Genomic DNA, 142,037 nt, shown 5'->3' on the forward strand with positions numbered 1-142,037 from the left:
CTGGGAGGAGGGGCGTGGGAACCGGGAGGAGGGGCGTGGGAACCGGAAGGAGGGGCGTGGGAACCGGAAGCCGGAAGAGGCGGGGCTGGAGGACCGACTGAGGAGGAGGGCTGAAGGGAGGAGCAGCGGCCGGAAGGGGTGGGGTTTTGGGAGGTCACACTTTGGAGACACGCCCCCGAGGAAGAGGAACCACCCAAGGGGAAGTGGGAGGAGTCAGGGTAGGATGGAAGGGAGGGGCTAGGGAGGAAGGGGTTGGTCATTGAGGGAAGAAAGGGGTTCTCGGAAGAAGGAGCACAAGGGGGGGGTCCGACCATGCGGTCCCCGCCATCTTGTGCCCTTTGGAGGCCATTTTGAGGGTTAGGAGTGGGGTCAGGGAATATATGGGAGCATTGGAAACTGGGGGAAACTGAGGCACGGGGGTTAGAAGAGGAATCAGGGAATATGGAGGAGCCTTGGAGACTGGGGGAAACTGAGGCATGGGGGTCTGAGGGTAAAAACTGGGGACTTGTAACCTGGGAAACATTTAACTGAGGGCTGATAACTGGGGAAACAGAGGAATGGGAAGACACCCTGGCAGCTTGGCCAGGGCTGCCAGGGCAAGGGTTCTGGGAGAGACGTGGGGAGCCAGGGATCCTGTTACCCTTGGGGGATCCCTGAACAGGACAACTTGCCCTGCAGGTCGCTCTGCAGGTCTCCCTCAACTCGGGATCAGGGGGAGAGGTACATGGGGATAGGGAAACTGGGGAAACTGGGGAATTGTGTGGCGGCTGCTTCTGCATTTTCTTTTCCTCTATTACAGCAGACCGAATTAAAATAAATAATGTTACAAATTTTTCAACTGAATTATCACCTCCATTAACTATTTCCGTTAATTTGGACCCAACCACATTCAGAATTCTACAGAATTTGCTTTGTCTGGGGTTACATTTGGGAAATGCAGGAACAGCCATCTCACAAACTTCTTTACCCTCCCACGAGAAAACTTCTTATTCCCCCCCTCAAGGGTACCCACAATTTGGTAAAAAACTCTCTTTTGCTGTGCTGAAAGACGTGCTCCCATCTTGTCAACCCTGGCACAGCAATCCCACCGCCCCATGCAACCAAACAACAAATCAACTAAAATAAAAATACGGGTCCAGACCGGGCTACACACACACTCCCCCCGAGGGAGTTTTCACACACTGGGCGCCCCCTTTTCCCACACACAGGAACCACTCACCCAAGTCCGGACAGTTGTTGCAGGCGACGTCCACACCTCCCGAGGCGAGCGTCTGCACGTCTGACGGCTGCCGCCTCGACCTCTGGGAGCGCAACTCGGCAAAAAAGAGTCTGCTACTACCAGAGCAGCTGCCGCTCACGGTCTTTGTGAAATAGGTCCACCAACCTCTCCGCGGGTCTCTACGCCTCGCGAGAGGCCCCACGTTGGTCGCCAGCTGTCGCTGCCCGCTCGGCCCTTCACGCCCCAGCTAGCTCGTGCCAAGCGTCAGCGGCAGGAGTGGGGAACCAGGTGAGCACTGTGTGGCTCGACCTGGAACCTCTAGAGCTCCTTTGGGCTCGGGCTCTATAGTGTGCAGGGCGACACGAGGTGCAGTAAAGGGAGAGAGAGTGCTCGGAGTTCTCCAATTTCCCAGGAACAAGTTTATTCCAGCAGGTGCAGGGAGAAGGCGATGAGGGACAGGGCTGGGATCTCGAGGAGAAAGTCCGAGCCGAGACCCTGGGCACTTCTGTGCGCCAGGTTTTAAAGCCCGTGGGCGGCTCATACAACAACCAATAATATGGCAGCAGGGGAGGTGTTGTGGGAAGGGGTTACAATACACAAATCCAATGGTAGGGACTTGGGGGAGGGAGGATAGCCATACAACCAATAGGGCATCGAGTAAGGGATGATGAGCAGGGAAGGAACCAGAACAAAAGGTGTGGGGTACATAGATTGATAGGGCTTGGGGGTAGGAACAAAGTGATGGATGGGGAACAATCTGGAAAGAGGGGAGAGGTTTACAATGACAGGCAACTGGGAACAACTATATCGGGATAGTGGGGAGAAACTGGGACAAACCAACTCTAAACTCAAAGAAGGTGAACAAACATACTTGAAAGTAAACTAACAGGCGGCAACAAATCTCCCCCAATATCCACACGATTTCAGAAATATCCTTCCAAATTCTTCACGTCTCATCAATATCCCACAACATTCCGAAAAAATCCCACAAAATTGCAGAAAAATGCCACAAAATGGCAGAAAACTCCCACAAAATTCCCTAAAACTTCTCAAAACTCTACCAAATTCCAGAAACATCCCACAAAAATCTCCTCCAATTTCCACACAATTCCAGAAATATCCTTCAAAATTCTTCAAGTCTCATCAATATCCCACATAATTCCAGAAAAATCCCACAACATTCAGAAAAAATCCCACAAAATTGCAGCCAAATCCCACAAAATTGCAGAAAAGTCACAAAAAAATCCTTAAATCTTCTCAAAACCATATCAAATATTTGAAATATCCCACAAAATCTTTACCAAGTTCCACAGAATCTAAGATAATTGACTCAAAATTCTTCTTGTCTCCTCAATATCCCTCAAAATTCCACAAAACCCCCATGTAATTCCAGAAACAGCCCACAAAATTTAAGGAACAATCCCACAAAATGGCAGAAAACTCCAACCAAATTCCCTAAAACTTCTCAAAACCCTACCAAATTCCTGAAACATCCCACAAAATCTCCACAAATTTCCACACAATCTAAGAAAAATCCCACAAAATTCTTCAACTCTCCTCAATACCCCACAAAATTCCACAAAAATTCCACAAAATTCTTAAAAATGTCACCAAATTCCAGAAACATCCCACAAAATCTCCTCCAATTTCCACAAAATTCCAGAAATATCCTTCAAAATTCTTCAAGTCTCCTCAGAATCTTACAAAATTTCACAAAAATTCCACTAAATTCTTAAAAATGTTACCAAATTCCTGAAACATCCCACAAAATATCCTCAATATCCCACAAAATTAAAGGAAAATTCCATAAAATGGCAGAAAACTCCCACCAAATTCCCTAAAACTTCACAAAACCCTACCTGATTCCAGAAACATCCCACAAAATCTCCACAAATTTCCACACAATCTAAGAAAATCCCACAAAATTCTTCAAGTCTCCTCAGAATCCCACAAAATTCCACAAAAAAATTCCACAAAATTCTTCAAAATGTCACCAAATTCCAGAAACATCCCAAAAAATCACTTCCAATTCCCACAAAATTCCACAAATATCCTTCAAAATTCTTCAAGTCTCATCAATATCCCTCAAAATTCCACAAAACCCCCATGTAATTCCAGAAATATCCCACAAAATTTAAGGAACAATCCAACAAAATGGCAATAAACTTCCACAAAATTCCCTAAATCGTCTCTATACACGAACAAATTCAAGGAACAATCCCACAAAATCTCCACAAATTTCCACACAATCTAAGAAAAATCCCACAAAATTCTTCAGGTCTCCTCAGAATCCCTCAAAATTCTAAAAAAAATTCCACCAAAATTCTACAAAATTCTTTAAAATGTTACCAAATTCCAGAAACATCCCAAAAAATTTCCTCCAATTTCCTCAAAATTCCAGAAATATCCTTCAAAATTCTTCTTGTCTCCTCAACATCCCTCAAAATTCCACAAAACCCCCACGTAATTCCAGAAACAGCCCACAAAATAGATGCAAAAATCCCATAAAATAGCAGAAAACTCCCACAAAATTCCCTAAAACTTCTCAAAACTCTACCAAATTCCTGAAACATCCCACAAAATCTCCACAAATTTCCACACAATCTGAGAAGATCCCACAAAATTCTTCAAGTCTCCTCAGAATCTTAAAAAATTCCACAAAAACTCCACTAAATTCTTATAAAATGTCACCAAATTCCTGAAACATCCCACAAAATCTCCTCAATATCCCACAAAATTAAAGGAAAACCCCATAAAATGGCAGAAAACTCCCACCAAATTCCCTACACCTTCTCAAATCCTACCAGATTCCAGAAACATCCCACAAAATCTCCACAAATTTCCACACAATCTAAGAAAAATCTTGCAAAATTCTTCAACTCTCCTCAATACCCCACAAAATTCCACAAAAATTCCACAAAATTCTTAAAAATGTCACCAAATTCCAGAAACATCCCAAAAAATCACCTCCAATTCCCACAAAATTCCACAAATATCCTTCAAAATTCTTCAAGTCTCATCAATATCCCTCAAAATTCCACAAAACCCCCATGTAATTCCAGAAATATCCCACAAAATTTAAGGAACAATCCAACAAAATGGCAATAAACTTCCACAAAATTCCCTAAATCGTCTCTATACACGAACAAATTCAAGAAACATCCCACAAAATCTCCACAAATTTCCACACAATCTAAGAAAAATCCCACAAAATTCTTCAACTCTTTTCAATACCCCACAAAATACCACAAAAATTCCACAAAATTCTTAAAAATGTCACCAAATTCCAGAAACATCCCACAAAATCTCCTCCAATTTCCACACAATTCCAGAAATATTCTTCAAAATTCTTCAAGTCTCATCAATATCCCACAACATTCCAGAAAAATCCCACAACATTCAGAAAAAATCCCACAAAATTGCAGCCAAATCCCACAAAATTGCAGAAATGTCACAAAAAAATCCTTACATCTTCTCAAAACCATATCAAATATTTGAAATATCCCACAAAATCTTTACCAAGTTCCACAGAATCTTAGATAATTGACTCAAAATTCTTCCTGTCTCCTCAATATCCCTCAAAATTCCACAAAACCCCCACGTAATTCCAGAAACAGCCCACAAAATTTAAGGAACAACCCCACAAAATGGCAGAAAACTCCAACCAAATTCCCTAAAACTTCTCAAAACCCTACCAAATTCCAGAAACATCCCACAAAATCTCCACAAATTTCCACACAATCTAAGAAAAATCCCACAAAATTCTTCAAGTATCCTCAAAATTCCAAAAATTTCCACAAAAATTCCACAAAATTCTTAAACTTGTCACCAAATTCCAGAAACATCCCATATAATCTCCTCCAATTTCCACACAATTCCAAAAATATCCTTCAACATTTTTCAATTCTTATCAATATCCCACAACATTCCAGAAAAATTCCATAAAATGGCAGAAAACTCCCACAAAATTCTTTAAAACTTCTCAAAACCTGACCAAATTCCACAAAAATCCACAAAATTCTTAAAAATGTCACCAAATTCCTGAAACATCCCACAAAATCACCACAAAGTTGCACAAAATTCCAAAAAAATACACAAGATTCCAGAAAATTTCCACAAAATTCCCTAAATCTCCTCAATATCCCACAAAATTTTACAGAAAATCCCACAAAATTCCAGTAAAATCTGATGAAATTGTTATCTTTCAAGAACACAGACAATCACGGAATGATTATATGAAGGTGCTTTATTGTAGAGATTTGGGATTTATAGGTACACATACCCAAATCTGACCCGACTTGGTTTTGAGTTGAACATGTTTTTGTACTCTATCGTTATATAACTTACATATTAATTGTTAAACTTACATTGTTCTATTGTATACATTGATGTTACCCAAGCATGGATTTCTCATGATCCCCCCCAGCCCCCTAACATTGTTCCTCATGTTCTTTAAACAATAATTATATCTAATTACATCTAACAATTGTATCATTTATCATCTACTGACTACACAGGTGCAGTTTCACCTGATCTTTAGCAAGCACAAGGCCTAACATTTTCCATGGCCTACTTTTCCCAGGCTTGCCAAACCTAACTTTCTTTCTAAGTCCCCGAATTTTCTATGATTTCAAAGCCTTTTACTATCATTCCCCCCTTTGAAAGCATTTTCACTTCACTAGAAGTGCAAATGTTTTCACTTGATACAGTCTTTTGTTTCTGAGTTTATACTTGATGTTCTTCGAATCCTTGATTGATATAAGCGTTGTCCTGGATGTTGTCACGAACTGGAGAACCAGAAGATGGTGGGTGAGGATCTCACATCAGTGCCTTTATTATTTTCTGGTTCCAGGACGTTTTCTTCTGTATTTCTGCCTTGAAGATGCTGTCAACTAACCAAATTGCTAAGAATACAGTTAGTAAGATGATCACACTCTCAATGATAGATTTAATCCATGAACTCACATTCCACCCTAACCCTTTGAAGATTTTGACTAACCAACTTGTAGACAAATCCTTTTCCTCTTCCTGTGCTCCGTGCTCTATTTGTTGCAATTGATTGATGTCATATTCTACATGTGCAGTTACATTTGCGGTGTGGATGCAGCAATGATCAATCCGTCCCTTTAAAAAACTCACACACTCCATGCTCTTTCAGGAGTAGTAAATTGTAATTGTACGTTTAGTTCTTTAAATCTTTCTCAGGTCACTCTTGCTAATTTATCTACCTGACCTGTAAGTTTGTACAACATGTCTCTCTTCTGATAGTTTGCTATAGGACCAATCAAAGACTCTAGGGTCCACCCAAATTTCACTCTACTAGAGTCTTCTTGCCAAGTGTCATCCTGATTCTGTTCCTATCCTAATCTTCCCTAGCTATGCCTGTGTCTAGTCACTGAGTTGTTTTTTAAGCAGATTTCACATTTTGACATTACTGATTTTGCCATTGTTAGCATCCGTACCGAGATTAATTTTTGTTTCATCAATTTCACCAATGCCTCTGCACCCCAATGACATTTGTTATGTTTCATTTGTAGAACTTTATTGGAGGACCGCCAGCAACCCACCGCTCTTCACAGAAGTAAACGTGAACCCCGTTTATTTCTATCTTTAGCACACCTTTTATAGGGTTCTACAGGGCCTGCGGGCAGAGCAAGTTACTATTGGCTAACACACACAGGTTTACATTTTTTCTCCTGTACACAAGGATTTTGTTTTGCTTTACTCTCTCTTCTGCAGGAGGGTTTCAAGGACTTTAGCCTTTAATATCACGAGTTATTTCAAAGACTGGTTTGTGCAGACAGGCCTTTACTAATATATAAAATATAGCAACAATTCCCCCTTTCACTTTTTGCACAAACCAGGCTTTGGATGTGACTCATTCTATAGTTTCATGAAGACAAGATAACACACAACTTAGACTTTCATCCCCATTAACATTATAAGTAAAGTCCGTCCCCCCTCCAGCACAAGAGACCTCAACCATCCAGTGATGCCCCAGCTGGAGAACCAACTTCCAGTGGGGTCACTATCTTCTTTCAGGGCATGTAACCCATCCTGTAGCTGTTGCAGTTGCCCATGGATGGAAACTGAATGATCAGTAAGATTCAAGCAGCACATGCCTTCAAACTCCTCACAACCATGTCCTTGTGCTAAGAGCAAAAAGTCAATTGTGGCTCGATTTTGTAATACTGCAAGACATAAACTACTCACATCGGCTGAAAGTTCACTTAACATCATGCATATTAAGTTCAATCTTTCTTAGTCTAACAAGCGAGCCTTTTTAGAGTTGCTAAGCTTTAATTCATTCAGGCTTCACTTTGACTGATGTTTTTTATTTTATCAGCTACATTCTACAATTGATGTAAGCTTGGATGGAAACAAAGTAAGTTTCCCAAAATAACAGGGTTTTCTATGTGGATTAGCAGGAATCTAATTCCATGCTCTATCTCCACAGATTAGGAATATGGAACTAGGTAATCACTTTGGTAATTGTTCTGTGAGATTGCACCACTAATAAAGGCTTTACTCTGTGTAGTAACGAGATCAGCTATAGGGTTGTCTGCAGCCCAGTGCTGCATTACTTTGTTAGAATGGCTTCTGTTGGGGGTTCAAACATTATCCATCCACCTGAGGTATTGGTGGAACCTAACAAATCTAATTCTTCTGGGGGGCCCTATGGTAACATTAAGAACTTTGATAATTTTTGCTTGCCTGCAGGCTTCAAGTTGTCTTAATGTGAAGCCAACAGTGCAATTGCACTCTTGCAACATTGCCAATCCATTCAGTCGAGTCTCATTACTAACTAAACCTTTAAATGCTTGAGGATCCCATTCAGGGACTCCTATGGGACAGGTGTGAAAAGGATCTCCAGGTGTGGCTAGGCTCAGACACATTGACCTTTGGCCAGTTCAGTGTGCCAGAGTGACCCATATGTTCTGTCACTTTTGGATGTTAGTTAGCAGACAGTTGGTCGGGACTATACACAACACAATTACCATAAGCAGTTTGTTCCATGTAAATGACACCATACTTGCAAACACACAGCTAAACTTTAACGTTAAATGAACTTTCAAAAATGCTTACACTAGCTTTTGAAGGGGGAAATGCTTATACTTTATACTAATATAACAATTACTATACAGGCTAAACTCATTATCTTAAACTATTATCTAACTACTTTTAACACAGGTGCTCTGGTATATATGTAGTCTAAGTGTGGAAGCAATTTGCTGAAAGGGTAAACACACAACTACAGTTTGCTTTATATACAGTTAGATGGAGTCTCTACACTTTTCTTAGATCTTCTACAGAATTTCTCTAACACGATTCAGTCTTGGAACGTTCACTGCTCCCGTCATGTCAGCTGGCAGCTGATCGGTGACTGAGGGCTTTGATGTTCAGGTTGTTCTTCACATCCTTCTAAATCTTAAAACAAAGGATAACTGAAAAATTGGTAGAGACACAACATCATAATAACAACATAAAATTTCTGTTGGCAACTGTCTGTGTAGTGTTCAGACACAACTGTGTCCTGACAGCTCCACTTCTGATCCATGTCTGGAGTACCAAGGCTGTGTGGTGACTTCTCTGTTCACTGGATCTCGTGTGTTCAGAGGCAGACAGTCTGGTCAGATGGACAGGTGACCTTTTTGAACCTGCCAACAAAACACAGACACTTCTTCCTTTGAAGTTAATGAATTACACTAATCAAATGCTTTTAGGGCATCAATTTCCCCCATTTTTTTTTTTTTTAAATAAAAACGAGATGTACTTCTGTTATACACATCAATATTAACACAAAACCATATACACAATGATTAAGAACCTATAACAGTTAAAAATCAATCAAATTATAAACATTATTAATAACATATGTAATATAAAACTACTATTAATTACTAAAACACTGCACCAGCATCCCATACTTTGCAAACAAATAGAAACAAAAAATCATCAGTGAAGGATTGGACAACCACCTCCAGAAATGATTCTCCAAGCCCACTTCAAAATTGATCCAGCTGTCATATTAATAGGGTCAAATTGCTGAGTCAAAAAGTGACTCAAATACTGATTTGGGACAGAAAACATCTGGATCTGCTGGCAAACAGATCTGTCCAGGTAAAGTCAAGGCTTGGCCAGGGCCTGGCTTTAAACTGGAAAGATGCCTCTTAACTCATTTCTAAAACAAGGTTCTCAATAGCAGCAGCTAGGAGATGCTCACAGCACAGCAAACTGTTAAAATGCATTTGTACAAATCAAATGATCAGAAGCTTTAGGTACCAGACCAATTAAACCATGCAGCAGTTGGTTTAATCTGAAGCCTCTCCCATGGCAGCTGATCCTCAGCAATGGTAAATCTTCTTAAAATTCTGGAAACACTGAAAAATAAGAAAGCTATAACAAACAAAAACTGCAGAGATTGCAACAACCAATAGAACTCCTGATGAAGTGAAGGGTGTCACAGACTGCATTCCCTTCTATCCACAAGCAGGTGTTCATCAGCGTTCTGTCACAGCTGTTTCAGTTGTGGCTGTCTTCATCTCTCTAGGAAAATAACTATACTTTGCAGTTTAGACAAGTGTCTCCAATAAAACATAAATAATTTAAATTAAACAATATTTAAACCTAACAATAATGATTTATGACAAAAGGAAGTAACAAACTTAACCTTAAAAGAATATCTAAGTTATAAAACTTAACTTAAAAACATTCAAGCCTAAATATAATAAAACTTGACTTTTCTTAATTCTATTAACACTTAATCTATATTAAATAAAAACATACCTTAATCTTATTCTGTTACTACAAAAAGGCAACTAAAAGTTTGATATATACCTTTTAAACACAATATAACAGTAACATGGATTCACTATAAAGATTATAAAAATGTAACAAGTACATCACAATTCTATGTCATCTAGCTTTGAGAATAACTCACAATAACTGCAAATAGTACTAAAAATACACATTCATAACAGGAATTTGCCTAGTATATGTTCAAATTGGTTAGGATTTTAAAGTGCAGTATTTCTAGAGAAAAACCACAACAACACAGGATTTGGCCAAGTTGCCATTCAGCTTCTGTAGCACTTTTCAGAAACATAAAGACCAATTCTTAAACTAAAATCTAAAATCCAAATTGGTATATATGCAGTTATATGTGTTTTATATAACAAAAGGACTCACATTGAAATTACCTTATTAAAATTGTGGAAAAAACAAGCAAATGGGTAATATATACTTTAACTTAACTTTGTCTTGTACAGTAAAGTTCTCTTTACTAATTAATTTTTTTAAACCATAAATATCTTTTGTAGATAACATCAATTGGAAGGTTTTCTTAGTAGCTGTAAATTATACCATATTTTAACCTTAGGTTTTAAGGCTAATTATTGCAAGGTAACTTCTGTTAATATTCACCTTAAACACCTTTTTTCTTGAAAATGGGCCTTTTTAAACTTTCAAAGAATCACAATAATTTCTCCAGGAAAACTCCAAAAAACTGCAACTGCATAAATTCATTATTACTTAAAACACAAAATTAACTCTAAAAGGGTATATAAAAACATTTAAAAAACCCATGAATCATGACTTTTTAACAAACTGGGTACTATCCCAGTGCTTTTTCTTAGAGGGGGGGTGGGTGGACTGCCCGCCCTGCTGCTGCTCTCTGCTGCTGTTATCTTTCTTCACATTCTCCACATACTCTCGCAGAAAAAAACCCCAAAAACCTCACAAAGTTAAGTTTAACACATACAGTTGTTTCTCTCAATCTCTCTTGTTCACTGATAGAGGAAAAAAGGGGCACAATTTTTACAAAAGCAGGCAATGCAAAGACACAAAAGTCTCTTAGGACCAGGTGGCAACAACGGTGACCATTGCAGCTTATCAACTTCTAATTACAGTGATGAAGTTTGAATTAGATACCATATAGTTTGTGATTTTTTGGCTATTTTGTCTCTTTTTGAAGCTGTCTGAGCCACCTGTTTCTGCTCAGCTGTTTCTGTAATTGTTCAGAGTGGCCTTGGAACTTTTTCTGCACTGCTTCTGTCCCAGGGGTGCCCCCGCTCTCTGCGCACACCTCAGTGCTCCCCCATGTCTCCCTGGTTCGGGTGGAAACCAATCTAAATTTGGATTCTTTTCCTCCAGGGTAGCAAAGTTGGAACTTAAATAAGATTGTAGTGTTAAGAGTGACTCCAAAAGTGAAGCAAATAGTTCAGGATATATCACATCCTGCCGTAACTGAACAGATTCTGTTGTTTCAGTGTTTGCTGTGGAATTTCTTTCTCATTATTTCCTACCCTCTGACTCTCCCTCCCTCTTTCCATGGGCAGCATAGATAGGAGTGTTTGCCCAGCAGTGGGAGGCAAAGGCGAGAGCATACCCATAAGCAAGAAATCCAGGGAGCTCCTTGCGCAAATCAAAACCCTTAAGCTGTGGCTTTTCTAAAAAGCAGGTGAATAAATCATGTGCTGCTTGCCTTTCCATCTTACCGTCAGCGCTGTCGCAGCCCTACAACGTTCGGCAGCACGTTACGGCCAGGACTCTCCTCTGAGGTCGCCTGGGGCGCGGCACCGTTGCTTTTCGCCGTCCTTGCTGCGGAGGACCCGTCCCCTGTCGCCGACTCCCGTGGCCTTCGCTTTTTAATGTCCCAAAGGTCCCAAAGGTCCCAAGGGTCCCATTTGTTCGGGCGCCATTTGATGAGTTCGGCGGGAGACAAGCAGCACTCAATATGAATGATCAGCAAGTCTCCTTTATTGGCAACTCCAAACTCCCTATATAACATCAATAATTAGGCTCCTACATAGTGCAAAAGCAAGCTCATTATTGGGTATTTCGTTTAAGGACAACTCCACCTAGTTCCACCTTCTTGTGGTCGTTCATCTGTGCTGAATCCACATTCTTCTGATCACAGTGTCCTGTTCTCAGTTCACAGTTATCACTAAGGTCTTTCTGACATTGCAACATCTCATACCAACTACACTCTACTGTTGTTTAATTCTTTCTCAGCTAATTGCTGCATGGGAACACGACCTATGTTAGATAGCCACTCTTCCACACTGCTGAGCTTCGGGAGCCTCCCGGGAAGCACCAGCCCTCCCCAGCCCACCCTTGGTAGCACTTTTTCTTTTCTCTCTGCTGACGATTTTATCCCCAAAACTGCCGTGGGAACGTTGTATCCAAGCTCATCCTCCAGTGCTGCACTTTCCTCCTGGGAATTCCCTGTGCAGGGAATGTGGCTGTGCTTTTCCCTGCTCTGTTCACTGACAAACAAACCTGAGCCCGTGGGACTGTCAGAGCTCCTGCATGCAATGAAATCAGGTTGTGTTTCTCATGGCATGTTCTGGAGGAGCTTTTCTTGGTGTGTCTTGTGCTGCTGGAAATGACACAAGAGCCAGGAGGGAACAGAAGCTGCTGCTGCCCGTTGGCTCAGGGCCAGGGAACCAAGTTGTGCTCCCGGGCAGTTGGGCCCTGCTGGAAGCAGAGCCGCGTTTCCCTTGAGCAGCTCAAGCTTGTGACAGCTCCAAACAGGAAACCTCAGCAGAAAACTCTTCCTCCAAACTCAGCTGCTTTCCCTCCTGCAGCTGTTTGGGAAAGAGCCTCAAAGCACAGACTCTGCTGGGAGCCATTGGTGCATTTCCTCCCTCCCGGCAGCAGCAGCTCCTGAGCCCTTCACGGGCTCCTGGCCCTTCCCAAACCCTTCAGCTCCCTTGGAACTCTCAGCACTCACTAACATAGGTATTTCTTTCATATTTAAATTGCATTTAAACTTCTCTTTTTCTCTCCTCTCTATCTTTTTAATCTCCTCTTTATCTCCTTTAATCCCGTCAGCCCCAGTAGGATGGGGATGGAGTCTTGGGGTGGGTGTGGGATGAACTGAGGATCCAGCAGAGAAGGGCAAGGCAGAGGGGAGAGGACTCAGCCAACCCTTCTCCTGCTCTCTCCTCCCCCAGGCTCCAGCTAAAGCAAGTCAGACTGGAAAGGATCCCACAAATGCTGTGTTCTCCTCCCTCTGAGCTTGGCTGGGGATCCTCAGCTTAAGCCTGGTGCAGTGGCTGAGATTCTCTAATTTGATTTTTTGGCTAATGCACTAAATAATGTGGTGGGTTTAGCGCTGGCTGAAATCTCCAGGGCACTTACTCATTTCTCACTGTGAGATATGGATTAGGAGAAGGGAAAACCAGGCTTAAAAGTTAGAAGGAATAAAGAAACTTTATTAACAGGACTACAAGAATGAGAAACCAGAATAAAACTTACAGAATGCCTTTCCTCTCCTGAATAACTTTTGTTGTTTTTTTTTTTAACTGACAGCATAGAGATAGAACTTCGGATGTTAAAACAGTATTCATTACACAAGTTTTTTATTAGTTTTTGTAGGGAGAGGAGTTTTTTCTTATTGTATCATGAAGACTTTTTTACAAGAAACAGGTTTTGTGTGTTTTTTTATTTTTACAAATAGCAGGCATCTGGGAAAAAAATTTTCTATTGTGACATTTTTCTCATTTTTACAGCCCTCATAGAGGTGTGTCTATGGGTTATGAATTCATGGGGTGTTATTTTAAGGATGAGTTGTTTGAAGGCAGATGTTTTCTTCATTTGTTTTTCTGATCATCTCTGGAAACAGAAGTTTTCTACTTCTCTCCCTGGGTGCAATGGGCATGTTATTGTTTTTATTTATTTTCTGTTCAAGCTTTTAATGGGATTACAGTTATTTTAACATTTGTTTCATTAATGGATGCTTTTGTTTAGATTTATAGTTTTAATACTTTATTTTATACTTTTTTCATGAATTAAATGAGATATTTTAGTCTATCAATGATTATCCCTATGGCCTTACTAAATGATTATTTTAGTTTCAATTTCCATTTTTTCATTTCTTTTCTATCTGAGGTTTGGCCTTTTTTTTTACTGACTTTGATGTTTTTATGTTTTTTTTTGTGTGTTATTATTTTGTCCTTTTCTGTCCCTGGAGAGATGAACAAGGTTTGTAGGTCTCATCCCTGTATTGAAAGGGTTAATATCTTGCCCAGCCTCATAATCTTCCTAGTGTTCCAAATAAATAGGTACTGTGAGGGATACATATCACAGGTGAGCACCCAGTGCACAATCTGCTTTGGATTAAATCCCATCTCCGTCTTCATCAGCTCACAGTCACTGTGACACTATTCCTGCATGGAAGAAACAGGCTGGGATGGCCCTTTCTGCTTTTGATCCTTTTATTGGCAAATGAAATATTCTATTTGAAAACATTCAAACCTTAGAGTTTCTTTGTATTTTCACCTGAAAATGCTGCCAGCCGAGGTTCCCAAGTGTGTGGTACGTGTTTGTGTGCACAGAGCAAAGGTGTCAGCCTGTGTGCGTGGCCCGGGTGTCTGTCAATGTCCATTGAAGCAGACGGCTGGAAGGGGGCTCTGCCCGCCCTGCGCTGCTCCGGGGCTGGGGCTGGGCTGGCAGAGGCTGCAGAGCGCTCTGAGAGGCACAGCCTCAGCCCCGGCCGGCATCTTGTGCATGGTGGCACAGCCTCAGCCCCGGCCGCCATCTTGTGCACGGTGGCACAGCCTCAGCCCCGGCCGCCATCTTGTGCATGGTGGCACAGCCTCAGCCCCGGCCGCCATCTTGTGCATGGTGGCAGCTCTGAGGGCTGTGCGAGGGACGCTCTTCCCCAGCGCTGTTTCACGTCCTTTCCTTTCCCGGGATGGCATTTGGAAATATTTCTTTGGCCCTATCAATACACAACTCACTGTCTTACTCACTTCATGCTTAGAAGGTTCTAAGAAGAAAATGAAAAGCATAGTGTGATTACGATGAGCAAAACGTAATCAAGAAAACAGTACTCCATAGTGTAGGGCCTACAGAGCAGGGATTTGTTTATTCAATGCCAGGAGTGAGGAGGAAAGCTCCACCACAAACTCACTTGTCCATTCTTTGCACAGGACAAGCTTTTAAACTTTTTTAACTTGATGGGCACATTCTATTTTCCTAAGCTTCATATTTTCTAATGCCGTGATTATGGAAGCCCTTGCAGCAGGGCTCTGCACGAGATAGTTGTCAGCCTCCTGGTGGTTGTTTTGGATGAAGGCTCAGGAGCTACCTGAATTCAAAAGCCCTGTTTGTTACACTTCAACACTTCCCTTTTCTGGGAATTCAGCACAAACTTATAGTCAGTAAGTTCTGCAAGTTCTCTTGCTGCGTGAGGCCACATTGTGTCTTTCATTCAGCAATTCATGAAGAAAACACAAATTGCCTACTGAGACCCTTCTGCTCCCTCCCAAATCACTACTCAAGAACAAGCCTCAGGCACATGCCCATAGTCCCTCTCTGCCAGCAGCTCCGAGCTGCATTGCACAGTGCTTGCTGTGCCCCAGAGAGCACCAAGCAGGCTGGCCTGGTGCCCCTGAATATTTCTGCAAAGCCCTCTGCATTTCACACCTTTGCTGTGGCTCAGTGCAGAGCTCCAGGATTGCAGGCGCTTGGTCCCAGAGCTGTGTGAGGCACTGGCTCGTGCAGATGTGCCCTGACTTGCTGTCACTGCCTCACGCTGGCCTCGGTTCCCCTGGCAGAAATGCCGTGCCTGAAGGACACTGCCCTGTGCTGGAGCCTGCGGAGCAGCCCGGCTCCCTCCCCCTGTGCCCAGAGTGCTGCACACACTGCTGACCATTGCCAGGAGTTCCAGGGCAGGCGGCAGAAGAGCAGCAATGGTCAGGCAGGGCAGCAGCCCTGGGCTGCTCTTTGCCTTTCTCTCGTCCTGTGCAGACTCCAGACAGCCCATGGCACCAGTGTGTGCTGTGCCCAGCACGGCGCCGCTTCCCCTCAGGAGCAGCCAGCTGCCAGCTTGGCTCTGAGAGCGGAGGATTTGCCTGGTGCCAGCAAGAGGCAGCCAGGGCCAGGCTGCTGCCTCTTGCAGCTCCAAGGGCCTCCTTCCAGCCTGCCTGTGCCGAGGCTCAGGCTTCTCTGGGCTCTGTCAGGGCTCTGCTGGGGCTCCAGCCTGGCCAAGGCCGGGCCCGCTCTCACCTCACAGGCGCTGACAGCTCTGCACCACAGGAGACCTTGCACAGCACCCTCACTGCTCTTTCTGCTTTCTCTCTTCAGCCAGACTCTCCTCCAGCCAAAGAGATTTCTCTTAGGGATACAAATCCAAGTGGCAGGAGCCCAAATAGTCTCGAGTCACATCTGCACAGCCTGCATCTGCACAGGATGTTTGCGTTGCACCGCTCCTCCTTTGGTTTTTCCTGCAAATGCCATTGCTGTTTCTGCCTCAAATAGAAATGCCAGAGCTGGGCAAAACTTGGCCAGTTGGCCATATTCCAAAGGCAGTGTGGTCTGGAGAGGATGAATGAAGAGGAGCCTTCCCCCCTTACAAACTGTACCAAAGAAGCCATCAATGTCACTTTCCACCTCTAAGAAAAAACTGACAATTCAGGAGGAAATGTTGAGCTTTCTCACAGGGTCAGAAGGAGAGAAATGTTCCAAAGGAGTTGAGATTTTAGAAATTTTATTTAAAATCCTACTCTACAATCCTACACTACAAACCTACACTACCATCCTGCACTACAATCCTACTCTATAATCCTATTCTACAATCCTACTCTGCAGTCCTACTCTATAATCCTACTCTAAGTTTTTCATGGAGAAGACAGTTTATAAATTGATTGTTGCATTCCTGCCTCCTCCTTCCACTTCTTCACGGCAACGATGAGAGGTGCCAAGCTGGACCCAGGCATGGCCGATGTTATAAATTGATGCTGCAGAAAGGAAAATAAAACAACAAGAAAGCATGATTTTCCAAGCTAAGAGCTTCAAAGGCAGGGGAATACTTTTGAAATGGAAAGGGGATTGAGTCAGAGTAGGTCAGGGGCATGGGGCAAGAGTGGCACAGGTTGCCCCAAGAGCTGGTAGGTGGCCCACCCCTGGAAATATCTGAGGTGTGAGTATCCTGATCTCTTGAAAGATGTCCCTGCTCATTGCAGGACACAGACTAGATGACCTTTCCATGTCCCTGTGAGTTAGTTTGAGATGAATTGACATTTAGGGAAAGAAGTAAGAAACCCCGCACGGAAGTGATTTCTTTGAGAGAAGCTGCTGGGAGCTTCCTCTGTGCCTGAGACAGGCCAATGGCTGGCTAGTTCTGAGAACTGACAACATTTTGCACCATTTAGAAATGAGATGCGCCTCTGTGATGATGCACATTTTGAAAACCACCAGCCCGGGCACTGGCCCTCTTTGCTTCCGGAGCCCGAAGGTAACGGAGCTCTGGTGAGGCCGGCCCTGCTCGCCCACGGCCTGTGCTCCTGGGGGAGGCCGGGCCAGAGCCCAGCGGCTCCCGGGCGGGGGATGGAGGCTGCGGGACCCCGGCCCCAGGCTGGGCCAGGCCACGGCTGCTGACATCTTGCCCACACTAAACCCTCTCCCCGGCGTGCAGCGACGGCTCCAGGCCGAGCCTCCCCTCCCAGCGGCTCCCGGGCAGAGAGAGGGGCCCAGCACAGCCTGAAATCCAACACCGTGACTGCCATCACCTGGGTGAGATTGAACCCTTTCACTGCACAGATGAGACCTTTCTTATTCTTGTGGGCCTGCTAATAAAATTTGTTATTCCTTTGAAGTTTGAAGCCTGTTTTGCCCTTCTCCTAATCCATAGCTCCCAGCAAGAAATGAGTAAGTGCCCTGGTGATTTTAGCCAGCGCTAAAACCCAGCACTCCCTGCCAGCCCAGCCCAGTCTAGGATTGCTCCCCACTGTCAGCTGAACAGCACCAAGGTTGGAAGTGAGGAGGATGGGGGCTCATCTGATGCCTTGGATTTCAGTGGAGGAGGAGCCCATCCCTGGGACACTGTTTCACCTGCAGCCCTTTTGGCATTTTACCTGCAGCAGCTCCTTGGCAGACCAGCGCTGCGCCTCGCCTTTCTGCAGGCAGCAGCTCAGGAAGTCACGCAGCAAAGGCGAGAATTGCTCGGGCTGCCGCAGCTGTGGGCTCCCTTCTGTGGCTATGTGGAATTTAGCCTGGAGAAAAAGGAAACACAAGGCTCCACCTGCTTCTTTCCCATCTGGAACTGCTCTCCCAGAGCCCATTGTTTAAGCTCCACTCTGCAGTGGCAGTTTTTGCCCTGGCAGAGAGGCAGAGATGACTTTCCTGTAGCATTTGGATGACAACTTTCCTGTATCATGAAAAAACCCAAGCCCCAAAGCCACAGCTTTGCTAACATCCAGCAGATCTTGCCTTGGCCGCTGATTTCATTGCCTGATCTAGTTAGTGGCAACTACATCAGCAAATACATGTTTCCTTCTCGGAGGATTCCCAGCAGCTTGGCAGCCTTTTTGGAAGAGGGATTTTGCTATTCTAACTAACTGTACTATTTCCAAGGATTCTTATAAGAAAAGAATCTCTGCAGTGCTTGTTGGTCCCTTAAGCACAGCTGCCATAAAACAAAACTCATCCAGCTTATTGTCTTGTTCTTGAAAATGATGGTAATTGGAAGAAAAGAAAGGAAATGCAGCAGGTGTTCCTCAGGGAAGGAAACAAACATTTGGAATCTCATTTTCAACACAGACACATAAAGATGCCTCCACAAATGTATTGGGTTGAAAATGCCTGTTTGGGCACACAGGAGCCACCTGCAGCTCTGTCTCTCAGCACTCTGAAAATTTCAGGTTCCCTTATGTGGCAAAAGGAAAATATTCATGGTGAAATCAGAAGTGTCATCCCTGTGGTAACCCTGTGCTCGTTGGATTCTCAAGTCAGTGCATTAACGCTGTGCCCATCCCAGAAAGTGCCAGGAAACAAACAGGAGGTTTTGGCAGGCTCTCCCCGTCACCAGGCTCCAGCTTGGTGATATGGAGAAAGTGGCTTGGGTTATGAAAGAAGGTGGTCACTGAGTGTCTCAGCAGCACTGCACAAGAAGCAGAAGAGACTCTGGCTTTACAGCCTCATCTCCAGGTTTCAGACAAGTTTCCCTGTGAGAAGAATGGGGCTGCACTTCTTCTCTCAAAAGCACTGTTTTAGAAACTTGGTTTGCTTTGAGTTTCTTTGCTTCATTTCTGGAAAGATAACACCAGCTCTGAGATGCTTGTTTCCTATTCTTGGGGCCATCTACACAGCCAAAAGAGCTGGAACGACTTGTAAGGCAAAGCAAAATGCTGCCTGAGAATGGAGATGGTTTGGGCGAGGTAAGGCTTGAGTTCCCCCAGTGCTGCAACCAAAGCTCCAGCAGATGCTGATGTGCTGCAGGGCCATTTGTAGAAGGGGCCTTGGTGGAAGTACTTCCGCAGATGGCCATGGGATTTTGTGCAGTGAGCAGAGAACACGGGACAGGTGAGAAAGACAGCGGGATCAGAGAGTATTTGCTCCTTACCGATTGAGCAGTGAAACTGTCATAAGGAGTTTTTTGTTCGGCCATTTCAATTGCCACAATTCCAAAAGACCACACATCCACTTTGGGGCCATATGGTTGACGCTTCACCACTTCAGGTGCCATCCACCAAGGAGTCCCGGTCACCGAGCACCGCTGATTTTGCTCAGGGGTGAGCTGAGCAGAAAGGCCAAAATCAGCTGAGGAGAAAGCAAAATACTCTTTTAATTTTAATACTGTCAATTAGGAAGCCAAGGCAAAGAATTCCCCGGTAGAAGTTTGAGAATGTGCAGTTGAATTTCCTGGACAACACTCCCTGCTCTGTTTCCTTAGGGCTTTAGCCAAGGAAATATGAATTGGCTACTTCAAGCATCCCCCCATTTCTTACACTTCCTCCAGCAGTGCCTTTTGTTCCCCTGAAGGTTTAGATTGCAGCTCCCTCCCTCTGGAAGGAACACACACAGACACACACAGAGCAATAGCACTCTTGGCTGCTTGTGGTTCCTTGTCATAGCTGTGTGCACCCTGCAACTGTGCCTTCAGCCCACAGCAGGGGGGACCCCTGCACTGCCAGCAGCAGCATTTTTGGGGAGCTGGCAGTCACTGAAAGCAGCCCCACACCCCCCATTCCTGGAAGGCTGAAGCTGAGCAAGAATACACTGACCCAGCTTGACAGAGCCGTCGGTTCTGAGAAGGATGTTGTTGCTCTTGACATCTCGATGGATCACGTGGTTGGAGTGAAGAAAATCCAGTCCTTGCAGGCACTGAGAGAGAAAAGAGAAGCAGGGGGGCAAAAAGTAGTGCTGTGAGTTCATCGCACAAGCAAGGAAACAGCTGTGGAAGGTTCCCTTTGCAGGGGAATGGGGAGGAATGGCAGAACACAGCGCCATTGAGAGCAAGAGCCTGCTGCTCCCACAGTAGCAGAGCAGCACCTTTCTCAGTGGAGAACTGCAAATGCCAATGCAAGAGACAGAGCTAGAATACAAGAGCAGGGGATAAGAGTACAGGAAGTGAGTCCAGTGAGTGTAGGGGCACTGGCAGACAGTTCCCTTGAGATGCTCTTGCTTGCCCATAGCCGAGCAGCAGCACAGAAACCAAGCTTGGCCCATGAAATCACTCCCATTCTGAGCCCCTGTTTCCCAGACAATGCAGCTCAAGGCCTTGGAAGCACAGATGGGATCCCTGACCTCCCGACTGACAGCTGCAATCTCTCCTTCAGACATTTGAATCTCATCGATGAGATCTCTCAGAGTGCCTCCGTCCATGTACTCCATCACCAGCCAGAGTTCCTCATGCACAAGGTAGCTGAAAAAAGGAAACAAGGCCATGCAGGTGAACATGCACGGCTAGGTTGGTTTTTTGCTTGAGTCTTGTTTCTGGGTCCCTTGGAGACAAGGGCAGAAGAAAAGGCATAGACATTGCCTCTAGGCTGTGCAGTGTTTGCAGTCTGTGCTGTCTCAAGGAGAAAGGCAGTTTAGGAAGAGCCCAGATAAAAAACCTGTCACGCATGGCATTTCTGGAAATAAGCACCTAGTCTTCCCGGCATGCACAGCAATGGAAAAGAGGGGCAACAATGCAAGGGCAATCCTCTCTTGGATGGTTCATCAGCATTTAAGAAACTTGAAAAACTCAAGCCCAAAGAACTGTGGAGGCAATGAACTTAGAAGGTATTGAATTCTTAAGATAGGGCTGATGCAGGGTTTTGAAGAATTTTCAGTCTGCATTTGCCAGGGTGGATTCATGCAGACAAAATGCAGTCTCTTCCCATCCATTGGAGATAAGTAGAGAAATAATCATTAACAACTCTATTTCCTGCCACTGACCAAAGTGGGTTTTTAAGCTCTCATGCTTGTAGTATGTAAAGAAACATTCAAGGGATAGGACCGTGACCACTCACCTGGCTAAGTAATTCACGATCCTGGGACTCCTATTACTCTCCATGATCCTGATTTCATTCATGGTTAGTATCTTCCTACTCACTCCTTGCACATTTATTTTCTTTATGGCCACCTCAAATGACATTGAAAAGGAGTAATTTGAGAAAATGGGTAGCATGAGACCACAACACACATGGAGCAAGTGATTTTGGAATGGCACAGCCAAGCCGAGCCAAAGTGCCTTGTGATTAGACCTCATCACCAGAGTAATTAGGGAGTGACATTCCAACAGCCCATTTCTCTGCTCCCTTGGGGGCCAGTTACAGGACATGTGGCCACTGGCGATTTGCCTTGTCCACAAAGCCTGTTCCAAGTGCAATTTGCAGGCTGGCTCCAGTCTGTGCTTCTTGTGCCTTTTCAGCACAGCTCTCCTCAAAGCTCCAGCCACAGCTGTCAGCAGTGGGGAAAGGCCTGGAGAGCAGCAGAGGCTGCAGGGGCTGTTGACATTTACCTCTCCTCCTGTTGCAATGTCAAGTGCTCTGGAAACCTCTCCAAAACCCCTAGAAACAAAACAGCAGCAAAGAAAGGAGAAGCCATTTAGATCTTGCAGTGGAAGCCAGTCCAGACAGGAGAGCTCTGCTGTAAATGCCTAAAAGCTGCAGGTTGCAGGAGGGGTCTGCCAGAAGGCAGATGATGCATTTTCCCCTCAAGTGCCTGGGCACTGGGCCTGTTCCTGAAGCCTTGGGCTTTAGTGCCTCAGCTCCAAAAGGCAGCTTATTCCTTCATCTCGGCTATCAGCTTCTAAACTGTGCAATTCTAATCCTGAGCACGGAGTATTTCCTTTAGCAAACTCTTGGAGAGAAATGTTCCTGAGAACTGTTATCTGACAGCTCTCATTGGGGGTAGGTTGTGCTTTCAGGCAAGCAAGATTCTTCTCCTTTCATTAGTGTGGCCAGATGATTTGGAGACATCCAAAAATGCGAAGGAAATGAATCCTGAGCTGTCCCACACTTGAGAGACAAGCAGATTTACCAGGTTCTGTTCCTTGCTGCAGGCAAGACCTTGGCAGCATGGAGATGTCTTTGACAATGCCTTCTGAGCACACTTGACAAATTCTGGCCAGTACTGAGACATGGGGCAGACTAAGCCCGCTGTCTAAACATGTGGACAACTTGTCTGACTTCCCACTTGATGGATATTCCACCAGTGAAACCCCTGGCCCATGGCTGTGTAGAAGTGACTGTGGTTGGACTCACCCGCTGCCAAGACTTTCCAGTTCAATGTATTTTGTGATGGGATTTTCCTTGTTCACCATCCTCCCTGAGGGAAACAAAATGCAAGATGCTGACTTTCAGGCAGAGATCCGAACTTGCAGGAGATGCCAAAGGCAGCCCCGCTGTCTGGGGCTCTGAACCCTCTGTGGTCAGCTGGGCAGCAAGCACAGCAGCAACAAGACAGGCAGTTGTGCAGTACAAATGGGCAGCAGAGAGACTGATTTTGTCCAGTCCTTGGAAGGAAATGAAGCGCAGAGAGCACAGCAGGGCACAGCACAAGGCTGGCAAAGGCCAAGCATGAGCACTGACAAGCAATAGCAAGAAGACACAGCCAGCCTGAGCCCCTGTCAAGCTGTGGCCCCCGTTCAGGACACACCAGCATTGCCTTGGAGATCAGACACAGCCAGGTGCAGATCAAGGCCCTTTTGTGTCCCAGCAGGTGAAGGTAGACACCAAATCAGCTGGGATCTTTTCTCAGCCCCACCAGGTCTTTTCTGAGAGCACAGCACTGGCAGCTGTTATGGGCAAGAAGCAGATTAAATGGGTTGTGCTGCAAAATCACAGAGGGCTTGATGTGTTTTCCCAGAGACTGATCTGAGCAGGGCTTGGGCCAATAGGTAGGATTCTAAGAGTCATGGGAATGGCTGGGAATCAGGGATGAAAAAGTGCCATGGATCTGAGGAATACACAGCACAGGGGCTGCAGGCTCGCTCCTGAGAAATGCCTGCAGTGCTGTTTTATCTGATCACACCATGTGGATGTGTCTCTTGGACACATCTTTATAAAAATAAAACTAGGATATTAATTACAGATTGTTATACAAGTATCTGTTTCTTCATTGTGGGCCCAATGAAAACATCTCTTGCTCTCTGTTTCTGCTGTCACCTGATGTTCTTTCAAAGGAGTCCTCACTGACAAAAATACAGCATTCTCATAAAAACCTTGTAGATGTAGTAGAGGCAATAAAAACAGTCCTAAAAATGACACCAGTAAGACACATGGGGCAGAACAGCTCTTTCAGGATGGAGAAAAAAAAAACTACCAAAAAACCACCAAAACCAAAACAAAAATCTATAAAAAACACCACACAGAAAACAGAACCACAACAAAAAGACAAAATCCCAAATCAGTTTCTGTGAAGTCTTTTGGTGCTGACAACAGGTGGGAAGTCGGGAGTCTAAGGAGAATTTAGGAATTAAATACTCTGTTCAGTTTGGCCACTAGCACACAGAACTTGCATAGATCATTTGCTAGGCCACAGCCTCCTGCTGATCCAAGAACAATTCCTGCTTCTGCCTTTAGTGGCAAGGGAATGCCAGGCAAAGCCGAGCCAGTCCAAGCTGCCCTCAGAGGCAGCAGGAACAGCCAGAGCGCTCTCTCGCTGCCTCAGAGCACAGCAGTTCCTGTGGGGAGTCCTAAATGTCTCTGGGACACCAAAGTGAGGAGGATCATTTGCTACAGCTCTGCTGGCACGTGCACACAATACACTGTCCCTCAGACAAGAAATACACCAGACGTACTCAGTTGCTCCACGAAGTCTCCCAGGCTCTCCTGGAGCTGAGCAGCAGATGTGTCACTGCTGGACATGGACAAACTGCCCCGGCTCCACTGCTCAGCTTGGGCAACAAAGGCTCCTTTAGATGCTGCTGCTGCTGCTGCTGCTGCAGCAGATTGAATGGAAGAGCCTGTGTAGATCTGCGAGAAGAAAGGAGTTTGTGTCAGAAAGCTGGCTGGCAGAGATTACCCCAAGTTCCCTTTTCAAATGCAAGCCCTTAGGAAGTTGCTGTTAGCCACATGCAAAGCTCATCAACTGGATTTTTTGGATGCCCACTTCTGGAACCAAATGGTCAAAACCCAAGGTTGGTTTTAATCAAGTTGATGGCCAGTTTCATATGCCATTTTCCTGCATTTTCTGAAGGATGACTGCAACAACGACCATTGCACTTCCTCCCACGGATCCCTTTCCCCCTCCAAGGGCTGCAGACACATTTGCAGCTCCTTGTTCTAATGTTGGAGCTCCTCCCCCTCAGTCCTCTTTTCCTGCACCATCTTCAGAAGGTGCTCAGCCTGCAGCACTTGTGCTTGGGACAATACCTGTGCCTCCCGCCGACCTTGGGGCTCTTCATCAGCAGGCATTTGCTGGAAGCCTTCGCAGGCTGCCAGGTGAGATATCAACACGTCCACCTCAAGTCAAAGAGAACAAAGCAGTCAGAGACCACAGCTTGTCCCTGTGTGCCAAGGCTCATTGACTGTGAGCAAAGGGAAAGAGCAGGACAGCAGCAGATTCACCAAGGGATACAGACAGCTTGCAGCTTGTATTCCAAATCTGTCTGGGGGACTGTGTTCACTTGCAAAAAGCCCTGAAGAAACAAGGAGAGCAGGAGCAGGCCAGCAGGAATCCCTTGAGATGAGTGCTGGCAAAAGGGGCAAATGACTGGTGCCACTGTCCAGGGCAGCAGCTGAGATTGAGCACAGCAGGAAATGTCCTTCCAAGCAGCTGGGATAGACACTACAGCAGGATGGCACTGAGAGGCATCAGCCCAGCCCCCTGCTGCTCTGCAGAGGAAAGGCAAGAAGGGCAGAAAGCACCAGACTGCAGTGACTGCTGTGCCTATCGCTCTTTCACTCACTCGATTTTCTAGAGCCTCTTGCTGCTGAGCGAGGAGATCTAATTTCTCTTGGATGATTCTCCTTTCTTCCTCCAGCCTGTTCTCTCTTGCCCTGATCCTAGCCTCAGCTTCCTGCAGCTCTGCCAGAAGCTCCTCCTCGGAGGCCTGTGAAGAACGACAGAGAGGAATTTCCATGAGTGGAGTGTCTGCCTCACTTTCACTCACCTGGTTTCGTTGATTTCCTCTCTGCCAGTGGAGATTCATCTCCTCCTCGATGTTTCTCCTTTCTTCCTCAGGCCTCCTCTTCACTGCCATGATGGCCATCAGAGCTTCGGGCAGCTCTGCCTGGGGCTCTGCCTCGATGTTCTGTACACACAAATGGAGAGCAAGTGCCTGGGAGCTGCCCTTTTCAGGCCTGCCCTGCCACTCCTGCCCTTCTGACATCCACACTCTTGTTAGAAATCCTGCTCAGTCAGGAGACAAGGATGTGTGCAATTGGATCCTCTGCTGCAGGTCAGAGAGCCTCTATGGCCACCTCAGGATATGGAAGAGGACCAAGGTATTTCTCCTCCCTCTTTTGTCAGCTGAGAATTCTGAGTGGCAGTGACAGAGATCCTCAAAAGGCCCCACCAACAAATTAATTGACACACCCCTAGGGATGCCAATGAAGGAAGCCATGGGTCATGTAATGAATGTATGACCAAAGTCACCAAAAACCACCTAAACCATGGAATTGTCTCACCTCACTAGGACAGGCAGAAATTTATAGGTTAAACAGGGAGTGTCAGGACAGAAGAGGCAGGAGGAGGAAAACAGCTCTGAGGAGAAAAAACAACCATCTCTAAAGGGGTTCTTAGCAACACAAGACAGCACTCAAGGACTTGCAGCTTTGCCCCCACACTAGGCTCCAATGCAGTTTCCAAAGCTGCAGACTTCACCACAAAACGTATCAAGAGAAACTTGCCACTTGTGGATTTTGCCTCAGAAGAAGGGTTCAGAACTACACAGTTTGTTTCTTTGGCCACACAGGACAAGAATGGCCGGCCACAGCTTCATGGACAACACAATCATCTCCTTGCAGCTTATCAAAAGCCAAAAGACAGGTGGCCTAAAAGACTCTGCAGAAGTGAAGAATTACTCCAGAAAACTGCAGAACACTTCTCCAGGTCATCCTGAGGTTTCCAAAAAGGGACAGCAAACAAAGCAAGCCCTGTGAGCCCCAGCAATGCCGTGTGAGCCCTTGGCCATGGCTTGGCAGAAGCCAAGAGACAGAGCTTCCCTGAGCCAAGCAGCCAGCTGCTCACCCGCAGGCAGCAGCGCTTTGGGGCCTCAGCACGACGGCTCAAAGCCCAATTTCCAGCTGCCACGGGATGGGGGAATGGCTGGGTGCTGGCAGGACTCCAGCACTCAGCACCCTCAGCCAGCAACAGCAAGTGCTGGCTGCTCAGAAACTTGCAGCTCTGCCTTGCACTAAAGACAGCAGCACCCAGCACTGGCACTTACTGTCTGGGCATGGTCAGGCTGGGCTGTGACCACAGCTGGAGGCTCGTGCTCCTTTTGCTCATTTTGCTCCTCTTTGGCCTCTTCTCCAGGAGCAGAGGGAGCCACAGCAGAGTCTGCTCTTGCTTCTGGGCTCTGTGGACAGATGGTGGAGTTAGGGACAGGCAGCTCCTATCATTTAGAACCTTATTTCTCTTCAGCTCGATTTCTACAACCAGCTCTACCAAGCACAAATCATCAGCTTTGATAGCAATGGGATTCTAAGTCTCTCCAACTAAATTAAAATGGGTTAATTCAGCCAGGCTGCAAATAGCTCTGAATTAGAGAGTTCACCCTGGCTACTATCAGCAAGCAACGTTCTCTCTGCAAATCTGAGCTTTGAGTTCTTTTAAAGCTCTGCAATGGAAAATTAGGAAATAGCCAACAATGCCTTTGCTATTGCTGTTGTAAACATGGAAATGGATCTTCTTTCAGCCCACCCAGCTGGCCCTCTGCACTCTACTGCCACAGGCCAAGCTCACAGTTCCCTGCACAATTCTGAAACACCAGGAGCATCAAATGTTCCTTTCTGACTCACCTCAGGATCGGCACCTCTGAACACACGGCTCAGATGACCTGCAGTGGGCAAGGAAAATGAACCAAATTCTTTGAGAAAACTGGAGAGAACCGTGGCCTATTTAGAACAGCATCTGAGAAGATCTCCCAGTCTGCATTTTCAAAGGTGTCCTGCTTGACTGGTGTTGTTTAAAGCAGCAACTAAAAAATCACTAGGAAACTTACTTATTTCTGGCTGTGAGATATGGATTAGAACAAGAGCAAAACAGGCTTAAAACTTAAATGGAATAAAGAAAGTTTATTGACAAAAACTACAAGAATAAGAAACCAGAATAAAACTTCCAGAACAACCCTTTTCTCCCCCACTACCCAACCATTCTCTTGTTCACATGACAACATAGAGACAAAAAACTTTGGAACTTTGGTGTTTACAACAGTCCCAATTCCTGCTGGAGTCTTTTCATCAGTCTTTGTAGAGAAACAAAAGTCTTCTTCTGCTATCTATGGAGTTTTTCACATGAAAACTATCTTTCTTCATAGCTTTCTATTTCTCTGATGCCAGCTGCCCAGAAATCTGCCATCAGTTGTCTCCTCCCATTTCCCATCACTCTGAGGTGTGTTATGGGTCATGAGTCCAGGGATGTCATTTTTATGAATGAGTTATTCAAAGGCAAAAGTTCTCTTTATCTGTTTTTCTGAGCCCCCCTGGAAACAGAAGTTTTCTTTTTTGCTTCTTAAAAGACACAAATCTTCAACTATTACTTCTCCCCCTCTGTTCCAGCATCTCACAGTGTCACAACTACTTCATCATTTGCTCAAAATCCACACTTGGAAACTCTCCATTCCTCCCAATATACTCTGTCATGAATTAAAGGAGATTTTTTCAGAACACTACTGTCCATCTCCATAGCTTTAACAGAAAAATATTTCAGCTTATTAAAGCATCTCCTTCTTTCTCTTCCCCCTCTAAATTTAATTTGTTTCTTCACTCTCTTTGATGGGTTGATGGTTGATCACTCCCTCTCTCTCTCTCTGGAAAAAAAGGATTAATCTGCAAGTCTCATGCAGGTAGTAAAAGAGTTAAAATCTTGCTAAAGCTGCAGATGTTGATGGTGTCAGGTTTCAGTTTCAGAAACTGCAGTTCAGTGGCAGAAACTGCAAACCAAGTCAGGCCGGCCGGCTCCGTTTCTCCCCCCACCCCGCCCTCTGCAGCCTTGTCCGGCCTGGAGCGGGGGAGGAGGCCGAGACAGAGCCCTGTGACCTCGTCAGAAGCCAGAAACCAAAGAGAGCAAGAAATTCCCGGCCTCACATCTTCAGGTGGTGTTCACAGGTTGATCTCACTTCTCAATAGTTAAAACCGCTGCCAATTCTCACCCATGGCCAGGAATTAGTCAGGAGAAAAAACTCCCATCAGCCTCCAGCAGTTTCAACTTCCCCAGCTCTCAGAGCTATCTTAAAAGTAAAGTCACCCCAAGAGATTGAGCCAGCAAAGTGAGGAAATGCCAGACTCTGCTGCCACAGGCTCTCCCGTGGAGGGAACAGAAGCCCTGCAAATGCTGCCCGCAGCCCCCTGGCTACAGACACCCCGTGTTTTGCTGAAGGTGTTGACAGGAGCTTTACCAAACCAGGGGCATCCTCATGGTCTTTGTGTTTCAATAGCAACCCGGTCACTAAGAAAGAGCAGGGAGACCTACAAAAGCCAGCTCAGGTTCCAGCCAGGGAAAACCTCTACTTACGTGCCAGGTTGGTGAGGTAATAGCCGGAGTAGCCGATGACATAAATGGTGCAAACGGCAACAGCGAGCTGCTCCATCATTGTAGCACTGCTGTGCCAGTTTGCACACTCTGCTCCACCACAAAAACAAACAAGGCTCCTGTCAGTGTGCAGCTGCCCACTGACAAACGCCTCAAGCAGGAGGATGCTCCTGCACTGAGCAAGCCCAAGAGCTGCTCTGACCCTGAGGCCTTCCGTGCACCAAGGCAACCTTGGGATGTCACCACGACAAGGTGGCATCCATGCCCTGACATCACAAAGCCAATGCTCTGCGCTGCTCTGGGAATTGATGCAGAGCAACCCTACCTTCCCTACAGCAAACACAAAATTGCCTGGGAGCTTCTCCTCTGTCACAAAGGGTCACAAATCCTTTGCTGGGCTGTGGGAAATGGAAAGACAGAAACTTCCACAGATACTGAAGGGTTTCATTTACAGCCTTGGAAGGAGCTTGGGTTCATGCAATGCTAAAGGTTCACAGACGTTGAGTCGAGAAATCATAAGCTTATGTTCCTATAGCTGCAAGTAAGAATATGCCATAAGTAAATAAGAAACTGCATTGAGTGAGATGGTGGAGAGATTTCAACTGTAATTGTGTGATTTTATAGAGTAAGCTATGAATCTAAATATTATCCTAAGAAGCACATGTGTGTAGGTGAGCTAGCAGTGTATTGGGTGAAAAGCAGACACAGTGCAGCAGAACTTGGCAAAGGTGAAAGGTGATTAAGTAATAATAAACTCCATGTCAGCTGTCCATTGGGCCAAAATGTGATATATTGCTGTGTAACAAAGAAACTCGTGACTACCTTTGAGCTATGGCCCACTTGTTACCCCTCCAAAATCTCATGCCTTCAGACTGAGACCTTTTCTGATGCATTCCAGCAATAAATCAACTTAACAGCACCAGTGGTCCCACCGCTCATTATTTACAGCCTGACAATGGGCCAAACCCTGTTGTTCAAGAGATCCAAGAGTAACTCCAAGACTGCTCTGTGGAGAGAGAAAACAAAGAGAACTTGTCCTAAGAGAACAAAGGTTGCTCCTCAGTCAAGGCAGGATGGATGGAACAGAGTTTCTAAAATGTAACAAGTAGCAGAAGCAGAGTAGTTTGCAGAAGAAATTGTTATACAAGCACTTGTCCTAGGGAAATAAAACTGATGTTGCTAATATGGAATTGATCATGACTATTATTCCTTAGCAGCCATCTGAACATTTATACTATTGGCTATCCAGGCTCACACTATTCTAACCCAATAGGAAAAACAGCACAAAAGTGATGTACACTTGTAATAAATGTTTCCAGATATACCACCCCTGGGGACCGTGCATCGTTCATGCGCTGCAGTGCCCCAAGCACCCACATCCTGCCCCACAACTGAGCTCTGAGATGGGACTAAACCAAAGGAAATTGGGATTTTGGCCACTGATGCTTCTGACTAAACCCAGGAATGCCTGTTCCTGTGCCAAAGGAACTGCACAGCCATCAGCCTGCTGCAGCACTGCTGGGGCATCTCAAAGAAGCATGTGGGCCTGTGCCTCACCCCTGGAGCCCCCTGGGCACATTTGTGAGCCACAGAGATGAGGCTGCAATGGTCATAAGGAAAGAGAAGAAGAAAGTCACAGAAGAATGGGGGAAGATGTAGGAGATGGTGGGAGGAGGAAGCCAGAGGGACCAAATGGGTAACTTTCATCCAAATTGGGAGCTATGAGGCAGGGACCCAAGAGATGTGGAATAGAGACCCCATCACCTGTGACTTCCTTTCTCAGCTGAAAAGAAAAAGAATAGAGAAATAGCTGGGTTTTAGCTGTGTGTCTAGATATGAAGCCACGTTACATTTTTGAATGGCTCCACACAAGTTCTTCAAGTTTTCTCCAAGCCTGCAGGTTCCTCTGCCCCAGGACCACCAGTGGCCAGTTTTGTTGGTTTTGCATGGGTTAAATTTTGGTGAGGAGGGAAGAAGCCAGCCATGGAAATGCTATTTCTGCTAAAAGGAGCTGCTAAAAGCTTTCTCCATGCCTGGCAAAACCAATCACTGGCTGGCTCTGAGAACAGGCCCATTGCTAAGCCAATTAGAAAAGCTGGAAACACTTTGATGACAACAGATTTAAGAGAGGAAAGAAACGTGGGAAGCTCTCTTTCTTTCTGCCCTCTGAGGGGTGGGGAGGGGGCACCGAACCCCTTCCCAGCAGGCCAGCTGTGGTGGTTTGGCATTTTAGAGATAAAAGCAGAAAACACCCACAGAAGTGATTTCTCTGAGAGCGGCTGCTGGGAGTTTCTCTCTGCTTGAGATCAGGCCAAGAGCTGGCCAGTTCTGAGAACTGACAGCATTTTGCAGCACTGAAAAGTGAGATCACCTTTGTGAATAGCACCTTTTAAAAGCTCCAGCTGGGGAAGTTGTCTCTTTTTGTTTGCAGCCTGGAAAGGTATTGGAGCTGTGGTGTGGCTGGCCCCGCTCCCCGCGGCCTGTGTGGCCTGGAGGGGCTGGGCTGGAGCCCAGTGGCTCTGGGCTGGGGGGATGGAGACTGCGGGACTTCCCCCGGCCCCAGGCCAGGCCGGGCTCTGCTGTGGCCCCTCCCAGGAAGCCCTCCCAGTCCCATTCCAGTGGGGTGGCTGAAGCCCTCCCCAGGGGGACCCCGGCCCTAAGCTGGGCCGGGCCACGGCTGCTGACATCTCGCCCATCCCCGCCATGGCCTGCACAGACGGCTCCAAGCTGGAAACCGTCCCCTGCCTTCCAGGGGCTGCTGAGCTGAAATCCCACACCAGGAATGCCTGCCACACCTTGGGCCACATTTAACCCTTTCACTACACAGATGAGACCTGCAGACTTCATCCCCTCTCCAGAGAGCGCAAAGTGGGAGCGATCGACACGTAAAAGACAACATCAAACATCAAGGTCAGTACGAGGAAGAGTCAAGCCTCAGGTGGAAGGAGAATGAGGAGATGCTTTAATGAGCTGAAATAGTCTTTTGCTAGGGCCATGGAGATGGACAATAACATTCTGAAAAATAACTCCTTTCATTAATGAAAGAGTATTGGGGAGAATGAAGGATTCAAAGTGTAAATCTGAGCAAAGGTATCCAGTGATGAAGCCAAGCAGGTGGTGGAGTATCTGTGATCCCATGAGATGCGTGAACAGAGAGAGAGAGATGAGAGCTGATGAAGATCCTTTGTCCCCAGGGAGAGAAGAAGAAAACTTCTTTCCCCAGAGATGATCACCAAGACAGATGAAGAGAGTAACTCTTGAATCTTTAAAATAATACCCCTTGAGTTCATGGCCCGTGAACACACCTCAGAGTGGTGTGGAAATGGGAGGAAGGCATGATGGCAGAGTTTTGCCCTGGGTGGCTGCTATTCATGGAAAGGAAAAAGCACAAGAAAAGTCTTTTCTTGTGGACAACTCTCCATGGAATAACAAGAGAAAACTCCTCTCCCTACAGATACTGATGAAAAGACTATCGTTGGTACTGCATTAACATCCCAAGTTTTGTCCCTACACTGTCAGTTGAGAAAGGAAAAAGTTGGTTGGGGAGAGAAAAGGTTTCTGGAGGTTTTATTCTGGTTTCTTATTTCTTATAGTCCTGTTAATAAAGTTTCTTTATTCCTTCTAACTTTTAAGCCTGGTTTTCCCTTCTCCTAATCCATATCTCACAGTGAGAAATGAGTAAGTGCCCTGGAGATTTCAGCCAGCACTAAACCCACCACATTATTTAGTGCATTAGCCAAAAAACTCAAATTAGCGAATCTCAGCCACTGCACCAGGCTGAAGCTGAGGATCCCCAGCCAAGCTCAGAGGGAGGAGAACACAGCATTTGTGGGATCCTTTCCAGTCTGACTTGCTTTAGCTGGAGCCTGGGGGAGGAGAGAGCAGGAGAAGGGTTGGCTGAGTCCTCTCCCCTCTGCCTTGCCCTTCTCTGCTGGATCCTCAGTTCATCCCACACCCACCCCAAGACTCCATCCCCATCCTGCTGGTGCTGACGGGATTAAAGGAGATAAAGAGGAGATTAAAAAGATAGAGAGGAGAGAAAAAGAGAAGTTTAAATGCAATTTAAATATGAAAGAAATACCTATGTTAGTGACTGCTGAGAGTTCCAAGGGAGCTGAAGGGTTTGGGAAGGGCCAGGAGCCCGTGAAGGGCTCAGGAGCTGCTGCTGCCGGGAGGGAGGAAATGCACCAATGGCTCCCAGCAGAGTCTGTGCTTTGAGGCTCTTTCCCAAAGAGCTGCAGGAGGGAAAGCAGCTGAGTTTGGAGGAAGAGTTTTCTGCTGAGGTTTCCTGTTTGGAGCTGTCACAAGCTTGAGCTGCTCAAGGGAAACGCGGCTCTGCTTCCAGCAGGGCCCAACTGCCCGGGAGCACAACTTGGTTCCCTGGCCCTGAGCCAACGGGCAGCAGCAGCTTCTGTTCCCTCCTGGCTCTTGTGTCATTTCCAGCAGCACAAGACACACCAAGAAAAGCTCCTCCAGAACATGCCATGAGAAACACAACCTGATTTCATTGCATGAAGGAGCTCTGACTGTCCCACAGGCTCAGGTTTGTTTGTCAGTGAACAGAGCAGGGAAAAGCACAGACACATTCCCTGCACAGGGAATTCACAGGAGGAAAGTGCAGCGCTGGAGGATGTGCTTGGTTACAACGTTCCCACGGCAGTTTTGGGGATAAAATCGTCAGCAGAGAGAAAAGAAAAAGTCCTACCAAGGGTGGGCTGGGGAGGGCTGGTGCTTCCCGGGAGGCTCCCGAAGCTCAACAGTGTGGAAGAGTGGCTAGCTAACAAAGGTCGTGTTCCCATGCAGCAATTAGCTGAGAAAGAATTAAACAACAGTGGAGTGTAGTTGGTATGAGATGTTGCAATGTCAGAAAGACCTTAGTGATAACTGTGAACTGAGAACAGGACACTGTGATCAGAAGAATGTGGATTCAGCACAGATGAACAACCACAAGAATGTGGAACTAGGGGGAGTTGTCCTTAAACGAAATACCCAATAATGAGCTTGCTTTTGCACTATGTAGGAGCCTAATTATTGATGTTATATAGGGAGTTTGGAGTTGCCAATAAAGGAGACTTGCTGATCATTCATATTGAGTGCTGCTTGTCTCCCGCCAAACTCATCAAATGGCGCCCGAACAAATGGGACCCTTGGGACCTTTGGGACCTTTGGGACATTAAAAAGCGAAGGCCACGGGAGTCGGCGACAGGGGACGGGTCCTCCGCAGCAAGGACGGCGAAAAGCAACGGTGCCGCGCCCCAGGCGACCTCAGAGGAGAGTCCTGGCCGTAACGTGCTGCCAAACCTTGTAGGGCTGCAACAGCGCTGACGGTAAGATGGAAAGGCAAGCAGCACATGATTTATTCACCTGCTTTTTAGAAAAGCCACAGCTTAAGGGTTTTGATTTGCGCAAGGAGCTCCCTGGACTTCTTGCTTATGGGTATGCTCATTCCTTTACCTCCCACTGCTGGGCAAACACTCCTATCTATGCTGCCCATGGAAAGAGGGAGGGAGAGTCAGAGAGAAGGAAATAATGAGAAAGAAATTCCAGAGCAAACACTGAAACAACGAACAGAATCTGTTCAGTTACGGCAGGATGTGATATATCCTGAACTATTTTCTTCACTTATGGAGTCACTCTTAACACTACAATCTTATTTAAGTTCCAACTTTGCTACCCTGGAAGAAAAGAATCCAAATTTAGATTGGTTTCCACCTGAACCAGGGGGACATGGGGGAGCACTGAGGTGTGCGCAGAGAGCGGGGGCACCCCCGGGGCAGAAGCAGTGCAGAAAAAGTTCCAAGGCCACACTGAACAATTACAGAAACCGCTGAGCAGGAACAGGTGGCTCAGACAGCTTCAAAAAGTGACATAATAGCCAAAAAATCACAAACTATATGGTATCTAGTTTGAAATTCATCACTGTAATTAGAAGTTGATAAGCTGCAATGGTCACCGTTGTTAGCACCTGGCCGTGAGAGACTTTTTGTGTAACATCGCCTGCTTTTGTAAAAATTGTGCCCCTTTTTTCCTCTATCAGTGAACAACAGAGATTGAGAGAAACAACTGTATGTGTTAAACTTAACTTTGTGAGGTTTTTGGGGTTTTTTCCTGCGAGAGCATGTGGAGAATGTGAAGAAAGATAACAGCAGCAGAGAGCAGCAGCAGGGCAGGCAGTCCACCCCCCCCCTCCCTCTCTAAGAAAAAGCACTGGGATAGTACCCAGTTTGTTAAAAAGTCATGGTTCATGGGTTTTTTAAATGTTTTTATATACCCTTTTAGAGTTAATTTTGTGGTTTAAGTAATAATGAATTTATGCAATTGGAGTTTTTTAGAGTTTTCCTGGAGAAATTATTGTGAATCTTTGAAAGTTTAAATAGGTCCCTTTTCAAAAAAAAGGTGTTTAAGGTGAATATTAAAGAAGTTACCCTGCAATAATTAGTTTTAAAACCTAAGGTTAAATATGGTATGATTTACAGCTTCTAAGAAAACCTTCCATTAATCTTATCTACAAAAGAGATTTGCGGTTTAAAAAATAATTAGTTAAGAGAACTTACCTGTACAAGACAAAGTTAAGTTAAAGTATATATTACCCATTTGCTTGTTTTTTCCACAATTTTAATAAGGTAATTTCAATGTGAGTCCTTTTGTTATATAAAATACATATAACTGCATATATACCAATTTGGATTTTAGATTTTAGTTTAAGAATTAGACTTAATGTTTCTGAAAAGTGCTACAAAAGCTGAATGGCAACTTGCCAAATCCTGTGTTGTTGTGGTTTTTCTCTAGAAAAACTGCACTTTAAAATCCTAACCAATTTGAACATATACTAGGCAAATTCCTGTTTTGAATGATTATTTTTAGTACCATTTGCAGTTATTGTGAGTTATTCTCAAAGCTAGATGACATAGAATTGTGATGTATTTGTTATGTTTTTATAATCTTTATAGTGAATCCATGTTACTGTTATATTGTGTTTAGAAGGTATATATCAAACTTTTAGCTGCCTTTGTAGTAACAGAATAAGATTTAAGGTATGTTTTTATTTAATATAGATTAAGTGTTAATAGAATTAAGAAAAGTCAAGTTTTATTATGTTTAGGCTTGAATGTTTTTAAGTTAAGATTCTAACTTAGATATTCTTTTAAGGTTAAATTTGTTACTTCCTTTTGCCATAAATAATTATTGTTAGGTTTAAATATTGTTTAATTTAAATTGTTTTATGTTTTATTGGAGACACTTGTCTAAACTGCAAAGTATAGTTATTTTCCTAGAGAGATGAAGATAGCCACAACTGAAACAGCTGTGACAGAACACTGATGAACACCTGCTTGTGGATAGAAGGGAATGCAGTCTGTGACACCCTTCACTTCATCAGGAGTTCTATTGGTTGTTGCAATCTCTGCAGTTTTTGTTTGTTATAGCTTTCTTATTTTTCAGTGTTTCCGGAATTTTAAGAAGATGTACCATTGCTGAGGATCAGCTGCCATGGGGGAGGCTTCAGATTAAACCAACTGCTGCATGGTTTAATTGGTCTGGTACCTGAGGCTTCTGATCATTTGATTTGTACAAATGTATTTTAACAGTTTGCTGTGCTGTGAGCATCTCCTAGCTGCTGCTATTGAGAACCTTGTTTTAGAAATGAGTTAAGAAGCATCTTTCCAGTTTAAAGCCAGGCCCTGGCCAAGCCTTGACTTTACCTGGACAGAATGTTTGCCAGCAGATCCAGATGTTTTCTGTCCCAAATCAGTATTTGAGTCACTTTTTGACTCAACAATTTGACCCTATTAATATGACAGCTGGATCAATTTTGAAGTGGGCTTGGAGAATCATTTCCGGAGGTGGTGATCCAATCCTTCACTGATGATTTTTTGTTTCTGTTGATTTGCTAACTATGGGATGCTGGTGCAGTGTTTTAGTAATTAACAGTAGTTTTATATTACATATCTTATTAATAATGTTTATGATTTAATTGATTTTTAACTGCTCTAGGTTCTTACTAATTGTATATAGTTTTGTGTTAATGTTGATGTGTATAACAGAAGTACATCTCGTTTTTTGGTTTTTTTAAAAAAAATGGGGGAAATTGATGCCCTAAAAGCATTTGATTAGTGTAATTCATTAACTTCAAGGGGAGAAGTGTCTGTGTTTTGTTGACAGGTTCAAGAAGGTCACCTGTTCATCTGACCAGACTGTGCCTCTGAACACACGAGATCCAGTGAACAGAGAAGTCACCACACAGCCTTGGTACTCCAGACATGGATCAGAAGTGGAGCTGTCAGGACACAGTTGTGTCTGAGCACTACACAGACAGTTTACCAACAGAAATTTTATGTTGTTATTATGATGTTGTGTCTCTACCAATTTTTCAGTTATCCTTTGTTTTAAGATTTAGAAGGATGTGAAGAACAACCTGAACATCAAAGCCCTCAGTCACCGATCAGCTGCCAGCTGACATCACGGGAGCAGTGAACGTTCCAAGACTGAATTGTGTTAAATCATAGTCTGTTTGTGAAGGAAATTCTGTAGAAGATCTAAGAAAAGTGTAGAGACTCCATCTAACTGTATATAAAGCAAATTGTAGTTGTGTGTTTACCCTTTCAGCAAATTGCTTTCACACTTAGACTACATATATACCAGAGCACGTGTGTTAAAAGTAGTTAGATAATAGTTTAAGATAAAGAGTTTAGCCTGTATGGCAATTGTTATATTAGTATAAAGTATAAGCATTTCCCCCTTCAAGAGCTAGTGAAATGAAATGAGCTTTGAAAGTTCATTTAACATTAAAGTTTAGCTGTGAGTTTGCAAGTTTGGTGTCATTTACATGGAACAAACTGCTTATGGTAATTGTGTTGTGTATAGTCCCGACCAACTGTCTGCTAACTAACATCCAAAAGTGACAGAACATATGGGTCACTCTGGCACACTGAACTGGCCAAAGGTCAATGTGTTTGAGCCTAGCCACACCTGGAGATCCTTTTCACACCTGTCTCATAGGAGTCCCTGAATGGGATCCTCAAGCATTTAAAGGTTTAATTAGTAATGAGACTCGACTGAATCAATTGGCAATGTTGCAAGAGTGCAATTGCACTGTTGGCTTCACATTAAGACAACTTGAAGCCTGTTGGCAAGCAAAATTAACAAAGTTCTCAATGTTACCATAGGGCCCCTCAGAAGAATTAGATTTGTTAGGTTCCACCAATACCTCAGGTGGATGGATAATGTTTGAACCCCCAACAGAAGCCATTCTAACAAAGTAATGCAGCACTGGGCTGCAGACAACCCTATAGCTGATCTCGTTACTCACACTGAGAGTAAAGCCTTTATTAGTGGTGCAATCTCACAGGACAATTACCAAAGCGATTACTTAGTTCCATATTCCTAATTTGTGGAGATAGAGCATGGAATTAGATTCCTGCTAATCCACATAGAAGACCCTGTTATCTTGGGAAACTTACTTTGTTTCCATCCAAGCTTACATCAGTTGTAGAATGTAGCTGATAAAATAAAAAACATCAGTCAAAGTGAAGCCTGAATGAATTAAAGCTTAGCAACTCTAAAAAGGCTCGCTTGTTAGACTAAGAAAGATTGAACTTAATATGCATGATGTTAAGTGAACTTTCAGCCGATGTGAGTAGTTTATGTCTTGCAGTATTACAAAATCGAGCCACAATTGACTTTTTGCTCTTAGCACAAGGACATGGTTGTGAGGAGTTTGAAGGCATGTGCTGCTTGAATCTTACTGATCATTCAGTTTCCATCCATGGGCAACTGCAACAGCTACAGGATGGGTTACATGCCCTGAAAGAAGATAGTGACCCCACTGGAAGTTGGTTCTCCAGCTGGGGCATCACTGGATGGTTGAGGTCTCTTGTGCTGGAGGGGGGACGGACTTTACTTATAATGTTAATGGGGATGAAAGTCTAAGTTTTGTGTTATCTTGGCTTCATAAGGGTATAGAATGAGTCACATCCAAAGCCTGGTTTGTGCAAAAAGTGAAAGGGGGAATTGTTGCTATATTTTATATATTAATAAAGGCCTGTCTGCACAAACCAGTCTTTGAAATAACTCGTGATATTAAGGGCTAAAGTCCTTGAAACCTTTCTGCAGAAGAGAGAGTAAAGCAAAACAAAATCCTTGTGTACAGGAGAAAAAATGTAAACCTGTGTGTGTTAGCCAATAGTAACTTGCTCTGCCCGCAGGCCCTGTAGAACCCTATAAAAGGTGTGCTAAAGATAGAAATAAACGGGGTTCACGTTTACTTCTGTGAAGAGTGGTGAGTTGCTGGCAGTCCTCCAATAAAGTTCTACAAATGAAACATAACAAATGTCATTGGGGTGCAGAGGCATTGGTGAAATTGATGAAACAAAAATTAATCTCGGTACGGATGCTAACAATGGCAAAATCAGTAATGTCAAAATGTGAAATCTGCTTAAAAAACAACTCAGTGACTAGACACAGGCATAGCTAGGGAAGATTAGGATAGGAACAGAAACAGGATGACACTTGGCAAGAAGCCTCTAGTAGAGTGAAATTTGGGTGGGCCCTAGAGTCTTTGCTCGGTCCTATAGCAAACTATCAGAAGAGAGAAATGTGGTACAAACTTACAGGTCAGGTAGATAAATTAGCAAGAGTGACCTGAGAAAGATTTAAAGAACTAAACATACAATTACAATTTACTACTCCTGAAAGAGCATGGAGTGTGTGAGTTTTTTAAAGGGACGGATTGATCATTGCTGCATCCACACCGCAAATGTAACTGCACATGTAGAATATGACATCAATCAATTGCAACAAATAGAGCACGGAGCACAGGAAGAGCAAAAGGATTTGTCTACAAGTTGGTTAGTCAAAATCTTCAAAGGGTTAGGGTGGAATGTGAGTTCATGGATTAAATCTATCATTGAGAGTGTGATCATCTTACTAACTGTATTCTTAGCAATTTGGTTAATTGACAGCATCTTCAAGGGAGAAATACGGAAGAAAATGTCCTGGAACCAGAAAATAATAAAGGCACTGATGTGAGATCCTCACCCACCATCTTCTGGTTCTCCAGTTCGTGACAACATCCAGGACAACGCTTACATCAATAAAGGATTCGAAGAACATCAAGTATAAACTCAGAAACAAAGGACTGTAACAAGTGAAAACATTTGCACTTCTAGTGAAGTGAAAATGCTTTCAAAGGGGGGAATAATAGTAAAAGGTCTTAAAATCTTAGAAAATTCAGGGACTTAGAAATAAAGTTAGGTTTGGAAAGCCCTGGGAAAAGTAGGCCCTGGGAAATGTTAGGCCTTGTCCTTGCTAAAGATCAGGTGAAACTGCACCTGTGTTAGCAGTATATACAATGATACAATTGTTAGATGTGATTAGATATAATTATTGTTTAAAGAAGATGAGGAACAATGTTAGGGGTCTGAGGTGGATCATGAGAAATCCATGCTTGGGTAACATCAATGTATACAATAGAACGATGTAAGTTTAATAATTAATATGTAAGTTATATAACGATAGAGTATAAAACATGTTGAACTCAAAACCAAGTCAGGTCAGATTTGGGTATGTGTACCCCTGACACCCAGATCTCTTAATAAAGCACCTGCATATAATCATTCGTGATTGTCTGTGCTCCTGAACGCTAACAATTTCATCAGATTTTACTGGAATTTTGTGAGAAATTTGTGGAATTTTGTGGGATATTTTGTAAAATTTTGTAAGATATTGAGGAGATTTAGGGAATTTTGTGGGAAATTTTCTGGAATTTTGAGAATTTTTCTAGAATTTTGTGGGATTCTGAGAAGACTTGAAGAGTTTTTTGGTATTTTTCTGGAATTTTGTGGAACACTGTGGAGATTTTGTGGATGTTTCTGGAATTTGGTAGGGTTTTGTGCAGATTTAGGGAATTTTGTGGGATTTTTCTGGAATTTGGTGGGATTTTTCTGGAATTTTGTGGAATTCTTTTCAAGAATTTCGTGATTTTTTTTCTGGAATTCTGTGTAAATAGGAGGAGATTCTGTGGGATGTTTCTGGAAATTGGTAGGGTTTTGATAAGATTGAGAGGTTTTTTTATTTTTCTGCAATTTTATGGGATTTTTCTGGAATTTTGTAGAAATTTATGGAGACATTTTCAGTTGTTTCTGGAAAATCGTAGGGTTTTGATAAGATTGAGGGGGTTTTTTTATTTTTCTGCAATTTTCTGGGATTTTTCTGGAATTTTGTAGAAATTTGTGGAGATATTTTGGGATGTTTCTGGAAATGTGTAGGGTTTTGAGAAGTTTTAGGAAATTTTGTGGGTGTTTTCTGCCATTTTGTGGGATTTTAAGGAGACTTGAAGGATTTTGTGGGAGGTTTATAGAATTATTGGGATTTTTATGGAATGTTGTGGGTTTTTTGTGGAATTTTGTGGGATTTTGAGGAGACTTGAGGAATTTTGAGGGATTTTTCTTAGGCTTTGTGGAAATTGGAGCAGATTTTTTGGGATGTTTCTGGAATTTGGTAGGGTTTTGAGACGTTTCAGGGATTTTTTGTGGGATTTTCCTGGAATTTCATGGGATTTTTCTGAGCTTTTGTGGGATTTTGATAAAATTTAAATATTTTTGTGGGATTTTTTTGGAATTTTGTGGGATTTTTTTTGAATGTTGTGAAATTTTGTGGGATTTTGAGGAGACTTGAAGAAGTTTTTGGGGATTTTTCTGGAATCTTGTGGGATTGTTCCTTAAATTTTGTGTGATGCTTCTGGAATTTTGTGGGGGTTTTATGGAATTTTGAGGGATATTGAGGAGACTTGAAGAATTTTCAGGCATCTTTCTTAGATTTTGTGGGAATTTGTGGAGATTTTGTGGGATGTTTCAGAAATTCGGTGGGATTTTGAGAAGATTGATGGAATTCTGTGGGATTTTTTTTTTTAATGTTGTGGGATTTTTTTGGAGTTATTCTGGAATTATGAGGAGATTTTGTGGGATGATTCTGGAATTATTGAGGTTTTTGTGAAATTTTGAAGGAATTTGGGAATACTTGAAGAATTTTGTGGGCTTTTTCTTAGATTTTGTGGAAATTTGTAAAGATTTTGTGGGATGTTTCAAAAATTTGATTCGGTTTTGAGAAGATTTAAGGACTTTTTTTTTTTTTTCTGCAATTTTGGGGGATTTTTTTTTAATTTTGTGGGATTTTTCTGGAATGTTGTGGGATAATGAGGAGACTTGAAGAATTTTGAGGGATATTTCTGGAATTTTGTGGAAAGTGGAGGAGATCTGTGTGGATGTTTCTGGAAGTTTGAGGGAATATTTTGGAATGTTGTGGAAATTGGAAGAGATCTTTTTTATGTTTCTGGAATTTGGTGACATTTTGAAGAATTTTGTGGCATATTTGTGGAATTTTTGTAGAATTTTGTGTGATTTTGAGAAGACTTGAACAATTTTGTGGGATTTTTCTTAGATTTTGTGGAACTTTGTGGAGATTTTGTGGGCTGTTTCAAAAATTTGGTAGGGTTATGGGAAGACTTAAGAATTTTTTGGGATTTTGCTGCAATTTTGTAGGATTTTTCTGTAATTTTGTGGTATATCGAGTAAACTTGATGAATTTTGAGGGATATTTCTAATATTTTCTGGAAATTTGTACAGATTTTGTGAGATGTTTCTGAAATTTTGTGAAGGGAGAAAGTTTAGGTAATTTTGTGGTATTTTTTTCAAATGTGGAACTTCTCTTAAATTTTGTGGAATTTTCTCAAATTTTGAGGGATTTTTGTAGAATTTTGTGGAAATTGTGGAGATTTTGTGGGATGTTTTTGGAATTCGGTAAAGTTTTGAGAAGATTTAGTGAATTTTGTGGTATTTTTTTCTTCAGTGTTGTGGGATTTTTTTTAAATTTTGTGGGATATTGAAGAGATTTTTGTGGAAGTTTCTTGAATTTTGTGAGATTTTTTTTGAATTTTGAAAGATTTCGAAGACTCATGAAAAGTTTTTAAGCATTTTTCTTAGATTGTGTGGAAATTTGTGGAGAATTTTGTGGGATATATCTGGAATTTCGTGAGCCTGTGAGAAGATTTAAGGAATTTCTTGCTTTTTTTCTAGAATTTTGTGGGATGTTTCTAGAATTTTTAGGATTTTTTTTGGATTGTTTTGGGGTTTTGTGGATCTTTGTAGGATTTTATGGAGACTTGAAGGATTTTGAGTACATTTTTCTTAGATTTTGTGGAAATTAGTGGAGATTTTGTGGGGTGTTTCTGGAATTTTGTTGGGTTTTCTGAAGTTTTAGGGAATTTTGTGGGATTTTTTTGGAATGTTGTGGTAATTTTCTGGAATTTTGTGGGATTTTGAAAAGCCTTGAAGAATTGTGTGGGATTTTTCTGAGATTGTGTGGAAATTTGTGGAAATTTTTTGGGATATTTCCGGAATTTGTTGGGCTTATGAGAAGATTTTTGGAATTTTGAGGGGTTTTTTTTCTGGAATTTTGTGAAGTGTTCCTGGAATTTGGTGGGATTTTTTTTGGAATGTTGTGGAATTGTCAGGAATTCTGTGGGATTTTGAAAAGGCCTGAGAGATTTTGTGGGTTGTTTCTAGAATTCTTAGGATTTTTTGGAATGTTGTGGGGTTTTTGTGGAATTTTGTAGGATATTGAGGAGCCCTGAAGAATTGTGTGGGATTTTTCTCAGGCTTTGTGGAAATTTGTGAAGATTATGTGGGATATTTCTGGAATTTGGTAGGGTTTTGAGAAGATTTAGGGAATTTTGTGAGTGTTTTCTGGCATTTTTTGGGATTTTTCTGGAATGTGGCGGGATGTTTCTGAAATTTTGTGATGATTTTTTGTAATTTCGGTGATTTTGGAGAGACTTGAAGAATTTTGACTACACTTTTCTTAGATTGTGAGGAAATTAGTGGAGATATTGTGGGGATATTTCAAGAATTTGGTAGGGTTTTCTGAAGTTTTAGGGAATTTTGTGGGTTTTTTTGGAATGTGGTAATTTTCTAAAATTTTGTGTGATTTTAAGCAGCCTTGATGAATTGTGTGGGATTTTTCTTAGATTGCATGGAAATTTGTGGAGATTTTATGGGATATTTCTGGAATTTGTTGGGCTTATGAGAAGATCTGGGGAATTTTGTGGATTTTTTCTGGATTTTTGTGGGATGTTTCTGGAATTTGGTGGGATTTTTTTGGAATGTTATGGAATTGTCTGGAATTCTGTGGGATTTTGAGGAGACTTGAAGGATTTTGTGGGATGTTTCTAGAATTTTTAGGAATTTTTTTGAATGTTGTGTGGTTTCTGTAGAATTTTGTGGCATATTGAGGAGCCTTGAAGAATTTTGTGGGATTTTTCTTAGGTTTTGTGGAAATTTGTAAAGATTATGAAGGATGTTTTTGAAATTTGGTAGGGTTTTGAGAAGATTTGGGGAATTTTGTGGGATTTTTTTGGAAAGTTGTGGTAATTTTCTTGAATTTTGTGGGATTCTGAGGAGACAAGAAGGATTTTGTGGGGCATTTTTCTTAGATTGTGCGGAAATTTGTAGTGATTTTGTGGGATATTTCTGGAATTTTGTGGGGTTTTCAGAAGATTTTGGGAACTTTTGTGGGAGTTTTCTGCCCTTTTTTATGATTTTTCTGGAATATTGAGGGATATTTCTAGAATTTTGTGATTTTTTTTTGGAATTTGGGGGATTTTGAGGAGACTTGAAGAATTTTAATGGCCTTTTTCTTAGATTTTGTGGAAATTAGTGGAGATTTTGTGGGGTGTTTCTGGAATTTGGTTAGGTTTTCTGAAGTTTTAGAGAATTTTCTGGCATTTATTGGGAATGTTGTGGTAATTTTCTGGAATTTTGTGGGATTTTGAGAAGACTTGAAGAATTGTGTGGGATTTTTCTTAGATTGTGTGGAAATTTGTGGAGATTTTTTGGGATATTTCTGGAATTTGTTGGGCTTATGAGGAGATCTGGGGAATTTTGTGGGGTTTTTTTAGGAATTTTGTGAGATGTTTCTGGAATTTGGTGGGATTTCTTCGGAATGTTGAGGAATTGTCTGGAATTTTGTGGGATTTTGAGGAGACTTGAAGGATTTTGTGGGATGTTTCTGTAATTTTTTGGGATTTTTTTTGAATGTTGTGTGGTTTCTGTGGAATTTTGTGGGATATTGAGGAGACTTGAAGAGTTTTGAGGGATTTTTCTTAGGTTTTTTGGAAATTTGTAAAGATTGTGTGGGATGTATCTGGAATTTGGCGGGCTTATGAGAAGATTTTGGGGACTTTGTGGGGGGTTTTTTTTGTAAGTTTGTGAGATGTTTCTGGAATTTGGTGGGATTGTTTTGGAATGTTGTGGTAATTTTCTGGAATTTTGTGGGATTTTGTGGGATTTTGAGGAGCCTTGAAGAATTGTGTGGGATTTTACTTTGATTGTGTGGAAATTTGTGGAGATTTTGTGGGATATTTCTGGAATTTGTTGGGCTTATGAGAAGATTTTGGGAATTTTGTGGATTTTTTACTGGAATTTTGTGAGGTTTTTCTGGAATTTTGTGGGATTTTGAGGAGTCTTGAAGAGTTTTGAGTGGTTTTTCTTAGATTGTGCAGAAATATTTGGAGATTATGTGGGATGCTTCTGGAATTTGGTAGGGTTTTGAGAAGACTTAGGAAATTTTGTGGGTATTTTCTGCCATTTTTTGTCATTTTTTCTAGAATTTTGAGGGATGTTTCTGAAATTTTGTGATGTGTTTGTGTAATTTGGGTGATTGTCCTGGTTTAGGTTAAATTTGGGAGAAAACCTCCAGTGGGCTCCCCCCGGGAAGCAAACCCACGTGGCCCCTTTCTCCCACCCCCCATCCAGTTCGGGAAGAGATTTCTCTGAGAGGAGTGGAAAAAACCTGTTTATTTCCCAGGCACAGCACTACCCAGCACAAAAATGAACGATATCAAATTACAAAACCTCTCGCCCTTCAGCAGAGATGAGGAACTTCAGAGGGTCTCTTTCCTGGGGGTGTTGGCTCTGTTATCAGTCCCTCTGGCGCTGGAAAATGCCGCTGCCCAGGCCGGGCTCCCGGTAGTCCAGGGGTGCTCCCGGTGCTCCCCCGAGTCCCCAGTCCAGAGCAGCTTCGATTCGTTTCAGGAAAAGGGAAAGAAAACAGTCCAGGAAGACCTCTCTGCTCCGGCTAGCTGGAAAGCCAAGGCGATCTGTGTCTTGTTGTCTGTCTGTGCTGTAGTCAAAACTCCCGATGCGGGGGGAGCAAGTGCAGTCTGATAACAGACTTGGTGCTTCTTTTCCACTCACTTTCACTCTCAGATGGAATTTTAAGAATACAGAACCTGTGTCTGGGTTAGGTGGACGAATGGGGATACAATTTAACATCATAAACAACCCAGGACACACGCCCACTGTGCTTTGCAGCTGCTTTGCTCCAGCTCCCCCCAAATCACCACGAATTCCACTGAACTGAACCAAATCCAAATCCTCGTGGGTCGGGACAAGGGCAGGGAGAGGTCACTCAGGGATCACCATCAGGGGCACAACAGCCCGACATGGGGAAATGAACTGAATTTAGGACTGAGCAAATCAGACCAGGAGAATGAGGATTAAAATCAATCTTGAGAAACACCTCCTCCCGCTCCTGAACTTTTCTGTCCGGGCCGCTGCTCGCGGGGCACAGAGAGGGGCCCGGCCGTGTCCCTCCAAACCTCCCTGGGAATCACCCCAGAGCCCTCAGCCTTCCTTGTGCCCATCCCCGGGGCCCCTTGTGGGCTCCCAATGGCTCCCGTGGCTCTCCCAGTCCATCCCAGCCTCTCCCAGTCCATCCCAGTCACTCCCAGTCCATCCCAGCCTCTCCCAGTGACCCCGCCTGTCCATCTCGCCCCTCCATGGATCTCCCGCCTCTCAGCCAATCAGAGCGCGCCTCTCTGATGACTCATCAGTTGCCGGGCAGATCCACAGAGCCGAGAGCCCCGCGCTGGACTCGGCCTGCAAGCGCCGCGCGCTTCATTCCCAGTCCCTCCCAGTGCCACCACAGTCCCTCCCAGTGCCACCACAGTCCCGCCCAGTGCCACCACAGTCCCGCCCAGTGCCACCACAGTCCCGCCCAGTGCCACCACAGTCCCGCCCAGTGCCGCCACAGTCCCGCCCACTCCTTTTTAGCCATTCCCAGTCTATTCCTAGTTCATTCTCACTTCACTCCCAGACCTCCACGCCCTCATCCAGTGTCCCAGTATCCACTCTCATCTCTTTCAGTGCCATCCCAGTCCCTGCCAGTCCATTCCCAGTCCCTCTCAATGCCACACAACTCGTCTCCCATCTCTCCCAGTGCCCATCCCAGCGTGTCCATCTCGCTGGTGCCCTCCAGCTCCCAGCCCGGCCCCGGCCGCCTGCTCTGCTCCCTGATGGATTTCTCCCCTGCCCACATCCAGCTGAGCTGCTCCCAGGGCCAGCAGCAGCTCTCGGGCCACGTGCTGGCCACTGCCGTGCTCCCCAGCGGGGACTGGAGCCAGCAGCTCCTGGTGCTGCTGGAAACCGCCCCCGGCAATGCGGGCTCAGCTCCAGCTGCCAGGTGGAGCACGGCAGCCTGGAGCACCCCCTGAGCCGGCACTGGGGCACGGCCCGGCCCCCACAGCGCCGGGGGCAGCGGGGGAGGCACTGGGGGGGCCCAGAGGGGGACTGGGCTGTGCTGGGAGGAACTGGGAGGGAGTTTGAGATAGACTGGTTTAAACTGGGGAAGGGATTGAGGTGCTTAGGATGGCTGGGAAGAGGATTAAAGGATGTTGGGGAGGGTGGGATGGGGTTCTGGGGGTCCTGGTGGACCCTGGGAGGGAGTTTGGGGGTGCTGGGTGTCACAGGGAGGGATTTGAGTGAGCCTGGAGGGGCTGGAAGGAGATTGGGGATTGGAAAGCAGGGATTGGGATGAGGTTGGTTGTGCTGGGAAGAGACTGGGAGGAGTCTTGATGAGTCCTGCTGGTGCTGGAAGGGACTGGGAGAGGGTTTGGGGGTCCAGGGGCAGTGGGGAGAAATTGGGAGGGGGCTGTGGGATCCTGAGAGGACAGGAGGGGCTCTGCTGGGTCCTGGGGAGGCTGGGAAGAGACTGGCAGTGATTTACCAAAACAGCAATATTGATCCAGTATCAACATCAATCTGTTAATGGACAAAAAACCTCTCCAACAGTTTAAAGTTACAAAGTGGATGTTTAATCACAGCACTGGGCGAGTGCGGGAGTCACCCCTTAATACGCACTGCAAGTTGACAAAAGATTCCAGTGTGAATTTATTTACAAAAGTCTTGAATATCCAAAATACTAATACATATTAATACTAATACATATGCATAATGCTAACACTTCCCATTCCCCACTTTGGATTAAAATGCACTGTAATCAGTTTAAAATGTCATTACGCCTGCATGGTTGGCTCCCCAATTTGAGGAGGGGGTCGTTTTGGTGCGGAGGAGTCATCAGGAGATGAAGGAAAACCGCTCTTCCTCACTCTCACCTTTCTACCTTTACAATGGTTAACATTACAAATGACATTTGGTACAACTCCAATTTCCTCCCTTGTGACTTTGAAATGGGTTTCCAGATGTAAGGTCTGTGATCTTCCTGAACCCGTTTATCAGTTTCTCTTTTCTCATTATAAGCACATCTAAACAAACATACAATGACAAGTAATTTTTTACCTAAGTCTGAGATTCATTATCTCAAATCCTGCTTCTCACTTAATCATTAACTCTAACTAGCTCCAGCAAGGCCTGTCTCTAGCTGAGATCTCCAAATTTTCTAAAATACCTAATTTTTTAAAATTAGTTAGTCCAAAGGAGGACTAACTAACCAAAGGAGTTAGTTCCAGAGGGTCCTGGGCAGGCTGGGGGAGACTGAGAGGGTCCTTTGAGGTACCTGTGGGGTCTGTGAGAGGTTTTGGGGGTCCTGACCTCTGCAGTTGCCCCAGGGACGCCATGAAATGCCACCTGCAGTAAGATGCTTACGGAGATTGGAGTCTCCATGCTGGGTTTCGTCTTCCTGGTTCTGGGGCTCAGCATCTACCTGAGCAATAATGTGAGACAGGGTCCCTAAGTTTGGATATCCCCTCCCCCAGAGCATGTGTGTTCCCTCAGGGCCCCCAAGCCCAGTGTCACCCCCTTTTCTCTGCCAACAGTGCTCCTGAGGCAGCGACAAAAGGTTCTCTAGGATTGAAAGTCAACAAATCCACTCTCCTCAAGGAATTCCCATTGTTGGTCTGTGTCCTGATGGATTTTCATTCCCCTGCTTTCATCCAGGTGCCCACAGGGAGCCAGGAAGATGTGGAGCCTCCCAGCCACATGTCTTCCCAACACGCATCACCAGGACCACGGATCACCAGGGCTCTGCCCAACGGGGGTCACTGGGGATCATCCAACGCCCATCCTCCCATGGGGGATGGAGCTGGAGCAGCGCACGAAGCTCTTCCCGCACTCGGGGCACTCGCAGGGCTTCCCTTACTGGTGACTCCGTTGGTGTTGGGTCAAGTGAGAGCTCTGTGAGAAGCTCTTCCCACACTGGGGACACTCGTAGGGCCTCTCCCCAGTGTGGATGCGCCGGTGCCTGACAAGGGTGGAGTTGCAGTTGAAGCCCTTCCCGCAGTCAGGGCAGCGGAAGGGCCTCTCGTCTGTGTGAATTCGCTCATGTAGGAGGACATGGGAGATGCACTGAAACCTCTTCCCACACTCGGGACACTCATAGGGCCTCTCCCCAGTGTGGATGAGCTGGTGTGCCCTCAGGTCAGAGCTCCACCCAAAGCTCTTCCCACATTCCAAGCAGGTGTAGGGCCATTCCCCAGTGTGGATCACCTGGTGTGCCCTCAGGTTGGACCTCTTGCTGAAGCACTTCCCACATTTTCCACACTCATAGGGCTTTTCCCCAGTGTGGATCCTCTGGTGTTCCCTCAGGCAGGAGATGTAGCTGAAGCTCATCCCACATTCCCCACACTCGTAGGGCTTTTCCCCAGTGTGAATCACCTGGTCCTGGATCAGCTCGCACCTGTACCTGAAACCCTACCCACATTCCAAGCAGTTGCAGGGCTTCTCCCCACCATGAGGCTTCTCCCCCAGCTCTGAGCTCTGGCTGGATCTCTGGCCATGTTCCTGGCATAGGGGGGATCTTTCCTCCTCGCAGCTCCCTGGGCTGGGTTTGCAGACCCTTCTCATGCGGCTTCTCCAGGGCTTTTCCACCTCCTCCATCCAGCCACGGCTTAGGAATGAAAAATCCTGGTTTGGGGGAAAAAACAAGAGGAGAGCACTTTGGGCTGGGGGTACTGCCTTGCCCAAGGTGCTCTCAGGAAGTCAATGGGCATCTTGTGTCTGAAAGAACCTCCAGGACACCAAGATTCAGCACCAACATCCTCCAAACATCAAAAGAGATCAAAAACTTCCAAAACACCAAAAAGCTGATATCCTCCCAAAACAGAAAGATTCTGCCCCCACAAAAAAACAAAGCACCAACATTCAGCCCAATAAAGCTCAGATACACCGAGATTCAGCCCCGTGAAAATCGTGCATCTCCCTGCCCGGGCACTCGCTGCATGGGTGGGGTGAGGGGGGCAGTGAGGCCGGGCCGGAGCAGGGGGTGCCTGAGAGAGGCCCCGAGCCCGGCAGAAGCCCCTGCACAGCCATGCAAGTGGCTCCTGGCCGGACTCGGGGATCCCCCTGGCCATCCCCGCTGGAGCAGCCTGGTCCTGAGGGACTCTGGCCCCTGCGAGGGACCCCAGGCTGCAGCAGGACAAGGATTCCTGGCCCTCAGGGGGAGGCAGTGACATGACCTGACTGTGACCCCCATCCCTGTGCCTCTGGGCGGGGAGGGGGACGGAGAGGGGCACAAAGTTAAGCCCGGGAAGGAGGGACAGCTGGGGGGAAAGATGGATTTCCGTAGGAATTACTTTCCTTCTCGTTTTCTTGTTCTGACACGTTGGATAATAAATTCAATTTAATTTCCTCAAGTCAGGTGTGCTGTGCCCGTGACCAAGGATTGAACTGTCCCCACCCTCATCCCGACCCCCGAGCCTTTCCTTGTGTGTTCTGCTCCCCGCCCGGGACAGGAAGGAGAGTCACAGAGTTTTGGCCTCGCTCCGGCATCCCCTGCTCCATCCCGGACTCACCCCCAGCTCGCAGCGCCCTCAGCTCCCGGGCACCCCGAGCTCCCGGCGCTTCAGCGCAGCGGCGCTTCCTTGGCCTCCTGCCCGGGCCGGGCCCAGCGCCGGGGCCGCTCCTCAGCCCAGGGGGCCGAGAAATGGCGGAGCGCAGTCCAAGGCAGGCGAGGCCGTGCCGTGTGCAGAGCCCGCCGCTGGCTGCGATTGGCTGCTTCTGCCGTCACTCGTGGTTCTGGCGCGCGCTGATTGGGCAGAGCGGGGACAAGCCCGGCCCCGCTGGCGCCCTCAGGGCGGCCGTGGGGCAGGAGAGCCGCCATTGCCGGAGCGTCTGTGCGGGCCCGGCAGCGGCGGCAGCAGCGGCCGGAGCCCGGTGAGGCGGCGGCGGAGCTCGGAGGCGGCCCCGGCCATCGCAGGTGGGAGCCGCGCTCGGTTCTGCGAGGGGGGCTCGGGGCTCGCTGCGGGCCCGGGAGGGGGCGGCAGGGGGCTGTGGCGGGTGGCTTGTGCCGTGGCCGGCCCGTGTTGGCCCTGGGCTGAGGGCGCTGCGGGAGCGGCTGCCCGCGGTCTCCTTGCCGCTGGGGCCTCGGCAGGAGGCGGTGGCGGAGCAGCGCTGTCTCATCCCGCTTCGTGTCGGGAGGCCGGAGGTGGCTGCGCTGGGCCCGGGGCCGGGCGGGAAAATTCCCGGCGCCAGAGGTTTGTGTGGCCCAAGGAGCCAGAGGAGCGGTGTGCAAGTGACTTTATTGCTGCCCAAAGGGAGAGGCCATGGGGCATTTGCCGTGCGCTCTCTCCAGGTGTTGGAGGACGCGGCCTCGTTTTTGTCCTGATTTTCCCGGCCGCGTGTCCCTGTCCCTTTGCCCAACACTGGCGGAGGTGCTTGGAAGGTTCAGCCTTCCCGATCTGCCTGCTGCATGTCCTTTTTGCATAACACCCGATATTCCTGTCTCTGTGAAGTGTTTGTTCTTCTGGAAGTTCAGGAATGTAGCGGGACTTGGTCTGAGCAGCAGTCCTTGTCAATTAGTAACATTTTCTGAAACTGGTGATTTCTCCCATTGCTTCCTTATGTACAAGTCCCTGGCCCTATCTCCAAGCAGATTTTCTCATGGTGTCTGTTTTTTCTTCCTGGGTGTTCTTTGTTTTTGGGATTGCTCTCAGTGCCCTCATTCTCTGTCCTTTTGTAGCCGTTTGTGGCTCAGGAGGCCTGGCTGCCACCTGCATCCCCTTGCTCAGCTGCTGAATGAGCTGCACTCAGCAAGGTGTGGTGCATGGTAAAAAGATGAGAGTTGCTGTAGCACATGAGAGGAGAAACAGCATTTGTTTAACCCATGGTCTGCGAGGGAACCACAAAAGTGTGTCCCATTCCCATCCTTTCCAGGTCAAGTATATGAGCTGCTTTGGTATTTCCTTTGTTATCTGTTTTACTACTTTTCCATTGCCATCTGTTTTCCATCAGCAGTTTGAGTTACGTAACTTTTCCCAAACCTCTCCTTTTTCTACTAAAAGGTAATCTGATCCCATCCCATGGTGAAATGTTGTGTTCCTCATCTGAGTGGATTGGTTGGGGGGAAGGTCAGGAGCTGGAGCTGTGTGGTTGGTTATTATTTCAATGGCATCCTGTAATCTAATTATCCCATTGAAATGAGAAATGGTTTCTCTGGTACCTGATGTGAATTCATCAGGGTTCCCAGGGTCTGCTCCATGGTGTTGCAGGATTTGTTCTGGTGGCCGTTCATCTTTTCCCCATTTCTGGGTGCTCCCTCTAGCCAGGGCTGCATCAATTGTCAGCTTTTCTCTCATGAAATCATCACATACTTGGATTCCCAACTGATTTCCCTGAACTTGTGGCAGCAAATAAACCCCAATGGTCTGATACCCAAAGCCCCTGGGCCATTGTGCAGGCTTTGGGCCATCAGTGTTCATTTGCATTTCTAAAGCTCCTCTCCTGGCTGCCTGGAACAAAGCTTCTCTTCCAGGGCAGCTGTGGGTGATTCAAGTGTTCTCCCCACTTCCCTGCTGGTGCCTTCTTTGCCGATTTTCTTTTTTTGACAAAAAAAATATTCTATTAGTGGTTTACGAGTTAAAGGGCCACCTTTTAAGCTTTTCTAGTTTTTCAAAATACATCTTAAATGTGAACATAAGATAACCCATACCATCCTTTTGCCATCAGTATGGGCCACATACAAACATAAAAAGAGAAATTACAAAGCAATCAAGTATTTTCTTTTTATTCAACTAGGACTAAAAACTGATTCTCACAACACTGGCCCAAACAGAACCCACAATATGGAAATAAAATTATTATGAAAAATTATTCTAATGGTGTAATCCCTTCACTGAAACTGTGAAAAGCAAAGCTCTTCAACAATGTCTTTAGAGAAATAAGGCATTACTTGATTCTGGCCAGAATGTGCAACAGGAATAATTTCATGCACACTTAGGCTGGGTGTGCAGAGAAAATCATCCCATGACACATGAGTTTGACTAATTTTTTCCTAAATTTATACATTCTGACCCCATAGAAATCCATTGGTTTAATGTTCATTGGTTTCAAGGTGTGGAGTTGTTAGGATTTGGTTTCCTGTTGCACCGGGATTTCTGTGCCTCTGATGTGAATTAGGTGGGCACTCCTGGATTTCCTGCTCAGCCTTTTCCAGACCAGGTGTCTCCAGCTGTGCCTGGGGCAGTGTCTGGGGTAAGATGTTGGTTGATGTTTGCTGCTGGGTGTTGATGTTTTGTTGCTGGTCGTTATCTTGGGGGGAATCTTTTGGGCTATTCCCAGTCTGTTGAGATGTTAATTTCATCTCTGCTGAGTGGTGGAACATCCCTTAAAAAAACCTTTAAATTTCCTTTCCCCAAGGCAAAGGCAAACCAAGTCCCTTTAGAGAAATAAGATTTGAAGCCATTTTCAAGTTGGTCTATTTTGCCAGCAGCGAATCCCAGGCAGGGCAGAGTGTGAGTGTCATTGAGAGGCAGAGTGGAATTGTCCCGGTGCCTTCCCCAGCAGCTGTGGCGAGGGCAGGCACAGAAAGGCCTGAAGCTGCAAGAGTGAGAGCAAGGATTGTCCTGCAGTGGCTGGAGATGGCAAAGGAGGGTGGCCAGGCCGAGGATTTGAGCAGAGGATCTGTGGGCAGGCGCAGGGGCTTCCCCCGCTGGGGAGCCCTGGCTGCTGCTGCGTTGCCTTCAGTGCAGGCTCAGGGGTGGCCTGTTTAATATTCCCTTGCAATTCAGATTTCTGAGTCTGGAAGAGCCATGGCTGGGGCATCAATCATTTTATTATTTTCATTTTGTTAAGTTTTGTTCTCTTTCTTATGTCCACCCCATAACATTGAGGCTATCTGGGGATTAAAAGTTCACACAATGTTCTGGCTAGAAGAGAGAATCCTCAATCCAGCTCCTGCAATTCCCTGTTAATTGTAAGAATTGCTGCAGCTCCATTTTAGTCCAGGGAAACATTATTTCTGAGATTTCCTGGACCCTCTCAGGGTCAATACAAGACAAAGCTTCTGTCAATATAGGTCCCAAATATTTAACCATTTTCTCTACCATTTGCCATTTCTTTTTTTTCAGATACTCAAAGCTGTTTTTTAGCCTGAAAATGAAGCCATTTCACAGAGGTTTCCTCTGCCTCTTCTCCTTGTCCTCCTGACTGGATCAAGTCATCCACATCCTGCATTAAGCCAGTCCCTGGGGGTGAGGTCAATTCCTTTGGTATTTCCTGCAAGGCTTGCCCCAATCAGGCTGGTGCTTCCGAGCATCCCTGCAGAAGGACCGTCCATGTCTTGAGCATTTTCCCTTCTACCTCTTGTTGCCAGCCCAAGGCAGAATTGTGTTTGCATCCTCTGGAAGTGGGCAGATCCCCAGAAAGCATCTTTTGCATCAAGTTGTGAATGGCAGCAGTGTGAGGAGGGCACCTGGTTGAGGCTGGTGTAAGGATCTGAGAGTGTGGGGTGTCTCGGTTTCATCATCTCATTTCTTCTTCTTGGGTCCTGCAGCATTCTGTGGATTCCATTGGATTTCTTGTTTGGCAGGATAGGAGCATTCTAGGGAGCCATCCCTGGCTGCCCAAGCCGTGCCTTGAGCAGGACTCCCAGACAGGCTGTGAGCCCTTCCTTCCCTCCTTTGGAACAGGGGATTGCTTTTCCACACCTCTTGTCCTGGTTGCTTCAGGGAAATTTGGAGAGGCTCCATATCTAATTTTGCCAGTTTCTCTGGGTCTGCCCACACTTGTGGGTTCACTTCAGCCGTGGCTCTGCCAGACATTTGACACAGAGGTACAACAGAACCAGCCTCTGTATCACCTTTTGCAACATTAATCTGCATTCCCCGTTTAGCCATCAAATCCCTTCCCAGTAAATTACAATCACAACTGTGAGCAAATAAAAATTCCTGCATTTTAAACCCATCCTCCACATCTGCTAATAGTGGCTGAATAAAAGTCAACCACTCATCTTTCTCACTTAGTGCCTTATTAATTAAAATATACCTTAACAATTTTCCCCCTTAGGTGTGAGGTTCTGAGTGGATGGAGAGGCCCCTGTGTCCATCAGGAAAGGTCTCCTCTGGATCCAGCCCCACCCTGGATGTTCCCAAGGGCTGCAGTGTGGTGGGTCCCTGGTGGAATGGGAGCTGTGCCACCGCTAAGAATGCGTGTCCATCAAGGGCTGGACTTGCTGGTGCTGAGGGTGCTGCTGTCTGTGCTTGCAGTGTCCTTGTGCCCTGCAGCTGGAAGGCTGATTCCTTGCCAGGGGCTGTTTGGGTGGGCTGTGCCCTGGCCAGGAGGGCAATGCCTGTGCCAGGTGCTTGTGGCCGAGGGTGTCCCCTGGGTGCTGGGGCCCCCTTGGGCCCTGGGCTTGATCCCTCAGGGACTGTAGGAACTGTGCCATGGCCTTTGCCTTCAGCTTGGCCTTTTGCTTATTCCTTGCTGCATTCAGCTGCTGAGCCTTTGTGAGCAAGTGCTGCAGGGGCTTCTTCTGTCGCTGCTGCAGCCCCCCTCAGTGCCTGTGGGTGCTCATCGTGTGGCAGCTGCTGAGCTTTCTGCAAAACCCTTCCTTTCTCCAGGGACCCAGCAGGAAATGCTTAAAAGATCATGTGGATCCTTGCAGGTCTAATCGCCATTTGTGAGCTGTTCCTTCCTCGTGCTGGCTGTGCTGAGGCTCCCCTCCCCAGCCCGTATCCCAGAGCCGGTCCCTGTCCTGCCGCAGTGTCCAAAGGCGGCCCCCCCGGCGGGCAGGGCCGGCAGCTCCACGGGGCCGGGCAGCGGCCGGGGCGTCCCGCAGCCTCCTGGGGGCCGGGGGCCACTGCCGGCCCTGCCCGGGGGGTGCTGGGCTCAGGCAGCGCCCGGCGCTGAGCCCCGGCTGCCCCACAGCCCCGGCCCGGCCCCACAGCTCCCCACAGGCCCCCAGCCCGTGCTCCCGGTGCCGCAGCTCTGCGCCCGCTCCTGCCGCTCCCAGCTCAGAGAAACCCCCTGAAATCCTCACCTCCTTGTTTTGCTGTCCTGGAAAACTGGGATACAAAGGATCTGAGTAAGCAAGCAAATTTGGAGGATGAGACCCTTCTGAAACACATCCCAATCCTCAGTATTTTTCTCTTCCTCTTTTCCATTATCCTTTTTCTTATCCCATGGATTCCTCCTGCTGCTTCTTGCCTTAAGCACATTCCTGCACACTCCCCTTCAGCCAATCCCTTCCCAACACACCAACACCATCCATCCCCTGTTGTCTAAATCCCTTCTGGACTTCCCTTATTGTCCCCCTTGTGTGTCCATATCCCTAGTTAGCTCTGGGAGAATGTGCAAACAACCTCCACATGCTCCCAAGGGACCCTTGAGAGATATTTTGGGATCCTCATCCCTTTTGCTGGGACCCCATTGTGGCTTTCCCTTTTGTCCCCTCCCTGGGTGCCCTGCCATGTTCACTCCCCAAAGATGCCACTGTAGTCACTGCTGAGATTTTCAGTGCTCTCTCCCTGCCGACTCTTGAGAGTCGCCCTGATCCGTCACTCGTCTGTCTCCTGCTCACTCTCGGGTACCCAATCAATGCCCGGTGCCGCCGCCAGCCGAGGGAGCCGATCCCCCAAACTGGGTGAGGCCCCTTCAGCTGCACTCACTGCCCGCCGGCCCGGACGGTGGAAGGAATTGCGGAGGAGCCCCAAGGTGTGTGGAAAAATTGACATCCCCAGAGGTTTCTGTCCACAAGGAAGACAGAGGAGTCCTGTAACAGTAATTTCATTCATAAAAATAGGGCGAGGCCATGGGACATTTCCCATGGGGTCTCTCCAATTATTGGAGGACACAGCCTCCTTTTCATCCTAATTTTCTTGGTCACATCTCCCTCTCCCTTTCCCCATTGGCTGTAGTCCTGGAGAGGCACAGACTTCCCAATGCACCTCCCACATACCCCCTTAATATGTACCTCACTTTTGTATAGCTAACGATATTGATGGCTGTGTTAAGTCTTTGTTGTTCTTCTGGAAGTTGATGAATTTAGCCGGACCTTGGCTGAACAGCAGTCTGTGTCATCAATTCATAACATTTTGTGCAGCTGATGGCTCCTCCTGTCACTTCCTTATGTCCACGTCCCTGGCCCTATGTGCAATGAGGTTGAGGGAATCAGTTTGTAAAGAGGCTTTGTTGTTGTTCCTTTGCTGGGGTTGCCCCGTTTTGGGGCCATCCCCCCTGGAGCAGGGTGTCCCCCCTTGGTGCAGGCGCAGGGCTCAGGCAGGGCTGAGCCAATCAGAGCGCGCGGCGCTGATGACTCATCAGTGTCCAGGCAGAGCCGCAGCTGCCAGCGTTCCCCAGCTGGAGCCCAGCTGCGCCCCTCCCCCCCGGGCCTTGGCGCCCCCCTGGAGGGGAATTTGGGGAGGTGGGAGGGGGGAGCGCCAAGGCCGGGCCCCCCCGCGCTGTGGTGGCGGGAGCGGCTGCAGTGGGGAGCGAGTGCGGGCGGAAGCGGCTGAGAGCCCAGCGCTGCCCCAGGCCGAGCTGGCCCAGCTGCATCCGTGCCCCTGCGGTGGGATGCTGTGGGACTGGGGGGGAAGAGGGAGGCGGCAGTGGGTGCTGGGCCTAGGGGCAGGAGGAGAAGGGAAGGAGAAGCAGGGTTGAAGAACAAAACGGTCTAAGGATTCACGTGGGAGGAGCAGGTGCAGGAGGAGGAGAAATAGTAGGAGGAAGAGGAGTGGGAGGAAGAGTAGGGCCACAGGAGGAGGTGGGAGAGAAGGAAGAGGAAGCAGGACAACGTTCCATTCTCCCTGTATGTGCAGTTCCAAGAGTGTTGCCCTGGAGGTGACTGGGGAGGGGATCCACGATTTTGATGGGGCTGAATCTTGGTGTTTCTGAACTTTTTTGGGCTAAATATTGGTGCTTTGTTTTTCTGCAGGGGCTGAATCTTTGTATTCTGGAGGGGGTTTTTCCTGAATTTGGTGTTTGGGTAGTTTTTCATCATTGTTTTCTTGTTTGGGCTGAATCTTGGTGCTTTGCTTTGTTACAGACACAAGATGCCCAATGACTTCCTGAGATGAACTTGGGCATGGAGGAACCCCCAGTCCAAGGCGCTCTCCTCTCCTTTTCCTCCTAACCAGGAATTTTCATTCCCAAACTGTGTCCAGATGGAAGAGGAGGAGAAAAAGCCCCAGAGATCCTGCATGAGGAGGGGCTGGAAACCCAGTCCAGGGAGCTGCGAGGAGGAAAGATCCCCCCAGTGCCAGGAACACGGCCAGAGATCCAGCCGGAGCTCAGAGCTGGGGGAGAAGCCCCACAAGTGCTTGGAATGTGGGAAGGGCTTCAGAAAGAGATCCCACCTGATCGAGCACCAGGTGATCCACACTGGTGAAAAGCCCTATGGGTGTGGGGAATGTGGGAAGAGCTTCAGCCAGAGCTCCAGCCTGAGGAATCACCAGAAGATCCACATGAGAGAACAACCCTATGAGTGTGGGAAATGTGGGAAGAGCTTCAGAAATATCTCTGACCTGATGAGACACCAGGTGATCCACACAGGGGAACGGCCCTACACCTGCTTGGAATGTGGGAAGAGCTTTGGGTGGAGCTCCAACCTGAGGAAACACCAGCGCATCCACACTGGGGAGAGGCCCTATGAGTGTCCTGAGTGTGGGAAGAGGTTTCAGACCAGCTCCAATGTCCTCAAACATGAGCGGATTCACACAGACGAGAGGCCCTTCCGCTGTCCCGACTGCGGGATGAGCTTCAAACGCAACTCCCACCTCATCAGGCACCGGCGCATCCACACTGGGGAGAGGCCCTTCGAGTGTCCCCAGTGTGGGAAGAGCTTCTCACGGAGCTCTAACTTGACCCGACACCAACGTAGGCACCAGTAAGGGAAGCCCTGCGAGTGCCCCGAGTGCGGGAAGAGCTTCGTGCGCTGCTCCAGCTCCATCCCCCATGGGAGGATGGGCGTTGGATGATCCCCAGTGACCCCCGTTGGGCAGAGCCCTGGTGATCCGTGGTCCTGGTGATGCGTGTTGGGAAGACACCTGGCTGGGAGGCTCCACATCTTCCTGGCTCCCTGTGGGCACCTGGATGAAACAGGGGAATGAAAATTCAACAGGATACAGAATGACAATGGGAATTGTTGACTTTCAATCTTCAAGAACCTTTTGCCTCAAGAGCTGTGTGGGCAGAGAAAAGGGGGTGACACCAGGCTTGGGGGCCCAGAGGTGAGCACAAACGCTCTGGGTGAGGGAGACACGACCCCAGAACCCTCCCTCACCTTCCTGCGCAGGCAGAAGCCGAGCCCCAGTGCCAAGAAGACGAAGCCCAACACTGAGACTCCAATCCCCATCAGCATCTTGCGTTGGGCAGCGTTTGATGGCATCCCTGGGGCATCTGCAGAGGTCAGGACCCCCAAAACCTCACACAGACACCCCAAGCCCCTCCAAGGACCCTCCCAGTCTCCCCCAGCCTACCCAGGACCCTCTGAAACCTCCTTTGGAGTCACTAATTTTAAACAATTAAGAATTTTAGAAAAATTAGGGATCTTGGCTAGAGATAGGCCTTGCTGGAACTAGTTCGAGTTAATGATTAAGTGAGAAACAGGATTTGAGATAATGAATCTCGGACTTAGATAAAAAATTACTTTTCATTGTATGTTTGTTCAGCTGTGCTTATAATGAGAAAAGAGAAACTGATAAACGGGTTCAGGAAGATCACAGACCTTACATCAGGAAACCCATTTCCAAGTCACAAGGGAGGAAACTGGAGTTGTACCAAATGTCATTTGTAATGTCAACCATTGTAAAAGTAGAATGGTGAGAGTGAGGAAGAGCGGTTTTCCTTCATCCCTTGATGAACCCTCCACACCAAAACGACCCTCTCCTCAAATTGGGGAGCCAACCTTGCAGGCGTAATGACATTAAAATCATTACCATGAATTCTAATCCGAAGTGGAACATGGGAGGTGCTAGCATTATGCATATGCATTAGTATTAATATGTATTAGTATTCTGGATATTTAAGACTTTTGTAAATAAATAGACACTGGAATCTTTTGTCAACTTGCAGTGCGTATTAAGGGGTGACTCCCGCACTCGCCCAGTGCTGTGATTAAACATCCACTTTGTAACTTTAAACTGTTGGAGAGGTTTTTTGTCCATTAACAGATTGATGTTGATACTGGATCAATATCGCTATTTTGGTAAATCACTGCCAGTCTCTTCCCAGCCTCCCCAGGACCCAGCAGAGCCCCTCCTGTTCCTCTCAGGATCCCACAGCCCCCTCCCAATTTCTCCCCACTGCCCCTGGACCCCCAAACCCTCTCCCAGTCCCTTCCCAGGCCCACCAGGACTCATCAAGACTCCTCCCAGTCTCTTTCCAGCACAACCAACCTCATCCCAATCCCTGCTTTCCAATCCCCAATCTCCTTCCAGCTCCTCCAAGCTCACTCAAATCCCTCCCAGTGACACCCAGCACCCCCAAACTCCCTCCCAGGGTTCACCAGGCCCCCCAGAACCCCATCCCACCCTCCCCAACATTCTTCAAACCCCTTCCCAGCCATCCTAAGCACCTCAATCCCTTCCCCAGTTTAAACCAGTCTGTCTCAAACTCCCTCCCAGTTCCTCCCAGCACAGCCCAATCCCCCTCTGGGCCCCCCCAGTGCCTCCCCCGCTGCCCCCGGCGCTGTGGGGGCCGGGCCGTGCCCCAGTGCCGGCTCAGCGGGTGCTCCAGGCTGCCGTGCTCCACCTGGCAGCTGGAGCTGAGCCCGCATTGCCGGGGGCGGTTTCCAGCAGCACCAGGAGCTGCTGGCTCCAGTCCCCGCTGGGGAGCACGGCAGTGGCCAGCACGTGGCCCGAGAGCTGCTGCTGGCCCTGGGAGCAGCTCAGCTGGATGTGGGCAGGGGAGAAATCCATCAGGGAGCAGAGCAGGCGGCCGGGGCCGGGCTGGGAGCTGGAGGGCACCAGCGAGATGGACACGCTGGGATGGGCACTGGGAGAGAGTGGAGAGGAGTGGTGTGGCATTGGGAGGGACTGGGAATGGACAGGGAGGGACTGGGATGGCACTGAAAGAGATGAGAGTGGATACTGGGACACTGGATGAGGGCGTGGAGGTCTGGGAGTGAAGTGAGAATGAACTAGGAATAGACTGGGAATGGCTAAAAAGGAGTGGGCGGGACTGTGGCGGCACTGGGCGGGACTGTGGTGGCACTGGGCGGGACTGTGGTGGCACTGGGAGGGACTGGGAATGAAGTGCGCGGCACTGGGTGGCCGAGTCCAGCGCGGGGCTCTCGGCTCTGTGGACCTGCCCGGCAACTGATGAGTCACCAGAGAGACGCGCTCTGATTGGCTGAGGGGCGGCAGATCCACGGAGAGGCGAGATGGACAGGCGGGGTCACTGGGAGAGGCTGGGATGGACTGGGAGAGGCTGGGATGGACTGGGAGAGCCACGGGAGCCATTCAGAGGGACAACGGGCCCCGGGGATGGGCACACGGAAGGCTGAGGGCTCTGGGGTGATTCCCAGGGAGGTTTGGAGGGACAAGGCCGGGCCCCTCTCTGTGCCCCTCGAGCAGCGGCCCGGACAGAAAAGTTCAGGTGCGGGAGGAGGCGTTTCTCAAGATTGATTTTAATCCTCATTCTCCTGGTCTGATTTGCTCAGTCCTAAGCTCAGTTCATTTCCCCATGTCGGGCTGTTGTGCCCCTGATGGTGATCCCTGAGTGACCTCTCCCTGCCCTTGTCCCGACCCACGAGGATTTGGATTTGTTTCAGTTCAGTGGAATTCATGGTGATTTGGGGGGAGCTGGAGCAAAGCAGCTGGAAAGCACAGTGGGCTTGACAGGGACTGAACCAGGGCAGGAGTTGGGGCTGCCTCGAGTGAGCTCTCACAGTGTGAACCTTCATGGGGTCTTTCTAAGGGAATTTTGTTGAAGTTTGACATTGATTATTAAAAAGCAGAGTCACAAGGGGCGCTCTGCTTTCAGCTTGAAATGAGGGGATGGAACGTGGGCACTGGGACTTCCATAACCTCAAGTTGTTCCTTGATGCTGGACACTTTAGCTTTGGCAATCTGAAGCCCTTCAGCAGCAATGTCTCTGCCACCCCCTGGTTTCTGGCTCAGACCCAGCTCGCAGCTTGGACAAGGTCTGGGCTTTGTCCTCTTGAGCTTCGGGAGCCTCCCGGGAAGCACCAGCCCTCCCCAGCCCACCCTTGGGAGCACTTTTTCTTTTATCTCTGCTGACGATTTTATCCCCAAAACTGCCATGGGAACGTTGTATCCAAGCACATCCTCCAGCGCTGCACTTTCCTCCTGTGAATTCCCTGTGCAGGGAATGTGTCTGTGCTTTTCCCTGCTCTGTTCACTGACAAACAAACCTGAGCCCGTGGGACTGTCAGAGCTCCTGCATGCAATGAAATCAGGTTGTGTTTCTCATGGCATGTTCTGGAGGAGCTTTTCTTGGTGTGTCTTGTGCTGCTGGAAATGACACAAGAGCCAGGAGGGAACAGAAGCTGCTGCTGCCCGTTGGCTCAGGGCCAGGGAACCAAGTTGTGCTCCCGGGCAGTTGGGCCCTGCTGGAAGCAGAGCCGCGTTTCCCTTGAGCAGCTCAAGCTTGTGACAGCTCCAAACAGGAAACCTCAGCAGAAAACTCTTCCTCCAAACTCAGCTGCTTTCCCTCCTGCAGCTCTTTGGGAAAGAGCCTCAAAGCACAGACTCTGCTGGGAGCCATTGGTGCATTTCCTCCCTCCCGGCAGCAGCAGCTCCTGAGCCCTTCACGGGCTCCTGGCCCTTCCCAAACCCTTCAGCTCCCTTGGAACTCTCAGCAGTCACTAACATAGGTATTTCTTTCATATTTAAACTGCATTTAAACTTCTCTTTTTCTCTCCTCTCTATCTTTTTAATCTCCTCTTTATCTCCTTTAATCCCGTCAGCACCAGTAGGATGGGGATGGAGTCTTGGGGTGGGTGTGGGATGAACTGAGGATCCAGCAGAGAAGGGCAAGGCAGAGGGGAGAGGACTCAGCCAACCCTTCTCCTGCTCTCTCCTCCCCCAGGCTCCAGCTAAAGCAAGTCAGACTGGAAAGGATCCCACAAATGCTGTGTTCTCCTCCCTCTGAGCTTGGCTGGGGATCCTCAGCTTCAGCCTGGTGCAGTGGCTGAGATTCGCTGATTTGAGATTTTTGGCTAATGCACTAAATTGAAGAGGTTTATTATTACTTAATCACCTTTCACCTTTGCCAAGTTCTGCTGCACTGCATCTGCTTTTCACCCAATACACTGCTAGCTCACCTACACACATGTGCTTCTCATGATAATATTTAGATTCATAGCTTACTCTATAAAATCACACAATCACAGATGAAAACTCTCCACCATCTCACTCAATACAGTTTTTTATTTACTTATGGCATATTCTTACTTGCAGCTATAGGAACATAAGCTTATGAATTCTCTGCTCAGTGTCTGTGAATCTTTAGCATTGCATGAACCCAAGCTCCTTCCAAGGCTGTCAATCAAACCCTTCAGTACCTGTGGAAGTTTCTGTCTTTCCATTTCCCACAGCCCACCAAAGGATTTGTGACCCTTTGTGACAGAGGAGAAGCTCCCAGGCAATTTTGTGTTTGCTGTAGGGAAGGTTGGGTTGCTCTGCATCAATTCCCAGAGCAGCGCAGAGCATTGGCTTTGTGATGTCAGGGCATGGATGCCACCTTGTCGTGGTGACATCCCAAGGTTGCCTTGGTGCACCGAAGGCCTCAGGGTCAGAGCAGCTCTTGGGCTTGCTCAGTGCAGGAGCATCCTCCTGCTTGAGGCATTTCTCAGTGGGCAGCTGCACACTGACAGGAGCCGTGTTTGTTTTTGTTATGGAGCAGAGTGTGCAAACTGGCACAGCAGTGCTACAGTGATGGAGCAGCTCGCTGCTGCCATTTGCACCATTTATGGCATTGGCTACTCCGGCTATTACCTCACCAACCTGGCACGTAAGTAGAGGTTTTCCCTGGCTGGAACCTGAGCTGGCTTTTGTAGGTCTCCCTGCTCTTTCTTAGTGACCGGGTTGCTATTGAAACACAAAGACCATGAGGATGCCCCTGGTTTGGTCAAGCTCCTGTCAACACCTTCAGCAAAACACGGGGTGTCTGTAGCCAGGGGGCTGCGGGCAGCATTTGCAGGGCTTCTGTTCCCTCCATGGGAGAGCCTGTGGCAGCAGAGTCTGGCATTTCCTCACTTTGCTGGCTCAATCTCTTGGGGTGACTTTACTTTTAAGATAGCTCTGAGAGCTCGGGAAGTTGAAACTGCTGGAGGCTGATGGGAGTTTTTTCTCCTGACTAATTCCGGGCCATGGGTGAGAATTGGCAGCGGTTTTAACTATTGAGAAGTGAGATCAACCTGTGAACACCACCTTAAGATGTGAGGCCGGGAATTTCTTGCTCTCTTTGGTTTCTGGCTTCTGACGAGGTCACAGGGCTCTGTCTCGGCCTCCTCCCCCCCTCCAGACCGGACAAGGCTGCAGAGGGCGGGGTGGGGGGAGAAACGGAGCCGGCCAGCCTGACTTGGTTTGCAGTTTCTGACACTGAACTGCAGTTTCTGAAACTGAAACCTGACACCATCAACATCTGCAGCTTTAGCAAGATTTTAACTCTTTTACTGCCTGCATGAGACTTGCAGATTAATCCGTTTTTTCCAGAGAGAGAGAGAGAGAGGGAGTGATCAACCATCAACCCATCAAAGAGAGTGAAGAAGCAAATTAAATGGAGAGGGGGAAGAGAAAGAAGGAGATGCTTTAATAAGCTGAAATATTTTTCTGTTAAAGCTATGGAGATGGACAGTAGTGTTCTGAAAAAAACTCCTTTAATTCATGACAGAGTATATTGGGAGGAATGGAGTGTTTCCAAGTGTGGATTTTGAGCAAATGATGAAGTAGTTGTGACACTGTGAGATGCTGGAACAGAGGAGGAGAAGTAATAGTTGAAGAGTTATGGCTTTTAAGAAGCAAAAAGAAAACTTCTGTTTCCAGGAGGGCTCATAAAAACAGATAAAGAGAACTTTTGCCTTTGAATAACTCATTCATAAAAATGACATCCCTAGACTCATGACCCATAACACACCTCAGAGTGATGGGAAATGGGAGGAGACAACTGATGGCAGATTTCCGGGCAGCTGGCATCAGAGAAATAGAAAGCTATGAAGAAAAATAGTTTTCTTGTGAAAAACTCCATAGATAGCAGAAGAAGACTTTTGTTTCTCTACAAAGACTGATGAAAAGACTCCAGCAGGAATTGGAACTGTTGTAAACACCAAAGATCCAAAGTTTTTTGTCTCCATGTTGTCATGTAAACAAGGAAATGGTTGGGTAGTGGGGGAGAAAAGGGTTGTTCTGGAAGTTTTATTCTGGTTTCTTATTCTTGTAGTTTTTGTCAATAAACTTTCTTTATTCCATTTAAGTTTTAAGCCTGTTTTGCTCTTGTTCTAATCCATATCTCACTGCAAGAAATAAGTAAGTTTTCTAGTGATTTTTTAGTTGCTGCTTTAAACCACACCAGTCAAGCAGGACACCTTTGAAAATGCACACTGGGAGATCTTCTCAGATGCTGTTCTAAACAGGCCACGGTTCTCTCCAGTTTTCTCAAAGAATTTGGTTCATTTTCCTTGCCCACTGCAGGTCATCTGAGCCGTGTGTTCAGAGGTGCCGATCCTGAGGTGAGTCAGAAAGGAACATTTGATGTTCCTGGTGTTTCAGAATTGTGCAGGGAACTGTGAGCTTGGCCTGTGGCAGTAGAGTGCAGAGGGCCAGCTGGGTGGGCTGAAAGAAGATCCATTTCCATGTTTACAACAGCAATAGCAAAGGCACTGTTGGCTATTTCCTAATTTTCCATTGCAGAGCTTTAAAAGAACTCAAAGCTCAGATTTGCAGAGAGAACGTTGCTTGCTGATAGTAGCCAGGGTGAACTCTCTAATTCAGAACTATTTGCAGCCTGGCTGAATTAACCCATTTTAATTTAGTTGGAGAGACTTAGAATCCCATTGCTATCAAAGCTGATGATTTGTGCTTGGTAGAGCTGGTTGTAGAAATCGAGCTGAAGAGAAATAAGGTTCTAAATGATAGGGAGCTGCCTGTCCCTAACTCCACCATCTGTCCACAGAGCCCAGAAGCAAGAGCAGACTCTGCTGTGGCTCCCTCTGCTCCTGGAGAAGAGGCCAAAGAGGAGCAAAATGAGCAAACGGAGCACGAGCCTCCAGCTGTGGTCACAGCCCAGCCTGACCATGCCCAGACAGTAAGTGCCAGTGCTGGGTGCTGCTGTCTTTAGTGCAAGGCAGAGCTGCAAGTTTCTGAGCAGCCAGCACTTGCTGTTGCTGGCTGAGGATGCTGAGTGCTGGAGTCCTGCCAGCACCCAGCCATTCCCCCATCCCGTGGCAGCTGGAAATTGGGCTTTGAGCCGTCGTGCTGAGGCCCCAAAGCGCTGCTGCCTGCGGGTGAGCAGCTGGCTGCTTGGCTCAGGGAAGCTCTGTCTCTTGGCTTCTGCCAAGCCATGGCCAAGGCCTCACACGGCATTTCTGGGGCTCACAGGGCTTGCTTTGTTTGCTGTCCCTTTTTGGAAACCTCTGCATGACCTGGAGAAGTGTTCTGCAGTTTTCTGGAGTAATTCTTCACTTCTGCAGAGTCTTTTAGGCCACCTGTCTTTTGGCTTTTGATAAGCTGCAAGGAGATGATTGTGTTGTCCATGAAGCTGTGGCCGGCCATTCTTGTCCTGTGTGGCCAAAGAAACAAACTGTGTAGTTCTGAACCCTTCTTCTGAGGCAAAATCCACAAGTGGCAAGTTTCTCTTGATACGTTTTGTGGTGAAGTCTGCAGCTTTGGAAACTCCATTGGAGCCTAGTGTGGGGGCAAAGCTGCAAGTCCTTGAGTGCTGTCTTGTGTTGCTAAGAACCCCTTTAGAGATGGTTGTTTTTTCTCCTCAGAGCTGTTTTCCTCCTCCTGCCTCTTCTGTCCTGACACTCCCTGTTTAACCTATAAATTTCTGCCTGTCCTAGTGAGGTGGGACAATTCCATGGTTTAGGTGGTTTTTGCTGACTTTGGTCATACATGCATTACATGACCCATGGCTTCCTTCATTGGCATCCCTAGGGGTGTGTCAATTAATTTGTTGCTGGGGCCTTTTGAGGATCTCTGTCAGTGCCACTCAGAATTCTCAGCTGACAAAAGAGGGAGGAGAAACACCTTGGTCCTCTTCCATATCCTGAGGTGGCCATAGAGGCTCTCTGACCTGCAGCAGAGGATCAAATTGCACACATCCTTGTCTCCTGACTGAGCAGGATTTCTAACAAGAGTGTAGATGTCGGAAGGGCAGGAGTGGCAGGGCAGGCCTGAAAAGGGCAGCTCCCAGGCACTCGCTCTCCTTTTGTGTGTACAGAACATCGAGGCAGAGCCCCAGGCAGAGCTGCCCGAAGCTCCGAGGGCCATCATGGCAGTGAAGAGGAGGCCTGAGGAAGACAAAAGCATCGAAGAGGAGATGAATCTCCCCTGGCAGAGAGGAAATCAAGAAAACCAGGTGAGTGAAAGTGTGGCAGACACTCCACTCATGGACATTCCTCTCTCTGGTTCTTCACAGGCCTCTGAGGAGGAGCTTCTGGCAGAGCTGCAGGAAACTGAGGCTAGGATCAGGGCAAGGGAGGAGAGGCTGGAGGAAGAAAGAAGAACAATCGAAGAGAAATTCCATCTCCTCGTTCAGCAGCAAGAGGCTCTAGAAAATCGAGTGAGTGAAAGAGCGATAGGCACAGCAGTCACTGCAGTCTGGTGCTTTCTGCCCTTCTTGCCTTTCCTCTGCAGAGCAGCAGGGGGCTGGGCTGATGCCTCTCAGTGCCATCCTGCTGTAGTGTCTATCCCAGCTGCTTGGAAGGACATTTCCTGCTGTGCTCAATCTCAGCTGCTGCCCTGGACAGTGGCACCAGTCATTTGTCCCTTTTGCCAGCACTCATCTCAAGGGATTCCTGCTGGCCTGCTCCTGCTCTCCTTGTTTCTTCAGGGCTTTTTGCAAGTGAACACAGTCCCCCAGACAGATTTGGAATACAAGCTGCAAGCTGTCTGTATGCCTTGGTGAATCTGCTGCTGTCCTGCTCTTTCCCTTTGCTCACAGTCAATGAGCCTTGGCACACAGGGACAAGCTGTGGTCTCTGACTGCTTTGTTCTCTTTGACTTGAGGTGGATGTGTTGATATCTCACCTGGCAGCCTGCGAAGGCTTCCAGCAAATGCCGGCTGATGAAGAGCCCCAAGGCCGGCGGGAGGCACAGGTACTGTCCCAAGCACAAGTGCTGCAGGCTGAGCACCTTCTGAAGATGGTGCAGGAAAAGAGGACTGAGGGGGAGGAGCTCCAACATTAGAACAAGGAGCTGCAAATGTGTCTGCAGCCCTTGGAGGGGGAAAGGGATCCGTGGGAGGAAGTGGAATGGTCGTTGTTGCAGTCATCCTTCAGAAAATCCAGGAAAATGGAATATGAAACTAGCCATCAACTTGATTAAAACCAACCTTGGGTTTTGACCATTTGGTTCCAGAAGTGGGCATCCAAAAAATCCAGTTGATGAGCTTTGCATGTGGCTAACAGCAACTTCCTAAGGGCTTGCATTTGAAAAGGGAACTCGGGGTAATCTCTGCCAGCCAGCTTTCTGACACAAACTCCTTTCTTCTCGCAGATCTACACAGGCTCTTCCATTCAATCTGCTGCAGCAGCAGCAGCAGCAGCAGCATCTAAAGGAGCCTTTGTTGCCCAAGCTGAGCAGTGGAGCCGGGGCAGTTTGTCCATTTCCAGCAGTGACACATCTGCTGCTCAGCTCCAGGAGAGCCTGGGAGACTTCGTGGAGCAACTGAGTACGTCTGGTGTATTTCTTGTCTGAGGGACAGTGTATTGTGTGCACGTGCCAGCAGAGCTGTAGCAAATGATCCTCCTCACTTTGGTGTCCCAGAGACATTTAGGACTCCCCACAGGAACTGCTGTGCTCTGAGGCAGCGAGAGAGCGCTCTGGCTGTTCCTGCTGCCTCTGAGGGCAGCTTGGACTGGCTCGGCTTTGCCTGGCATTCCCTTGCCACTAAAGGCAGAAGCAGGAATTGTTCTTGGATCAGCAGAAGGCTGTGGCCCAGCAAATGATCTATGCAAGTTCTGTGTGCTAGTGGCCAAACTGAACAGAATATTTGATTCCTAAAATCTCCTGATTCTCCAGACTACCCACCTGTCGTCAGAACCAAAAGACTTCACAGAAACTGATTTGGGATTTTGTCTTTTTGTTGTGGTTGTGTTTTCTGTGTGGTGTTTTTTATAGATTTTTGTTTTGGGTTTGGTGGTTTTTTGGTAGAGTTTTTTTTTTCTCCATCCTGAAAGAGCTGTTCTGCCCCATGTGTCTTACTGGTGTCATTTTTAGGACTGTTTTTATTGCCTCTACTACATCTACAAGGTTTTTATGAGAATGCTGTATTTTTGTCAGTGAGGACTCCTTTGAAAGAACATCAGGTGACAGCAGAAACAGAGAGCAAGAGATGTTTTCATTGGGCCCACAATGAAGAAACAGATACTTGTATAACAACCTGTAATTAATATCCTAGTTTTATTTTTCTAAAGATGTGTCCAAGAGACACATCCACGTGGTGTGATCAGATAAAACAGCACTGCAGGCATTTCTCAGGAGCGAGCCTGCAGCCCCTGTGCTGTGTATTCCTCAGATCCATGGCACTTTTTCATCCCTGATTCCCAGCCATTCCCATGACTCTTAGAATCCTACCTATTGGCCCAAGCCCTGCTCAGATCAGTCTCTGGGAAAACACATCAAGCCCTTTGTGATTCTGCAGCACAACCCATTTAATCTGCTTCTTGCCCATGACAGCTGCCAGTGCTGTGCTCTCAGAAAAGACCTGGTGGGGCTGAGAAAAGATCCCAGCTGATTTGGTGTCTACCTTCACCTGCTGGGACACAAAAGGGCCTTGACCTGCACCTGGCGGTGTCTGATCTCCAAGGCAATGCTGTTGTGTCCTGAACGGGGGCCACAGCTTGTCAGGGGCTCAGGCTGGCTGTGTCTTCTTGCCATTGCTTGTCAGTGCTCATGCTTGGCCTTTGCCAGCCTTGTGCTGTGCCCTGCTGTGCTCTCTGCGCTTCATTTCCTTCCAAGGACTGGACAAAATCAGTCTCTCTGCTGGCCATTTGTACTGCACAACTGCCTGTCTTGTTGCTGCTGTGCTTGCTGCCCAGCTGACCACAGAGGGTTCAGAGCCCCAGACAGCGGGGCTGCCTTTGGCATCTCCTGCAAGTTCGGATCTCTGCCTGAAAGTCAGCATCTTGCATTTTGTTTCCCTCAGGGAGAATGGTGAACACGGAAAATCCCATCACAAAATACATCGAACTGGAAAGTCTTGGCAGCGGGTGAGTCCAACCACAGTCACTTCTACACAGCCATGAGCCAGGTGTTTCACTGGTGGAATATCCATCAAGTGGGAAGTCAGACAAGTTGTCCACATGTTTAGACAGCGGGCTTAGTCTGCCCCATCTCTCAGTACTGGCCAGAATTTGTCAAGTGTGCTCAGAAGGCATTGTCAAAGACATCTCCATGCTGCCAAGGTCTTGCCTGCAGCAAGGAACAGAACCTGGTAAATCTGCTTGTCTCTCAAGTGTGGGACAGCTCAGGATTCATTTCCTTCGCATTTTTGGATGTCTCCAAATCATCTGGCCACACTAATGAAAGGAGAAGAATCTTGCTTGCCTGAAAGCACAACCTACCCCCAATGAGAGCTGTCAGATAACAGTTCTCAGGAACATTTCTCTCCAAGAGTTTGCTAAAGGAAATACTCCGTGCTCAGGATTAGAATTGCACAGTTTAGAAGCTGATAGCCGAGATGAAGGAATAAGCTGCCTTTTGGAGCTGAGGCACTAAAGCCCAAGGCTTCAGGAACAGGCCCAGTGCCCAGGCACTTGAGGGGAAAATGCATCATCTGCCTTCTGGCAGACCCCTCCTGCAACCTGCAGCTTTTAGGCATTTACAGCAGAGCTCTCCAGTCTGGACTGGCTTCCACTGCAAGATCTAAATGGCTTCTCCTTTCTTTGCTGCTGTTTTGTTTCTAGGGGTTTTGGAGAGGTTTCCAGAGCACTTGACATTGCAACAGGAGGAGAGGTAAATGTCAACAGCCCCTGCAGCCTCTGCTGCTCTCCAGGCCTTTCCCCACTGCTGACAGCTGTGGCTGGAGCTTTGAGGAGAGCTGTGCTGAAAAGGCACAAGAAGCACAGACTGGAGCCAGCCTGCAAATTGCACTTGGAACAGGCTTTGTGGACAAGGCAAATTGCCAGTGGCCACATGTCCTGTAACTGACCCCCAAGGGAGCAGAGAAATGGGCTGTTGGAATGTCACTTCCTAATTACTCCAGTGATGAGGTCTAATCACAAGGCACTTGGGCACAGCTTGGCTGTGCCATTCCAAAATCACTTGCTCCATGTGTGTTGTGGTCTCATGCTACCAATTTTCTCCAATTACTCCTTTTCAATGTCATTTGAGGTGGCCATAAAGAAAATAAATGTGCAAGGAGTGAGTAGGAAGATACTAACCATGAATGAAATCAGGATCATGGAGAGTAATAGGAGTCCCAGGATCGTGAATTACTTAGCCAGGTGAGTGGTCACGGTCCTATCCCTTGAATGTTTACATACTACAAGCATGAGAGCTTAAAAACCCACTTTGGTCAGTGGCAGGAAATAGAGCTGTTAATGATTATTTCTCTACTTATCTCCAATGGATGGGAAGAGACTGCATTTTGTCTGCATGGCATGTCACCCTGGCAAATGCAGACTGGACATTGTTCAAAAACCTGCATCAGCCCTATCTTAAGAATTCAATACCTTGTAAGTTCATTGCCTCCACAGTTCTTTGGGCTTGAGTTTTTCAAGTTTCTTAAATGCTGATGAACCATCCAAGAGAGGATTGCCCTTGCATTGTTGCCCCTCTTTTCCATTGCTGTGCATGCCAGGAAGACTAGGTGCTTATTTCCAGAAATGCCATGCGTGACAGGTTTTTTATCTGGGCTCTTCCTAAACTGCCTTTCTCCTTGAGACAGCACAGACTGCAAACACTGCACAGCCTAGAGGCAATGTCTATTCCTTTTCTTCTGCCCTTGTCTCCAAGGGACCCAGAAACAAGACTCAAGCAAAAAACCAACCTAGCCGTGCATGTTCACCTGCATGGCCTTGTTTCCTTTTTTCAGCTACCTTGTGCATGAGGAACTCTGGCTGGTGATGGAGTACATGGACGGAGGCACTCTGAGAGATCTCATCGACGAGATTCAAATGTCTGAAGGAGAGATTGCAGCTGTCAGTCGGGAGGTCAGGGATCCCATCTGTGCTTCCAAGGCCTTGAGCTGCATTGTCTGGGAAACAGGGGCTCAGAACGGGAGTGATTCATGGGCCAAGCTTGGTTTCTGTGCTGCTGCTCGGCTATGGGCAAGCAAGAGCATCTCAAGGGAACTGTCTGCCAGTGCCCCTACACTCACTGGACTCACTTCCTGTACTCTTATCCCCTGCTCTTGTATTCTAGCTCTGTCTCTTCCATTGGCATTTGCACTTCTCCACCTTGCCTAGCTAAACTTTTGCCTGTCTGCACTACATTCCTTGTCTCTAAAGCAAAGGTGTACTGGCCGGATTTGAAACCAACAGGAAAGAGAAAAAAGAGAGACATATTTGTTTTAGTTCTCAGCTGAAAAGGGTAGTAGTGCAGCCCAAATGCTGTTTGCTTCTGAGCACATGCACTGCAGCTGCAGTCACCCTGGCTGCTTTGCAGGGGACAGTCTACAACAGCAGTTGCTGGTGCTCTTTCAAAAGCTGACATGCCTTTCCTGAGAAAGGTGCTGCTCTGCTCCTGTTGGAGCAGCAGGCTTTTGCTCTCAATGGCGCTGTGTTCTGCCATTCCTCCCCATTCCCCTGCAAAGGGAACCTTCCACAGCTGTTTCCTTGCTTGTGCGATGAACTCACAGCACTACTTTTTGCCCCCCTGGTTCTCTTTTCTCTCTCAGTGCCTGCAAGGACTGGATTTTCTTCACTCCAACCACGTGATCCATCGAGATGTCAAGAGCAACAACATCCTTCTCAGAACCGACGGCTCTGTCAAGCTGGGTCAGTGTATTCTTGCTCAGCTTCAGCCTTCCAGGAATGGGGGGTGTGGGGCTGCTTTCAGTGACTGCCAGCTCCCCAAAAATGCTGCTGCTGGCAGTGCAGGGGTCCCTCCTGCTGTGGGCTGAAGGCACAGTTGCAGGGTGCACACAGCTATGACAAGGAACCACAAGCAGCCCAGAGTGCTATTGCTCTGTGTGTGTCTGTGTGTGTTCCTTCCAGAGGGAGGGAGCTGCAATCTAAACCTTCAGGGGAACAAAAGGCACTGCTGGAGGAAGTGTAAAAAATGGGGGGATGTTTGAAGTAGCCAATTCATATTTCCTTGGCTAAAGCCCTAAGGAAACAGAGCAGGGAGTGTTGTCCAGGAAATTCAAGTGCACATTCTCAAACTTCCACTGGGGAATTCTTTGCCTTGGTTTCCTAATTGAGAGTATTAAAATTAAAAGAGTATTTTGCTTTCTCCTCAGCTGATTTTGGCCTTTCTGCTCAGCTCACCCCTGAGCAAAATCAGCGGTGCTCGGTGACCGGGACTCCTTGGTGGATGGCACCTGAAGTGGTGAAGCGTCAACCATATGGCCCCAAAGTGGACGTGTGGTCTTTTGGAATTGTGGCAATTGAAATGGCCGAACAAAAAACTCCTTATGACAGTTTCACTGCTCGATCGGTAAGGAGCAAATACTCTCTGATCCCGCTGTCTTTCTCACCTGTCCCGTGTTCTCTGCTCACTGCACAAAATCCCATGGCCATCTGCTGGAAGTACTTCCACCAAGGCCCCTTCTACAAATGGCCCTGCAGCACATCAGCATCTGCTGGAGCTTTGGTTGCAGCACTGGGGGAACTCAAGCCTTACCTCGCCCAAACCATCTCCATTCTCAGGCAGCATTTTGCTTTGCCTTACAAGTCGTTCCAGCTCTTTTGGCTGTGTAGATGGCCCCAAGAATAGGAAACAAGCATCTCAGAGCTGGTGTTATCTTTCCAGAAATGAAGCAAAGAAACTCAAAGCAAACCAAGTTTCTAAAACAGTGCTTTTGAGAGAAGAAGTGCACCCCCATTCTTCTCACAGGGAAACTTGCCTGAAACCTGGAGATGAGGCTGTAAAGCCAGAGTCTCTTCTGCTTCTTGTGCAGTGCTGCTGAGACACTCAGTGACCACCTTCTTTCCTAACCCAAGCCACTTTCTCCATATCACCAAGCTGGAGCCTGGTGACGAGGAGAGCCTGCCAAAACCTCCTGTTTGTTTCCTGGCACTTTCTGGGATGGGCACAGCGTTAATGCATTGACTTGAGAATCCAACGAGCACAGGGTTACCACAGGGATGACACTTCTGATTTCACCATGAATATTTTCCTTTTGCCACCCAAGGGAACATGAAATTTTCAGAGTGCTGAGAGACAGAGCTGCAGGTGGCTCCTGTGTGCCCAAACAGGCATTTTCAACCCACTACAATTGTGGAGGCATCTTTATGTGTCTGTGTTGAAAATGAGATTCCAAATGTTTGTTTCCTTCCCTGAGGAACACCTGCTGCATTTCCTTTCTTTCCTTCCAATTACCATCATTTTCAAGAACAGGACAGAAAGCCTGATGAGTTTTGTTTTATGGCAGCTGTGCTTAAGGGACCAACAAGCACTGCAGAGATTCTTTTCACGTAAGAATCCTTGGAAATAGTACAGTTAGTTAGAATAGCAAAATCCCTCTTCCAAAAAGGCTGCCAAGCTGCTGGGAATCCTCCGAGAAGGAAACATGTATTTGCTGATGTAGTTGCCACTAACTAGAGCAGGCAATGAAATCAGCTGCCAAGGCAAGATCTGCTGGATGTTGGCAAAGCTGCAGCTTTGGGGCTTGGGTTTTTTCATGATACAGGAAAGTCGTCATCCAAATGCTACAGGAAAGTCATCTCTGCCTCTCTGCCAGGGCAAAAACTGCCACTGCAGAGTGGAGCTTAAACAATGGGCTCTGGGAGAGCAGTTCCAGATGGGAAAGAAGCAGGTGGAGCCTTGTGTTTCCTTTTTCCCCAGGCTAAATTCCACATAGCCACAGAAGGGAGCCCACAGCTGCGGCAGCCCGAGCAATTCTCACCTTTGCTGCGTGACTTCCTGAGCTGCTGCCTGCAGAAAGGCGAGGCGCAGCGCTGGTCTGCCAAGGAGCTGCTGCAGGTAAAATGCCAAAAGGGCTGCAGGTGAAACAGCGTCCCAGGGATGGGCTCCTCCTCCACTGAAATCCAAGGCATCAGATGAGCCCCCATCCTCCTCCCTTCCAACCTTGGTGCTGTTCAGCTGACAGTGGGGAGCAATCCTAGACTGGGCTGGGCTGGCAGGGAGTGCTGGGTTTTAGCGCTGGCTAAAATCACCAGGGCACTTACTCATTTCTTGCTGGGAGCTCTGGATTAGGAGAAGGGCAAAACAGGCTTCAAACTTCAAAGGAATAACAAATTTTATTAGCAGGCCCACAAGAATAAGAAAGGTCTCACCTGTGCAGTGAAAGGGTTCAATCTCACCCAGGTCATGGCAGTCACGGTGTTGGATTTCAGGCTGTGCTGGGCCCCTCTCTCTGCCCGGGAGCCACTGGGAGGGGAGGCTCGGCCTGGAGCCGTCGCTGCACGCCGGGGAGAGGGTTTAGTGTGGGCAAGATGTCAGCAGCCGTGGCCTGGCCCAGCCTGGGGCCGGGGTCCCGCAGCCTCCATCCCCCGCCCGGGAGCCGCTGGGCTCTGGCCCGGCCTCCCCCAGGAGCACAGGCCGTGGGCGAGCAGGGCCGGCCTCACCAGAGCTCCGTTACCTTCGGGCTCCGGAAGCAAAGAGGGCCAGTGCCCGGGCTGGTGGTTTTCAAAATGTGCATCATCACAGAGGCGCATCTCATTTCTAAATGGTGCAAAATGTTGTCAGTTCTCAGAACTAGCCAGCCACTGGCCTGTCTCAGGCACAGAGGAAGCTCCCAGCAGCTTCTCTCAAAGAAATCACTTCCGTGCGGGGTTTCTTATTTCTTTCCCTAAATGTCAATTCATCTCAAACTAACACACAGGGACATGGAAAGGTCACCTAGTCTGTGTCCTGCAATGAGCAGGGACATCTTTCAAGAGATCAGGATACTCACACCTCAGATATTTCCAGGGATGGGCCTCCTACCAGCTCTTGGGGCAACCTGTGCCACTCTTGCCCCATGCTCCTGACCTACTCTGACTCAATCCCCTTTTCATTTAAAAAGTATTCCCCTGCCTTTGAAGCTCTTAGCTTGGAAAATCATACTTTCTGTTGTTTTCTTTTCCTTTCTGCAGCATCAATTTATAACATCGGCCATGCCTGGGTCCAGCCTGGCACCTCTCATCGTTGCAGTGAAAAAGTGGAAGGAGGAGGCAGGAATGCAACAATTAATTTAGAACTGTCTTCTCCATGACCAACTTAGAGTAGGATTATAGAGTAGGATTGCAGAGTAGGATTGTAGAGTAGGATTATAGAGTAGGATTGTAGTGCAGGATGGTAGTGTAGGTTTGTAGTGTAGGATTGTAGAGTAGGATTTTAAATAAAATTTCTAAAATCTCAACTCCTTTGGAACATTTCTCTCCTTCTGACCCTGTGAGAAAGCTCAACATTTCCTCCTGAATTGTCAGTTTTTTCTTAGAGGTGGAAAGGGACATTGATGGCTTCTTTGGTACAGTTTGTAAAGGGGGGAAGGCTCCTCTTCATTCATCCTCCCCAGACCACACTGCCTTTGGAATATGGCCAACTGGACAAGTTTTGCCGGAATGCTGTGACATTTTTATTTGAGGCAGAAACAGCAATGGCATTTGCAGGAAAAACCAAAGGAGGAGCGGTGCAACGCAAACATCCTGTGCAGATGCACGTTGTGCAGATGTGACTCGAGAGTATTTGGGTTCCTGCCACTTGAATTTGTATTCCTAAGAGAAATTTCTTTGGCTGGAGGAGAGTCTGGCTGAAGAGAGAAAGCAGAAAGAGCAGTGAGGGTGCTGTGCAAGGTCTCCTGTGGTGCAGAGCTGTCAGCGACTGTGAGGTGAGAGCGGGCCCGGCCTTGGCTAGGCTGGAGCCCCAGCAGAGCCCTGGCAGAGCCCGGAGAAGCCTGAGCCTCGGCACAGGCAGGCTGGAAGGAGGCCCTTGGAGCTGCAAGAGGCAGCAGCCTGGCCCTGGCTGCCTCTTGCTGGCACCAGGCAAATCCTCCGCTCTCAGAGCCAAGCTGGCAGCTGGCTGCTCCTGAGGGGAAGCGGCGCCGTGCTGGGCACAGCACACACTGGTGCCATGGGCTGTCTGGAGTCTGCACAGGACGAGAGAAAGGGAAAGAGCAGCCCAGGGCTGCTGCCCTGCCTGACCATTGCTGCTCTTCTGCCGCCTGCCCTGGAACTCCTGGCAATGGTCAGCAGTGTGTGCAGCACTCTGGGCACAGGGGGAGGGAGCCGGGCTGCTCCGCAGGCTCCAGCACAGGGCAGTGTCCTTCAGGCACGGCATTTCTGCCAGGGGAACCGAGGCCAGCGTGAGGCACTGACAGCAAGTCAGGGCACATCTGCACGAGCCAGTGCCTCACACAGCTCTGGGACCAAGCGCCTGCAATCCTGGAGCTCTGCACTGAGCCACAGCAAAGGTGTGAAATGCAGAGGGCTTTGCAGAAATATTCAGGGGCACCAGGCCAGCCTGCTTGGTGCTCTCTGGGGCACAGCAAGCACTGTGCAATGCAGCTCGGAGCTGCTGGCAGAGAGGGACTGTGGGCATGTGCCTGAGGCTTGTTCTTGAGTAGTGATTTGGGAGGGAGCAGAAGGGTCTCAGTAGGCAATTGGTGTTTTCTTCATTAATTGCTGAATGAAAGACACAATGTGGCCTCACGCAACAAGAGAACTTGCAGAACTTACTGACTATAAGTTTGTGCTGAATTCCCAGAAAAGGGAAGTGTTGAAGTGTAACAAATAGGGCTTTTGAATTCAGGTAGCTCCTGAGCCTTCATCCAAAACAACCACCAGGAGGCTGACAACTATCTCGTGCAGAGCCCTGCTACAAGGGCTTCCATAATCACGGAATTAGAAAATATGAAGCTTAGGAAAGTAGAATGTGCCCATCAAGTTAAAAAAGTTTAAAAGCTTGTCCTGTGCAAAGAATGGACAAGTGAGTTTGTGGTTGAGCTTTCCTCCTCACTCCTGGCATTGAATAAACAAATCCCTGCTCTGTAGGCCCTACACTATGGAGTACTGTTTTCTTGATTATGTTTTGCTCATCGTAATCACACTATGCTTTTCATTTTCTTCTTAGAACCTTCTAAGCATGAAGTGAGTAAGACAGTTAGTTGTGTATTGATAGGGCCGAAGAAACATTTCCAAATGCCATCCCGGGAAAGGAAAGGACGTGAAACAGCGCTGGGGAAGAGCGTCCCTCGCACAGCCCTCAGAGCTGCCACCATGCACAAGATGGCGGCCGGGGCCGAGGCTGTGCCACCGTGCACAAGATGGCGGCCGGGGCTGAGGCTGTGCCACCGTGCACAAGATGCCGGCCGGGGCTGAGGCTGTGCCACCATGCACAAGATGGCGGCCGAGGCTGAGGCTGTGCCACCGTGCACAAGATGCCGGCCGGGGCTGAGGCTGTGCCTCTCAGAGCGCTCTGCAGCCTCTGCCAGCCCAGCCCCAGCCCCGGAGCAGCGCAGGGCGGGCAGAGCCCCCTTCCAGCCGTCTGCTTCAATGGACATTGACAGACACCCGGGCCACGCACACAGGCTCTGTGCACACAAACACGTACCAAACACTTGGGAACCTCGGCTGGCAGCATTTTCAGGTGAAAATACAAAGAAACTCCAGGGTTTGAAGGTTTTCAAATAGAATATTTCATTTGCCAATAAAAGGACCAAAAGCAGAAAGGGGCATCCCAGCCTGTTTCTTCCATGCAGGAATAGTGTCACAGTGACTGTGAGCTGATGAAGACGGAGATGGGATTTAATGCAAAGCAGATTGTGCAGTGGGTGCTCACCTGTGATATGTATCCCTCACAGTACCTATTTATTTGGAACACTAGGAAGATTATGAGGCTGGGCAAGATACACGGATGAGACCTACAAACCTTGTTCCTCTCTCCAGGGACAGAAAAGGACAGAGTAATAACACACAAAAAAACAACATAAAAACATCAAAGTCAGTAAAAAAAAAGGCCAAACCTCAGATAGAAAAGAAATGAAAAAATGGCAATTGAAACTAAAATAATCATTTAGTAAGGCCATAGGGATAATCATTGATAGACTAAAATATCTCATTTAATTCATGAAAAAAGTATAAAATAAAGTATTAAAACTGTAAATCTAAACAAAAGCATCCATTAATGAAACAAATGTTAAAATAACTGTAATCTCATGAAAAGCTTGAACAGAAAATAAATAAAAACAATAACATCCCCATTGCATTGAGGGAGAGAAGTAGAAAACTTCCATTTCCAAAGATGATCACGAAAACAAATGAAGAAAATGTTTGCCTTCAAACAACTCATCCTTAAAATAACACCCCATGAATTCATAACCCATAGACACACCTCTAGGAGGGCTGTAAAAATGAGAAAAATGTCACAATAGAAAAATTTTTTCCCAGATGCCTGCTATTTGTAAAAATAAAAAACCACAAAAAACCTGTTTCTTGTAAAAAAGTCTTCATGATACAATAAGAAAAAACTCCTCTCCCTAAAAAAACTAATAAAAAACTTGTGTAATGAATACTGTTTTAACATCTGAAGTTCTATCTCTATGCTGTCAGTTAAAAAAAAAACAACAAAAGTTATTCAGGAGAGGAAAGGCATTCTGTAAGTTTTATTCTGGTTTCTCATTCTTGTAGTCCTGTTAATAAAGTTTTTTATTCCTTCTAAGTTTAAAGCATGGTTTTCCCTTCTCCTAATCCATATTTCACAGTGAGAAATGAGTAAGTGCCCTGGAGATTTCAGCCAGCGCTAAACCCACCACATTATTTAGTGCATTAGCCAAAAAACTCAAATTAGCGAATCTCAGCCACTGCACCAGGCTGAAGCTGAGGATCCCCAGCCAAGCTCAGAGGGAGGAGAACACAGCATTTGTGGGATCCTTTCCAGTCTGACTTGCTTTAGCTGGAACCCGGGGGAGGAGAAAGCAGGAGAAGGGTTGGCTGAGTCCTCTCCCCTCTGCCTTGCCCTTCTCTGCTGGATCCTCTGTTCATCCCACACCCACCCCAAGACTCCATCCCCATCCTACTGGTGATTAAAGGAGATAAAGAGGAGATAAAAGAGATAGAGAGGAGAGAAAAAGAGAAGTTTAAATGCAGTTTAAATATGAAAGAAATACCTATGTTAGTGCCTGCTGAGAGTTCCAAGGGAGCTGAAGGGTTTGGGAAGGGCCAGGAGCCTGTGAAGGGCTCAGGAGCTGCTGCTGCCGGGAGGGAGGAAATGCACCAATGGCTCCCAGCAGAGTCTGTGCTTTGAGGCTCTTTCCCAAACAGCTGCAGGAGGGAGAGCAGCTGAGTTTGGAGGAAGAGTTTTCTGCTGAGGTTTCCTGTTTGGAGCTGTCACAAGCTTGAGCTGCTCAAGGGAAACGCGGCTCTGCTTCCAGCAGGGCCCAACTGCCCGGGAGCACAACTTGGTTCCCTGGCCCTGAGCCAACGGGCAGCAGCAGCTTCTGTTCCCTCCTGGCTCTTGTGTCATTTCCAGCAGCACAAGACACACCAAGAAAAGCTCCTCCAGAACATGCCATGAGAAACACAACCTGATTTCATTGCATGAAGGAGCTCTGACAGTCCCAAGGGCTCAGGTTTGTTTGTCAGTGAACAGAGCAGGGAAAAGCACAGACACATTCCCAGCACAGGGAATTCACAGGAGGAAAGTGCAGCGCTGGAGGATGTGCTTGGATACAACGTTCCCACGGCAGTTTTGGGGATAAAATTGTCAGCAGAGAGAAAAAGAAAAAGTGCTCCCAAGGGTGGGCTGGGGAGGGCTGGTGCTTCCCGGGAGGCTCCCGAAGCTCAACAGTGTGGAAGCGTGGCTAGCTAACAAAGGTCGTGTTCCCATGCAGCAATTAGCTGAGAAAGAATTAAACAACAGTAGAGTGTAGTTGGTATGAGATGTTGCAATGTCAGAAAGACCTTAGTGATAACTGTGAACTGAGAATAGGACACTGTGATCAGAAGAATGTGGATTCAGCACAGATGAATGACCACAAGAATGTGGAACTAGGTGGAGTTGTCCTTAAACAAAATATCCAATAATGAGCTTGCTTTTGCACTATATATGAGCCTAATTATTGATGTTATATAGGGAGTTTGGAGTTGCCAATAAAGGAGACTTGCTGATCATTCATACTGAGTGCTGCTTGTCTCCCGCCGAACTCATCAAATGGCGCCCGAACAAATGGGACCCTTGGGACCTTTGGGACCTTTGGGACATTAAAAAGCGAAGGCCACGGGAGTCGGCGACAGGGGACGGGTCCTCCGCAGCAAGGACGGCGAAAAGCAACGGTGCCGCGCCCCAGGCGACCTCAGAGGAGAGTCCTGGCCGTAACGTGCTGCCGAACCTTGTAGGGCTGCAACAGCGCTGACGGTAAGATGGAAAGGCAAGCAGCACATGATTTATTCACCTGCTTTTTAGAAAAGCCACAGGTTAAGGGTTTTGATTTGCACAAGGAGCTTCCTGGACTTCTTGCTTATGGGTATGCTCACGCCTTTGCCTCCCACTGCTGGGCAAACACTCCTATCTGTGCTGCCCATGGAAAGAGGGAGGGAGAATCAGAGAGACGGAAATAATGAGAAAGAAATTCCAGAGCAAACACTGAAACAACAGAATCTGTTCAGTTACGGCAGGATGTGATATATCCTGAACTATTTGCTTCACTTTTGGAGTCACTCTTAACACTACAATCTTATTTAAGTTCCAACTTTACTACCCTGGAGGAAAAGAATCCAAATTTAGATTGGTTTCCACCTGAACCAGGGGGACATGGGGGAGCACTGAGGTGTGCGCAGAGAGCGGGGGCACCCCTGGGGCAGAAGCAGTGCAGAAAAAGTTCCAAGGCCACACTGAACAATTACAGAAACAGCTGAGCAGAAACAGGTGGCTCAGACAGCTTCAAAAAGTGACAAAATAGCCAAAATTCACAAACTATATGGTATCTAATTCAAACTTCATCACTGTAATTAGAAGTTGATAAGCTGCAATGATCGCCACTGTTAGTACCTGGCCGTGAGAGACTTTTCGTGTAACATCGCTTGCTTTTGTAAAAATCGTGCCCCTTTTTTCCTCTATCAGTGAACAAGAGAGATTGAGAGAAACAACTGTATGTGTTAAAGTTAACTTTGTGAGGTGTTTTTTTGTTGTTTTTTTCTGCAAGAGCATGTGGAGAATGTGAAGAAAGGTAACAGCAGCAGAGAGCAGCAGCAGGGCGGGCAGTCCACCCCCCCACTCCCTCTCTAAGAAAAAGCACTGGGATAGTACCCAGTTTGTTAAAAAGTCATGATTCATGGGTTTTTAAAAATGTTTTTATATACCCTGTTAGAGTTAATTTTGTGTTTTAAGTAATTATGAGTTTATGCAGTTGCAGTTTTTTAGAGTTTTCCTGGAGAAATTATTGTGATTCTTTGAAAGTTTAAAAAGGCCCCTTTTCAAAAAAAAACGGTGTTTAAGGTGAATATTAACAGAAGTTACCTTGCAATAATTAGCCTTAAAACCTAAGGTTAAAATATGGTATAATTTACAGTTACTAAGAAAACCTTCCAATTGATGTTATCTACAAAAGATATTTATGGTTTGAAAAAATTAATTAGTTAAGAGAACTTTACTGTACAAGACAAAGTTAAGTTAAAGTATATATTACCCATTTGCTTGTTTTTTCCACAATTCTAATAAGGTAATTTCAATGTGAGTCCTTTTGTTATATAAAACACATATAACTGCATATATACCAATTTGGATTTTGGATTTTAGTTTAAGAATTAGACTTAATGTTTCTGAAAAGTGCTACAAAAGCTGAATGGCAACTTGACAAATCCTGTGTTGTTGTGGTTTTTCTCTAGAAAAACTGCACTTTAAAATCCTAACCAATTTGAACATATACTAGGCATATTCATGTTTTGAATGAGTATTTTTAGTACCATTTGCAGTTATTGTGGGTTATTCTCAAAGCTAGATGACATAGAATTGTGATATACTTGTTACATTTTTATAATCTTCATAGTGAATCCATGTTACTATTATATTTTGTTTAAAAGGTATATATCAAACTTTTAGTTGCCTCTTTGTAGTAACAGAATAAGATTAAGTTATGTTTTTATTTAATATAGATTAAGTGTTAATAGAATTAAGAGAAGTCAAGTTTTATTATGTTTAGGCTTGAATGTTTTTAAGTTAAGTTTTATAACTTAGATATTCTTTTAAGGTTAAGTTTTGTTATTTCCTTTTGTTATAATTAATTTTATTAATTTTAAATACTGTTTAATTTAAATTGTTTATGTTTTATTGGAGACACTTGTCGAAACTGCAAAGTATAGTTATTTTCCGAGAGAGATGAAGATAGCCACATCTGAAACAGCTGTGACAGAACACTGATGAACACCTGCTTGTGGATAGAAGGGAATGCAGTCTGTGACACCCTTGACTTCATCGGGAGTTCTATTGGTTGTTACAATCTCTGCAGTTTTGTTTGTTATAGCTCTCTTATTTTTCAGTGTTTCTAGAATTTTAAGATGTACCATTGCTGAGGACCAACTGCCATGGGAGAGGCTTCAGATTAAACCAACTGCTGTGTGGTTTAATTGGTCTGGTACCTGAGGCTTCTGATTATTTGCTTTGTACAAATGCATTTTAACAGTTTGCTGTGCTGTAAGCATCTCCTAGCTGCTACTATTGAGAACCTTGTTTTAGAAATGAGTTAAGAGGCATCTTTCCAGTTTAAAGCCTAGGCCCTGGCCAAGCCTTGACTTTACCTGGTCCTATAGAATGTTTGCCAGCAGATCCAGATGTTTTCTGTACCAAATCAGTATTTGAGTCACTTTTTGACTCAGCAATTTGACCCTATTAATATGGCAGCTGGATCAATTTTGAAGTGGGCTTGGAGAATCATTTCTGGAGGTGGTTATCCAATCCTTCACTGATGATTTTTTGTTTCTGTTTGTTTGCTAACTATGGGATGCTGGTGCAGTGTTTTAGTAATTAATAGTAGTTTTATATTACATATCTTATTAATAATGTTTATGATTTAATTGATTTTTTAACTGCTATAGGTTATTAATCCTTGTATATATGGGTTTGTGTTGATGTTGATGTTTATAACAGAAGTACATCTCATTTTTATTTTTTTTTAAGAAAACGGGGAAAATTGATATCCTAAAAGCATTTTGATTAGTGTAATTCATTAACTTCAAGGAGAGAAGTGTCTGTGTTTTGTTGGCAGGTTCAAAAAGGTCACCTGTTCATCTGACCAGACTGTGCCTCTGAACACACGAGATCCAGTGAACAGAGAAGTCACCACACAGCCTTGGTACTCCAGACATGGATCAGAAGTGGAGCTGTCAGGACACAGTTGTGTCTGAGCACTACACAGACAGTTGCCAACAGAAATTTTATGTTGTTATTATGATGTTGTGTCTCTACCAATTTTTCAGTTTTCTTTTGTTTTAAGATTTAGAAGGATGTGAAGAACAACCTGAACATCAAAGCCCTCAGTCACTGATCAGCTGCCATCTGACATCAAGGGAGCAGTGAACGTTCCAAGACTGAATTCTGTTAAATCATAGTCTGTTTGTGAAGGAAATTCTGTAGAAGATCTAAGAAAAGTGTAGAGACTCCATCTAACTGTATATAAAGCAAATTGTAGTTGTGTGTTTACCCTTTCAGCAAATTGCTTCCACGCTTAGACTACATATATACCAGAGCACGTGTGTTAAAAGTAGTTATATAATAGTTTAAGAGTTTAGCCTGTGTAGTAATTGTTATGTTAGTATAAAGTATAAGCATTTCCCCCTTCAAGAGGCAGTGTAAGCATCTTTGAAAGTCCATTTAACGTTAAAGTTTAGCTGTGAGTTTGCAAGTATGGTGTCATTTACATGGAACAAACTGCTTATGGTAATTGTGTTGTGTATAGTCCTGACCAACTGTCTGCTAACTAACATCCAAAAGTGACAGAACATATGGGTCACTCTGGCACACTGAACTGGCCAAAGGTCAATGTGTTTGAGCCTAGCCACACCTGGAGATCCTTTTCACACCTGTCTCATAGGAGTCCCTGAATGAATCCTCAAGCATTTAAAGGTTTAATAAGTAATGAGACTCGACTGAATGGATTGGCAACGTTGCAAGGGTGCAATTGCACTGTTGGCTTCACATTAAGACAACTTGAAGCCTATTGGCAAGCAAAAATTACCAAAGTTCTCAATGTTACCATGCAGCCCTCAGAAGAATTAGATTTGTTAGGTTCCACCAATACCTCAGGTGGATGGATAATGTTTGAACCCCCAACAGAAGCCATTCTAACAAAGTAATGCAGCACTGGGCTGCAGACAACCCTATAGCTGATCTCGTTACTCACACTGAGAGTAAAGCCTTTATTAGTGGTGCAATCTCACAGGACAATTACCAAAGTGATTACCTAGTTCCATATTCCTAATTTGTGGAGATAGAGCATGGAATGAGAGTCCTGCAAATCCACATAGAAGACCCTGTTATCTTGGGAAACTTACTTTGTTTCCATCCAAGCTTACACCAATTGCTGAATGTAGTTGATAAAATAAAAAACATCAGTCAGTCAAAGTGAAGCCTGAATGAATTAAAGCTTAGCAACTCTAAAAAGGCTCGCTTGTTAGACTAAGAAGGATTGAACTTAATATGCATGATGTTAAGTGAACTTTCAGCCGATGTGAGTAGTGTACGTCATGCAGTATTACAAAATCGAGCTGCAATTGACTTTTTGCTCTTAGCACAAGGACATGGTTGTGAGGAGTTTGAAGGCATGTGCTGCTTGAATCTTACTGATCATTCAGTTTCCATCCATGGGCAACTGCAGCAGCTACAGGATGGGTTACATGCCCTGAAAGAAGATAGTGACCCCATTGGAAGTTGGTTCTCCAGCTGGGGCATCACTGGATGGTTGAGGTCTCTTGTGCTAGAAGGGGGACGGACTTTACTTATAATGTTAATGGGGATGAAAGTCTAAGTTGTGTGTTATCTTGGCTTCATGAAACTATAGAATGAGTCACATCCAAAGCCTGGTTTGTGCAAAAAGTGAAAGGGGGAATTGTTGCTATATTTTATATATTAGTAAAGGCCTGTCTGCACAAACCAGTCTTTGAAATAACTTGTGATATTAAAGGCTAAAGTCCTTGAAACCCTCCTGCAGAAGAGAGAGTAAAGCAAAACAATATCCTTGTGTACAGGAGAAAAAATGTAAACTGTGTGTGTTAGCCAATAGTAACTTGCTCTGCCTGCAGGCCCTGTAGAACCCTATAAAAGGTGTGCTAAAGATAGAAATAAACGGCGTTCATGTTTACTTCTGTGAAGAGCGGTGAGTTGCTGGCGGTCCTCCAATAAAGTTCTACAAATGAAACATAACAAATGTCATTGGGGTGCAGAGGCATTGGTGAAATTGATGAAACAAAAATTAATCTCGGTACAGATGCTAACAATGGCAAAATCAGTAATGTCAAAATGTGAAATCTGCTTAAAAAACAACTCAGTGGCTAGACACAGGCATAGCTAGGGAAGATTAGGATAGGAACAGAATCAGGATGACACTTGGCAAAACCTTCTAGTAGAGTGAAATTTGGGTGGGCCCTAGAGTCTTTGCTTGGTCCTATAGCAAACTATCAGAAGAGAGAAATGTTGTACAAACTTACAGGTCAGGTAGATAAATTAGCAAGAGTGACCAGAGAAAGATTTAAAGAACTAAACATACAATTACAATTTACTACTCCTGAAAGAGCATGGAGGGATCCCTTTTAAAGGGATGGATTGATCATTGCTGCATCCACACCCCAAATGTGACTGCAGATGTAGAATATGACATCAATCAATTGCAACAAATAGAGCACGAAGCACAGGAAGAGCAAAAGGATTTGTCTACAAGTTGGTTAGGCAAAATCTTCAAAGGGTTAGGGTGGAATGTGAGTTCATGGATTAAATCTATCATTGAGAGTGTGATCATCTTACTAACTGTATTCTTAGCAATTTGGTTAGTTGACAGCATCTTCAAGGGAGAAATACAGAAGAAAACGTCCTGGAACCAGAAAATAATAAAGGCACTGATGTGAGATCCACACCCACCATCTTCTGGTTCTCCAGTTCGTGACAACATCCAGGACAACGCTTACATCAATCAAGGATTCGAAGAACATCAAGTATAAACTCAGAAACAAAGGACTGTATCAAGTGAAAACATTTGCACTTATAGTGAAGTGAAAATGCTTTCAAAGGGGGGAATGATAGTAAAAGGCTTTGAAATCATAGAAAATTCGGGGACTTAGAAATAAAGTTAGGTTTGGCAAGCCTGGGAAAAGTAGGCCATGGAAAATGTTAGGCCTTGTGCTTGCTAAAGATCAGGTGAAACTGCACCTGTGTAGTCAGTAGATGATAAATGATACAATTGTTAGATGTAATTAGATATAATTATTGTTTAAAGAACATGAGGAACAATGTTAGGGGGCCGGGGGGGATCACGAGAAATCCATGCTTGGGTAACATCAATGTATACAATAGAACAATGTTAGTTTAATAATTAATATATAAGTTTTATAATGATAGAGTAGAAAAACATGTTCAACTCAAAACCAAGTCGGGTCAGATTTGGGTATGTGTACCCCTGACACCCAGATCTCTTAATAAAGCACCTGCATATAATCATTCGTAATTGTCTGTGCTCCTGAACGCTAACAATTTCATCAGATTTTACTGGAATTTTGTGAGAAATCTGTGGAATTTTGTGGGATATTTTGTAAAATTTTGTGAGATATTGAGGAGATTTAGGGAATTTTGTGGGAAATTTTCTGGAATTTTGAGAATTTTTCTAGAATTTTGTGGGATTCTGAGAAGACTTGAAGAGTTTTTTGGTATTTTTCTGGAATTTTGTGGAACACTGGAGATTTTGTGGATGTTTCTGAAATTTGGTAGGGTTTTGTGCAGATTTAGGGAATTTTGTGGGATTTTTCTGGAATTTTGTAGAAATTTATGGAGACATTTTCAGTTGTTTCTGGAAAATCGTAGGGTTTTGATAAGATTGAGGGGTTTTTTTAATTTTTCTGCAATTTTGTGGGTTTTTTCTGGAATTTTGTAGAGAAATGTGGAGATATTTTGGGATGTTTCTGGAAATGTGTAGGGTTTTGAGAAGTTTTAGGAAATTTTGTGGGTGTTTTCTGCCATTTTGTGGGATTTTAAGGAGACTTGAAGGATTTTGTGGGAGGTTTATAGAATTATTGGGATTTTTATGGAATGTTGTGGGGTTTTTGTGGAATTTTGTGGGATTTTGAGGAGACTTGAGGAATTTTGAGGGATTTTTCTAAGGCTTTGAGGAAATTGGAGCAGATTTTTTGGAATGTTTCTGGAATTTGGTAGGGTTTTGAGACGTTTCAGGGATTTTTGTGGGATTTTTCCGGAATTTCATGGGATTTTTCTGACCTTTTGTGGGATTTTGATAAAATTTAAATATTTTTGTGGGATTTTTTTTGAATTTTGTGGGATTTTTTTTGAATGTTGTGAAATTTTGTGGGATTTTGAGGAGACTTGAAGAATTTTTGGGGGATTTTTCTGGAATCTTGTGGGATTGTTCCTTAAATTTTGTGTGATGCTTCTGGAATTTCGTGGGGGTTTTATGGAATTTTGAGGGATATTGAGGAGACATGAAGAATTTTCAGGCATCTTTCTTAGATTTTGTGGGAATTTGTGGAGATTTTTTGGGATGTTTCTGGAATTCAGTGGGGTTTTGAGAAGATTGATGGAATTCTTCAGGGGTGTTTTTTGGAATTTTGTAGGATTTTTTGGAGTTATTCTGGAATTATGAGGAGATTTTGTGGGATGATTCTGGAATTATTGAGGTTTTTGTGAAATTTTGAAAGATTTTGGGAAGACTTGAAGAATTTTGTGGGCTTTTTCTTAGATTTTGTGGAAATTTGTGGAGATTTTGTGGGATGTTTCAAAAATTTGATTGGGTTTTGAGAAGATTTAAGGACTTATTTTATTTTTTTCTGCAATTTTGAGGGATTTATATGCTATTTTTGGGGATTTTTGTTGAATTTTGTGGGATTTTTCTGGAATGTTGTGGGATAATGAAGAGACTTGAAGAATTTTGAGGGATATTTCTGGAATTTTGTTGAAAGTGGAAGAGATCTGTGTGGATGTTTCTGGAATTTTGAGGAAATATTTTGGAATGTTGTGGAAATTGGAAGAGATTTTTTTTATGTTTCTGGAATTTGGTGACATTTTGAAGAATTTTGTGGCACTTTTGTGGAATTTTTGTAGAATTTTGTGGGATTTTGAGAAGACTTGAACAATTTTGTGGGATTTTTCTTAGATTGTGTGGAAATTTGTGGAGATTTTGTGGGATATTTCCAGAATTTGGAGGGGGTATTGTAGAATTTTGAGGGATATTGAAGAAAAATGTAGAATTCCGCGGGATTTTTCTTAGATTTTGTGGAACTTTGTGGAGATTTTGTGGGATGTTTCAAAAATTTGGTAGGGTTATGAGAAGATTTAAGGATTTTTTTGGGTTTTTGCTGAAATTTTGTAGGATTTTTCTGGAATTTTGTGATATATTGAGGAAACGATGAATTTTGAGGGATATTTCTAATATTTTCTGGAAAATAGTAGAGATTTTGTGAGATGTTTCTGGAATTTGGTGAAGGGAGAAAATTTAGGTAATTTTGTGGTATTTTTTTCAAATGTTGTCAAATGTGGAACTTCTCTTAAATTTTGTGGAATTTTCTCAAATTTTGAGGGATTTTTGTAGAATTTTGTGGAAATTGTGGAGATTTTGTGGGATGTTTTTGGAATTCGGTAAAGTTTTGAGAAGATTTAGTGAATTTTGTGGTATTTTTTTCTTTAATGTTGTGGGATTTTTTTTAAATTTTGTGGGATATTGAAGAGATTTTTGTGGAAGTTTCTTGAATTTTGTGAGATTTTTTTTGAATTTTGAAAGATTTCGAAGACTCATGAAAAGTTTTTAAGCATTTTTCTTAGATTGTGTGGAAATTATTGTTTTGGGGTTTTGTAGATCTTTGTAGGATTTTGAGGAGACTTGAAGGATTTTGTGGAGTGTTTCTAGAATTTTTAGGATTATTTTGGAATGTTGTGTGGTTTCTGTGGAATTTTGTGAGATATGGAGGAGACTTGAGGAGTTTTGAGGGATTTTTCTTAGGTTTAGTGGAAATTAGTGGAGATTTTGTGGGATGTTTCTGGAATGTGGTGGGGTTTTGAGAAGATTTTGGGAATTTTATGAATTTTTTTCAGGAATTTTGTGAGGTGTTTCTGTAATTTTGAGGGATTTCTTTGGAATGTTGTGGAATTGTCTGAAATTTTGTGGGATTTTGAGGAGACTTGAAGAATTTTGAGTACATTTTTCTTAGATTGTGTGGAAAGTATTGGAGATTTCGTGGGATGTTTCTGTGATTTTTGGGGATTTTTTTAGAATGTTGTGTGGTTTCTGTGGAATTTTGTGGGATATTGAGGAGACTTGAAGAGTTTTGAGGGATTTTTCTTAGGTTTTTTGGAAATTTGTGGAGATTTTGTGGGATATTTCTGGAATTTGTTGGGCTTATGAGAAGATTTTGGGAATTTTGTGGATTTTTTACTGGAATTTGGTGAGGTTTTTCTGGAATTTTGTGGGATTTTGAGGAGACTTGAAGAGTTTTGAGGGGTTTTTCTTAGATTGTGCGGAAATTATTGGAGATTTTGTGGGATATTTCTGGAATTTGGTAGCGTTTTGAGTAGATTTAGGAATTTTTGTGGGTGTTTTCTGCCATTTTTTGTGATTTTTCTGGAATTTTGAGGGTTGTTTCTGGAATTTTGTGATGTGTTTGTGTAATTTGGGTTATTGTCCTGGTTTAGGGTAAATTTGGGAGAAAACCTCCAGTGGGGCTCCCCCCGGGAAGCAAACCCACGTGGCCCCTTTCTCCCACCCCCCATCCAGTTCGGGAAGAGATTTCTCTGAGAGAAATGGAAAAAACCTGTTTATTTCCCAGGCACAGCACTACCCAGCACAAAAATGAACGATATCAAATTACAAAACCTCTCGCCCTTCAGCAGAGATGAGGAGCTTCAGAGGGTCTCTTTCCTGGGGGTGTTGGCTCTGTTATCAGTCCCTCTGGCGCTGGAAAATGCCGCTGCCCAGGCTGGGCTCCCGGTAGTCCAGGGGTGCTCCCGGTGCTCCCCCGAGTCCCCAGTCCAGAGCAGCTTCGATTCGTTTCAGGAAAAGGGAAAGAAAACAGTCCAGGAAGACCTCTCTGCTCCGGCTAGCTGGAAAGCCAAGGCGATCTGTGTCTTGTTGTCTGTCTGTGCTGTAGTCAAAACTCCCGATGCGGGGGGAGCAAGTGCAGTCTGATAACAGACTTGGTGCTTCTTTTCCACTCACTTTTACTCTCAGATGGAATTTTAAGAATACAGAACCTGTGTCGGGGTTAGGTGGACGAATGGGGATACAATTTAACATCATAATCAACCCAGGACACACGCCCACTGTGCTTTCCAGCTGCTTTGCTCCAGCTCCCCCCAAATCACCACGAATTCCACTGAACTGAAACAAATCCAAATCCTCGTGGGTCGGGACAAGGGCAGGGAGAGGTCACTCAGGGATCACCATCAGGGGCACAACAGCCCGACACGGGGAAATGAACTGAGCTTAGGACTGAGCAAATCAGACCAGGAGAATGAGGATTAAAATCAATCTTGAGAAACACCTCCTCCCGCTCCTGAACTTTTCTGTCCGGGCCGCTGCTCGCGGGGCACAGAGAGGAGCCCGGCCGTGTCCCTCCAGACCTCCCTGGGAATCAGCCCAGAGCCCTCAGCCTTCCTTGTGCCCATCCCCGGGGCCCCTTGTCCCTCCCAATGGCTCCCGTGGCTCTCCCAGTCCATCCCAGCCTCTCCCAGTCCATCCCAGTCACTCCCAGTGACCCCGCCTGTCCATCTCGCCCCTCCATGGATCTACCGCCCCTCAGCCAATCAGAGCGCGCATCTCTGATGAGTCATCAGTTGCCGGGCAGATCCACAGAGCCGAGAGCCCCGCGCTGGACTCGGCCTCTCAGTGCCGCGCACTTCATTCCCAGTCCCTCCCAGTGCCACCACAGTCCCGCCCAGTGCCACCACAGTCCCGCCCAGTGCCACCACAGTCCCTCCCAGTGCCACCACAGTCCCGCCCAGTGCCACCACAGTCCCGCCCACTTTTTTTTAGCCATTCCCAGTCTATTCCTAGCTCATTCTCACTTCACTCCCAGACCTCTATGCCCTCTTCCAGTGTCCCAGGATCCACTCTCATCTCTTCAGTGCCACCCCAGTCCCTCCCTGTCCATTCCCAGTCCCTCCCAATGCCACACCACTCCTCTCCACTCTCTCCCAGTGCCCATCCCAGCGTGTCCATCTCGCTGGTGCCCTCCAGCTCCCAGCCCGGCCCCGGCCGCCTGCTCTGCTCCCTGATGGATTTCTCCCCTGCCCACATCCAGCTGAGCTGCTCCCAGGGCCAGCAGCAGCTCTCGGGCCACGTGCTGGCCACTGCCGTGCTCCCCAGCGGGGACTGGAGCCAGCAGCTCCTGGTGCTGCTGGAAACCGCCCCCGGCAATGCGGGCTCAGCTCCAGCTGCCAGGTGGAGCACGGCAGCCTGGAGCACCCCCTGAGCCGGCACTGGGGCACGGCCCGGCCCCCACAGCGCCGGGGGCAGCGGGGGAGGCACTGGGGGGGCCCAGAGGGGGATTGGGGTGTGCTGGGAGGAACTGGGAGGGAGTTAGAGATGGCCTGGTTTAAACTGGGGAAGGGATTGAGGTGCTTAGGATGGCTGGGAAGGGGATTAAAGGATGTGGTGGAGGGTGGGATGTGGTTCTAGGGGTTCTGGTGGACCCTGGGAGGGAGTTTGGCGGTGCTGGGTGTCACTGGGAGGGATTTGAGTGAGCCTGGAGGAGCTGGAAGGAGATTGGGCATTGGAAAGCAGGGATTGGGATGAGGTTGGTTGTGCTGGAAGAGACTGGGAGGAGTCTTGATGAGTCCTGGTGGGGCTGGGAAGGGACTGGGAGAGGGTTTGGGGGTCCAGGGGCAGTGGGGAGAAATTGGGAGGGGGCTGTGGGATCCTGAGAGGAACAGGAGGGGCTCTGCTGGGTCCGGGGGAGGCTGGGAAGAGACTGGCAGTGATTTACCAAAATAGCGATATTGATCCAGTATCAACATCAATCTGTTAATGGACAAAAAACCTCTCCAACAGTTTAAAGTTACAAAGTGGATGTTTAATCACAGCACTGGGCGAGTGCGGGAGTCACCCCTTAATACGCACTGCAAGCTGACAAAAGATTCCAGTGTCTACTTATTTACAAAAATCTTAAATATCCTAAATATGAATACATATTCATAATGCTAACACCCCGCATTCCCCACTTTGGATTAAAATTCACAGTAATGAGTTTAAAAAGTCATTACACCTAAGTGGTTGGCTCCCTGATTTGAAGAACAGGTCGTTTTGGTGAGGAGGGGTCATCAAGAGATGAAGGAAAACGGCTCTTCCCCACTCTCAACTTTCTACCTTTACAATGGTTGACATTACAAATGACATTTGGTACAACTCCAGTTTCCTCCCTTGTGACTTGGAAATGGGTTTCCAGATGTAAGGTCTGTGATCTTCCTGAACCCGTTTATCAGTTTCTCTTTTCTCATTATAAGCACATCTAAACATACAATGACAAGTAATTTTTTACCTGAGATTCATTATCTCAAATCCTGCTTCTCACTTCATCATTAACTCTTAACTAGTTCCAGCAAGGCCTATCTCTAGCTAAGATCTCCACTTTTTCTAAAATACCTAATTTTTTAAAATTAGTGACTCTGAAGGAGGTTTCAGAGGGTCCTGGGTGGGCTGGGAGGGACAGGGAGGGTGCTTGGAGGGGATTGAAGTGTCTGTGAGAAGTTTTGGGGGTCCTGACCTCTGCAGACCTCCCAGGGATGCCGATAAACGCTGCCCAGAGCAAGATGCTGATGGGGATTGGAGTTTCTGTGTTGGGCTTTGTCTTCCTGGCACTGGGGCTCAGCTTCTGCCTGCGCAGGAAGGTGAAAGGGGGTCCTAGGGGTGGTGTCCTCCCCCCCGCAGGAGCGTGTGTGCTCTCCTCGGGCCCCCCAAGCCCAGTGTCACCCCCTTTTCTCTGCCCACACAGCTCCTGAGGCAAAAGCTTCTCGAGGATTGAAAGTCAACAATTCCCATTGTCATTCTGTATCCCCTTGGATTTTAATTCCCTTGCTTTTATCCAGGTGCCCACAGGGAGCCAGGAAGATGTGGAGCCTCCCAGCCACGTGTCTTCCCAACACGCATCACCAGGACCATGGATCACCAGGGCTCTGCCCAACGGGGGTCACTGGGGATCATCCAACGCCCATCCTCCCATGGGTGATGGAGCTGGAGCAGCGCACGAAGCTCTTCCCGCACTCGGGGCACTCGCAGGGCTTCCCTTAGTGGTGCCTACGTTGGTGTTGGGTCAAGGCTGAGCTCTGTGAGAAGCTCTTCCCACACTGGGGACACTCGTAGGGCCTCTCCCCAGTGTGGATGAGCCGGTGGATGGCGAGGTTGGAGTTGTGCTTGAAGCCCTTCCCGCAGTCGGGGCAGCGGAAGGGCCTCTCATCTGTGTGAATCCGCTCATGTACGAGGACATCAGAGCTGGTCTGAAACCTCTTCCCACACTGGGGACACTCATAGGGCCTCTCCCCAGTGTGGATGAGCTGGTGTGCCCTCAGGTTGGAGCTCCACCCAAAGCTCTTCCCACATTCCAAGCAGGTGTAGGGCCGTTCCCCTGTGTGGACCACCTGGTGTGTCATCAGGCCAAAGATATTTCTGAAGCTCTTCCCACATTTCCCACACTCATAGGGCCGTTCCCCAGTGTGGATCACCTGGTGATTCCTCAGGCTGGAGCTCTGGCTGAAGCTCTTCCCACATTTCCCACACCCATAGGGCTTTTCACCAGTGTGGATCCTCTGGTGCTGGATGAGGTGGGAGCTGTACCTGAAGCCCTTCCCACATTCCAAGCACTTGTGGGGCTTCTCCCCCAGCTCTGAGCTCTGGCTGGATCTCTGGCCATGTTCCTGGCACTGGGGGGATCTTTTCTCCTCACAGCTCCCTGGACTGGGTTTCCAGCCGCTCCTCATGCAGGATCTCTGGGGCTTTTTCTCCTCCTCTGCCATCTGGACACAGTTTGGGAATGAAAATTCCTGGTTAGGAGAAAAAAGAGAGGAGAGCGCCTTGGGGTGGGGGTTCCTCCATGCCCAAGTTCATCTCAGAAAGACATTGGGCATCTTGTGTCTGTAACAAAGCAAAGCACCAAGATTCAGCCCAAACATCAAAACAATGATGAAAAACTACCCAAACACCAAATTCAGGCAAAACCCCCTCCAGAATACAAATATTCAGCCTCTGCAAAAAAAAAAAAAAAGCACCAATATTTAGCCCAAAAAAGTTCAGAAACACCAAGATTCAGCCCCATCAAAATCGTGGATCCCTTCCCCAGTCACCTCCAGGGCAACACTCCTGGGACTGCACATACAGGGAGGGTGGAACGTTGTCCTGCTTTCTCTTCCTTCTCCTCCACCTCCTCCTGTGGCCCTACTCTTCCTCACACTCCTCTTCCTCCTACTATTTCTCCCTCCTCCTGCACCTGCTCCTCCTACGTGAATCCTTCGACCGTTTTGTTCTTCAACCCTGCTTCTCCTTCCCTTCTCCTCCTGCCCCCAGGCCCAGCACCCACTGCCGCCTCCCTCTTCCCCCCCAGTCCCACAGCATCCCACCGCAGGGGCACGGATGCAGCTGGGCCAGCTCGGCCTGGGGCAGCGCTGGGCTCTCAGCCGCTTCCGCCCGCACTCGCTCCCCACTGCAGCCGCTCCCGCCACCACAGCGCGGGGGGGCCCGGCCTTGGCGCTCCCCCCTCCCACCTCCCCAAATTCCCCTCCAGGGGGGCGCCAAGGCCCGGGGAGGGCATAGGTGGGATCCAGGTAGAACCATTGAGGGGAGAAAAGGGAATGCTAGAAGGGCATCCTGGACAAAGGGATGAGGATCCCAAAATATCTCTCAAGGGTCCCTTGGGAGCATGCGGAGGTCGTTTGCACATTCTCCCAGAGGGAATTAAGGACATGGACACCCCGGGGGGGCAAGAAGGGAAGTCCAGAAGGGATTTAGACAACAGGGGATGATGGTGTTGGTGTGCTGGGAAGGGATTGGCTGAAGGGGAGTGTGCAGGAATGTGCTTAAGGAAAGAAGCAGCAGGAGGAATCCATGGGGTAAGAAAAAGGATGATGGAAAAGAGGAGGAAGAAAAAAACACCGAGGATTTAGATGTGTTTCAGAAGGCTCTTATCCTCAGAATTTGCCAGCTTACTAAGATCCTTTGTATCCCAGTTTTCAGGACAGGAAAACAAGGAGATGAGGATTTCAGGGGGTTTCTCTGAGCTGGGAGCGGCAGGAGCGGGCGCAGAGCTGCGGCACCGGGAGCACAGGCTGGGGGCCTGTGGGGAGCTGTGGGACCGGGCCGGGGCTGTGGGGCAGCCGGGGCTCAGCGCCGGGCGCTGCCTGAGCCCAGCACCCCCCGGGCAGGGCCGGCAGTGGCCCCCGGCCCCCAGGAGGCTGCGGGACGCCCCGGCCGCTGCCCGGCCCCGTGGAGCTGCCGGCCCTGCCCGCCGGGGGGGCCGCCTTTGGACACTGCGGCAGGACAGGGACCGGCTCTGGGATACGGGCTGGGGAGGGGAGCCTCAGCACAGCCAGCACGAGGAAGGAACAGCTCACAAATGGCGATTAGACCTGCAAGGATCCACATGATCTTTTAAGCATTTCCTGGTGGGTCCCCAGAGAAAGGAAGGATTTTGCAGAAAGCTCAGCAGCTGCCACAGGATGAGCACCCACAGGCACTGAGGGGGGCTGCAGCAGCGACAGAAGAAGCCCCTGCAGCACTTGCTCACAAAGGCTCAGCAGCTGAATGCAGCAAGGGATGAGCAAAAGGCCAAGCTGAAGGCAAAGGCCATGGCACACTTCCTACAGCCCCTGAGGGATCAAGCCCAGGGCCCAAGGGGGCCCCAGCACCCAGGGGACACCCTCGGCCACAAGCACCTGGCACAGGCATTGCCCTCCTGGCCAGGGCACAGCCCACCCAAACAGCCCCTGGCAAGGAATCAGCCTTCCAGCTGCAGGGCACAAGGACACTGCAAGCACAGACAGCAGCACCCTCAGCACCAGCAAGTCCAGCCCTTGATGGACACGCATTCTTAGCGGTGGCACAGCTCCCATTCCACCAGGGACCCACCACACTGCAGCCCTTGGGAACATCCAGGGTGGCTCTGGATCCAGAGGAGACCTTTCCTGATGGACACAGGGGCCTCTCCATCCACTCGGAATCTTACACCTAAGGGGAGTAAATTGTTAAGGTATATTTTAATTATTAAGGCACTAAGTGGGAAAGATGAGCAGGTGTGTTGTATTCAGCCACTATTAGCAGATGTGGGGGTTTGGTTTGAAATGCAGGAACTTTTATTTGCTCACAATTGTGATTGTAATTTACTGGGAAGGGATTTGATGGCTAAATTGGGATTGCAAATGAATGTTGCAAAAGGTGATACAGAGGCTGGTTCTGTTGTACCTCTGTGTCAAATGTCTGGCAGAGCCACGGCTGAAGTGAACCCACAAGTGTGGGCAGCCCCAGGGAAATTGGCAAAATTAGATATGGAGCCTCTCCAAATCTCCATGAAGCAACCAGGACAAGAGGTGTCCAAAAGCAATCCCCTGTTCCAAGGGAGGGAAGGAAGGGCTCACAGCCTGTCTGGGAGTCCTGCTCAAGGCACGGCTTGGGGAGCCAGGGATGGCTCCCTAGAATGCTCCTATCCTGCCAAACAAGAAATCCAATGGAATCCACAGAATGCTGCAGGACCCAAGAAGAAGAAATGAGATGATGAAACCGAGGCACCCCACACTCTCAGATCCTTACACCAGCCTCAACCAGGTGCCCTCCTCACACTGCTGCCATTCACAACTTGATGCAAAAGATGCTTTCTGGGGATCTGCCCACTTCCAGAGGATGCAAACACAATTCTGCCTTGGGCTGGCAACAAGAGGTAGAAGGGAAAATGCTCAAGACATGGACGGTCCTTCTGCAGGGATGCACGGAAGCACTGGCCTGATTGGGGCAAGCCTTGCAGGAAATATCAAAGGAATTGACCTCACCTCCAGGGACTGGCTTAATGCAGGATGTGGATGACTTGATCCAGTCAGAAAAACAAGGAGAAGAGGTAAAGGAAGCCTCTGTGAAATGGCTTCATTTTCAGGCTAAAAAGCAGCTTTGAGTAGCTGAAAAAAAAGAAAGGGCAAAAGGTAGAGAAAATGGTTAAATATTTGGGACCTACGTTGATGGAAGTTTTGTCTTTTATTGACCCTGAGAGGGTTCAGGGAATCTCAGAAATAATGTGACCCAGTACTAAAATGGAGCTGGAACAATTCCTACAATTAACAGGGAATTGCAGGAGCTGGATTGAGGATTCTCTTTTCTAGGCAGAACATTGTGTGACTTCTTTAGCCCCAGAGAGTCTCAATGTTATGGTGTAGATATAAGAAAGAGAACAAAACTTAACAAAATGAAAAAAATAAAAGATTGATGCCCCAGCCATGGCTCTTCCAGACTCAGAAATCTGAATTGCAAGGGAATATTAAACAGGCCACCCCTGAGCCTGCACTGAAGGCAACGCAGCAGCAGCCAGGGCTCCCCAGCGGGGGAAGCCCCTGCGCCTGCCCACAGATCCTCTGCTCAAATCCTCGGCCTGGCCACCCTCCTTTGCCATCTCCAGCCACTGCGGGACAATCCTTGCTCTCACTCTTGCAGCTTCAGGCCTTTCTGTGCCTGCCCTCGCCACAGCTGCTGGGGAAGGCACCGGGACAATTCCACTCTGCCTCTCAATTCCACTCACACTCTGCCCTGCCTGGGATTAGCTGCTGGCAAAATAGACCAACTTGAAAATGATTTAAAATCTTATTTCTCTAAAGGGACTTGGTTTGCCTTTGCCTTGGGGAAAGGAATTTTAATGTTTCTTTTCTACCACTCAGCAGAGATGAAATTAACATCTCAACAGACTGGGAATAGCCCAAAAGATTCCCAGCAAGATAACGACCATCAACAAAACATCAACACCCAGCAGCAAACATCAACCAACACCTACCCCAGACACTGCCCCAGGCACAGCTGGAGACACCTGGTCTGGAAAAGGCTGAGCAGGAAATCCAGGAGTGCCCACCTAATTCCCATCACAGGCACAGAAATCCAGGTGCAACAGGAAACCAAATCCTAACAACTCCACACCTTCAAACCAATGAACATTAAACCAAGGGATTTCTATGGGGTCAGACTGTATAAATTTAGAAAAATCTAGTCAAACTCGTGTGTCATGGAATGATTTTCTCTGCACACCCAGCCTAAGTGTGCATGAAATTATTCCTGTTGCACATCCTGGCCAGAATCAAGTAATGCCTTATTTCTCTAAAGACACTGTTGAATAGTTTTTGCTTTTCTCAGTTTCAGTGAAAGGATTACACCGTTAGAGTAATTTTTTCTAATAATTTTACTTCTCTATTGTCGGTTCTGTTTGGGCCAGTGGTGTGAGAATCAGTTTTTAGTCCCAGGAGAATAAAAAGAAAACACCTGATTACTTTCGCAGTTTTGTTTTATATTTGAACGTGACACTTAGTGATGACAAAATGATGGCATGAGTTTTTCGATGTTCACCTTGAAGCTGCACTTTGAAAACTAGAAGAGCTTTAAAGTTGGTGCTTTAACACATAAACAATTATTACAATATTGTTTAACGAAAAATAAATAGCAGATCTGTGGGGGGCCACGTGTGAATCACGGGATGTCTGCCCTGGAAGAGAAGCTTTGTTCCAGGCAGCCAGGAGAGGAGCTTTAGAAATGCAAATTAACACTGATGGCCCAAAGCCTGCACAATGGCCCAGGGGCTTCCTGCCTGCAGGAGGAATTGGGCTGATTCCAGGAAGGAAAAAACAGAGGCAATGAGTGAATCTGCTTGGAGATAGGGCCAGGGACTTGTACATAAGGAAGCAATGGGAGAAACCATCAGTTTCAGAAAATGTTACTAATTGACAAGGACTGCTGCTCAGACCAAGTTCCGCTACATTCCTGAACTTCCAGAAGAACAAACATTTAACAGAGCCAGGAATATCGGGTGTTATACAAAAAGGACATGCAGCAGGCGGATCGGGAAGGCTGAACCTTCCAAGCTCCTCCGCCAGTGTTGGGCAAAGGGACAGGGACATGCGGCCGGGAAAATCAGGACAAAAACGAGGCCGCGTCCTCCAACACCTGGAGAGAGCGCACGGCAAATGCCCCATGGCCTCTCCCTTTGGGCAGCAATAAAGTCACTTGCACACCACTCCTCTGGCTCCTTGGGCCACACAGACCTCTGGCGCCGGGAATTTTCCCGCCCGGCCCCGGGCCCAGCGCAGCCACCTCCGGCCTCCCAACACGAAGCGGGACGAGCCAGCGCTGCTCCGCCACCGCCTCCTGCCGAGGCCCCAGCGGCAAGGAGACCGCGGGCAGCCGCTCCCGCAGCGCCCTCAGCCCAGGGCCAACACGGGCCGGCCACGGCACAAGCCACCCGCCACAGCCCCCTGCCGCCCCCTCCCGGGCCCGCAGCGAGCCCCGAGCCCCCGCAGAACCGAGCGCGGCTCCCACCTGCGATGGCCGGGGCCGCCTCCGAGCTCCGCCGCCGCCTCACCGGGCTCCGGCCGCTGCTGCCGCCGCTGCCGGGCCCGCACAGACGCTCCGGCAATGGCGGCTCTCCTGCCCCACGGCCGCCCTGGGGGCGCCAGCGGGGCCGGGCTTGTCCCCTCTCTGCCCAATCAGCGCGCGGCAGAGCCACGAGTGACGGCAGCAGCAGCCAATCGCAGCCAGCGGCGGGCTCTGTACACGGCACAGCCCCGCCCCGCGCTCTCAGGGCCCGCCCCGGGCTGCGTGAGGGGAAAGGCGGGGACGAGGAACAGCCCTGGAACGGGCCCGGCCCGAGCCGCCATTGAGCTCCCAACACAAACAAAGTTCTCCGCAGCTCCCGGCTCACCTTGCCCAGCCCTGGCTGCTGGGTGCCTCCGGCTCAGCGGGAAACTCTGGAGCCTCATGCACGTCTAATTAGGAGCATCAGTGCATCGCTTTGATTTCCCCCAAAAAAGGGGACCCGCCCTCCAAACCCCTTCAGCTGAGTGGAGGAGAGATTTCTTGCAGAAAACTCCCAAGAATACCAAAACCAAAGCGAAGTGAGCCAGGACCCCCCAGCAGCGCCTCTCTGCCGTCCCAGCTGAAGCCCTCGCTGGCTGCTCCAGGCTGGAGCGGCACACTGGGAGCACTGGGAAGGGGCCCCGGCTCGGGGCGCAGCCCCCGGGGCAGCCCCACGGCCCCCACGGCAGCTCCAAGGCTCCGCCAGCCGGGATGGAACGTGGGACGGGGAGCAGGGGAAGGGACGGGGATACCGGAGCTGAGGGAAGACGAGGGTCACCGGGGGCACTTCACAAGCATTTAATGCAAAAGATAAAATCATAAGGGAGACAAAAGCAACAGCACCTGTAGCACCATAGCACAGGGCCACACAAGGACATGTCCCACTGCTGTGGGGTGATGCTAGCCCGAGTCCAGGCACCCACCACAGCTGCTCTCTCACTGCCCTCCACAGCCACACAGGGAGAGAAAATTTAACCAAGGGTTCATGAGTTAAGGACCCGAGACTGTTTCCTCATCAAACACAGTCATGGGCAAAACAGCAGATATAAATTGAATTTATTGCAAATAAGTTCAGAGCAGGAGAAAAAGAAGACCCTTAAAAGCACCTTCCTTCCACCCCTCCCTCCTTCCAGCTCTGCATCCTAACCTGGCAGTGCAGGGATACAGGGAATGGAGGCATGGTCAGTTCATCTCCTGGGGCTTTTCCTGCTGCTCAGGGACAGGAGTCATTCCCCTGCTGCACTCTGGGATCTCTCCCACCAGAGAGGTCTCCAGGAACTTCTCCAACCTGAGTCCATTCCATGGGGAGCAGCCCCCTCACAGTGCTGAAGCGTGGGTCACTCTGCCACGGGGTCAGACCTTCCATGACAGGGGGCTCCAGCAGGGGCCCCTCAGTCCACAGGTGTCCCCTGGGGTCACAGCCTCATCTCAGGCATTCCACTGCTCGGGCATGGGCTTCTCCAGGGGCTGTGGGGGGATCTCTGCATTCTGGTGAATCTCCAGGGGCAGTCAATCTGCAATTCCCATTGTTCCTCTGTGTTCTGATGGATGTTCCTGCCCCTGTGTTCATCCAGGTGCCCACAGGGAGTCCGGAAGATCTGTTTGGTCAAGGTTGAGCTCTGTGAGAAGCTCTTCCCACACTGGGGACACTCATAGGGCCTCTCCCCAGTGTGGATGTGCCGGTGCCTGATGAGGGTGCAGTTTTGTGAAGCCCTTCCCACAGTCAGGGCAGCGGAAGGGCCTCTCCTCTGTGTGAATCCACTGATGTTTGATGAGACTTGAGCTCCTTGGAAATCTCTTCCCACACTCAGGATGCACTGGTGTGCCCCGAGGTTGGAGCTCCAGCTGAAGCCCTCTCCACACTCCCCACACGTGTAGGGCTTTTCCCCTGTGTGGATCAGATTGGACATCTCAATGAAGCTCTTACCACATTCCCCACACTCACTGGGGCATTCTCCTGTGTGGATGTTCTGGTGCCAGATCAGGTGGGAGCTGCGACTGAAGCTCTTCCCACATTCCAAGCACTTTCCAGGCTTATCCCCTGTGTGGATCCTACGGTGGTTAATCAGGACAGAGATCTTCCTGAACCTCTTCCCACACTCCCCACACTCCTAGGGGCTCTCCCCAGTGTGAATCACCTGGTGCCAGATCAGATGGGAGCTGTTCTTGAAGCCCTTCCCACACTCCCCACACTCCCAGAGCCATTTCCCAGGGTGGATCCTTTGGTGTTTCCTCCACTTGAAGCTCCAGCTGAAGCTCTTCCCACATTCCAAGCATTTGTGGGGCTTCTCCCTGCCATGAGCTCTCTCCCCCAGCTCTGAGCTCCGGCAGGATCTCCAGATGCCTTCCTGGCACAGGGGGGATCTTTCCTCCTTGCAGCTCTCTGGGCTGGGTTTGCAGCCCCTCCTCATGCAGGATCTCTGGGGATTTTCCTCCTCTTCCTCCATCTGGCCATGGCTTGGGAATGACAAATCCTGATTTGGGGGTAAACAAAGTGGGAGTGCCTTGAAGTAGAGGCTCCTCCTGCCTAAGTCCATGTCTCGAGCTCAGCAGGAGTCTTGTGTCCATGATAATCTCCAAAATATCAAGATTCAGCCTCAAAAAAAGTCTCCCAGGATTTCCCCATCTCTTGTCTTTCCTATTTGGGATTCCAGAGGTTTCCCTTCCCTGGGATGATGGGGGTCCAAGGGCTCCAGGGGTTCCCCCTTCTCTGGGGTCCTCCTTAGCGATGATCCAGAGGCTTTTGGGGGTCCATGGGGTCCCTTCTCCCCTGATCTCTGCTTTGAGATCCCAGGAATCCCAGGAGTGTCTCCTCTCAGGCTCCCACCTCTCCAAGCTGCCAGGGTCCCCCAGCTCCGGGATCGCCCCTCTCTGCTCTCCCCATTCTGGGGGTCCCAGGGGTTCCTCTCCTCTGCTCTCCCAGGGGTCCCCAGGACCAATGTCCTCCCCAGCCAATACTGGGCAATGGCCACGTGGACCCCAAAGATCTCCCAAGGGGCTCAGCTTTGGGGTCCTGCAAGATCCAAACCTACACACACAGAGGATAAAAACCTCCCAGGGACACCAGACAATATTTGGGGCTCAATTCCACAATCTGCAAGTTCCAAACACACTCCAATAAAAAGACCCTCTCAGGGACCCCCTGACAGATTTGGGACCAGCTCCCCCTCCCTGCTCACCTGCAGGATGAGGTGGGGGCGATGGGCCCGTGGCCGGGGGTGCTGCGGACACAGAGGGCACTGGAACCTCCAGCTTCTCCTTCTATTCCTGTTCCTGCTCCTCCTTTTCCTTTCTCCCTCCTCCTGCTCCTCCTCCTTCCTAATCCCACCTCCTCCCCAGTTCCTGCTTTCTGTATATTTACAGTGAAGAACCTTGCTTGTTTTTAGAACTAGAACAAAGATTCCAGATGGAACAAGCCTTGCTGGTTTTATTCAGCAGTATCAGTGACTACAGGTCGTGTTTGCTTTGGTTTGGTGCTGTCCTCGTTCCTCCTCAGTGCTCAGACTGGGCTATGGGGTGTCCTTGTTTGCTGCATTTTCAGAGTTCCTCTTGGATCCTTTGGGCAATAGGCTGTGCCCTGGGAGGATTCTTTGTGCTCCTTTGTGACACAGGAGAAGCTTCCAGGCGGTTTTTGCGTGAGCGGCTGCTGTGGTGTCACAGGAGCGTTGCCACGTCCCCGTGGTGTTCCCGTTGCTGTGGGACACGGAGGCCTCAGTGTCCAGAGCGGCTCTGGGCGCCTGCTCTTTGCCAGAGGATCCTCCTGCCCGAGGCATTCTCAGCAGCCAGCCCAGCCCCTGACGGGTGTCCTTCTGTGCTTGCAGGGGTACAGTCTGCAGACGTGTGCAGCGCAGCCAAAATGATGCAGCAAGTGGTTGCTGCAGTTGGCACTCTGTTCTCTGTGGCTTATTTGGGGTATTTTTTAACCCACTTGGCACGTAAGTTGAGGTTTTCCCTCGGTGCAGCCTCTGTGGCTTTGGGCTTGCTGTGTGCTTTCTGTTCTTCCACTGGAACAGAGTTGACTCTGTAACCAAATTGCCCTGAGGACAGGGTTGGTTTGGGAGAGCTCCTGCCAGAAGCTGCAGCTGAAAAAGGGGGTGTCTGCAGCCAGCGGGGCGTGCACAGCATTTGCAATGAGGCCTGGGGGGGTTCTGTTCCCTCAAGCGGGGAGTCTGTGGCAGCGGAGCCTGGAACTCCCTCCGTTTGCTGCTCCAGCCAAGAGCTGACACAGCCCAGTATTTTGTGCTGCTCTCTTGCTTGCTGTGTGAAGGGCCTGTGGCTCCTGGAGGGATGCTGTGAAAGCAAAATGCTCTCTCGGGCTTGCCTTGCTCATTTCCCACCACAGGCAGTTTTTTCCTAACAACATCTGGTTCACGTTCCCTCTCCCGTTGCAGGGCACCTCACGCGTGGATCCCCAGCAGCTCCTCCTTCGGTGAGTGGCAAAGGAAGCTTTGGTGTTCAGAATTGTGCAGCAAGTTGTGAGCTCGGCGTGTGGCAGCCGAGTGCCAGCCTGGGAGGCTGAAGGGAAGTTCCTGTCAGTGTCTTTGCAGCAGCAGCAGCAGCAAAGAGATCCCTGGCAGTTTTCTCTGTTTCTGCTGAAGAGCTTTTGAAGAGCTGCAGGACTGGTTTTGCAGGCAGAAGATTGCTTGCTGGCTTTAGCCATGGTGGAATATGGAATTCCCAACAATAAGTGGCAATGTCGGCTTTAGCCCATTGTTAGTTTGAACAGCTCTGAACCCTATTTCTGCTTAGTGCAGCTGGATGTGTAGCTGAGGATAAAGAAGGTGATAACTGAGATAGAACTTCCCGTCCCTCACGCTCCCGTCTGTCCACAGGGCACCAAAGCAGCATCAGCACCTCCTCTGGCTCCCTCTGCTTGCCAAGAGGAGGCCAAAGAGGAGGAAGAGAGCAGTGAACTTCCCGCTGTTCTGGGAGACGAGGGCGAACACCCCGCGGTTTGGGAAAACAACGGCAAGGCTCCCGCGGTGTGGGACAAGGACAGTGGACATCTCCCGGTGGGGGATGAGGACGGTGGATGTCCCCTGGTGTGGGATGAGCATGGCCAAGCTCCCATGGCGTGTGACGAGGATGACAGCAATCTCCCGGTGTGGGATGAGGACAGAGAACATCCTGTGGCTTGGGAAGAGGAGGGTGAACCAGCAGCATTTTGGGAAGAGGATGAGGAACCTGCACTGATTTGGGAAGAGGATGAGGAACCTCCCTCTGCTCCTGAAGAGGACACCGAAGCTCCCTGTGCTGCAGGATCCTGGGCTGAACATTCTGACAGCAGCACAGCCCTGCAGCCAGAGGGGAGCGGGGAGTGGAGCCTGATGCAGCTGAGTACGTCTGCTCTGTTCCTGTGTGCCAGAGCAGGGTGCTGTGTGTGTGTCTCAGCATCAGCTGCACCCAGGGTTGCTCTGCAGCTGAATGGCACAGGGTCATTTATTGTCCTTCCCTAGCTGAGAGCAAGGGGCTCCCGGCCCCAGGGAGTGGGGCTGCATTCTGGCTCTCATCTGAGAGGGAGCATCTTCCACCTGGTTTCTTTCAGGGAACACGGTGAGCGTGGGGGAGCCTGCCGAGAAATACCTGGAACTGGAGCAGATTGGCCAAGGATAAGGGCAAGGCAGTTACTTCTGCACAAGCAGGGCCCAGGTATTTTGCTGGTGCAGGATGCAGTGAGAAGTCAGGAGAGCTCCAAACCCCTTCAGACACTGGGGTACGATGCTGCTGCCTCTCAGTGCTGATCAGAATTGATAACTGTGGTCAGAAGGCACCTTGCATGGCAGAGGGCTGGTGGCTGCTGTGCTGTTGTTTGAAGGGTGGATGCACTCGGGTGTTTTGTGAATGCTGCAGGCAGCAGAGATCTCCTGTCTGGGCTGGCTTTCACTGCCAGGGCCTGAAGCGCTGCTTCTTTCTTCTCTGCTGTTTTGTCTCCAGGGCTTTTGGAACCGTTTCCAAAGGACTCGACAGGGCCACGGGAGGAGAGGTCAGTGTCAACACGCCCGGCACGTCTGGCAGCTCTCGAGGGCTTTCCCCTCTGCTGGGAGCTGTGGCTGGAGCTGTGGGGCCCAGCAGAGCTTTCCTGCACAGGCTGCTCCTCTGAAGGCAGAGCAGGGTCAGCCTGCAGAGCACAGCTGGGACAGACTTGGTCCTTCTCAAGTGCCCAAAGGAAGGCAAGGAGGGCAGCGGTGTCTGTCAGAGCAGGACACACTGGCCTGGTCTTCATGTCTAAAAGTGTGAATGCATCAGCTGCTGGAGACTGAGGCCCAATTTACCTTCATCCCAGCCTCGGACAGGAACACTATTTAACAGTTTTATCATCCTGAGTTTCATCAGGATACCTCAAGGCCTAATTAAGGAGAGATCCTGCTTGGGCTCAGTTTGGGGTTTTAGTCCTACTGAAGCTGTCCCCACAGAGCCAGGGAGAGAAATGAGAAGATGGATGTGCAGAGCAAAGCTCTCTCTTAAACCTCCAGCTGTGTTTGGGTGTGGTGTCAATGGCAGCTGGGACAGGGATTATCTGAGCAATGGATGTGCACGTTTGCTTTGTTGTGCTATCCCAAACAGGGCAGGGACATTTGAAATCCTGGCCAAATGCCATAGAATTGCTAAAGGGTTCCCAGCTGTTTTGCTCTGTGTGCACAGAAACAGAATTACCTCCTGCTTGCAAAATGTGTTGGAATAATAATCCTAAGAGTGCTGAGGCCACTTGAGAAGACTGTAGGTGCAGAGAATGTTGTTAGAGCTTGGAGGCTGACAGCTGAGGGAGCATTTCTGCAGAGCTTACAGAGCCAAATGTCTCTGGCCATGAGTCCTGTAACAGCCCCAGCGAGCAGAGCAATGGGCTGTGGGAATGGCACTTGCTGAGCTCTGGTGTCCCATCCCAAGGCAGTTTGGCACAGCCCGGCTCGCTCGCTCCAAAAAGACTCGCTCCGTGTTTGCTGTGGCCTCCTGCCACAGACTGCTCCAGTTAAAGGTCTGCAATGTCCCTTCAGGTGGCCATCAAGAAAATGAGTCTCAGAGGGCACAACAGGGAACGAGCTGTGAATGAGGTCGTGGTCCTGAAGGACAAGAAGAACCCCAACATTGTCAACTCTCTGGACAGGTGAGTGCTTCAGGTCTTTTCCCATGCACGGGCCCTGCGTTCATCTTTCCTGACATCCCCAGTCTGTAGCCTGTTCTGAAAATGCCTGACCCGGCCATATCTTCCCAGAACAACAGCCTGGCACTTCACTCCTTCCATGTGCTTTTGTTGCTTTGCTTTGCCTTTTTCTTCAAGTTGACCCCATTTGCTGTGTTTTACAGCAAGTGCTGATAAACCCTGGTAGAAATTATTTTCCTTGGCTTCTTCTTCCCAGCCCTTTCCCATTGCTGCAGGTGCCAGGAAAACCAGGTTCTTGTTTCCAGAAATGCCTCATTTTCCCATTTTTCAATGGCCTTGCCTATTTCTGAAGGGACTTTGTGCAAGGTTTTCCAAGCATTTGACTGCTTTTGCCCCAAGTGCTGCACGGCCTCCTCCCCTGGATAACTCTGGAAGTTGTGTTGCCTTGTTCCGGAGGGAATGGTGGAACTGATGAGTTCAGATGCTGAAGCAGCTGGGGACAAGTGTTGTGGTTCCACATTGAGCTGGGCTGTTGCTAAAGTGCATTTTTCACCTGCTTGCCATCTAAGGCCTCTCCTTTCTCCCGGGTGCCTCCTTCTCCTTTAGCCTGGGCAGATTCCAAGGCCTGTGCAGCCTGGCAGGAATGTCTCTCCATCTGATTCTGTCCTCATTGACAAGTGACCTGGGAACAAAACTCCACTCTGAGCTTTTCCCTGGGGGAATTGAGCAATGCACATTCATCTCTGTGCCATTGTTCTCCTCTTCCAGCTTCCTTGTTGATGGAGATCTCTGGCTGGTGATGGAATACATGGATGGAGGAACTTTGCAGGACATTGTCAGACAGACACGCATGGCTGAAGGAGAGATGGCAGCTGTCAGTCAGGAGGTGAGGGATCCTGCTTGTGCTTCCCATGGCTGGGACACCATGGTCCTTCCAAAGAGGCTGTGAGAGCAGAGTGGCTCCATGCTCAGGCCTTTGTTTCTGTGTTGTTTTTATGAGCTGGAGAGGAAAGAGCCTCTGAAGTGAATGGCCTGCAAATATCACTGCATTTCTACTCTGTTCTTGTCTTCTTTCCTGCTGTTGTGGTACTCTTTGTCTTTTTTGGATCTGATTTGCTGCTCTCAGCTTCGCCTTGAACCTTTTGCCTGGAGTTTGTCTGCCCTGCACTCCTGGGCTGTCACAGCAAAGTTGCTGCTGGCAGAATTCTAAACTGTCCTTTCTTGTGTGATATATTCCAGCCTCTGATTTTTTCCCTTGTGTTTCTTGTTGTCTCTCAGTGTCTGCAGGGCCTGGATTTCCTCCATTCCATCCAGGTGATCCACAGAGATCTGAAGAGCTCCAACATCCTTCTGGGAATGGACGGCTCTGTCAAGCTGGGTGGGTGTTCCTGGCCAGGCACGGCGCTCCTGGGGTGCGGCTGTGGGGCTGCTTCCCAGTGAGGGCCAGAGCCCCACAAGTGCTGCTGGTGGCACTGCCCGGCCCCTGCTGCCAGCTGAGAGCGGCTGCCCCGTGCAGAGAGCTCAGGAGAGGAGCAGGCTGTCAGGAGTGCCTTTGCTCTGGGAATGGCCCTCCCAGAGGGGCAGGAGTTGCAATCTAAAGCTTCAAAGGAAATCAGTAAAAGCCAAGCATGAAAGCTGAGGGCTTCTTTAAGGGTCCAGTTCCATCTTTCCTTGGCTACAGCCCTGAGGACATTTCCAGCTGGATTCAGCACTGCATTCCCAGACTGAGAGTGGGGAATCTTTGTGCTTGGTTTCCTCATTGCAGCTGCCTTTGACAGTGCTTGTTTCTGTCCTCAGCTGATTTTGGCCTCTGTGCTCAGCTCAGCCCTGAGCAGGACCAGTGCAGCTCCATGGTGGGCACTGCTCACTGGATGGCCCCAGAAGTTGTGACCAGTTCTCCTTACGGCCCCAAGGTGGACATCTGGTCCTTTGGCATTGTGACCATCGAGATGGTGGAAGGAGAACCTCCTTACTTCCAGCAAACGGGGGCCATGGTAAGAGGCAAATTCTCCAGGCTTTGCAGAGGCCTGTGAGCACAGGGTGACCCTGCACTGGGAGGAGCAGCTGGAGGTTTCTGCACATCGCAAAGGGAATTCCCACAGCACCTGAGCCTGAACACAGACAAATATTCTGCAGTCTCCAGCAACAATTTGCTTTGGCATTTAAGTTGTTGCAGCTCTTGTGAGGATCACCCAAATACATGAAGCAAGTGCATCAGCTCTAATGTTGTCTTGTAGAAAACCCCAAACCAACCCCAACACCCACACCCAAACCCAACAAGATTTCTGGAGGAGTTTCTAAAAGAGGTTTTGTGAGATGAACTCCCCCTGGCTCTTCTCACTGGGAAACTTGTCTAAAACATGAAGATGATTGTTTAACATCCCCACACTCTAACATATTTCTTTCCTTCCTTTTACTTTCTCTGTGTCACCAAGCCTGAGCTTTCAGCCACACAAACCTGCTGTTCCTTGCCTGGCAGTTTCTGGCATGGGGCAACAGGAATGCTTTTACTTGAGGGTCAGTGGCACTGCAGAGATGCATTTGATGTAAGAATCCCTTGAAATAACACAGGCAGACCACACTAACTCTTGAAAATGGCCTGTAAAGCTGGCGTCTGTATTTGGAGAAGCAAAATGGGCTATTTCTGATGGAGGTTCCTGCTGACAAAGTCAGCCAATGCAGTCGGCTCTGAAGGCAAGATCATTTGGATGTTGCAATGTCTGTGGCTGCACCAGGGTTTGGGTTTTTTGGCTGGCCCAGAAGAATGAGCTGTGAGCAGCAGCATCTGTGCCAGGGAGGAAAGTGCCCGGGGAGCTGGGGCAGAGAAAGCGGGCTGGATGTGAGCACGTGTGGGTGTGGAGGAAGCTGTCAGAGCGCTGTGTTTGCTTTTCCTGCAGGCCCGCGCTCTGATCCGGCAGAACGGGAGCCCGCAGCTGCAGGAGCCCAGGCGCCTGTCGGCTCTGCTGCGGGACTTCCTCGAGTGCAGCCTGGAGCCGGACGAGGAGCGGCGCTTCTCTGCCCAGGAGCTGCTGCAGGTGAATGCCAAGCGGCTGCGGGGGAAACGGCAGCGCCAGGGAGGGCTTTTCTTGTGGGGCCCCCCTCCCATCATCTCCAGTCCCGCTGCTTTTCACACGCAAAGCCAGCAGAATCCTCGCCTGCTTTGGCTTGGCAGGCTCCTGTCGAGCTCATCTGGAGCTGGTGCCCCGCCACGAGCGGGGACATCTTCAAGCACATCAGGTGGCTCAGAGCCCTGCCTGACCTGAGCCTGGATGTTTCCAGGGAGGAGCCACCTCCCACATCTCTGGGCTCCCTCTCTCAGTGTTTCCCCACTCTCCTGCTAGAGCAATTCTTCTTTACATCTAATCTGAGCCTGCTTCCCTCTCTTGACTTTCAAACCATTCCCCTTTGTCCCGTTGCAACAGAGCCTGTGAGGAACTTGAGTCTGGAAAGTAACAGTTCATTTCTTTCTTTTTTATCCCTTGGGCAGCACCCATTTTTGTCATCAGCCAAGCCTCTCTCCAGCCTGACCCCTCTGATCACTGCAGCAAAGCAACTGAGGGAGCAGCGCAGGAGGAGATGAAGCCCTTGACGAGAGCTTTTCGTTGTAGTAGTTAGGACAAGTAGTTAGTTATGTTAGTTAACACTGTTAGTTAGTTAGAGTAGGTTAGGACAGCCTGTTTGTTATGGCAGTTATTTGAATAAAATCTCTGTTAAACCTCAATCCCTTGAGGTGTCCTGTCCTTCTCCCGCTGTGACTCAGCTGCCCGGAGCACTGCGAGGGGAGAGCGGGCCCAGCCTCGCCCAGAGCTGAGCCCCAGCAGAGCCTGGCAGAGCCCAGAGCAGCCTCGGCATCTGCAGAGTCAGCCTGGAAGGAGGCGCTTGGAGCCTTCTGGGCTGCAGCCGGCTCTTGCTTACAAACTGTGTGCGCTGGAAAATGCCTCTGGTTCTGCGGGAGGGCAGAAGGGGCCCGGGGAAGGCCCAAGTGCTCCATGCAAGGGAAAAACCTGCCCTGTGTTTGTGAGAAATAACTATGTTGTTGTTGCCCTTTGCTATTACGTGCTGGCTTTTGCAAATTATTATAATCACAACGATTTTGATATAGCACAGTTTGTAATCACTTTTAACTGCTTTTGATATAGTAGTGTTATAAATGACTTTCAAATTTCCAAACAATCAAATTTAATTAATTGATAACATAGCTTAATAAATTGGATACAAAATAATAAAAGAATAGAATTTAGTAAAAAAGAGATACAATTTAGTAGATATATTCAGATACATATTTATATATATATATATATATATATATATGTGAATATAATTGGCCAGTGGTTACAAATGCTTAAGGCATAAGCAAAACCGACTGGGGTGTGGGGGGTTCTTCTCACCTCACCTCACGTACGAAACAAAGCACTTCAAGCTAAACTTATATACTGTATGCTTATACATATTCATTAATGTTTCCCATAAGTTTCCTCCTTTTTCTGATTTTACTGACCGTTTATTTTCTAAACTACATCCTGTACCTTAATTTTGACGTGTAACATCTGCAAAGGGGTACATCTGCTTTGTAACACTAATTCTTGATCGTTTCTAATGATAACTTTAGTAACAGTTGCAATTTAAGTAGCACGAATCAATTCCATTTATTACACTGGGAATGGGGAACCCCTGCACTTCCATTTCCGGGCAAACCCCCCTTCCTGGGCACAGGGACCCCCTTGAACTTTCATTTCGGGGCACTGGGAACCCTGGAACTCCCTTACCCACCCCCAAAAACCCCTGCACCCCCTTATCTGGAACCTGGAATCCCCTGAACACCCATTCTCGGGAATGGAAACCTCCCAGAACCCCCATTTCTGGGCACCAGAACCCCCATGAACCTCCATTTTCAGGCACCGGGACCCCTTGAACCCCAGAACAGAGGAAGGGATCCCCCTGAACTCCCATTCCGCTGCAGCAGGACCCCCGTGCACCCCTGTATCCAGGACTGGAACCCTCCCAAACCCCCCATCCTCACACCCTGGGACCCCCCTGCAGCCAAGCCAGGCTGTTACCCCCCTGTTTTGTTGGTATAACCCAAAGTTATCTCCTCCCCTGCCCTGCCTATCATTGTATCCCAACCCCTTTTTCCAGCACCTTCCCTATCAATCTTGTCCACCCTGCCCCTTGTTCCCAAATGTCCCCTGTCAATCCTGCCTTATGCCAACCCCCTGCTTGGACGTCCCCTTTGGAAATCCCGTAATCCACAGCACCCCATTGGTCCATGTGTCCTATTCCCCTCCCCAGGATATCCCTCACTGGTTGAAATTGTATCCACCCCTGGGCCCTCCCCATATATAAATTGCTGTACGCTTGTGTTCTGTGTCTTTTGTCCCTGGACCCTTGGGAGACCAAACCTTTCTCTGAACCCCAATATAAAAGACCTTCCCCCCATTCTTGCCTCCACACTGTGTCTGACAGCTGTTAAGTGCTCTAAGCCACATCTCGGGTCATCCTGCTCCTGAGGTGTGTTCCACTCCTGGCGTGGAGCTGAGGAAGAGCTGACCGGCCTTGGCACCATTTCACACCCAGCTGATCCCAGTGTGTCCCCACTCTCTCCCAGGGCCCTCCAGCGTGTCCATCTCGCTGGTGCCCTTGAGCTGGAGCCAGCAGCTCCTGGTGCTGCTGGATACTCCCCCGGCAATGCGGGCTCAGCTCCAGCTGCCAGGTGGAGCACGTCAGCCTGGAGCACCCCCTGAGCCGGCACTGGGGCACGGCCCGGCCCCCACAGCGTCGGGGACAGAAGGGGAGGCACTGGGGGGGCCCAGAGGGGGATTAGGGTGTGCTGGGAGGAACTGGGAGGGAGTTTGAGATAGACTGGTTTAAACTGGGGAAGGGATTGAGGTGCTTAGGATGGCTGGGAAGGGGTTTGAAGGATGTTGGGGAGGGTGGGATGGGTTTCTGGGGGTCCTGGTGGACACTGGGAGGGAGTTTGGGGGTGCTGGGTGTCACTGGGAGGGATTTGAGTGAGCCTGGAGGGACTGGAAGGAGATTGGGCATTGGAAAACAGGGATTAGGATGAGGTTGGTTGTGCTGGGAAGAGACTGGGAGGAGTCTTGATGAGTCCTGGTGGGGCTGGGAAGGGACTGGGAGAGGGTCTGGGGGTCCAGGGGCAGTGGGGGGAAATTGGGAGGGGGCTGTGGGATCCTGAGAGGAACAGGAGGGGCTTTGGTGGGTCCTGGGGAGGCTGGGAAGAGCCTGGCAGTGATTTACCAAAATAGCGATATTGATCCGGTATCAACATCAATCTGTTAATGGACAAAAACCTCTCCAACAGTTTAAAGTTACAAAGTGGATGTTTAATCACAGCACTGGGTGAGTGTGGGACTCACGCCTTAATATGCACTGCAAGTTCACAAAAGATTCCAGTGTTTATTTATTTACAGAAGTCTTAAAATATCTAAAATACTAATACATATTAATACTAATGCATATGCATAATGCTAACACTTCCCATTCCCCAGGTTTGATTAAAATGCACGGTAATGATTTAAAAAGTCATTATGCCTGCATGGTGGGCTCCTTAATTTGAGGAGGGGGTCATTTTGGCATGTAGTGGTCATCAAGAGATGAAGGAAAACCGTTCTTCCTCACTCTCACCTTTCTACCTTTACAATGGTTGACATTACAAATAACATTTGGTACAATTCCAATTTCCTTCCTTGTGACTTTTAAATGGGTTTCCAGATGTAAGGTCTGTGATCTTCCTGAACCCGTTTATCAGTTTCTCTTTTCACATTATAAGCACAGCTGACCAAACATACAATGACAAGTAATTTTTTACCTAAGTTCAAGATTCATGAACTCAAATCCTGCTTCTCACTTAAATCATTAACTCTAACTAGTTCCAGCAAGGCCTATCTCTAGCCATAATCTCTAATTTTTCTCTAATTCTTAATTGTTTAAAATTAGTGACTCCAAAAGAGGTTTCAGAGGGTCCTGCGTGGGCTGGGAGAGACTGGGAGGGTCCTTGGAAAGGCTTGGGATGTCTGTGAGAGGTTTTGGGGGTCCTGACCCTGGCAGTTGCCCCAGGGATGCGTGAAATGCCACCCGCAGCAAGATGCTGACGGGGACCGGGGGCTCCACGTTGGCCTTCATCTTCCTGGCACTGGGGCTCGGCTTCTGCCTGTGCAGGAAGGTGAGGTGGGGTCACGGGGGTCGTGTCCTCCCTCCCCACAGAGTGTGTGTGCTCCCCTCTGGGCCCCCAAGCCCGGTGTCACCCCCTTTTCTCTGCCCACACAGCTCCTGAGGCAAAAGGTTCTTGAAGATTCAAAGTCAACAATTCCCACTGTCATTCTGTATCCTGTTGGATTTTCATTCCCCTGCTTTCATCCAGGTGCCCATAGGGAGCCAGGAAGATGTGGAGCCTCCCAGCCAGGTGTCTTCCCAACACGCATCACCAGGACCACGGATCACCAGGGCTCTGCCCAACGGGGGTCACTGGGGATCATCCAACGCCCATCCTCCCATGGGTGATGGAGCTGGAGCAGCGCACGAAGCTCTTCCCACACTCGGGGCACTCGCAGGGCTTCCCTTACTGGTGACTCCGTTGGTGTCAAGGTTGAGCTGGTGGAGAAGCTCTTCCCACACTGGGGACACTCGTAGGGCCTCTCCCCAGTGTGGATGCGCCGGTGGACGGTGAGGTGGCCGTTGTACTGGAAGCTCTTCCCGCAGTCGGGGCAGCGGAAGGGCCTCTCGTCTGTGTGAATCCGCTCATGTTTGAGAACATCAGAGCTGCGCTGAAACGTCTTCCCACACTCGGGACACTCGAAGGGCCTCTCCCCAGTGTGGATGAGCTGGTGTGCCCTCAGGTAGGAGCTCCACCCAAAGCTCTTCCCACATTCCAAGCAGGTGTAGGGCCGTTCCCCTGTGTGGATCACCTGGTGTGTCATCAGGTTAAGATGTGTTGGTGAAGCTCTTCCCGCATTTCCCACACTCGTAGGGCTTTTCCCCAGTGTGAATCACCTGGTGCTGGATCAGTTGGGAGCTCCACCTGAAACCCTTCCCACATTCCAAGCACTTGTGGGGCTTTTCCTCCAGCTCTGAGCTCCGGCTGGATCTCTGGCCGTGTTCCTGGCACTGGGGGGATCTTTCCTCCTCGGAGCTCCCTGGACTGGATTTGCAGACCCTCCTTGTGCGGCATCTCTGGGGCTTTTTCTTCTCTTCCATCTCAACATAGTTTGGTGTTGAAAGACCCCCGAGCTGTTCACCAGTCTTAACAGAAGTAATTGTGAATGCCGTTTATTTCTATTATTAACACACCTTTTATAGGGTTCTACAGGGTCTGCGGGCAGAGCAAGTTACTATTGGCTAACACACATAGGTTTACATTCTTATCCTTGTACACAAGGATATTGTTTTGCTTTACTCTCTCTTCTGCAGGCAAGTTTCAAGGATTTCAGCCCTTAATATCACGACTTATTTCAAAGACTGGTTTGTGCAGACAGGCCTTTACTAATATATAAAATATAGCAACAATTCCCCCTTTCACTTTTTGCACAAACCAGGCTTTGGATGTGACTCATTCTATAGTTTCATGAAGCCAAGATAACACACAACTTAGACTTTCATCCCCATTAACATTATAAGTAAAGTCCGTCCCCCTTCTAGCACAAGAGACCTCAACCATCCAGTGATGCCCCAGCTGGAGAACCAACTTCCAATGGGGTCACTATCTTCTTTCAGGGCATGTAACCCACCCTGTAGCTGCTGCAGTTGCCCATGGATGGAAACGGAATGATCAGTAAGATTCAGACAGCACATGCCTTCAAACTCCCCACAACCATGTCCTTGTGCTAAGAGCAAAAAGTCAATTGTGGCTCGATTTTGTAATACTGCATGACATACACTACTCACATCAGCTGAAAGCTCACTTAACATTGTGGATGTTAAGTTCAATTTTTTCTTAATCTAACAAGCGAGCCTTTTTAGAGTTGCTAAGCTTTAATTCATTCAGGCTTCACTTTGACTGACTGATGTTTTTTATTTTATCAACTACATTCAGCAATTGGTGTAAGCTTGGATGGAAACAAAGTAAGTTTCCCAAAATAACAGAGTTTTCTATGTGGATTAGCAGGAATCTCATTCCATGCTCTATCTCCACAGATTAGGAATATGGAACTAATTAATCGCTTTGGTAATTGTTCTGTGAGATTGCACCACTAATAAAGGCATTACTTACAATGGTAGTAACGAGATCAGCTACAGGGTTGTCTGCAGCCCAGTGCTGCATTACTTTGTTAGAATGACGTTTTGTCGGGGGTTCAAACATTATCCATCCACCTGAGGTATTGGTGGAACCTAACAAATCTAATTCTTCTGGGGGGCCCTATGGTAACATTGAGAACTTTGATAATTTTTGCTTGCCAGCAGGCTTCAAGTTGTCTTAATGTGAAGCCAACAGTGCAATTGCACTCTTGCAACATTGCAAATTGATTCAGTCAAGTCTCATTTCTAACTAAACCTTTAAATGCTGCTTGAGGATCCCATTCAGGGACTCCTATGAGACAGGTGTGAAAGGATCTCCAGGTGTGGCTAGGCTCACACACATTGACCTTTGGCCAGTTCAGTGTGCCAGAGTGACCCATATGTTCTGTCACTTTTGGATGTTAGTTAGCAGACAGTTGGTCAGGACTATACACAACACAATTACCATAAGCAGTTTGTTCCATGTAAATGACACCATACTTGCAAACTCACATCTAAACTTTAACGTTAAATGAACTTTCAAAGATGCTTACACTACCTCTTGAAGGGGGGAAATGCTTATACTTTATACTAATATAACAATTACTACACAGGCTAAACTCTTAATCTTAAACTATTATCTAACTACTTTTACCACACATGCTCTGGTATATATGTAGTCTAAGTGTGGAAGCAATTTGCTGAAAGGGTAAACACACAACTACAATTTGCTTTATATACAACTAGATGGAGTCTCTACACTTTTCTTAGATCTTCTACAGAATTTCCTTCACAAACAGACTATGATTTAACACAATTCAGTCTTGGAATGTTCACTGCTCCCATGATGTCAGCTGGCAGCTGATCGGTGACTGAGGGCTTTGATGTTCAGGTTGTTCTTCACATCCTTCTAAATCTTAAAACAAAAGATAACTGAAAAATTGGTAGAGACACAACATCATAATAACAACATAAAATTTCTGTTGGTAAACTGTCTGTGTAGTGTTCAGACACAACTGTGTCCTGACAGCTCCACTTCTGATCTATGTCTGGAGTACCAAGGCTGTGTGGTGACTTCTCTGTTCACTGGATCACGTGTGTTCAGAGGCACACAGTCTGGTCAGATGGACAAGTGACCTTTTTGAACCTGCCAACAAAACACAGACACTTCTCTCCTTGAAGTTAATGAATTACACTAATCAAAATGCTTTTAGGATATCAATTTTCCCCGTTTTCTTAAAAAAAAAATAAAAATAAAAACGAGATGTACTTCTGTTATAAACATCAACATCAACACAAACCCATATATACAATTAGTAAGAACCTATAGCAGTTAAAAATCAATTAAATCATAAACATTATTAATAAGATATGTAATATAAAACTACTATTAATTACTAAAACACTGCACCAGCATCCCATAGTTAGCAAACCAACAGAAACAAAAAATCATCAGTGAAGGATTGGATCACCACCTCCGGAAATGATTCTCCAAGCCCACTTCAAAATTGATCCAGCTGTCATATTAATAGGGTCAAATTGCTGAGTCAAAAAGTGACTCAAATACTGATTTGGTACAGAAAACATCTGGATCTGCTGGCAAACATTCTGTCCAGGTAAAGTCAAGGCTTGGCCAGGGCCTGGCTTTAAACTGGAAAGATGCCTCTTAACTCATTTCTAAAACAAGGTTCTCAATAGCAGCAGCTAGGAGATGCTCACAGCACAGCAAACTGTTAAAATGCATTTGTACAAAGCAAATGATCAGAAGCCTCAGGTACCAGACCAATTAAACCATGCAGCAGTTGGTTTAATCTGAAGCCTCTCCCATGGCAGCTGATCCTCAGCAATGGTACATCTTCTTAAAATTCTGGAAACACTGAAAAATAAGAAAGCTATAACAAACAAAACTGCAGAGATTGCAACAACCAATAGAACTCCCAATGAAGTCAAGGGTGTCACAGACTGCATTCCCTTCTATCCACAAGCAGGTGTTCATCATTGTTCTGTCACAGCTTTCTCAGTTGTGGCTATCTTCATCTCTCTAGGAAAATAACTATACTTTGCAGTTTAGACAAGTATCTCCAATAAAACATAAACAATTTAAATTAAACAATATTTAAACCTAACAATAATGATTTATGACAAAAGGAAGTAACAAACTTAACCTTAAAAGAATATCTAAGTTATAAAACTTAACTTAAAAACATTCAAGCCTAAATATAATAAAACTTGACTATTCTTAATTCTATTAACACTTAATCTATATTAAATAAAAACATAACTTAATCTTATTCTGTTACTACAAAGAGGCAACTAAAAGTTTGATATATACCTTTTAAACACAATATAACAGTAACATGGATTCACTATAAAGATTATAAAAACATAACAAATCCATCACAATACTATGTCATCTAGCTTTGAGAATAACCCACAATAACTGCAAATGGTACTAAAAATACTTATTCATAATAGGAATTTGCCTTGCTTAAATTGGTTAGGATTTTAAAGTGCAGTTTTTCTAGAGAAAAACCACAACAACACAGGATTTGGCAAGTTGCCATTCAGCTTTTTTGGCACTTTTCAGAAACATTAAGTCTAATTCTTAAACTAAAATCCAAAATCCAAATTGGTATATATGCAGTTATATGTGTTTTATATAACAAAAGGACTCACATTAAAGTTACCTTATTAAAATTGTGGGAAAAACAAGCAAATGGGTAATATATACTTTAACTTAACTTTGTCTTGTACAGTAAAGTTCTCTTAACTAATTATTTTTTTTTTAAACCGCAAATCTCTTTTGTAGATAACATTAATTGGAAGGTTTTCTTGGAAGCTGTAAATCATACCATATTTTAACCTTAGGTTTTAAAACTAATTATTGCAAGGTAACTTCTGTTAATATTCACCTTAAACACCTTTTTTTTTAAAAAAGGGGCCTATTTAAACTTTCAAAGAAACACAATAATTTCTCCAGTAAAACTCTAAAAAACTGCAACTGCATAAATTCATAATTACTTAAAACACAAAATTAACTCTAACAGGGTATATAAAAACATTTTTAAAAACCAATGAATCATGACTTTTTAACAAACTGGGTACTATCCTGGTGCTTTTTCTTAGAGAGGGAGCCGGGGGGTGGACTGCCCGCCCTGCTGCTGCTCTCTGCTGCTGTTATCTTTCTTCACATTCTCCACATACTCTTGAAGAAAAAAAAAACCAAAAAAACACCTCACAAAGTTAACTTTAACACATACAGTTGTTTCTCTCAATCTCTCTTGTTCACTGATAGAGGAAAAAAGGGGCACAATTTTTACAAAAGCAAGCGATGTTACACAAAAAGTCTCTCACGGCCAGGTGCTAACAGCGGCGATCATTGCAGCTTATCAACTTCTAATTACAGTGATGAAGTTTGAATTAGATACCATATAGTTTGTGACTTTTTGGCTATTTTGTCTCTTTTTGAAGCTGTCTGAACCACCTGTTTCTGCTCAGCGGTTTCTGTAATTGTTCAGAGTGGCCTTGGAAATTTTCCTGCACTGCTTCTGCCCCAGGGGTGCCCCCGCTCTCTGCGCACACCTCAGTGCTTCCCCATGTCCCCCTGGTTCGGGTGGAAACCAATCTAAATTTGGATTCTTTTCTTCCAGAGTAGCAAAGTTGGAACTTAAATATGATTGTAGTGTTAAGAGTGACTCCAAAAGTGAAGCAAATAGTTCAGGATATATCACATCCTGCCGTAACTGAACAGATTCTGTTCGTTGTTTCAGCGTTTGCTGTGGAATTTCTTTCTCATTATTTCCTTCTCTCTGACTCTCCCTCCCTCTTTCCATGGGCAGCATAGACAGGAGTGTTTGCCCAGCAGTGGGAGGCAAAGGCGTGAGCATACCCATAAGCAAGAAGTCCAGGGAGCTCCTTGCGCAAATCAAAACCCTTAACCTGTGGCTTTTCTAAAAAGCAGGTAAATAAATCATGTGCTGCTTGCCTTTCCATCTTACCGTCAGCGCTGTTGCAGCCCTACAAGGTTTGGCAGCACGTTACGGCCAGGACTCTCCTCTGAGGTCGCCTGGGGCGCGGCACCATTGCTTTTCGCCGTCCTTGCTGCGGAGGACCCGTCCCCTGTCGCCGACTCCCGTGGCCTTCGCTTTTTAATGTCCCAAAGGTCCCAAAGGTCCCAAGGGTCCCATTTGTTCGGGCGCCATTTGATGAGTTCGGCGGGAGACAAGCAGCACTCAATATGAATGATCAGCAAGTCTCCTTTATTGGCAACTCCAAACTCCCTATATAACATCAATAATTAGGCTCACACATTGTGCAAAAGCAAGCTCATTATTGGATATTTCATTTAAGGACAACTCCACCTAGTTCCACCTTCTTGTGGTCATTCATCTGTGCTGAATCCACATTCTTCTGATCACAGTGTCCTGTTCTCAGTTCACAGTTATCAGTAAGGTCTTTCTGACATTGCAACATCTCATACCAACTACACTCTACTGTTGTTTAATTCTTTCTCAGCTAATTGCTGCACGGGAACACGAACTTTGTTAGCTAGCCACTCTTTCACACTGCAGAGCTTCGGGAGCCTCCCGGGAAGCACCAGCCATGAAGATTCCAGTGGGCTCAGCTGCTACCTGCAGGGGTACTGGGTGTGGCCCGTTGTGACTCAGCGGTGCTAAGAGACCCCTGTGACATCAGAGAGCCCCACCACAACTCAGGGTGTGTAAGCGGCGCAGAACCCTGAGGTGCCCAGTCCCGTGAGAGCCACTCTTGCAGAAGGAAGCAGCTCCCGGGATCCATTCGCGCTTCAGGATCTCAGAGATGGAGGAGAACAAGGCAAAACCCAAATGCTCCCAGCCACCCAGCCCCCTGCCCAGCTGGGGGCAAGACCAGGCCCTCAGCGGGCACTTGGTGGGGGCAGTGGGTGGCTCAGCCTGGCCACAGTCAGGCACTGAGGAGAAGGAGGGGCCCTTGGTCATCACGGAAGAGAAGAACCCTGACGTGGATGACGAGCCTTCCCAGTGGGGAGACCTTCGGGCCCAAGAGCCTCGCCTCTACGGAGCAGGGAGTCACCAAGAGTTGCACCAGGGGAAGGTGGCTGTGAGAGTGCCCTGGGGAGATGTGGCACAGCAACACCTCCACCAGTGGCAACAAAGGGTGACAGTCAAGGAGCTGCCCCAAGGGGAGAAGGAGGTGAGTGCCCTAAAGCTGTCCCAGCAAGGGGAAGGAAGTGCGAACAGCCAGGAGAACCAGACACATTCTCCTGCCCCCAGTGAGGAGATGCCATCAGCAGGGGTACAGAGCTCAGGCCCTGCCCCTCACAGCACCTGCTGCTCCCCCAGCCTGCCGGGAGCCCAGAGCCCCAGTGAGCAGCAGGCTGTCGCTGAGGGGAGGTCACTCCTAGCAGAGGAAGGGAGTGAGGAGGGGACCCCAGCTGAGTATGATGAAGACTGGGAACAATACACCCAGAGTGAGTCTTCCCAGGAGTGCCAAGCAGAGCCAGAGCTGTCCCAGGAAGAGGTCAGCAGCTGCCAGGACTGGTACGACTCGGAAGAGTGCAGCGAACTGGGCCATGGAGACTTCCTGGACGGGGACTCCAGCAGCCTAGACGATTCCACCGAGGAAGACAACAGCAGCACACAGGACAGCTATGAATATGTGAGCATCCTCAGCTTTGGGATCACCCCCCTGCCACAGGAGGAGGACAGCTTGGACAAAGTCAGCGTCCTCGAGCTGTGTGAAGCAGAAAGCAGGGCCCAAAGCCTGGCAGCTCTTGCGGCAGACGGGCTGCCAGTGCCTGTCCCTCGGGAGGCCTGGCTTGAGGTCCAGGCACCGGAGTCACTCCGTGCCTCACTTTCCTCCCTGCACGGCCAAGCCTCCATGGCCCAGCAGGGGCCTGAGGCAGGGCCTCAGAGCCTGGGGCCTGCCCTGCACAGCCTCGAGGTCCCCGAGGCCCTCAGGCAGCAGCCGTCTCCCTCCAGCAAACGGCCCGGCTTCCTCAGGCGGGCACGGCGGGCGCTGCGGGCGCTGTTCCGCTGGCCCTGCTGGGCACCACAGCCACAGGAGTAGCGCCGGTGCCAGGCTTACAGATGGCCGCTGGCCCAGGGCCCCAGGGAGCCACACCTTGCCCTGGACATGGCCCTGCAGCCTCAGCTGCCATGGCTACTGTGGACTGTGCCAGGGGCATCTCCCCAACACCCAGAGTCACCGCTGTGGCCAACCCCAAACAGCAGCCATGGGGCACATTGGTGCCAGGGCGCTCAGCACTGAATCCCAGAGTCATCAAGGTGGGAAGAGACCCCGACAGTCACCCAGTGCCACTGGCCTCCTGGCAGCACCGCCATCACCGCAAAAGCACATCCCCAAGGGCCACAACTCTTCGACACTCCAGAGACAGCCACTCCACCACCTCCCCGGGCAACTTCTTCTAATGCCTCACGCCTCTGTCAGGGAAAAACTGCTTCTGATATTGAGTCTGAACTTCCCCTGGTGGCATCACGGGACATTTCCTCTCATGAAAGGATCCCACGCCAGTCCTTTGGGATTATATCCATGAAGAATGGGCACAGACCAGAGGTGCTGCTCCACTGACGTGACTGCAGAACTTTGGCTCGTACCATTCTTCCAAAAAAATCAACTTTGAGTTTAGGAAATAGTAGTAGTTAGGAATAAGAATAGGAATAGGAATAAGAAGATGAATAGGAATAAGAAGATGAAGATAGTCATTCATATAAGAAGAATAGGAATTACAGTAAGCATAACAAGTGAATAAGATTAATTAGAATAAGAAGAATAGGATGAAGAAGAAATAGTAGTAGTAAATAGGAATAAAAATTAGGAATAAGAAGAATAAGAGTAAGACGAAGAAGAAAAAATAGTAGTAGCAATTAAGAAGGGAAAGAAGAAGAAGAAGAAGAAGGGAAAGAAGAAGACGATTTAGATGAAGAAATAGTAAATAGGAAGAAGAAGAAGAAGAAGATCATCAAATTAAAATACACATCTGGGATCCCAGAATGCAGGGAAGGACTTTAAAAAGCACCTACTTCCACCTGATTGTCTTCTGAGCACTCTCTGCCTCTGAGACCTCCTCCCTATTTCTATGTCCCTGGCACCCATTTCTTTCTCAATAAAACCCACGTTCAATAAAATCTGCTTGTTGTCCTCCTATGGTCTCATTTGCACCTTCACTGGGGCAGAGGCACCTCTCCTTCATGGCATCCTAACCCTGGGTGGAACCATGGGTAGGGTCCCTTCCAGTCATGAACACTCCAGGATTCTGTCAGGACTCCCTTCCCTTCTTCCCTCCGCTGCCAGCTGGAGAATGTGCAGCAAAGCAACCTTTGCTGTCTGCTCTGGGAGCCCACCCAGCTGCTGGACCCTGCCCAGCTCCCTTGGGAGGCACAGCAGGAGCAGCACCCTGGCAGCCTCGGGAATTGCCCTCTGGGGTCCATGGCACACACTGCAATGGGCTGGCATTCCAGCTTCCAGCAAGGAAAAGATGTTTCTGCCCTTCAAGGCAAAGTTCTCAAAGGGCAGAGACCCAAGTGGAGCAAGATCTTACAATGACATTCCACTGCCAGCCTCCATAACTTCATCCAGGGCTGCTTTACCTCCTGGATTGGGGAAAAACAAAAATCAGGAGAGGGTCTTTGGCTGGGAACTGCCACAGGAAAAGAGGGACACTGGGAGGGAAAAAGAGCAGACAAAGGAAGGCAGGAGAGAAAGGAGGACACAAATGGCAACCAGCTGAGAAGGTGGCACTCTGAAAACCAAACCGGAACTTACGGAAAAAGAATGGGGCAGAAATGAAGGATTCTGAAACTTTATTTACTATGCTTCTCTGGGCAACCTGTGCCAGGACCTCACCACCCTCACAGGGAAGATTTTCTACATTAAACATGAATTTCCTCTCTTTCACTCTGAGCCCAATGAAACACCACAAACTCGTTTGTGGTAATTCTCATAAACTGCTCAGCTCTTTGTTCCAGTGCACCCAGCAAGCAACAGGCAGGACAGTTCCACCAGCATGAAGGAAACCCAACTCACAGCTGAGGGACTCAGAAAATCTAAACACCAGCAGAACACCAAAAGGGCACATTTATCATTTTTGCTACAATACACAGCACTGAAAGTGATAGCTAATGACAGCCTCCTAGTCACCCCAATCCTTTCTCCATTTTAAACTTTCTCTGAAATAACCAAAATAACTCTTCAAATTCCTTCATCTTTATCAATCACAGAGCTTTTCAGAGCAGACTCAGGAAGAGAGCACATTAGCATGTTGTTATTCAGACATGGCTTGTTGTCCATCTTCCCCTGCTAAATGACAGCAGTAGATACTGGGAATAAGCAGGTATCCTGAGGAATTTTTCCTGCAGCAAGTTATTTTCCTATCATGGTCCATCTGTAATTTTATGACTTATTAAAAGACCAATATAAATACAGTACAGTGCCTTGCAATTACTCCCCCATATATTTATAAACCTCAAAGTCTTCCAGGTGCTAAAAACAGGAAAAACCCTGTGTCACTCTTTCAGGAGATTAACGTAGTTAGGGACTGGACACATCCTCTGTAGGACTAACTAGAAAAACAGCTGAAGCTCCAGCAGATCCTTAATAAACTTTTCAGGAATAAAATTGTGTTATTTCAGTGTGCTGATTTTTTATTAATCTAGTTTTTATCTTTTTATTTCTTTTCTCTTTCTGACTTTTCAAAAGCTGATGTTGCACAGAAAAGTGAGCTGTGGAAACCTGAAGCAAGCTGGGCAATTAGGGCTGAACTGCTCCATCTGCTTCACAGAGAATTTTTATTTGACCCCAGGAATGCTGGTTACTCAAGCAGACTAAACAATTTTGATTCATTTCAGCATGTGAGGACTGGGGTGTGCAGCTTCAGGCCAGGCTGGCAGGGTTGAACAGGAATTCCCAAACAGCACTGGAGTCATGGTCCCCTCAGCATACCCTGCTCCACCCAGCCCCAGCCTGCTGGGAATCAGGCTCAGACGTAAAAGCATGAATTCTGAATATCTCAGGATTGCTGTGTCGCTGCCCGCTCGGCCCTTCACGCCCCAGCTAGCTCGTGCCAAGCGTCAGCGGCAGGAGTGGGGAACCAGGTGAGCACTGTGTGGCTCGACCTGGAACCTCTAGAGCTCCTTTGGGCTCGGGCTCTATAGTATGCAGGGCGACACGAGGTGCAGTAAAGGGAGAGAGAGTGCTCGGAGTCCTCCAATTTCCCAGGAACAAGTTTATTCCAGCAGGCGCAGGGAGAAGGCGATGAGGGACAGGGCTGGGATCTCGAGGAGAAAGTCCGAGCCGAGACCCTGGGCACCTCTGTGCGCCAGGTTTTAAAGCCCGTGGGCGGCTCATACAACAACCAATAATATGGCAGCAGGGGAGGTGTTGTGGGAAGGGGTTACAATAGTCAAATCCAATGGTAGGGACTTGGGGGAGGGAGGATAGCTATACAACCAATAGGGCATCGAGTAAGGGGTGATGAACAGGGAAGGAACCAGAACAAAAGGTGTGGTGTACATAGACTGATAGGGCTTGGGGGTAGGACCAAAGTGATGGATGGGGAACAATCTGGAAAGAGGGGAGAGGTTTACAATGACAGGCAACTGGGAACAAACCATATCGGGATAGTGGGGAGTAACTGGGGCAAACCAACTCTAAACTCAACGAAGGTGAACAAACATACTTAATGAAGGTAAACTAACAGGCGGCAACATCTCCCCCTTTCTTTTTTAGAAAGAGGAGGTTGCATCGGCAGGAGGTGCAGAGGGTTCAACAAACCAGTCTTGGGGTACGGGAGAAGGAGGAGGTGAAGAGGGAGGAGAAGGAGCGCTAACAAAATTGACTTGAGGGGAGGGGGATACAAGATGTAAAACTGATTGAACTAAACATCTTAAAACTGCAAACGCTATTAAAACGATGAAAACACGAAAACAATCCATAAAGCAGTCTTTAAAATGGATGAGAGCCATCCGGAGACCCCCCATCCCGAAAAAACCAGTCATTAGTCTCTTGGCGTATTTGGTGGATCATGCCCTTCATTTCTGTGATGGTTTTCTTGATGTCTGTGCTCCTGGTGGTCAGATTCATGCAGCAAAGTCCCTCAAATTCTTTACAATCATGATTATGGAGGAGCAGTAGGAAATCAATAGCAGCGCGATTTTGTAGCGTTGCTCGCCTGGTTATCTCCTCGTCTTCGAGGAGGTCACTCAGCGCGGTTGACGTTAAATTGGCTTGCTTGACCACCCAACACTCTAACTGGCCTAATTCTCCAAGGGCTTGTGCCGCAGCCAACCATGGCAGAAATACTGACACAGCAACCCGTTTTGGTTTATTCCAATGAAAAATTTCAGAGTCGCAATCAGGGTCAAGATCTTCGAGACTGCGCTTCTTAATGACCGAATTATTCTTTCGTTCCCAATTTTCAATTTGAGATGTATTGGGCGCAAACAAAGACAACCAGCCTAAAGTGCACGGCCCTCCGAGAAGGCGAGAGGGGATGCCAGCCCACGCTCGGTCCCCACAAACTAAAAATATGCCCTTAGGCAACTTAAGAGGGTAGGAACTGAGGGTTGAGGGCATCTTAACATGGGCGATGTTCTTGCACCAGGAGGCTGCTTGAAACTGTTTGTTGTCCTGCATTAAATTAGAATAAGGAGTAGGATCTGAGGGGTAGTAACGGAAATGGATACAATAGGGTGCGGGGGAGGAGTTTAACAAATCAAATTCTTGGGGCTCAGCGGTTGCCCTTTCCAAGAAGACCAGCCAGTCTCTCCATAGTAGGAGAGGGTTCTGGACAGGCCTCTTAATCTTGTAGGTGAGTGCAGAGCGGGCCACTCGCTGAGCTGGCCTCCCTTTATTAGCTTCGCTGAACAAACTCAACAGGGAATCCGGGTATTCATTAGGCTTTAACGGGATCCCCACCAGGCAAGTGGTCATCGGATTTCCTGCTGCTCCTGTGGATAGGCATAGCTCATCCCGTTGGAGGGACTTTGCCAACATGACCCAAACATTTTGTTTGGGTTGAGGCACGATCCACATGTTGATCTGGGTCACCAGCATCATCAGGAGTGCAGTGGTTGGTGCAACGATCGGGGTGGTCATCTTTCCAATGGCTCTTTCTGAAAACAAAACATACGAAAAACATAACTTTAACTGAAAAGAAAGGTAGGTTGACATAACAAAAAGGGGCTTGGGTTGTTTCCTCCTCCTCCTCGGGATGGGGGATGGCTCATCCGGACACGACGTCATTGACGTCCTCGACCCTATCTGGTGGCCTGCTTGGATGTCTGGGGACATAAGGTTTCACCCATCTTTGTGGGATCCACCTTAGTCCCTGGGGCGAGGATATGCAAGCGTACCCCCGCCCCCAGGTCACCAGATCGAAAGGACCCAAGATCTTCTGGGTCTCAGGGTCCCGGACCAGCACTGGAGGGCGCTGCTGCAACTGGTAGTTCTTGTTGGTCTTGAAATGCCGGGCCACTGGAGGGTTAGGGTCCTGTTCGGAACAATTGAGAAAGTTTAGCGTGTAAAGGGCTTTGCACAACCGCTCTTGTGGCGTGCAGCCCTTCACAGTCTCCCTTTGATGAGAAAGGACACGCTTGAGCGACTGATGGGCTCGCTCAACAATCGATTGACCGGTGGGGGAGTGTGGGATGCCTCTCTTATGTTCCACTCCCCACTCCTGCAGGAATTCCTCCAGTTTCCTGGAGGTGTATGCTGGGCCATTGTCTGTTTTTATTTCTTTGGGGACCCCCAGTACAGAAAAAGCCTGCATTAGGTGCTTACAGACATGCTCGGCTTTCTCTCCTGTGTGGGCAGAAGCAAAGACAGCACCTGAGAAGGTATCGATGGAAAGGTGTACGAACCGAAACCTGCCAAACTCAGGGACGTGTGTTACGTCCATCTGCCACACTTCGCAGCTCCCCAGACCTCGAGGGTTGACCCCCGATCCCAAGGAGGGCATTGCGGTGGATTGGCAGTGCGGGCATGTGGCCACAATGGCTCTAGCCTGATCTCGCCGCAGGTGGAATTGGCGGACCAGACCAGGCACATTTTGATGGAACATCTGATGGCTCAGCTTAGCTTGTTGGAACAGATCTGGGAGCTGAGCCATGGAAACAGGGGCAGCGAGGGAATCAGCTACCTGGTTTCCCTCGGCTACCGGGCCAGGGAGATCCGTATGTGACCTTACATGCATTACAAAAAATGGTTGCTTTCTGTGGGAAACAGCATGTATTAGCTTAGAAAGCAACTCAAACAATTTCGGGTTTGAGACCTTCAGAGCAGCGTGCTCTGCTCTGGCAACTACCCCTGCAACATAGGCCGAATCAGTGATTAAATTGAAAGGTTCAGGAAACGTCTCAAAGGCTCTGACGACTGCATCCAACTCAGCAACTTGTGGAGACCCTTCCACATATTGAATATCTGCTTCCCACTGCTGAGTTTCGGGATCTCGCCAAGTCACTACAGACTTGTGAGATGCCCCGGATGCGTCTGTGAACACAGTCAAAGCTTTGAGGGGCTTTCTGCTCCGCATTTCTTTTGGAATCGGTTCAAATTTAGAATTGAAAAATTTGTGGGCAGGGGCATGGACCGAAACTTGGCCTTCAAAACTATCTAAAGCAATCTGGAGTGTCTCATTCTCCCGAAGTAGTTGATTAAACATTTCTTTTGTCAGCCTATCTGGAGACGCTTTGTCCCGAGACAAGCTGACTGGTACTCGAACGCATGCAAAATCACATCCAGCCATCTCCCGAAGCCGAGCTCGAGCTCTCCCGATGAGCTGAGCCATCAGCTCCTGTGGCCAGGTGATACTTTTGGACCTTTGATGGCTCAAGAAAACCCACTCTATGATTAAGAGGGGATCCTTAGAGCCCTGGTCCCACTGAAAAATCAGCCCACTGAGGTGTGGCATTCTCCCGAGTATGATGAATTCAAAAGGCAGGGTCGGTTCGTACCGATGTGCTTGCCTTTCGACAAGCGCATCCTCCACTTTCTCTAGGGCTTTCCTCGCCTCTGGGGTCAGAGTCCTGGGAGAACTCAGCTCTTTCTCCCCCTTCAAAAGTGTGAAGAGGGGGGCTAGGTCTTCCGTGGAAAGGCCCAGCCAAGGCCTGACCCAGTTTAAGGTCCCACACAGCGAGTGAAGGTCCGCTAAGGTTTTCGGATTGCTGTTTATTGCCAATTTTTGAGGCACAACAGTCCTCTCAGCAATCCGCAGACCCAGATACTTCCAGGGTGGCATCCATTGAACTTTATCCTCCTGGAGTTGAAAGCCTGCAGATGTTAAAACCTTAACCACTCGGTCAAGTGATCGGGTAAGTAGATCGTCATGGGGGGCGCACACTAGGACATCATCCATATAGTGATGGATGATGACCTCCCCCATCTCTTTGCGCACAAGAGACAGCAACGAGGAGACGTACCACTGGCAGATGGTGGGTGAATTCTTCATGCCTTGTGGCAAAACCCGCCAGTGGAACCTCCTCATTGGGGCTTCTCGGTTGAGGGTTGGCACTGAGAAGGCAAACCGTGGGGCGTCGTCAGGATGTAGGGGAATTTGAAAGAAACAGTCCTTGATGTCGATTATGGCCAGATTCCAATTTTGGGGGAGCATAGTCGGGGTAGGCATCCCTGGTTGAAGGGGCCCCATGTCAACAATAATTTTGTTGATGGCACGAAGGTCGTGGAGGAGTCACCACTTGTCTTTCCCCGGCTTTCGGATAACAAACACCGGGGAATTCCAAGGGCTGGTAGTTTCTACTATGTTACCCTTATACAACTGCTCCTCCATGAGCTTGTTGAGCGCCCTTAATTTGTCTTTTCGAAGCAGCCACTGATCAATCCAGATTGCTTCATCAGTGGTCCAATCGAGCTTCTGGAAGGGGCGCTCTACAGTGGCTGCTATTAAAAATCCCGAGGGGTTTTCGGGATTTCAATCTTTACCCCCCATTGTGACATAAGGTCCCTCCCCCACAAGGGAACCTGAAAATCCGCAACAAATGGGCGTAAATTTGCCAATTGCCCATCCGGTCTCTTAATTTGTACTACGCTCTTAGATACCTGCACCAATTGAGTACCCCCTATACCCTGAACCTTCCCCGCCACGGGTTGCAACTCCCAATGTGACGGCCATCTCCTTTGGGGGATGATTGTCACATCTGCCCCTGTATCAAGCAGACCCCTCAAGTTGACAGATTCCGCACCCTGCTTGATGCTGCAGTCGATGATGGGTTTATTTTCACCCACCACCTCTGCCCAGTAGACGCCTGGTGCGTGGTCGTCTACCGGGACTCCCTCTGGGACAGGAATGTACTGAGCTATGATTTGCCCTTTTGGGAGAAAATATGGTGGGTGAATGCAGCGCGCTAAGAGGATGAGATCTTCCGGACCACCCGGGAAGGTGATCGGGGAGATCTCAATCTCTGGGGGCGTGTGTCTAGTGTCCCCGATGGCGATGAACTTACAGTCACGTACATTCCCTGGCTGGTTCTCCTCCAGTGGGTCCACAGCTACCACCGTCCAGTGCTGGGACCGGAAGAGGATGTCTTTGACGGTGATGAGGTGTCGCGTCCGGTAAATTTGCCACGTCCGATGTTTCTTTCCCCCCACCTCCGCGATACCTGCCCCATTTTTTGCATCGCGCGGGGCAGGTTCGCACCGCGCTCTCAGTTTTTTTGTTTTTTATTAGCTGTTCCCTCCAGTACCCTCTCCCCAGATCCATTTCCCACGAGGCCCTGGCGTGGGTGGGCGGTGGGACAGTCCCTCGCCATGTGACCCAGTTGTCCACATCGGTAATACTGAGTAGTTCTTGCTGGTGGAAGGATGAACTGGCCCGACGGGTGTTGGGTCACTGCCGCTGTTGGTGTTCTCCTGGCCACCTGTGGTGGTGGTGGTACCCTGGACGCCCCCACTAACGGAACTTTCTTCTCACATGCATCAATGAGGACGTCCAAGGTTGGCGGTGGATACATGGGCAAACTAAATATAACCTGTTTGCAGATGTCATTATAGTTTGCCTTAGCCATTTCTAAGACAAGCTGCTCTTGTAGCTCAGGTTTATCAACTTGTCTTTCTATTTGCTCCTGTAAACGGTTAATAAACACGGTAAATGGCTCATCGGGGAACTGTTTAATATTTGAGAAGTTGGTCAGGGGTTCCCCCCCGGCAGGATGTTAAATACCTTCTCTGCGGCCTCCGTGATCTTAGCTAAGACAGGCTGTGGTAAAACCCTTGCCTGTTCTTCCGGCTTCCCCCAATTCCCTTCACCGCACAAGTGATCTATCAAGAGGGGGTTTTCATCCGCGTCAACCGCGGACTCCTTGCTGCGCAACAGCTCAGGAAGGATGGCCTCTAACGACTTCTTCCACCTCTGTTTCCACAGCCTATAATCAGCTGGGGAAAGGAGGCAGGCAAACAACTCTTTTAAGTCGTGGGGGACCATCTCGTTCGCGGAGAAGGTGGCTTTTAATAAACCCTTAAAGTATTCACTTCTCCTGCCGAACTCTTTCTGGGCTTTGCACAGCTCCCTCTTTGTCTGGAAGGAGAAGGGTTCCCATTCTCGGTACCTCCCTCCCCTTCCTCTAAAACTGACCGGTGCGGCAAAGGGAATCACTACCTGTTCCGGGTTCTGGTCCTCAGGCCTGTCACTTCCTGTCCCCGAAGCGTGGGAACCGGATGGGACAGTGTGGGAGCTGGGAGGAGGGACGTGGGAACCAGGAGGAGGGGCGTGGGAACTGGGAGGAGGGGCGTGGGAACCGGAAGGAGGGGCGTGGGAACCAGAAGCCGGAAGAGGCGGGGCTGGAGGACCGACTGAGGAGGAGGGCTGAAGGGAGGAGCAGCGGCCGGAAGGGGTGGGGTTTTGGGAGGTCACACTTTGGAGACATGCCCCCGAGGAGGAGGAACCACCCAAGGGGAAATGGGAGGAGTCAGGGTAGGATGGGAGGGAGGGGCTAGGGAGGAAGGGGTTGGTCATTGAGGGAAGAAAGGGGTTCTTGGAAGAAGGAGCACAAGGGGGGGGTCCGACCATGCGGTCCCCGCCATCTTGTGCCCTTTGGAGGCCATTTTGAGGGTTAGGAGAGGGGTCAGGGAATATAGGGGAGCATTGGAAACTGGGGGAAACTGAGGCACGGGGGTTAGAAGAGGAATCAGGGAACATGGAGGAGCCTTGGAGACTGGGGGAAACTGAGGCATGGGGGTCTGAGGGTAAAAACTGGGGACTTGTAACCTGGGAAACGTTTAACTGAGGGCTGATAACTGGGGAAACTGAGGAATGGGAAGACACTCTGGCAGCTTGGCCAGGGCTGCCAGGGCAAGGGTTCTGGGAGAGACATGGGGAGCCAGGGATCCTGTTACCCTTGGGGGATCCGTGAACAGGACAACTTGCCCTGCAGGTCGCTCTGCAGGTCTCCCTCAACTCGGGATCAGGGGGAGAGGAACATGGGGATAGGGAAACTGGGGAAACTGAGGAATTGTGTGGCGGCTGCTTCTGCATTTTCTTTTCCTCTATTACAGCAGACCGAAGTAAAATAAATAATGTTACAAATTTTTCCACTGAATTATCACCTCCATTAACTATTTCCGTTAATTTGGACCCAACCGCATTCCAGAATTCTACAGAATTTGCTTTGTCTGGGGTTACATTTGGGAAATGCAGGAACAGCCATCTCACAAACTTCTTTACCCTCCCACGAGAAAACTTCTTATTCCCCCCCTCAAGGGTACCCACAACTTGGTAAAAAACTCTCTTTTGCTGTGCCGAAAGACGTGCTCCCATCTTGTCAACCCTGGCACAGCAATCCCACCGCCCTCTGCAACCAAACAACAAATCAACTAAAATAAAAATACGGGTCCGGACCGGGCTACACACACACTCCCCCGAGGGAGTTTTCACACACTGGGCGCCCCCTTTTCCCACACACAGGGACCACTCACCCAAGTCCGGACAGTTGTTGCAGGCGACGTCCACATCTCACGAGGCGACCGTCTGCATGTCTGACGGCTGCCGCCTCGACCTCTGGGAGCGCAACTCGGCAAAAACGAGTTTGCTACTACCAGAGCAGCTGCCGCTCACGGTCTTTGTGAAATAGGTCCACCAACCTCTCCGGGGGTCTCTAGGCCTCGCGAGAGGCCCCACGTTGGGCGCCAGCTGTCGCTGCCCGCTCGGCCCTTCACGCCCCGGCTAGCTTGTGCCAAGCGTCAGCGGCAGGAGTGGGGAACCAGGTGAGCACTGTGTGGCTCGACCTGGAACCTCTAGAGCTCCTTTGGGCTCGGGCTCTATAGTGTGCAGGGCGACACGAGGTGCAGTAAAGGGAGAGAGAGTGCTCGGAGTTCTCCAATTTCCCAGGAACAAGTTTATTCCAGCAGGTGCAGGGAGAAGGCGATGAGGGACGGGGCTGGGATCTCGAGGAGAAAGTCCGAGCCGAGACCCTGGGCACCTCTGTGCGCCAGGTTTTAAAGCCCGTGGGCGGCTCATACAACAACCAATAATATGGCAGCAGGGGAGGTGTTGTGGGAAGGGGTTACAATAGTCAAATCCAATGGTAGGGACTTGGGGGAGGGAGGATAGCCATACAACCAATAGGGCATCGAGTAAGGGATGATGAGCAGGGAAGGAACCAGAACAAAAGGTGTGGTGTACATAGATTGATAGGGCTTGGGGGTAGGACCAAAGTGATGGATGGGGAACAATCTGGAAAGAGGGGAGAGGTTTACAATGACAGGCAACTGGGAACAACTATATCGGGATAGTGGGGAGTAACTGGGGCAAACCAACTCTAAACTCAAAGAATGTGAAAAAACATACTTAATGAAAGTAAACTAACAGGCGGCAACAGATCTCCTCCAATATCCACACAATTTCAGAAATATCCTTCCAAATACTTCACGTCTCATCAATATCCCATAACATTACGAAAAAATCCCACAAAATTGCAGAACACTGCCACAAAATGGCAGAAAACTCCCACAAAATTCCCTAAAACTTCTCAAAACTCTACCAAATTCCAGAAACATCCCACAAAATCTCCTCCAATTTCTACACAATTCCAGAAATATCCTTCAAAATTCTTCAAGTCTCCTCAACATCCCTCAAAATTCCAGAAAAATCCCACAACATTCAGAAAAAATCCCACAAAATTGCAGCCAAATCCCACAAAATTGCAGAAAAGTCACAAAAAAATCCTTAAATCTTCTCAAAACCATACCAAATATTTGAAATATCCCACAAAATCTTTACCAAGTTCCACAGAATCTAAGATAATTAACTCAAAATTCTTCCTGTCTCCTCAATATCCCTCAAAATTCCACAAAACCCCCACGTAATTCCAGAAACAGCCCACAAAATTTAAGGAACAATCCCACAAAATGGCAGAAAACTCCCACCAAATTCCCTAAAACTTCTCAAAACCCTACCAAATTCCTGAAACATCCCACAAAATCTCCACAAATTTCCACACAATCTAAGAAAAATCCCACAAAATTCTTCAAGTATCCTCAAAATTCCAAAAATTTCCACAAAAATTACACAAAACTCTTAAAAATGTCACGGAATTCCAGAAACATCCCAAAAAATCACCTCCAATTTCCACACAATTCCAGAAATATCCTTCAACATTTTTCAATTCTTATCAATATCCCACAACATTCCAGAAAAATTCCATAAAATGGCAGAAAACTCCCACAAAATTCCCTACATCTTCCTAAAACCCTACCAGATTCCAGAAACATCCCACAAAATCTCCACAAATCTCCACACAATCTGAGAAGATCCCACAAAATTCTTCAAGTCTCCTCAGAATCCCACAAAATTCCACAAAAATTCCACAAAATTCTTAAAAATATCACCAAATTAAAGAAACATCCCACAAAATCTCCTCAATATCCCACAAAATTAAAGGAAAACCCCATAAAATGGCAGAAAACTCCCACCAAATTCCCTACACCTTCTCAAAACTCTACCAAATTCCTGAAACATCCCACAAAATCTCCACAAATTTCCACACAATCTAAGAAAAGTCCACAAAATTCTTCAAGTCTCCTCAGAATCCCGCAGAATTCCAAAAAAATTCCACAAAATTCTTAAAAATGTCACCAAATTCCAGAAACATCCCAAAAAATCACCTCCAATTGCCACAAAATTCCACAAATATCCTTCAAAATTCTTCAAGTCTCATCAATATCCCTCAAAATTCCACAAAACCCCCATGTAATTCCAGAAATATCCCACAAAATTTAAGGAACAATCCAACAAAATGGCAATAAACTTCCACAAAATTCCCTAAATCGTCTCTATACACGAACAAATTCAAGAAACATCCCACAAAATCTCCACAGATTTCCACACAATCTAAGAAAAATCCCACAAAATTCTTCAAGTCTCCTCATAATTCCACAAAATTCCAATAAAATTCCACAAAATTCTTAAACTTGTCACCAAATTCCAGAAACATCCCACAAAATCTCCTCCAATTTCCACACAATTCCAGAAATATCCTTCAAAATTCTTCAAGTCTCCTCAACATCCCTCAAAATTCCAGAAAAATCCCACAACATTCAGAAAAAATCCCACAAAATTGCAGCCAAATCCCACAAAATTGCAGAAAAGTCACAAAAAAATCCTTAAATCTTCTCAAAACCATATCAAATATTTGAAATATCCCACAAAATCTTTACCAAGTTCCACAGAATTTAAGGTAATTGACTCAAAATTCTTCTTGTCTCCTCAATATCTCTCAAAATTACACAAAACCCCCACGTAATTCCAGAAACAGCCCACAAAATTTAAGGAACAATCCCACAAAATGGCAGAAAACTCCCACCAAATTCCCTAAAACTTCTCAAAACCCTACCAAATTCCTGAAACATCCCACAAAATCTCCACAAAATTCCACACAATCTAAGAAAAATCCCACAAAATTCTTCAGGTCTCCTCAGAATCCCTCAAAATTCTAAAAAAATTCCACCACAATTCTACAAAATTCTTAAAAATGTTACCAAATTCCAGAAACATCCCAAAAAATCTCCTCCAATTTCCTCAAAATTCCAGGAATATCCTTCAAAATTCTTCAAGTCTCCTCAATATCCCTCATAATTCCACCAAACCCACATGTAATTCCAGAAACATCCCACAAAATAGATGCAAAAATCCCATAAAATTGCAGAAAACTCCCACAAAATTCCCTAAAACTTCTCAAAACCTTACCAAATTCCAGAAACATCTCACGAAATCTCCACAAATTTCCACACAATCTAAGAAAAATCCCACAAAATTCTTCAACTCTCCTCAATACCCCACAAAATTCCACAAAAATTCCACAAAATTCTTAAACTTGTCACCAAATTCCAGAAACATCCCACAAAACCTCCTCCAATTTCCACACAATTCCAGAAATATCCTTCAAAATTCTTCAAGTCTCATCAATATCCCACAACATGCCAGAAAAATCCCACAACATTCAGAAAGAATCCCACAAAATTGCAGCCAAATCCCACAAAATTGCAGAAAAGTCACAAAAAAATCCTTAAATCTTCTCAAAACCATATCAAATATTTGAAATATCCCACAAAATCTTTACCAAGTTCCACAGAATCTTAGATAATTGACTCAAAATTCTTCTTGTCTCCTCAATATCTCTCAAAATTCCACAAAACCCCCACGTAATTCCAGAAACAGCCCACAAAATAAGGAACAATCCCACAAAATGGCAGAAAACTCCCACCAAATTCCCTAAAACTTCTCAAAACCCTACCAAATTCCTGAAACATCCCACAAAATCTCCACAAATTTCCACACAATCTGAGAAGATCCCACAAAATTCTTCAAGTCTCCTCAGAATCTTACAAAATTCCACAAAAATTCCACAAAATTCTTAAAAATGTTACCAAATTCCAGAAACATCCCAAAAAATCACATCCAATGGCCACAAAATTCCACAAATATCCTTCAAAATTCTTCAAGTCTCATCAATATCCCTCAAAATTCCACAAAACCCCCATGTAATTCCAGAAATATCCCACAAAATTTAAGGAACAATCCAACAAAATGGCAATAAACTTCCACAAAATTCCCTATAAATTGTCTCTATACCCGAACAAATTCCAGAAACAATCCCAGAAAATCTCCACAGATTTCCACACAATCTAAGAAAAATCCCACAAAATTCTTCAGGTCTCCTCAGAATCCCTCAAAATTCTAAAAAAATTCCACCAAAATTCTACAAAATTCTTAAAAATGTTACCAAATTCCAGAAACATCCCAAAAAATTTCCTCCAATTTCCTCAAAATTCCAGAAATATCCTTCAAAATTCTTCAAGTCTCCTCAATATCCCTCAAAATTCCACAAAACCCCCATGTAATTCCAGAAATATCCCACAAAATTTAAGGAACAATCCCACAAAATGGCAATAAACTTCCATAAAATTCCCTAAATCGTCTCTATACACGAACAAATTCAAGGAACAATCCCAAAAAATCGCCACAAATTTCCACACAATCTAAGAAAAATCCAAAAAAATTCTTCAAGTCTCCTGAGAATTCCACAAAATTCAAAAAAAATTCCACAAAATTCTTAAAAATGTCACCAAATTTAAGAAACATCCCTCAAAATCTCCTCCAATTCCCACAAAATTCCAGAAATATCCTTCAAAATTCTTCAAGTCTTATCAACATCCCTTGAAATTCCACAAAACCCCCATGTAATTCCAGAAATATCCCACAAAATTTAAGGAACAATCCAACAAAAGGGCAATAAACTTCCACAAAATTCCCTAAAAATTGTCTCTATACCCGAACAAATTCCAGAAACAATCCAACAAAATCTCCACAAATTTCCACACAATCTAAGAAAAATCAAAAAACATTCTTCAACTCTCCTCAATACCCCACAAAATTCCACAAAAATTCCACAAAATTCTTAAACTTGTCACCAAATTCCAGAAACATCCCACAAAATCTCCTCCAATTTCCACACAATTCCAGAAATATCCTTCAAAATTCTTCAAGTCTCGTCAATATCCCACAACATGCCAGAAAAATCCCACAACATTCAGAAAGAATCCCACAAAATTGCAGCCAAATCCCACAAAATTGCAGAAAAGTCACAAAAAAATCCTTAAATCTTCTCAAAACCATATCAAATATTTGAAATATCCCACAAAATCTTTACCAAGTTCCACAGAATCTAAGATAATTGACTCAAAATTCTTCTTGTCTCCTCAATATCCCTCAAAATTCCACAAAACCCCCACGTAATTCCAGAAACAGCCCACAAAATTTAAGGAACAATCCCACAAAATGGCAGAAAACTCCCACCAAATTCCCTAAAACTTCTCAAAACCCTACCAAATTCCTGAAACATCCCACAAAATCTCCACAAATTTCCACACAATCTGAGAAGATCCCACAAAATTCTTCAAGTCTCCTCAGAATCTTACAAAATTCCACCAAAATTCTACAAAATTCTTAAAAATGTTACCAAATTCCAGAAACATCCCAAAAAATCACCTCCAATTCCCACAAAATTCCACAAATATGCTTCAAAATTCTTCAAGTCTCATCAATATCCCTCAAAATTCCACAAAACCCCCACGTAATTCCAGAAATATCCCACAAAATTTAAGGAACAATCCAACAAAATGGCTATAAACTTCCACAAAATTCCCTAAAAATTGTCTCTATACTCGAACAAATTCCAGAAACAATCCCACAAAATCTCCACAAATTTCCACACAATCTAAGAAAAATCCCACAAAATTCTTCAACTCTCCTCATAATTCCACAAAATTCCACAAAAATTCCACAGAATTTTTAAACTTGTCACCAAATTCCAGAAACATCCCACAAAACCTCCTCCAATTTCCACACAATTCCAGAAATATCCTTCAAAATTCTTCAAGTCTCATCAATATCCCACAACATGCCAGAAAAATCCCACAACATTCAGAAAGAATCCCACAAAATTGCAGCCAAATCCCACAAAATTGCAGAAAAGTCACAAAAAAATCCTTAAATCTTCTCAAAACCATATCAAATATTTGAAATATCCCACAAAATCTTTACCAAGTTCCACAGAATCTTAGATAATTGACTCAAAATTCTTCTTGTCTCCTCAATATCCATCAAAATTCCACAAAACCCCCACGTAATTCCAGAAACAGCCCACAAAATTTAAGGAACAATCCCACAAAATGGCAGAAAACTCCCACCAAATTCCCTAAAACTTCTCAAAACTCTACCAAATTCCTGAAACATCCCACAAAATCTCTACAAAATTCCACACAATCTAAGAAAAATCCCACAAAATTCTTCAGGTCTCCTCAGAATCCCTCAAAATTCTAAAAAAATTCCACCAAAATTCTACAAAATTCTTAAAAATGTTACCAAATTCCAGAAACATCCCAAAAAATTTCCTCCAATTTCCTCAAAATTCCAGAAATATCCTTCAAAATTCTTCAAGTCTCCTCAATATCCCTCAAAATTCCACAAAACCCCCATGTAATTCCAGAAATATCCCACAAAATTTAAGGAACAATCCAACAAAATGGCAATAAGCTTCCATAAAATTCCCTAAATCGTCTCTATACACGAACAAATTCAAGGAACAATCCCAAAAAATCGCCACAAATTTCCACACAATCTAAGAAAAATCCAAAAAAATTCTTCAAGTCTCCTGAGAATTCCACAAAATTCAAAAATAATTCCACAAAATTCTTAAAAATGTCACCAAATTTAAGAAACATCCCACAAAATCTCCTCCAATTTCCACACAATTCCAGAAATATCCTTCAAAATTCTTCAAGTCTTATCAACATCCCTTGAAATTCCACAAAACCCCCATGTAATTCCAGAAATATCCCACAAAATTTAAGGAACGATCCAACAAAATGGCAATAAACTTCCACAAAATTCCCTAAAAATTGTCTCTATACCCGAACAAATTCCAGAAACAATCCAACAAAATCTCCACAAATTTCCACACAATCTAAGAAAAATCAAAAAACATTCTTCAACTCTCCTCAATACCCCACAAAATTCCACAAAAATTCCACAAAATTCTTAAAC

General features: G+C 47.2%; 3 protein-coding genes and 1 pseudogene across 11 annotated transcripts; 2 read left to right on the forward strand and 2 right to left on the reverse strand.

Moving 5' to 3' along the window:
• Positions 1–16,698: 16,698 nt before the first annotated feature.
• LOC147646305 (serine/threonine-protein kinase PAK 3-like) lies at positions 16,699–29,366 on the reverse strand. The gene is made up of 14 exons (XM_086873636.1): positions 29,117–29,366; positions 27,403–27,440; positions 26,829–26,960; positions 25,347–25,691; positions 24,811–24,900; positions 24,237–24,411; positions 22,699–22,762; positions 21,954–22,002; positions 21,463–21,575; positions 20,753–20,870; positions 20,230–20,329; positions 19,569–19,765; positions 18,082–18,219; positions 16,699–16,965 (listed from the first exon to the last, which is right to left on the reverse strand). Exons 1-14 carry the CDS (start codon positions 29,193–29,195, stop codon positions 16,846–16,848), a joined length of 1,758 nt encoding a protein of 585 aa, XP_086729762.1. The 5' UTR covers positions 29,196–29,366; the 3' UTR covers positions 16,699–16,845.
• Positions 29,367–64,315: 34,949 nt separating this feature from the next.
• On the forward strand, positions 64,316–77,289 carry LOC147646306 (serine/threonine-protein kinase PAK 3-like). Its single transcript, XM_086873633.1, has 14 exons — positions 64,316–64,608; positions 66,288–66,325; positions 66,769–66,900; positions 68,038–68,379; positions 68,826–68,915; positions 69,315–69,489; positions 70,966–71,029; positions 71,726–71,774; positions 72,153–72,265; positions 72,856–72,973; positions 73,660–73,759; positions 74,224–74,420; positions 75,771–75,908; positions 77,024–77,289. The coding sequence occupies exons 1-14, from the start codon at positions 64,332–64,334 to the stop codon at positions 77,123–77,125; spliced, it is 1,935 nt and encodes a 644-aa protein (XP_086729759.1). The 5' UTR covers positions 64,316–64,331; the 3' UTR covers positions 77,126–77,289.
• A 17,941-nt stretch (positions 77,290–95,230) lies between these two features.
• Positions 95,231–117,036, reverse strand: LOC147646307 (uncharacterized; annotated as a pseudogene).
• LOC147646308 (serine/threonine-protein kinase PAK 3-like) lies at positions 101,875–112,461 on the forward strand. 9 transcript variants are annotated; one of them, XM_086873644.1, is made up of 11 exons: positions 101,901–105,578; positions 106,035–106,072; positions 106,476–106,980; positions 107,189–107,356; positions 107,578–107,626; positions 108,636–108,745; positions 109,511–109,628; positions 110,021–110,120; positions 110,540–110,736; positions 111,640–111,777; positions 112,230–112,461. In XM_086873644.1, the coding sequence occupies exons 6-11, from the start codon at positions 108,651–108,653 to the stop codon at positions 112,320–112,322; spliced, it is 741 nt and encodes a 246-aa protein (XP_086729770.1). In that variant the 5' UTR covers positions 101,901–105,578; positions 106,035–106,072; positions 106,476–106,980; positions 107,189–107,356; positions 107,578–107,626; positions 108,636–108,650; the 3' UTR covers positions 112,323–112,461. The 9 variants fall into 9 exon arrangements, with proteins under 9 accessions (XP_086729769.1, XP_086729765.1, XP_086729768.1 ...); XM_086873647.1 differs by having other exon boundaries at positions 107,189–107,292; XM_086873642.1 differs by having other exon boundaries at positions 101,887–106,072; positions 107,189–107,292.
• Positions 117,037–142,037: the final 25,001 nt, after the last annotated feature.

The sequence above is a fragment of the Cyanistes caeruleus genome, unplaced genomic scaffold (assembly GCF_971803275.1).
Source record: "Cyanistes caeruleus unplaced genomic scaffold, bCyaCae1.hap1.1 HAP1_SCAFFOLD_102, whole genome shotgun sequence".
Lineage (NCBI taxonomy): Eukaryota > Metazoa > Chordata > Aves > Passeriformes > Paridae > Cyanistes > Cyanistes caeruleus.

Coding starts and splice junctions, on each gene's coding strand:
- LOC147646305 (XM_086873636.1), bottom strand. CDS start 29,195: ATGATGGAGCAGCTCGCTGTTGCCGTTTGCACCATTTATGTCATCGGC. Junction 25,692..26,828: donor AGCCTGACCATGCCCAGACA/GTAAGTGCCAGT, acceptor TTGTGTGTACAG/AACATCGAGGCAGAGCCCCA. Junction 24,412..24,810: donor AAGGTCGGCGGGAGGCACAG/GTATTGTCCCAA, acceptor TTCTTCTCGCAG/ATCTACACAGGCTCTTCCAT.
- LOC147646306 (XM_086873633.1), top strand. CDS start 64,332: ATGCCACCTTGTCGTGGTGACATCCCAAGGTTGCCTTGGTGCACCGAA. Junction 66,326..66,768: donor TCAGAGGTGCCGATCCTGAG/GTGAGTCAGAAA, acceptor ATCTGTCCACAG/AGCCCAGAAGCAAGAGCAGA. Junction 71,030..71,725: donor CTGGAAAGTCTTGGCAGCGG/GTGAGTCCAACC, acceptor TTTTGTTTCTAG/GGGTTTTGGAGAGGTTTCCA.
- LOC147646308 (XM_086873637.1), top strand. CDS start 105,050: ATGGAACAAGCCTTGCTGGTTTTATTCAGCAGTATCAGTGACTACAGG. Junction 105,579..106,034: donor TTTTTTAACCCACTTGGCAC/GTAAGTTGAGGT, acceptor CTCCCGTTGCAG/GGCACCTCACGCGTGGATCC. Junction 106,073..106,475: donor CCCCAGCAGCTCCTCCTTCG/GTGAGTGGCAAA, acceptor GTCTGTCCACAG/GGCACCAAAGCAGCATCAGC.